The 115,161-nt window shown below is 43.0% G+C and overlaps 6 protein-coding genes across 12 annotated transcripts; 3 read left to right on the forward strand and 3 right to left on the reverse strand.

Annotated features, from left to right (window-relative positions):
- The first annotated feature begins 20,831 nt into the window (after positions 1-20,831).
- man2c1 (mannosidase, alpha, class 2C, member 1) lies at positions 20,832-41,682 on the forward strand. 4 transcript variants are annotated; one of them, XM_034288289.1, is made up of 26 exons: positions 20,832-21,035; positions 21,983-22,108; positions 22,230-22,353; positions 24,857-24,927; positions 25,027-25,204; positions 25,429-25,618; positions 25,696-25,802; positions 27,228-27,338; positions 27,416-27,508; positions 27,694-27,810; positions 27,976-28,071; positions 28,171-28,316; positions 31,659-31,782; positions 34,272-34,393; positions 34,490-34,575; positions 34,689-34,871; positions 35,486-35,574; positions 36,087-36,181; positions 37,077-37,181; positions 38,796-38,952; positions 39,108-39,251; positions 39,337-39,446; positions 39,573-39,652; positions 40,317-40,465; positions 40,964-41,067; positions 41,395-41,682. In XM_034288289.1, the coding sequence occupies exons 1-26, from the start codon at positions 20,935-20,937 to the stop codon at positions 41,507-41,509; spliced, it is 3,123 nt and encodes a 1,040-aa protein (XP_034144180.1). In that variant the 5' UTR covers positions 20,832-20,934; the 3' UTR covers positions 41,510-41,682. The 4 variants fall into 4 exon arrangements, with proteins under 4 accessions (XP_034144180.1, XP_034144181.1, XP_034144182.1 ...); XM_034288290.1 differs by lacking the exons at positions 40,964-41,067; positions 41,395-41,682 and having other exon boundaries at positions 39,337-39,400; positions 40,317-40,459; XM_034288291.1 differs by lacking the exons at positions 39,573-39,652; positions 40,317-40,465; positions 40,964-41,067; positions 41,395-41,682 and adding an exon at positions 39,499-39,527 and having other exon boundaries at positions 39,337-39,400.
- Positions 41,683-41,730: 48 nt separating this feature from the next.
- Positions 41,731-50,212, reverse strand: neil1 (nei-like DNA glycosylase 1). Of its 3 annotated transcripts, none has more exons than XM_010867542.2 (11): positions 50,106-50,212; positions 49,397-49,627; positions 49,059-49,307; positions 46,781-46,900; positions 43,872-44,004; positions 43,510-43,627; positions 42,670-42,791; positions 42,561-42,588; positions 42,391-42,452; positions 42,168-42,315; positions 41,731-42,084 (listed from the first exon to the last, which is right to left on the reverse strand). In XM_010867542.2, exons 2-11 carry the CDS (start codon positions 49,615-49,617, stop codon positions 42,035-42,037), a joined length of 1,251 nt encoding a protein of 416 aa, XP_010865844.1. In that variant the 5' UTR covers positions 49,618-49,627; positions 50,106-50,212; the 3' UTR covers positions 41,731-42,034. The 3 variants fall into 3 exon arrangements, with proteins under 3 accessions (XP_010865844.1, XP_034144183.1, XP_034144184.1); XM_034288292.1 differs by having other exon boundaries at positions 49,397-49,706; positions 50,106-50,208; XM_034288293.1 differs by lacking the exon at positions 49,059-49,307 and having other exon boundaries at positions 49,397-49,706; positions 50,106-50,205.
- Positions 50,213-51,978: 1,766 nt separating this feature from the next.
- Positions 51,979-54,552, reverse strand: commd4 (COMM domain containing 4). Its single transcript, XM_010867541.4, has 9 exons — positions 54,425-54,552; positions 54,225-54,299; positions 53,913-53,984; positions 53,646-53,711; positions 53,479-53,518; positions 53,205-53,324; positions 52,894-52,974; positions 52,620-52,796; positions 51,979-52,236 (listed from the first exon to the last, which is right to left on the reverse strand). Exons 2-9 carry the CDS (start codon positions 54,225-54,227, stop codon positions 52,196-52,198), a joined length of 600 nt encoding a protein of 199 aa, XP_010865843.1. The 5' UTR covers positions 54,228-54,299; positions 54,425-54,552; the 3' UTR covers positions 51,979-52,195.
- sema7a (semaphorin 7A) lies at positions 54,259-80,702 on the forward strand. 2 transcript variants are annotated; one of them, XM_029115225.2, is made up of 14 exons: positions 54,259-54,344; positions 56,565-56,704; positions 57,463-57,504; positions 59,269-59,364; positions 59,801-59,903; positions 60,564-60,674; positions 64,157-64,299; positions 69,035-69,213; positions 70,027-70,135; positions 73,726-73,921; positions 77,492-77,607; positions 78,649-78,794; positions 79,091-79,164; positions 79,325-80,702. In XM_029115225.2, exons 1-14 carry the CDS (start codon positions 54,329-54,331, stop codon positions 79,897-79,899), a joined length of 2,046 nt encoding a protein of 681 aa, XP_028971058.2. In that variant the 5' UTR covers positions 54,259-54,328; the 3' UTR covers positions 79,900-80,702. The 2 variants fall into 2 exon arrangements, with proteins under 2 accessions (XP_028971058.2, XP_028971057.2); XM_029115224.2 differs by lacking the exon at positions 54,259-54,344 and adding an exon at positions 54,690-54,911.
- A 19,453-nt stretch (positions 80,703-100,155) lies between these two features.
- On the reverse strand, positions 100,156-102,682 carry LOC114828723 (immunoglobulin superfamily containing leucine-rich repeat protein-like). The gene is made up of 3 exons (XM_029115251.2): positions 102,630-102,682; positions 101,404-101,646; positions 100,156-101,135 (listed from the first exon to the last, which is right to left on the reverse strand). The coding sequence occupies exons 2-3, from the start codon at positions 101,635-101,637 to the stop codon at positions 100,197-100,199; spliced, it is 1,173 nt and encodes a 390-aa protein (XP_028971084.2). The 5' UTR covers positions 101,638-101,646; positions 102,630-102,682; the 3' UTR covers positions 100,156-100,196.
- A 7,215-nt stretch (positions 102,683-109,897) lies between these two features.
- Positions 109,898-114,188, forward strand: islr2 (immunoglobulin superfamily containing leucine-rich repeat 2). Its single transcript, XM_010867243.5, has 3 exons — positions 109,898-110,447; positions 111,473-111,715; positions 111,984-114,188. Exons 2-3 carry the CDS (start codon positions 111,482-111,484, stop codon positions 113,880-113,882), a joined length of 2,133 nt encoding a protein of 710 aa, XP_010865545.5. The 5' UTR covers positions 109,898-110,447; positions 111,473-111,481; the 3' UTR covers positions 113,883-114,188.
- The last annotated feature ends 973 nt before the right edge of the window (positions 114,189-115,161 follow it).

Consider the following 115,161-nt stretch of genomic DNA (forward strand, 5'->3'; position numbering starts at 1 on the left):
AACATTAGTAACATCTTAATCATATTATCTATCACCATCAGTCAAATCCTGGTCATATTATCTATCACCATTAGTAACATCCTGGTAATCATATAAACCATCACCATTAGTAACATCCTGGTAATCATATTAACCATCACCATTAGTACCATCCTGGTAATCATATAAACCATCACCATTATTAACATCCTGGTAATCATATTAACCATCACCATTAGTAACATCCCGGTAATCATATTAACCATCACCATTAGTAACATCCTGGTAATCATATTATATATAACCATTTGTAACATCCTGGTAATCATATAAACCATCAACATTAGTAACATCTTAATCATATTATCTATCACCATCAGTCAAATCCTGGTCATATTATCTATCACCATTAGTAACATCCTGGTAATCATATAAACCATCACCATTAGTAACATCCTGGTAATCATATTAACCATCACCATTAGTACCATCCTGGTAATCATATAAACCATCACCATTATTAACATCCTGGTAATCATATTAACCATCACCATTAGTAACATCCCGGTAATCATATTAACCATCACCATTAGTAACATCCTGGTAATCATATTATATATAACCATTTGTAACATCCTGGTAATCATATAAACCATCAACATTAGTAACATCTTAATCATATTATCTATCACCATCAGTCAAATCCTGGTCATATTATCTATCACCATTAGTAACATCCTGGTCATGTTATAAATCACCATCAGTAACATCCTGGTAATCATAATAACCATCACTATTTGCATCATCCTGGTAATCATATTAACCACCACCATTAGTAAGATCCTGGTAATCATATAAACCATCACCATTAGTACCACCCTGGTAATCATATTAACCATCACCATTAGTAACATCCTGGTAATCATATTAACCATCACCATCAGTAACATCCTGGTAATCATATTAACCATCACCATTAGTAACATCCTGGTAATCATATTAACCATCACCATTAGTAACATCCTGGTAATTATATTAACCATCACCATTAGTATAATCCTGGTAATCATATTAACCATCACCACTAGTATAATCCTGGTCATATTATCTATCACCATTAGTAACATCCTGGTAATCATATTAACCATCACCATTAGTAACATCCTGGTAATCATATTAACCATCACCATTAGTACCACCCTGGTAATCATATTAACCATCACCATTAGTAACATCCTGGTCATCATATTAACCATCACCATTAGTAACATCCTGGTAATCATATTAACCATCACCATTAGTAACATCCTGGTAATCATATTAACCCTCACCATTAGTACCACCCTGTTAATCATATTAACCATCACCCTCAGTGACATCCTGGTCATCATATTAACCATCACCCTCAGTGACATCCTGGTCATCATATTAACCATCACCCTCAGTGACATCCTGGTCATCATACTGACTCTCACTTGGCCTAGGATGACGCATGAGAACCACCATTGTGTTCTGGTCCTTGGCTCTAGGTGTGCTGGTGCCTGTGGCGGTGGTGGCAGTGCTGGGTCTGTGTCTCCTGCCTCTGTGTTGCTGTCTGTGGAGACAAAGAAGGTGAGTTGTTGTCCATTTCACTATTGTTGGTTACATGGGCATTCTTCTAGAACTTATATGATTCATAGGGGGTTATAGAAACATTACATCTTGTCTTTTCTATGAAATTTTTGTTGTTTTCAAACAAATTAATTACAACCCAAACTACATAAACTGTCATTCAGGCAGTTGGATAGAGGAGGACTGAAGATTATAGAGATCTGTCTGTTGCTAGAGGACTGAGCCCACTTAATTTGAATTCTGGAATGTAATGGCACCATGCATCTCATCAGGTCATATTAGAACCATTTACATTAACACCATGCATCTCATCAGGTCATATTAGAACCATTTACATTAACACCATGCATCTCATCAGGTAATATTAGAACCATTTACATTAACACCATGCATCTCATCAGGTCATATTAGAACCATTTACATTAACACCATGCATCTCATCAGGTCATATTAGAACCATTTACACTAACACCATGCATCTCATCAGGTCATATTAGAACCATTTACATTAACACCATGCATCTCATCAGGTCATATTAGAACCATTTACATTAACACCATGCATCTCATCAGGTCATATTAGAACCATTTACACTAACACCATGCATCTCATCAGGTAATATTAGAACCATTTACATTAACACCATGCATCTCATCAGGTCATATTAGAACCATTTACATTAACACCATGCATCTCATCAGGTCATATTAGAACCATTTACACTAACACCATGCATCTCATCAGGTCATATTAGAACCATTTACATTAACACCATGCATCTCATCAGGTCATATTAGAACCATTTACACTAACACCATGCATCTCATCAGGTAATATTAGAACCATTTACATAACACCATCCATCTCATCAGGTCTTATTAGAACCATTTACATTAACACCATGCATCTCATCAGGTCATATTAGAACCATTTACACTAACAACATGGATCTCACCAGGTCATATTAGAACCATTTACATAACACCATCCATCTCATCAGGTCATATTAGAACCATTTACATTAACACCATGCATCTCATCAGGTCATATTAGAACCATTTACACTAACACCATGCATCTCATCAGGTCATTTTAGAACCATTTACATTAACACCATGCATCTCATCAGGTAATATTAGAACCATTTACATAACACCATCCATCTCATCAGGTCTTATTAGAACCATTTACATTAACACCATGCATCTCATCAGGTAATATTAGAACCATTTACATAACACCATCCATCTCATCAGGTCTTATTAGAACCATTTACATTAACACCATGCATCTCATCAGGTCTTATTAGAACCATTTACACTAACAACATGGATCTCACCAGGTCATATTAGAACCATTTACATAACACCATCCATCTCATCAGGTCATATTAGAACCATTTACATTAACACCATGCATCTCATCAGGTCATATTAGAACCATTTACATTAACACCATGCATCTCATCAGGTCATATTAGAACCATTTACACTAACACCATGCATCTCATCAGGTCATATTAGAACCATTTACACTAACACCATGCATCTCATCAGGTCATATTAGAACCATTTACATTAACACCATGCATCTCATCAGGTCATATTAGAACCATTTACATTAACACCATGCATCTCACCAGGTCATATTAGAACCATTTACATAGCACCATCCATCTCATCAGGTCTTATTAGAACCATTTACATTAACACCATGCATCTCATCAGGTAATATTAGAACCATTTACATTAACACCATGCATCTCATCAGGTCATATTAGAACCATTTACATTAACACCATGCATCTCATCAGGTCATATTAGAACCATTTACACTAACACCATGGATCTCACCAGGTCATATTAGAACCATTTACATTAACACCATGCATCTCATCAGGTCATATTAGAACCATTTACATTAACACCATGCATCTCATCAGGTAATATTAGAACCATTTACATTAACACCATGCATCTCATCAGGTCATATTAGAACCATTTACATTAACACCATGCATCTCATCAGGTCATATTAGAACCATTTACACTAACACCATGCATCTCATCAGGTAATATTAGAACCATTTACATTAACACCATGCATCTCATCAGGTCATATTAGAACCATTTACATTAACACCATGCATCTCACCAGGTCATATTAGAACCATTTACATAACACCATCCATCTCATCAGGTCATATTAGAACCATTTACATTAACACCATGCATCTCATCAGGTAATATTAGAACCATTTACATTAACACCATGCATCTCATCAGGTCATATTAGAACCATTTACATTAACACCATGCATCTCATCAGGTCATATTAGAACCATTTACACTAACACCATGCATCTCATCAGGTCATATTAGAACCATTTACACTAACACCATGCATCTCATCAGGTCATATTAGAACCATTTACACTAACACCATGCATCTCATCAGGTAATATTAGAACCATTTACATAACACCATGCATCTCATCAGGTCTTATTAGAACCATTTACATTAACACCATGCATCTCATCAGGGCATATTAGAACCATTTACACTAACAACATGGATCTCACCAGGTCATATTAGAACCATTTACATAACACCATCCATCTCATCAGGTCATATTAGAACCATTTACATTAACACCATGCATCTCATCAGGTCATATTAGAACCATTTACATTAACACCATGCATCTCATCAGGTCATATTAGAACCATTTACATTAACACCATGCATCTCATCAGGTAATATTAGAACCATTTACATAACACCATCCATCTCATCAGGTCTTATTAGAACCATTTACATTAACACCATGCATCTCATCAGGTAATATTAGAACCATTTACATAACACCATCCATCTCATCAGGTCTTATTAGAACCATTTACATTAACACCATGCATCTCATCAGGTCTTATTAGAACCATTTACACTAACAACATGGATCTCACCAGGTCATATTAGAACCATTTACATAACACCATCCATCTCATCAGGTCATATTAGAACCATTTACATTAACACCATGCATCTCATCAGGTCATATTAGAACCATTTACATTAACACCATGCATCTCATCAGGTCATATTAGAACCATTTACACTAACACCATGGATCTCACCAGGTCATATTAGAACCATTTACATTAACACCATGCATCTCATCAGGTCATATTAGAACCATTTACATTAACACCATGCATCTCATCAGGTAATATTAGAACCATTTACATTAACACCATGCATCTCATCAGGTCATATTAGAACCATTTACATTAACACCATGCATCTCATCAGGTCATATTAGAACCATTTACACTAACACCATGCATCTCATCAGGTAATATTAGAACCATTTACATTAACACCATGCATCTCATCAGGTCATATTAGAACCATTTACATTAACACCATGCATCTCACCAGGTCATATTAGAACCATTTACATAACACCATCCATCTCATCAGGTCATATTAGAACCATTTACATTAACACCATGCATCTCATCAGGTAATATTAGAACCATTTACATTAACACCATGCATCTCATCAGGTCATATTAGAACCATTTACATTAACACCATGCATCTCATCAGGTCATATTAGAACCATTTACACTAACACCATGCATCTCATCAGGTCATATTAGAACCATTTACACTAACACCATGCATCTCATCAGGTCATATTAGAACCATTTACACTAACACCATGCATCTCATCAGGTAATATTAGAACCATTTACATAACACCATCCATCTCATCAGGTCTTATTAGAACCATTTACATTAACACCATGCATCTCATCAGGTCATATTAGAACCATTTACACTAACAACATGGATCTCACCAGGTCATATTAGAACCATTTACATAACACCATCCATCTCATCAGGTCATATTAGAACCATTTACATTAACACCATGCATCTCATCAGGTCATATTAGAACCATTTACATTAACACCATGCATCTCATCAGGTCATTTTAGAACCATTTACATTAACACCATGCATCTCATCAGGTAATATTAGAACCATTTACATAACACCATCCATCTCATCAGGTCTTATTAGAACCATTTACATTAACACCATGCATCTCATCAGGTAATATTAGAACCATTTACATAACACCATCCATCTCATCAGGTCTTATTAGAACCATTTACATTAACACCATGCATCTCATCAGGTCTTATTAGAACCATTTACACTAACAACATGGATCTCACCAGGTCATATTAGAACCATTTACATAACACCATCCATCTCATCAGGTCATATTAGAACCATTTACATTAACACCATGCATCTCATCAGGTCATATTAGAACCATTTACATTAACACCATGCATCTCATCAGGTCCTATTAGAACCATTTACACTAACACCATGCATCTCATCAGGTCATATTAGAACCATTTACATTAACACCATGCATCTCATCAGGTCATATTAGAACCATTTACACTAACACCATGCATCTCATCAGGTCATATTAGAACCATTTACACTAACACCATGCATCTCATCAGATCATATTAGAACCATTTACACTAACACCATGCATCTCATCAGGTAATATTAGAACCATTTACATAACACCATCCATCTCATCAGGTCTTATTAGAACCATTTACATTAACACCATGCATCTCATCAGGTCATATTAGAACCATTTACACTAACAACATGGATCTCACCAGGTCATATTAGAACCATTTACATAACACCATCCATCTCATCAGGTCATATTAGAACCATTTACACTAACACCATGCATCTCATCAGGTCATATTAGAACCATTTACACTAACACCATGCATCTCATCAGGTCATATTAGAACCATTTACACTAACACCATGCATCTCATCAGGTAATATTAGAACCATTTACATAACACCATCCATCTCATCAGGTCTTATTAGAACCATTTACATTAACACCATGCATCTCATCAGGTCATATTAGAACCATTTACACTAACAACATGGATCTCACCAGGTCATATTAGAACCATTTACATAACACCATCCATCTCATCAGGTCATATTAGAACCATTTACATTAACACCATGCATCTCATCAGGTCATATTAGAACCATTTACATTAACACCATGCATCTCATCAGGTCATATTAGAACCATTTACATTAACACCATGCATCTCATCAGGTAATATTAGAACCATTTACATAACACCATCCATCTCATCAGGTCTTATTAGAACCATTTACATTAACACCATGCATCTCATCAGGTAATATTAGAACCATTTACATAACACCATCCATCTCATCAGGTCTTATTAGAACCATTTACATTAACACCATGCATCTCATCAGGTCTTATTAGAACCATTTACACTAACAACATGGATCTCACCAGGTCATATTAGAACCATTTACATAACACCATCCATCTCATCAGGTCATATTAGAACCATTTACATTAACACCATGCATCTCATCAGGTCATATTAGAACCATTTACATTAACACCATGCATCTCATCAGGTCCTATTAGAACCATTTACACTAACACCATGCATCTCATCAGGTCATATTAGAACCATTTACACTAACACCATGCATCTCATCAGGTCATATTAGAACCATTTACATTAACACCATGCATCTCATCAGGTCATATTAGAACCATTTACATTAACACCATGCATCTCACCAGGTCATATTAGAACCATTTACATAGCACCATCCATCTCATCAGGTCTTATTAGAACCATTTACATTAACACCATGCATCTCATCAGGTAATATTAGAACCATTTACATTAACACCATGCATCTCATCAGGTCATATTAGAACCATTTACATTAACACCATGCATCTCATCAGGTCATATTAGAACCATTTACACTAACACCATGGATCTCACCAGGTCATATTAGAACCATTTACATTAACACCATGCATCTCATCAGGTCATATTAGAACCATTTACATTAACACCATGCATCTCATCAGGTAATATTAGAACCATTTACATTAACACCATGCATCTCATCAGGTCATATTAGAACCATTTACATTAACACCATGCATCTCATCAGGTCATATTAGAACCATTTACACTAACACCATGCATCTCATCAGGTCATATTAGAACCATTTACATAACACCATCCATCTCATCAGGTCATATTAGAACCATTTACATTAACACCATGCATCTCATCAGGTCATATTAGAACCATTTACATTAACACCATGCATCTCACCAGGTCATATTAGAACCATTTACATAACACCATCCATCTCATCAGGTCATATTAGAACCATTTACATTAACACCATGCATCTCATCAGGTAATATTAGAACCATTTACATTAACACCATGCATCTCATCAGGTCATATTAGAACCATTTACATTAACACCATGCATCTCATCAGGTCATATTAGAACCATTTACACTAACACCATGCATCTCATCAGGTCATATTAGAACCATTTACACTAACACCATGCATCTCATCAGGTCATATTAGAACCATTTACACTAACACCATGCATCTCATCAGGTAATATTAGAACCATTTACATAACACCATCCATCTCATCAGGTCTTATTAGAACCATTTACATTAACACCATGCATCTCATCAGGTCATATTAGAACCATTTACACTAACAACATGGATCTCACCAGGTCATATTAGAACCATTTACATAACACCATCCATCTCATCAGGTCATATTAGAACCATTTACATTAACACCATGCATCTCATCAGGTCATATTAGAACCATTTACATTAACACCATGCATCTCATCAGGTCATTTTAGAACCATTTACATTAACACCATGCATCTCATCAGGTAATATTAGAACCATTTACATAACACCATCCATCTCATCAGGTCTTATTAGAACCATTTACATTAACACCATGCATCTCATCAGGTAATATTAGAACCATTTACATAACACCATCCATCTCATCAGGTCTTATTAGAACCATTTACATTAACACCATGCATCTCATCAGGTCATATTAGAACCATTTACATTAACACCATGCATCTCACCAGGTCATATTAGAACCATTTACATAACACCATCCATCTCATCAGGTCATATTAGAACCATTTACATTAACACCATGCATCTCATCAGGTCATATTAGAACCATTTACATTAACACCATGCATCTCATCAGGTAATATTAGAACCATTTACACTAACAACATGGATCTCACCAGGTCATTTTAGAACCATTTACATAACACCATCCATCTCATCAGGTCATATTAGAACCATTTACATTAACACCATGCATCTCACCAGGTCATTTTAGAACCATTTACATTAACACCATGCATCTCATCAGGTCATATTAGAACCATTTACATTAACACCATGCATCTCACCAGGTCATATTAGAACCATTTACACTAACACCATGCATCTCATCAGGTCATATTAGAACCATTTACATTAACACCATGCATCTCACCAGGTCATTTTAGAACCATTTACATTAACACCATGCATCTCACCAGGTCATTTTAGAACCATTTACATTAACACCATGCATCTCATCAGGTCCTATTAGAACCATTTACATTAACACCATGCATCTCATCAGGTCATATTAGAACCATTTACATTAACACCATGCATCTCATCAGGTCATATTAGAACCATTTACATTAACACCATGCATCTCATCAGGTCATATTAGAACCATTTACACTAACAACATGGATCTCACCAGGTCATATTAGAACCATTTACATTAACACCATGCATCTCATCAGGTCATTTTAGAACCATTTACATTAACACCATGCATCTCATCAGGTCATATTAGAACCATTTACATTAACACCATGCATCTCATCAGGTCATATTAGAACCATTTACACTAACACCATGCATCTCATCAGGTCATATTAGAACCATTTACATTAACACCATGCATCTCATCAGGTCATATTAGAACCATTTACATTAACACCATGCATCTCATCAGGTCATATTAGAACCATTTACATTAACACCATGCATCTCACCAGGTCATTTTAGAACCATTTACATTAACACCATGCATCTCACCAGGTCATTTTAGAACCATTTACATTAACACCATGCATCTCATCAGGTCATTTTAGAACCATTTACATTAACACCATGCATCTCACCATGTCATTTTAGAACCATTTACATTAACACCATGCATCTCATCAGGTCATATTAGAACCATTTACATTAACACCATGCATCTCACCAGGTCATTTTAGAACCATTTACATTAACACCATGCATCTCATCAGGTCCTATTAGAACCATTTACATTAACACCATGCATCTCACCAGGTCATTTTAGAACCATTTACATTAAGCTCTAAATACTATAATGTCTCAGGGGATAGTCATCTTTAAATACTGTAATGTCTAGGGGGATAGTCATCTCTAAATACTGTAATGTCTAGGGGGATAGTCATCTCTAAATACTGTAATGTCTAGGGGGATAGTCATCTCTAAATACTGTAATGTCTAGGGGGATAGTCATCTCTAAATACTGTAATGTCTAGGGGGATAGTCATCTCTAAATACTGTAATGTCTAGGGGGATAGTCATCTCTAAATACTGTAATGTCTAGGGGGATAGTCAGCTCTAAATATTGTGATGTGTGTAATTTTTTCCATGTTATTAACCTTTTTCCATGTCTTTAGCTCTGGAACAGACAGGGTGAAAAGTAAGGAGGATGTTGTGTACAACTATGGCCAAAAAGTGTCCCAAGTATAATGCAACATTATACCGGCAATCTACTTTCCCCAATCAAAGAGACAATCTCCTGTCCTCCGATATGAGACCATCTACTGTCCTCCAATCATAGAGACCATCAACTGTCCTCCAATCATAGAGACCATCAACTGTCCTCCAATCATAGAGACCATCTACTGTCCTCCAATCATAGAGCCCATCTACTGCCCTCCAATATGAGACCTTCTACTGTCCTCCAATCAGAGACATCTACTGCTGTCCAATCAGAGACCATCTCCTCTCCTCTAATCAGACATATCAACTCTCCTCAAATCAGAAACATATACGGTCCTCCAATCATAGACACCATCTCCTGTCTTCCAAACAGAGACCATCGACTATCCTCCAGTCATAGAGACCATTCAATGTCCTCCAATCAGAGACATCAACTGTCCTCCAATCAAATAAATCTACTGTCCTCCAGTCATAGAGAGCATCTACTGTCCTCCAAACAGAGAAATCTACTGTCCTCCAATCAGAGAAATCTACTGTCCTCCAGTCAGAGAACATCTACTGTCCTCCAATCAGAGACATCTACTGTCCTCCAATCAGAGACCATCTACTGTTCCTCAGCCAGAGAAATTTACTGTCCTCCTATCATAGAGACAATCTACTGTCCTCCAATCAGAGACATCTACTGTCCTCCAATCCATGACCATCTACTGTCCTCCATTACGTAAACAAAAATAGTAATGAAAATACAAGACGATAAGTGATTAAGTAGAAACAAAACAAAAACTATATTAGACAAAATTATCTTTGTGAATATAATCTTATTTAACTACCATAGTTGGAATGGAGGATTTTGGAAAGAGAGGTTCTCTGTGTTTTTTTTTAAGGAGCACTTTCAGATGTCATCAAAAGACTTCAGAAAGCACACCATCCCATTGTATATGCACAGAGTAAGACCGTGGTGTGGTGCCTGGAGATGTAGGTAGACCCTTATTTGTTTTTGTGTCTTTTGTTCTCCCCTCATTCTTACATTCCTTATAAACTGATATTTCCAGTCATGTGAATTAAAATGCTCAAACAATAATGCATGTGCAATACACACTATCCACTGGCATATTACATTTCTGACATTTCACACTTTTGATAATGTGCACAACGCTGCGCTTACAATTATAATGTATAGGCCTAATTATAGGCAATATCAGCATTGTAAATTAAACATTATGATCTGTCCTATTAGCCATTAGGCTATTTGATATGGGAATATGTTTAGGCTACTGTAGGTTAATGAGGCAATAACTGTGACTAAAATGAGACTAAAACATAAGGGCATTTTATTGACTAAAATGGCTCAATCATTATCCAAATTATATATATGTGCCTAAAACTGAAAGATATTTCTGTATAATATCACATGATTGATGATGTCCAAAACTTTGTTTGACCAAGTTCTTTTCAAACTGGAACGTAATGCACAACACCCCACAGTGAACAATACACATGACCAAACACCAAATATACGTGTCTGTGGTGTACCTGCACTATTCTAGAACGCTGTTCACATGGTCACTGTTTTGATTCATCCTGTTGTGGGTGATACGATTTTGTCAAACGCAAAATGTCAGCCGTTCTTCGTCCACAAAATCTTTTTTTTTTTTATTACCCTTCATTATTCATTCATCCTTACCATTACTTTGAATACACCGCTCCGGACTAAAGACAGTCGTCTAAATCAAACATGTCATTCTAGATTTTGTCCAGCAGTTTCTGCTGTGTACTGTGTTGGAAAGCTTCGAGCAAAGAAAGGTTTTTTCAAGACAAGCTTCAGTGGTTCAGAAAGCCCATCTCAACTGTACTCCAGCCAGAGACATCTGCAGTTCTCCAATCAGAGAGACCATCTACTGTCCTCCAATCAGAGAGACCATCTACTGTTCTCCAATCATAGAGACCATCTACTGTCCTCCAATCACAGACATCAACTGTCTCTGATTGGAGTCTAATTTTTACAATTCTCTAAATTGTCTCCAGGGGGACTGTACATGAACTTCAACACCCCAGTATCTCACTCCTCACACTCCAGTGCTAGGATGAACCCATCAGCCCCTTTGTGAGATCATCTTTTCATTGATGTCTTACTCGGCTGTCTCCAGGGGGACATTTATCCCATGTCTGTACATGCATTTAATATTTATCCTCAATGAATTACAGTTCCCATAACTGTTTACTGTACCACCCTGGTATCTCAATCCACATGCTCCAGCACTTGGATAAACTTGTCAGTCCTTTTGTGAGATAATACCCTACATCGATGTCTAAACAGCAGCACAAGAACTTGCATTATCCGTCATCCGCAGATTGTTACATTTACACAGAGGTTATTTCTCTGATAGCACCAGAACTTACAATACAGAAAAACGTTTGGTAAAAGATAGCAAAATAGAAATAGAATAACAATGAAATAAAAAAACATTACATCAAAGAAAGATACATAAAATACATACTCAAATAAAAACATCAAACATCAAAAACAACATCATAATAATAAAACATAGAATAATAAAATAGAAAAAAACATAGGACGCTATAAAACTATAAGGCTAAACAGTGTGGTTAAGTTTAAGTGCTCAGTGTAACACTTGTCGTGGTGTAGTGTTGGTTAGGAACCAGGCGCAGGCAGTAATCTCGTTTGTGGGTTTAATACTCAACAAACAAACCAAACACGAACGGAAAACAATACTAATGACTGAATGAAATAAAAGTGCGCAACATGCGTCTTAGCAATAAACATTCAAACAGTACATTAAACAACACTCACCGATTAACTAACAAACAGCAACAATGACAGCGACAGCAACAATGATCCACAATGTGGGGAGCAGAGGGGAAACATATATACACATACAAACGAGCTAGATTGGGACCTGGTGTGGAAGATGGGAAACATGTGACAGTCCGGGATGTGTTCGTGAGAATATGGGAACTTGTGGAAATATGGCACGGTGGCGCTGCTGCTCACCGCACCATGACAGTACCCCCCCCCAAAGGCCCGGCCACCGGACGGGCCAAGACGAACCCCAGCCCAAGGGAGGGGGGGCGGGGCAGCACAGTACCCCCATCGGCACAAACCCGCCGAGGGGGCGGAACAGCCGCGACTAACCAGGGTGGCGGAGCCGTCGGGACAGGCCGGGGAGGCAGAACCGGCTGAAGAACAGGAGCCGGCGGAGGGTCAGGGGCCGGGAGAGCCGACGGAGGGTCGGTAGCCGGCGGAGGGTCAGAGGCCGGGAGAGCCGACGGAGGGTCGGTAGCCGGCGGAGGGTCAGAGGCCGGGAGAGCCGACGGAGGGTCGGTAGCCGGCGGAGGGTCAGAGGCCGGGAGAGCCGACGGAGGGTCGGTAGCCGGAAGAGCCGACGGAGGGTCGGTAGCCGGGAGAGCCGAAGGAGGGTCGGTAGCCGGGAGAGCCGAAGGAGGGTCGGTAGCCGGGAGAGCCGAAGGAGGGTCGGTAGCCGGGAGAGCCGAAGGAGGGTCGGTAGCCGGAAGAGCCGAAGGAGGGTCGGTAGCCGGAAGAGCCGAAGGAGGGTCGGTAGCCGGAAGAGCCGAAGGAGGGTCGGTAGCCGGAAGAGCCGAAGGAGGGTCGGTAGCCGGAAGAGCCGAAGGAGGGTCGGTAGCCGGAAGAGCCGAAGGAGGCGCCGGGGCGGCCGGGACAGGAGAGGGCGGTGGCAGCCAAACCCCGGCAGCCTCAGGCGGTGCAGGCCACTCCTCCTCGGCCTCAGGCGGTGCAGGCCACTCCTCCTCGGCCTCAGGCGGTGCAGGCCACTCCTCCTCGGCCTCAGGCGGTGCAGGCCACTCCTCCTCGGCCTCAGGCGGTGCAGGCCACTCCTCCTCGGCCTCAGGCGGTGCAGGCCACTCCTCCTCGGCCTCAGGCGGTGCAGGCCACTCCTCCTCGGCCTCAGGCGGTGCAGGCCACTCCTCCTCGGCCTCAGGCGGTGCAGGCCACTCCTCCTCGGCCTCAGGCGGTGCAGGCCACTCCTCCTCGGCCTCAGGCGGTGCAGGCCACTCCTCCTCGGCCTCAGGCGGTGCAGGCTGCTGCCACTGGCAGGAAGGAGGCGCTGGCTGCTGCTCCAATGCAGCAGGGGGCGCTGACTGCTGCTGCTGGCAGGTAGGAGGCACTGGCTGCTGCTCCAAAGCAGCAGGGGACGCTGACTGCCGCTGCTGGCAGGTAGGAGGCGCTGGCTGCTGCTCCAATGCAGCAGGGGGCGCTGACTGCCGCTGCTGGCAGGTAGGAGGCGCTGGCTGCTGCTCCAAAGCAGCAGTGGGCAATCGGCGCCGTGGCGCAGGGACAGGGGCGGCGGAAGGCCGCGGAGCAGGAAGCGGTGTGCGCCTAATTGCCAGCCTACAGCCTGGCCAGCCTGCACGGGGTCGAGGAGGCACCGGACATAGAGGGGGCGCCGTCGGGACTTCCCCCGGGCACCCACTCAGCCCCCCCCTAAAATTTTCCTGGGGGGACCTCGGACCAAGCGTTGGGCACCTCGCCCTCTTCTTCCTCCGGCCTCGCCTGCATCCTGTCCTTCCTGCCTCCTGCATGTCCTGCAGGAGACCCTTCACCAGCTCCCCTTGCTCTTTGGTGAGGGGCTTGACCACTCCATACTGGTCCATGCCCCACAGCGGCACCCCGAACCCGTCTTGGGGCAACCCCCAGCACTGCTCCCCAAGGGGATCCTCCTCCACTCTCTCATAGACCGCTTCGTCGTCATCTGAGGAGAGGGAGTCAGACCCCCAATCGCCCCTCCAGGTATATACCCTCTCTGGAGGGACTGCCTGCTGGTTCCAGGTTTGGTGGATCATTCTGTAACACTTGTCGTGGTGTAGTGTTGGTTAGGAACCAGGCGCAGGCAGTAATCTCGTTTGTGGGTTTAATACTCAACAAACAAACCAAACACGAACGGAAAACAATACTAATGACTGAATGAAATAAAAGTGCGCAACATGCGTCTTAGCAATAAACATTCAAACAGTACATTAAACAACACTCACCGATTAACTAACAAACAGCAACAATGACAGCGACAGCAACAATGATCCACAATGTGGGGAGCAGAGGGGAAACATATATACACATACAAACGAGCTAGATTGGGACCTGGTGTGGAAGATGGGAAACATGTGACAGTCCGGGATGTGTTCGTGAGAATATGGGAACTTGTGGAAATATGGCACGGTGGCGCTGCTGCTCACCGCACCATGACACTCAGTCATAAGCACGTGAAAATAGTGTTTTTAACCTGGATTTAAAAATGTATAGGTTTGGTGCACATCTAAGATCTTCTGGTAGATTATTCCAGTTGTGTGCAGCTTGGCTCTGGGCTCTACTAGCTCTGGGCTCTGGGCTATTAGTTTGGACTCTGTAAAATACTCTCTACATCACTTTAATACCCCTGTAAAATACCCTCTACATCACTATAACACCCCTGTAGAATACCCTCTATATCACTATAATATCCAAAAAGAAAACCCTCTACATCACTATAATATCTTAATAGAAAACCCTCTACATCACTACAACACCCCTGTAGAATACCCTTTACATCACTATAACACCTCTGTAAAATACCATCTACATCACTATAATACCCCTGTAAAATACCCTCTACATCACTATAATACCCCTGTAGAATACCCTCTATATCACTATAATACCCCTGTAGAACACCCTCTATATAACTATAATATCCAAAAAGAAAACCCTCTACATCACTATAATACCCCTTTAGAATACCCTCTACATCACTATAATATCTCAATAGAAAACCCTCTACATCACTACAACACCCCTGTAGAATACCCTCTACATCACTATAACACCTCTGTAAAATACCCTCTACATCACTATAATACCCCTGTAAAATACCCTCTACATCACTATAACACCCCTGTAAAATACCCTCTACATCACTATAATACCCCTGTAAAATACCTTATACATCACCATAATAATCCTGTAAAATACCCTCTACATCACTATAAAACCTCTCTATAATACCCTCTACATCACTATAATACCCCTGTAAAATACCCGCTACATCACTATAATACCCCTGTAGAATACCCTCTATATCACTATAATATCCAAAAAGAAAACCCTCTACATCACTATAACACCCCTTTAGAATACCCTCTACATCACTATAATATCCAAATAGAAAACTCTCTAGAACACTATAATATCCCAATAGAAAGCCCTCTACAACACTATAATATCCCAATAGAAAACCCTCTACAACACTATAACACCCCTGTAGAATACCCTCTATATCACTATAATATCCCAATAGAAAACCCTCTACAACACTATAATATCCCAATAGAAAACCCTCTACAACACTATAATATCCAAATAGAAAACCCTCTACAACACTATAACATCCCAATAGAATACCCTCTACATCACTATAATATCCCAATAGAAAACCCTCTACATCACTATAACACCCCTGTAGAATACCCTCTATATCACTATAATATCCCAATAGAAAACCCTCTACAACACTATAATATCCCAATAGAAAACCCTCTACAACACTATAATATCCCAATAGAAAACCCTCTACATCACTATAACACCCCTGTAGAATACCCTCAACATCACTATAATATCCCAATAGAAAACCCTCTACAACGCTATAATATCCCAATAGAAAACCCTCTACAACACTATAATATCCCAATAGTATACCCTCTACATCACTTTAATATCCCAATAGAAAACCCTCTACAACACTATAATATCCCAATAGAAAACCCTCTACAACACTATAACACCCCTGTAGAATACCCTCTACATCACTATAACACCCCTGTAGAATACCCTCAACATCACTATAATATCCCAATAGAAAACCCTCTACATCACTATAACACCCATGTAGAATACCCTCTACATCACTATAATATCCCAATAGAAAACCCTCTACAACACTATAATATCCCAATAGAAAACCCTCTACAACACTATAATATCCCAATAGAATACCCTCTACATCACTATAATATCCCAATAGTATACCCTCTACATCACTTTAATATCCCAATAGAAAACCCTCTACAACACTATAATATCCCAATAGAAAACCCTCTACAACACTATAATATCCCAATAGTATACCCTCTACATCACTTTAATATCCCAATAGAAAACCCTCTACAACACTATAATATCCCAATAGAATACCCTCTACATCACTTTAATATCCCAATAGAAAACCCTCTACAACACTATAATATCCCAATAGTATACCCTCTACATCACTTTAATATCCCAATAGAATACCCTCTACATCACTATAACACCCTCTTATACACATTATACTGAATCTGTGTCTGTGAAACCAGGCCTGGAGGTTTTATTTCCTATTATACTTATCTCTCTCATGTCAGACTTAATTGGTTCAGCGAGCCAGGTCTCCATTGACCAAGGTGTGTGCAGGATTTACTCACACCATTACCTGACCGGGGTGGACTGGTCATCTAGCATTATTGGTTAATGCCAGACCTTCTGGTTCTCTCTATCTTGGCCCCAAGCAAAGACATTTGCTGGTTTGGATGCCTTTGACAAAAATGGACTGGTGTGTTAGAAATCCCTGGGCTTTTCCCCTGAGTGACGCAGTGGTTTAAATCACAGTCCTCTCCTCAAACTGGTCATAACAACATTGATAAGTGATAAGGGAGAAATGCATGGGGCTCTTTCTGGTCCCATTTCGCCCCTTCTTTTACCCATTATGACTGTTGCCTTACACAGGTCTTACCGTCTGGTAGTACAGGACTTTGGAAGGTCATGGATATGGGGAAAAACTGCTTAAAATGCAAAAACAATATAGACTGTCAATATGACTGTTGTATGTTTATTTTGCTACTCTGTTATATTATATATTTTTTATTGCTTTATATTTTAAACTAATTATTTTGATGAGAAATCTGAATATTAAAATAAATTGCTATTTAAAACATAAAACACACCATTCTTTACGCCACTGCCTTTCCTGGTTCCTAGGAACACTGTTACCTAAACCCAGGAACGTCACCATACCTAACAATCTGAGCCTGATAATACTCTGCACTGATCAAAAAACGTCTTTGGCTAGAGGCGGAACTCCCGAGTCTGGTCAAGTCCCTGTCTTACCTTGAACTAAAGCCGCGCAATGATCTGGAGTGTGTATTCTACATGAGAGATAACATATACTGGCAGGATATTCACTCGTCATTTTGGAATAAATGTTGCTAGAAAGAGGATGGGCTGTGTAGTTTGAATTAGTCAAGGTTGATGTGTTCACGTTATAACTGAGCGTGATGTCGCGTTATGAGGTGGTCTATATCGATCAATCAAATGTTTTTAAAGCCCTTTTCACAAAAGGCAGTTGTCACAAAGTGTTTATAAAATGACAACAGTTTAAGCGTACGTATTTGTTAGGATCGTAAGAAGAAACCCAGCCTGAAACCCCAAAGAGCAAGCAAAAATAGAGTTCATACACAGTGCCTAGACCACATCATATGCTCCACACAAGAATTTCTGATCGAAAAATGTTCCATGAGTTCCGTTAAACATGTGAGTTAAACTGTTAACAGCGACATCTATAATACGGTTTATGCAATGACAACAATATATTATATATGTACTTCCGGGTCTGCGTGGTGCATGTGAACTCCAGTGGGGTCATGCAGGCAACATTAGAGATTGGGTTGCAACAGTAAGACTTCCGGTTTTCGTATTATGCCTTCAAAATAAAAGTCGGTGGTAATAATTATAATATTCAATTATATTAAACATATCTATTTTGCTGCTTTTCTTTGTGTATATTAAATTATTGTTAATTTTCTGGTGCTCATTAGTAATATATGGGCTCTTTACGCTAAATCCAGCAAAACTGTACCTTCCACCTCCTCCATTGCAACACATTATAATATACTGTACATGGGACACATATTGCATCATAGTGCAAAAAGTACTCAATACGCCACAGTGTATCGCTAACCCCAACCCTAACCCCAACCCTAACCCTAACCCTAACCCTAACCCTATTGTAGGAAATGTTCAGGAGAGTGTGTAGATTCAAAATATGCTGGAAAATCAAAGGTCACTATGTTTGCAAGTGTTGCTGGTGTTTAATTCTGTCAATACCATTGGCCACAATGCAAATGACTGAATTGCCATCAATATTGATCCATTATCCCTTGTGGTAATAGAGGTGCTAAATACCAGATTACTAGGTGATTAGTAATCAATTTAGCCAACAATCTAAAATAGTTGCCAATGACTTACATTACCTGGTCTGCTTTACTGTCTGCTTTACCACCTTTAGAGATGTAGATGAGACCAAAAGGCAGTTTACAGTTTCATACTTTTTAGATGAACAAAATAATTTTTACAACAAAATCACATTATAACCAATTTCCAACTATTACATACTAGAAGTTAAACTTAATCAAATCAAATTACTTGGTGAAAATCATCTATGCTGCAATATTTAATTAAAAAACTAAATTCTGCTAAATCTAGCTCAATGCTCAGCATCTGTCCAAATTGTAATTTCTTAGAAAATTAAAAATGTTATTACTTTGCACTCAGCTTCATTGCTGGGTTACTTTGATCATATCTAGAATTGTTTACAGTTCTATGCATACAAAAGATGAGAATGACTTCTGCACACTTCATCAGTTTTGTCCTTTATTTGTCTATAGAATTAACTTGTGCTATTGATAACCCAATCTTCATTTAAATTGCCAAGTAGCATGTCGTTAACAAATCTCTCATTTGATAGGCCTGTAAAATGGTAGGGTGTGTCCCATCATCCAGGTAAGTATGACCAATGACATTTGCTTTGACACACTTACATTTTCTCTATAGGGCAATATGAATTTCATATCCATTGAGATATATTGTAGCCAATGGTATGGGTGGAGTAAAACGCCAGAAACAATTACAAATACACAGTGCCCCGTAGAATTGTTTTTTGCATACAATCACTCAATAGAATGTCCTGAACATTACTTTGGCGTGTAGAATTGTTTTTCCTGTATAGGGCAATATGAACATGTACAGTCTATTATGGTGTTTTGCATTGGGGCCTAAAGAGGGTGTGGAAATATTGTGTTGCTAGATGTAGCACACTGTTCCCCATGATTACACAGGTTTGTCTTACTCTACACACTCTCCTGAGTATTTTCTACATTGCTTTCTCTATGGAATATGAGCAATATGTATTCCATATTCAGTCATTGGCATTGTCTAAATGTTGCCCTTGAAATGTGTTTTTATACCCACTTTTTATTGAAATGACTCTTAAATATGATCAATTGAATTGCTGTTAATGTTTTCAGAGGAACATGTTCTTAAACAATTAATAAACTAAATGTATGTCATTTTTCAAGTAATACGTTGGTCTCATTTATTTTGAAAATGTCCTAATTTTCGTGACCCGGAAATGTTTCTTTAATGTTGCTTACAAGATATTGATCCAGACGCTGATGGTAGATTATCAATTGCGTTGACTGATTGAACATTGACAGAAGCACTGGGATTATCAAAGATGTATCATCAACCGGTGTTGAAGAATCGGCGAACTCTTTTGGAACGGGCTGAGAAATTCATATCTGATACTTATTTCACCGACTGCAACCTCAGAGGAAGGTAATCATAATTAGCGTATCTCTTAAACCTGATGGCATTTAAGCGCATTTGAAAGCTTTCTCATTGACAGATAGTTGGATGTATTGTTAGTTTGGTTTTGTTTGTTGTGCAGATTACCGTTTTTGTGCACAAAAGATCCATGCATCTTTATAGCTTGTCCTTAGTAGTTTCACATGTCACACCCGTAGTTGCACATCGTTCCATATAGTCAGACAAAAGATTAACATAACGAAACTCATTTAAAAAAATCCCTCTGGTATACCATTAGAACGAAAAAATTTTCACTTAGTTCCATATGTGCACTCAGATTGTTTTTCACTTAGTTCCATATGTGCACTCAGATTGTTTTTCGCAGTCATGGACTAACTGAATTAAACTTTAGTATAATTTATTAAAAGAGTACTCCAGGTTTTGGATAATTCCTACTAACCCAGAGTAAGATGAACTGATAGACAACCAGCACTAAGTGCACTAAGTTATGGATTTACCACAACTTTCCTCAGACTTCACGCACGACATGAAAATGTTATTAAGAGGTATATAATATACAGTACCTTGTTGAGCTCTCACCAGTGGTTACACTAAATCAAACTGTCAGTACAGAGCCAGTGACATCATGGAACTTCTGGTTGAGATATCGTAGTGGTTGTACCTGAGATTAAACGTAGAGCCCGCATGAGTTTTGTAATGTTTATTTCTCATCTGAGCCTATGGAACGATGCTCAACTAGAGATGCCGACAAGTGATAATCTGATAACTACTGAGGAGACAATCCGGTAATTGCGGTTGAAGCAGCCGCAGCAGTTTTTTCCGGAGTTTTGTCCTTCTTATCTACATCAACGGCCACCTGTGATGACTATACTGTGATGACTATACTGTGATGACTATACTGCCTCTGTATGACTCCTTAAACTGGAGACATCTGTCTCACAACTCCTGTCTTTCAGACTATATGGAGACACCTGTCCTGTGGAGTCCATCTCATACTCCATGTCCCAGAAACGGATCCCATTCTTAGAGGCTGTCAAGCTGAACTATGAGCCCTATGAAGTCGGTGATACCTTTGGACCTACGTAAGTGTTTTATAGCCCTGTCATAACCATGATATTAGCTAACATTCACTTGTCTTATGTCTACAATTTATGAATGACTGATTGATTTAATTTACCACTGACATTTTGGTGTGTTTTCTAGATGGTGGACCTGCTGGTTTAAAGTCTCTTTAAGAATCCCGGATTCCTGGAGAGGAAAGCAGGTCCACCTGCGATGGGAGAGTGATGGAGAAGCAATGGTCTGGATGGGTCAACAGCCAGTACAGGTTGGTCCAAAAATATCTGCTTAAAAGATGAGAAGAAATGAAAAGCACAAAACTACACAAAGGGAAACATTAAACTGTAAAACCTGCAATCACCCCTCCTTCCACTTGGCAAACCATAATATATACTACTTCCCTTAATCAACGTCTTCCCATGTCCCTGGGGTTTAACTAAGGAGGGTTGGTAACTGTCTTAATCTCCCTGTGGTTTAACTAAGGAGGGTTGGTAACTGTCTTAATCTCCCTGTGGTTTAATTAAAGAGGGTTGGTAACTGTCTTAATCTCCCTGTGGTTTAATTAAAGAGGGTTGGTAACTGTCTTAATCTCCCTGTGGTTTAATTAAGGAGGGTTGGTAACAGTCTTAATCTCCCTGTGGTTTAACCAAGGAGGGTTGGTAACAGTCTTAATCTCCCTGTGGTTAATTAAAGATGGTTGGTAACTGTCTTAATATCCCTGTGGTTAATTAAAGATGGTTGGTAACAGTCTTAATCTCCCTGTGGTTAATTAAAGATGGTTGGTAACAGTCTTTATCTCCCTGTGGTTAATTAAAGATGGTTGGTAACAGTCTTTATCTCCCTGTGGTTAATTAAAGATGGTTGCTAACAGTCTTAATCTCCCTGTGGTTAATTAAAGATGGTTGGTAACAGTCTTAATCTCCCTGTGGTTAATTAAAGATGGTTGCTAACAGTCTTAATCTCCCTGTGGTTAATTAAAGATGGTTGCTAACAGTCTTTATCTCCCAGGGGTTAATTAAAGATGGTTGGTAACAGTCTTTATCTCCCTGTGGTTAATTAAAGATGGTTGCTAACAGTCTTAATCTCCCTGTGGTTAATTAAAGATGGTTGCTAACAGTCTTAATCTCCCTGTGGTTAATTAAAGATGGTTGCTAACAGTCTTAATCTCCCTGTGGTTAATTAAAGATGGTTGGTAACTGTCTTAATATCCCTGTGGTTAATTAAAGATGGTTGGTAACAGTCTTAATCTCCCTGTGGTTAATTAAAGATGGTTGGTAACAGTCTTTATCTCCCTGTGGTTAATTAAAGATGGTTGGTAACAGTCTTTATCTCCCTGTGGTTAATTAAAGATGGTTGCTAACAGTCTTAATCTCCCTGTGGTTAATTAAAGATGGTTGCTAACAGTCTTTATCTCCCAGGGGTTAATTAAAGATGGTTGGTAACAGTCTTTATCTCCCAGGGGTTAATTAAAGATGGTTGCTAACAGTCTTAATCTCCCTGTGGTTAATTAAAGATGGTTGCTAACAGTCTTAATCTCCCTGTGGTTAATTAAAGATGGTTGCTAACAGTCTTAATCTCCCTGTGGTTAATTAAAGATGGTTGCTAACAGTCTTAATCTCCCTGTGGTTAATTAAAGATGGTTGGTAACAGTCTTTATCTCCCTGTGGTTAATTAAAGATGGTTGCTAACAGTCTTAATCTCCCTGTGGTTAATTAAAGATGGTTGCTAACAGTCTTAATCTCCCTGTGGTTAATTAAAGATGGTTGCTAACAGTCTTAATCTCCCTGTGGTTAATTAAAGATGGTTGGTAACTGTCTTAATATCCCTGTGGTTAATTAAAGATGGTTGGTAACAGTCTTAATCTCCCTGTGGTTAATTAAAGATGGTTGGTAACAGTCTTTATCTCCCTGTGGTTAATTAAAGATGGTTGGTAACAGTCTTTATCTCCCTGTGGTTAATTAAAGATGGTTGCTAACAGTCTTAATCTCCCTGTGGTTAATTAAAGATGGTTGCTAACAGTCTTAATCTCCCTGTGGTTAATTAAAGATGGTTGCTAACAGTCTTAATCTCCCTGTGGTTAATTAAAGATGGTTGCTAACAGTCTTTATCTCCCAGGGGTTAATTAAAGATGGTTGGTAACAGTCTTAATCTCCCTGTGGTTAATTAAAGATGGTTGCTAACAGTCTTAATCTCCCTGTGGTTAATTAAAGATGGTTGCTAACAGTCTTAATCTCCCTGTGGTTAATTAAAGATGGTTGCTAACAGTCTTAATCTCCCTGTGGTTAATTAAAGATGGTTGCTAACAGTCTTAATCTCCCTGTGGTTAATTAAAGATGGTTGCTAACAGTCTTAATCTCCCTGTGGTTAATTAAAGATGGTTGCTAACAGTCTTAATCTCCCTGTGGTTAATTAAAGATGGTTGGTAACAGTCTTTATCTCCCTGTGGTTAATTAAAGATGGTTGGTAACAGTCTTTATCTCCCAGGGGTTAATTAAAGATGGTTGGTAACAGTCTTAATCTCCCAGGGGTTAATTAAAGATGGTTGCTAACAGTCTTTATCTCCCAGGGGTTAATTAAAGATGGTTGCTAACAGTCTTTATCTCCCAGGGGTTAATTAAAGATGGTTGCTAACAGTCTTAATCTCCCTGTGGTTAATTAAAGATGGTTGCTAACAGTCTTTATCTCCCTGTGGTTAATTAAAGATGGTTGGTAACAGTCTTTATCTCCCAGGGGTTAATTAAAGATGGTTGGTAACAGTCTTTATCTCCCAGGGGTTGACTAAGGAAGGAGAGAAAATCTGCTATATTCTAAGTGAGTGTTTGAAGGACAGCGAGCCCCACAGGTCTGTCACCTTGTTTATAAACATTATATTCTATGGATGAATTAACTAATTAACCTGTTTTCTGTTGAAAATATGTGATGGTGTTCCTTCGTCCTGTAGTATGACCCTATACATTGAACTGGCCTGTAACGGTCTGTTTGGAGCGGGTCAGGGTTCCATGATTGCAGCACCCGACCCTGACAGGAAGTACTCTGTTCAGAAGGCGGAGCTTGTCGTGTTCAACCAGGAAGTCAGGGAGCTTCTGACTGACTTTGAGATGCTTGTTGATATTGTCAAGGTAATAGTTTGAAATATTGGAGTCATTGACTGACTAATGGTCTTATTCATTCATAGTAAGAATGAAAGGGCAATGATGAAATCTGTGACCTCACTTTGCTGAAGTGTAAACAGAACAGGATTTTGAAATCTACAACTCTTGTATTTCCTGATTTAATTGGGAAATCTTTTAACTAAACACTGTTCATACCAAGCCATACTGATCTAGTGTCTTTGTTTTCTCAGTTGTTAGGTGAGGGCAATCAGCGTGGCTACCAGGCCTTGTTCACAGCCAATGAGATGGTGAATGTGTGTGAGCCGACCAATCCCAGCTCATTTCCTGCTGCCCGCAGTCTGGCTCTTAGGTTCTTCAGCCAGAGGAACGGAGACAGCCAGCATACTGTCCACGCAATGGGCCACTGTCACATAGACTCAGGTGACTGTCAGCACCTCCCTGATATGTCATGCTCATTGGTTCGATTGGTTTGATTGATGGATCCTATCTTTGGTCAGCTTGGTTGTGGCCCTATGAGGAGACGATCAGGAAGTGTGCTCGGAGCTGGGTAACGGTAATACGCTTGATGGAGAAGAACAGTCACATGGTTTTCACCTGCTCACAGGTACTTCACATTTTACCCACATCACACCTGCTCACAGGTACATCACATTTTACACACATCGCAGCAGGGTGTCCATAGCCTAGTGGTGACCAGTAACCAGAAGGTTGGCATTGTGAGCAAGTCCTGGAGCAAGTTAGTTAGATATAATTTCTCCCATATCCTTGCTGTACATGAGAATCTATTTTACAGTTGAGCCCTACATTACAGAACAAACATATATATATATAAAAAGGAAACAATCAAAAACAAGAAAGGAAGCCACACAAGTTGTTCCCCAGAGAGACGCGCACAGTGAATGTCCCCGGAGAGGCGATCACGGTGAAGGTCCCCGGAGAAGCGATCACGGTGAAGGTCCCCGGAGAGGCGATCACGGTGAAGGTCCCCGGAGAGGCGATCATGGTGAAGGTCCCCGGAGAGGCGATCACGGTGAAGGTCCCCGGAGAGGCGATCACGGTGAAGGTCCCCGGAGAGGCGATCACGGTGAAGGTCCCCGGAGAGGCGATCACGGTGAAGGTCCCCGGAGAGGCGATCACGGTGAAGGGAGCTTGAATTCCAGGGGGGCAGAACTAGACTAGGTCTCAACCTTTTTCGGCTGTCCTAAATCCTGGGCTGCACATGTTGTAGACCACCCCCCTTAAGGCGTCTGCGGCCTGTGACATGGCTCCAAGGCTTTTGAGACGCCCCGTCCACTCCACAAGCCAATTTTGGTGGTGATGAATGCTGGGTAAGCACCAGTCAACAGCGAGAGACGGCATGGCAGCGTTGGTGAAGCATTCAATAAATTTGAGTCTCGTCCACCAGTGTTAAAAATGAAAACAATTAAGGCTCTCAGATGCCAGATGTGTGTTTGGAATAGCCGCAAGGACACAAGTTCTGCAAGGAAAATCCAAATGGTCCTCATTTTTCTGTACAAGGGCGCAGTTCATACAGTACAACAGGAAATACTGGCCATCTTGTCCAGCCATGGCAATGACTGCGTAGTGTCTCCTGGCACTTAAATCACAACAAACCATTGGTAGATACCTGGACAATAAAACCATTGGTAGATACCTGGACAATAAAACCATTGGTAGATACCTGGACAATAAAACCATTGGTAGGTAACTGGACAATAAAACCATTGGTAGATACCTGGACAATAAAACCATTGGTAGATACCTGGACAATAAAACCATTGGTAGGTAACTGGACAATAAAACCATTGGTAGATACCTGGACAATAAAACCATTGGTAGGTAACTGGACAATAAAACCATTGGTAGATACCTGGACAATAAAACCATCTGCGTGGTCCAAATCCAAAGGTTAATTGCTTTGCAGGATGAAAGTTGACCAGTAGTTTTCCTCAGTCAGAAGTGACGTGAGTAGTTCTTAAAGTTGTTGTCCAATAGCAGTGAATCAAGTTACAGTATTTGTTCCCTGCAGGCCCAGCAGCTGGAATGGGTGAGAGGCTGGTACCCCGGCCTGTTCTCTCAGATTCAGGACCACGCCAAAAAGGGACAGTTTATCCCCGTAGGGGGAACCTGGGTGGAAATGGTGAGAGGAACATCAGACCATCAGATTACAGGAAGTGATGAGCACTATTACTGACAACATTCCTCTTCCTGTGTCAGGACGGAAATCTGCCGTCTGGTGAATCCATGGTCAGACAGTTCCTGGAGGGACAGTGCTTCTTCAAGAAGGAGTTTGGAAACTACTGCAGAGAGGTACAATATTGTAGGACATTTTCCGAAGCCCCGGCCCTTTAAAGAGTACCACAAATCACCCCCAAACTTCATGTCAAACATTTCCTCTGTAGGGGTAAACGTGTCATGTTCCCCTAAATAAACTTGACACACAGTGTGTGTAGTCATGTATAACAGAGATGTTTGTCCCTCTCTGCCTGTTGTAGTTTTGGTTGCCTGATACGTTTGGGTACTCGGCTCAGCTCCCTCAGATAATGCAAGGTTCAGGCATCACACGCTTCCTCACTCAGAAACTCAGCTGGAACCTGGTCAACACCTTCCCTGTGAGTCCTCCTCCTTCCCACTAGGTGGTGCTGTGGCCAAACTGATATTTTTGCAATACTTTCAATGATTACATCAATTGATATGTCTTTCTTTCACTCTCTCTTCATCATTTAACATCTCAATATTTCTTGTTTTCTCTCACTCTATTTATTTTTGAATTACAGCACAACACATTCTTCTGGGAGGGTCTGGATGGTTCCCAGGTCCTGACTCACTTTCCTCCAGGGAACTCCTACGAGATGAAGGGGAAAGTAGAGGATGTGAGTAAAAGTCCCTGATGAGAACAGTTACAATAGTTACAGTAGTTCTCTTAAATACTGACAATGTAATGACTAGCACACTGAAGCCTCCCTCCTCAGCTGGTCAACACTGTCAAGAACAATAAGGACAAAGGAAGAGCCAATCACAGTGCAGCTCTGTTTGGGTTTGGTGACGGGGGAGGAGGTCCAACCCAGTTGATGCTGGACAGACTGGACCGGGTCCAGGACACCGATGGACTGCCACGGTCAGGACCACGCACAAAAACATCCACACACATGCATACACCGGCCAGTACCATCGTGACTGGACCATCACCAACAAAAGCTCCTTACGATATAGACATCAACCAGTTCAACACAGGAAGAGGGGGTCTGCTTCACACGAAACAAAACAAGCCCTAGTAGTAACCTCATATCCAAGCTATGACTAGAAGTAACTGTTCCCAGGCTATTGTGTAAAGCTATCAAAATTTCTCATTGGCCTTTGCTCTTACATGTTAGTGAATCAGTTCCCTTGTTTGATTTTCCCATGAATTTCAATGGACACCCACAAACATTTGCCCTTGTTAAAAAGTCCAAGTTTGACACTAGTTCCACAGTATTTGGGTGAATGTGTATGGGAACGGGATTCAGAGCAGTGGCCAACTGGAAGACTGACCAGTAGATTATGTGCCAGAATATCACATCCATTTTGTGCCAGAATATCACATCCATTTTGTGCCAGAATATCACATCCATTTTGTGCCAGAATATCACATCCATTTTGTGCCAGAATATCACATCCATTTTGTAACAGAATATCACATCCATTTTGTAACAGAATATCACATCCATTATGTTTCAGAATATCATATCCATTTTCGGGCTTGTTTAATGATGCTACATCTTGAGATTATTTGTGTAAACTTGCATATATCAACGTGACGCGTTCCGAGGTAGTGTGCACCACATTGTCAAGTGTCAAGACTGTTGTGTTGCGATTGACGGCCACAGTCCTGCATGGTATGTCTTGAACATGTTGGTGTAAGCCTAGCATTTTATTCTCTTTGCAATGCAAAGCAGCCCTTAGTTTTAGCATTGGCTCAAATCCAGTGCTTTTTACAGGAGGAACTGTCTTCCTTAAGGATAGAGCTGGCTCAGGGATTTGATCTAGCAACCATTCAGTTACTGGTCAGATGATCTAGATCCCTAACACCGCACCTCCACCACCTAACACCACACATCCACCACCTAACACCACACATCCACCACCTAACACCACACATCTAACACCCCACCTCCACTACCTGACAACACCTCCATCACCTAACACCACCTCAATCACCTGACACCACACCTCCACATGGTCAGATGATCTAGATCCCTAATACCGTACCTCCACCACCTAACACCACACCTCCACCACCTAACACCACCTCCATCACCTGACACCACCTCCATCACCTAACACCCCACCTCCACTACTTGACAACACCTCCATCACCTAACACCACACCTCCACATGGTCAGATGATCTAGATTCCTAACACCGCACCTCCACCACCTGACAACACCTCCATCACCTGACACCACCTCCATCACCTAACACCGCACCTCCATCACCTAACACCACACCTCCACATGGTCAGATGATCTAGATCCCTAAAACCGCACCTCCACCACCTGACAACACCTCCATCACCTAACACCACCTCCATCACCTGACACCACACCTCCACATGGTCAGAGGATCTAGATCCCTAGTACCGTACCTCCACCACCTAACACCACACCTCCACCACCTAACACCACCTCCATCACCTGACACCACCTCCATCACCTAACACCCCACCTCCACCACCTGACAACACCTCCATCACCTGACACCACCTCCATCACCTAACACCCCCTCCATCACCTAACACCACACCTCCACATGGTCAGATGATCTAGATCCCTAAAACCGCACCTCCAGCACCTGACAACACCTCCATCACCTAACACCACCTCCATCACCTGACACCACACCTCCACATGGTCAGAGGATCTAGATCCCTAATACCGTACCTCCACCACCTAACACCACACTTCCACCACCTAACACCACCTCCATCACCTGACACCACCTCCATCACCTAACACCACACCTCCACATGGTCAGATGATCTAGATCCCTAACACCACACGTACAACAGCCATGCTGTTGTAATACGTGCAGAATTTAGTTTGGCATTGTTTCTGTGAATTAAGCAGGGCCTTCCCAGTAAAAGATGTCTGGATTGCAGCATATGTTGCTCCAAAACCTGTATGTATTGTTCTGCATTAATAGTGCCTTCACAGCTGTGCAAATCACCAATGCCATGTGCACTAATGCACCCCCAAACCATCTTGGATGCTGGCTTTTGATCTGTGTGCTGTTAACAGGCCGGATGGTCCCTCTCCTCTTTAGCGGGATGGATGCAGTGTCCATGATTCCCCAAAATAATTTCACATTTAGATTTTTCAGACCACAGGATAGTTTTCCACTTCGCCTCAGTCCATCTTAAATGAGCTCTGGCTCAGAGAAGGTGTCGGAGTTTCTGGATCTTGTTTGTATATGGTTTCGTCTGTGCATGGTAGAGTTTGCATTTGTGGATGCAGCGACGTACTGAGTTCACAGACAAGGGTTTTCAGATGTGTTCCCAATCCCATTCAGTGTCTGTTTTCAATGCAGTGCCGCCTGTGGGCCCAAAGATCACGGCCATCCAGTATTGGTTTTCGGCCTTGTCCCTTGCGTACAGAGATTTCTCAGAATTCTCAGATTCTTTTAATGGTATTATGTACCATAGATTGAGATCCCAAACTCTTTGCAATTTTACATTGAGAAACGTTATTCTTAAATTGTTGCACTAGTCTTTGCTTCTGAAAGATTCATCCTCTGGGTTGCTCTTTTTATACCCCATCATGTTACTGACCTTCAGCCAATTAACCTAATTAAGTTGTGAGATTTTCAACCAGGTTAAAACATTTTCAAGTCTTTTGCTGCCCCTGTCCCAGCTTTTTTGAAACATGTTGCTGGCATCAAATTCAGGAAAAGACAACATTTCTCATTTTTAACATTTGATATGTTGTCTTTGTACTATTTTCTATTGAATATAGGGTTTAAATGATTTGTACATCATTGCATTCTGTTTTTCTTAACTTCTTACCCTGCGTCCCAACTTTTATGGAAAAGGTTTGTACAATTTGCACTGTTACCAAGTGGTGACAAGCCACTAGTTGAAGGGAAAACATTGATGGAATTAAAAGTTACAGTCGAGAAGGATTTGGTTGCAAAACGGAAGTTAAAGTCAATATGAATGCGGTTGGGAACGATATCCAGAACACTGTAAATTAGTAAGCTTACCACTGTTTAGTAATGGTCTTTGAGCGATGTTATAAGTGTAGGACACTCGCTTCCTGTCCGTTATAGTACTCTGGGGAAAAACCTACTGATGAAGTCAAAACCTATTTATTTTGAATAAATTGGATTAAACAGTAAATTACTATTAGAATAATAAAATAATGTCCAATGCACATTCATCATGTGTATGTAGGTCATTGCCTGTGGTGTTTATTTCTGTTCCTAGTGTTCAGATGTCCAGTCCAGACCGCCTCTTCTCTTTGCTTGAAGCTGAATCCTCTCTACTGTGTACCTGGACTGGAGAACTCTTTCTAGAACTACACAATGGCACCTACACCACACAGGCCCAGGTGACATTACACCTACACCACACAGGCCCAGGTGACATTACACCTACACCACACAGGCCCTGGTGACATTACACCTACACCACACAGGCCCAGGTGACATTACACCTACACCACACAGGCCCAGGTGACATTACACCTACACCACACAGGCCCAGGTGACATTACACCTACACCACACAGGCCCTGGTGACATTACACCTACACCACACAGGCCCAGGTGACATTACACCTACACCACACAGGCCCAGGTGACATTACACCTACACCACACAGGCCCAGGTGACATTACACCTACACCACACAGGCCCAGGTGACATTACACCTACACCACACAGGCCCAGGTGACATTACACCTACACCACACAGGCCCAGGTGACATTACACCTACACCACACAGGCCCAGGTGACATTACACCTACACCACACAGGCCCAGGTGACATTACACCTCCATCACACAGGCCCAGGTGACATTACACCTCCATCACACAGGCCCAGGTGACATTACACCTACACCACACAGGCCCAGGTGACATTACACCTACACCACACAGGCCCAGGTGACATTACACCTACACCACACAGGCCCAGGTGACAATACACCTCCATCACACAGGCCCTGGTGACATTACACCTACACCACACAGGCCCTGGTGACATTACACCTCCATCACACAGGCCCAGGTGACATTACACCTACACCACACAGGCCCAGGTGACATTACACCTACACCACACAGGCCCAGGTGACATTACACCTACACCACACAGGCCCTGGTGACATTACACCTACACCACACAGGCCCAGGTGACATTACACCTACACCACACAGGCCCAGGTGACATTACACCTACACCACACAGGCCCAGGTGACATTACACCTACACCACACAGGCCCTGGTGACATTACACCTACACCACACAGGCCCAGGTGACATTACACCTACACCACACAGGCCCTGGTGACATTACACCTACACCACACAGGCCCAGGTGACATTACACCTACACCACACAGGCCCTGGTGACATTACACCTACACCACACAGGCCCAGGTGACATTACACCTACACCACACAGGCCCAGGTGACATTACACCTACACCACACAGGCCCAGGTGACATTACACCTACACCACACAGGCCCAGGTGACATTACACCTCCATCACACAGGCCCAGGTGACATTACACCTCCATCACACAGGCCCAGGTGACATTACACCTACACCACACAGGCCCAGGTGACATTACACCTACACCACACAGGCCCAGGTGACATTACACCTACACCACACAGGCCCAGGTGACAATACACCTCCATCACACAGGCCCTGGTGACATTACACCTACACCACACAGGCCCTGGTGACATTACACCTACACCACACAGGCCCAGGTGACATTACACCTACACCACACAGGCCCAGGTGACATTACACCTACACCACCCAGGCCCAGGTGACAATACACCTCCATCACACAGGCCCAGGTGACATTACACCTACACCACACAGGCCCAGGTGACATTACACCTACACCACACAGGCCCAGGTGACATTACACCTACATCACACAGGCCCAGGTGACATTACACCTACACCACACAGGCCCAGGTGACATTACACCTACACCACACAGGCCCAGGTGACATTACACCTACACCACACAGGCCCTGGTGACATTACACCTACACCACACAGGCCCAGGTGACATTACACCTCCATCACACAGGCCCAGGTGACATTACACCTACACCACACAGGCCCAGGTGACATTACACCTACACCACACAGGCCCAGGTGACATTACACCTCCATCACACAGGCCCAGGTGACATTACACCTCCATCACACAGGCCCAGGTGACATTACACCTCCATCACACAGGCCCAGGTGACATTACACCTCCATCACACAGGCCCAGGTGACATTACACCTACACCACCCAGGCCCAGGTGACATTACACCTACACCACACAGGCCCAGGTGACATTACACCTCCATCACACAGGCCCAGGTGACATTACACCTCCATCACACAGGCCCAGGTGACATTACACCTACACCACACAGGCCCAGGTGACATTACACCTACACCACACAGGCCCAGGTGACATTACACCTACACCACCCAGGCCCAGGTGACAATACACCTCCATCACACAGGCCCAGGTGACATTACACCTACACCACACAGGCCCAGGTGACATTACACCTACACCACACAGGCCCAGGTGACATTACACCTCCATCACACAGGCCCAGGTGACATTACACCTACACCACACAGGCCCAGGTGACATTACACCTACACCACACAGGCCCAGGTGACATTACACCTACACCACACAGGCCCAGGTGACATTAAACCTACACCACCCAGGCCCAGGTGACATTACACCTACACCACACAGGCCCAGGTGACATTACACCTACACCACACAGGCCCAGGTGACGCTTTCTCCATGATATTTTCTGTGTGTGTGCCCAGATAAAGCTTGGGAATCGTCAGTGTGAGGCTCTTCTCCATGATGTTGAGGTGGCCAGCAGCCTGGCTCTGTGCCAGGACAACACCTTCCAGTACCCATCCACACAGCTACACAACCTCTGGAGGTAGGAGACACAGCTACACAACCTCTGGAGGTTGGAGACACAGCCATACAACCTCTGGAGCCCATCTTAAATTACCCATATTGCTTTGTGTTGCAGACTGCTCCTTCTAAACCAGTTCCATGATGTCATTCCAGGGAGCTGTATAGAGATGGTTGTAGAGGATGCACTTCAGTATTACCAAGGTGTTTGCAATGTTGTTGTTCTTTCATATTATGAAAGTGTAGTGTGAATGAATTAGCACATTCATAGAAACAGACACTCCCAAGCCAACACTCGTGTCCCCCACCCCCCGCAGAGATCCGCAGCGTGGGAACCAGACTCCTGCAGGTGGCCGGTGAGGCCCTGGTAGCTAAAGGCCAGACAGAAGTCAGAGGTCAGAGGTCAGAGGACAAAGGACCTGTTGTTCTTAACACCCTGCCCTGGGAACGCACCGAGGTCGTTCCTCTGACTGACGGCACTACTGACCAACCAGTCCTAGGTATCAAATCACGCTGTCCGGGATAGGTCAACCCTAAAACTGGACCACTGCTGCTTTCTGTTCTACCTGATCGTTGATGTTAGCCACCAGGTGTTAGAGGTCTAAATTACTTCCTGGTGTATGGATACAACTGGAAAGATGTAGTTGGAGGGAAATCATCTGGGTGTTTATAGAGCATTCATCCAGTCATTCAGGCACATCTAAAGTCTTCGTCAATATACCTATTGAATAGAAGAAAGATAACTGACCAGGTCTGTTAAGGCATAGCCACTACAGAGACCTGGTAAATAGTTAATAAGACTAACCAGGTCTATGAAGACCTAGCTACTACCTATACTGGTTAACAGACCTGTTACATTTTCTTTGATCTGTTTTACAGTAGTAGTTTCTAATGTAATGTCTGTGTTCTGTAGATGACCTATATTACAGTAGTAGTTTCTAATGTAATGTCTGTGTTCTGTAGACGACCCATATTACAGTAGTTGTTTCTAATGTAATGTCTGTGTTCTGTAGACGACCCATATTACAGTAGTAGTTTCTAATGTAATGTCTGTGTTCTGTAGACGACCCATATTACAGTAGTTTATTACTAATGTAATGTCTGTGTTCTGTAGCGGTGGTGACGGTGCCTAGTGTTGGTGTCGTGTCTATCAGAGAAGGTTCTGGAACCCCTCCTGTCATCCCAGTCTCAGTCAAGGTTCAGGTAAAAGTGTCCTACATTCGGCCCATTGTCAGGGAATTCATGGGAGAAATGTTTAAACTTGTTTCAATTTGACAGATTAGTTGGTATTCTAATTTATTGTGTCCTGGGCCTGTCGTCATGGATTCTGATGGTCCTCATGGAGACTGATGGTCCTCATGGAGACTGATGGTCCTCATGGAGACTGATGGTCCTCATGGTTTCTGATGGTCCTCATGGAGACTGATGGTCCTCATGGAGACTGATGGTCCTCATGGAGACTGATGGTCATCATGGAGACTGATGGTCATCATGGATTCTGATGGTCCTCATGGAGACTGATGGTCCTCATGGAGACTGATAGTCATCATGGTTTCTGATGGTCCTCATGGAGGCTGATGGTCCTCATGGAGGTTGATGGTCCTCATGGAGACTGATGGTCCTCATGGAGACTGATGGTCCTCATGGAGACTGACTCTGTTGGGGTTCTATAGACTGATACTCCTGGATAATGACAGTGTGGGCTTCTGCTGCAGGTTGATGGTTCTGTACTCATGGAGAATGGAATCTTGCGTGCTGTTGTGAATAAGGATGGATGTCTGGCTTCACTGTACATGGTAAAGACAAACCGGTAAGATCCAATCCTCAGTAAGTATACACACACACACACACACACACACACAACCACTGACGACACCACCACCACACACACACACACACACACGACCACTGACGACACCACCACCACACACACACACACACACACAGACTGTTTTTTGTGAAATGTGGGGACCAGAAAAACTAAATTCCATGCTCCCTTGCCCTAACCTTAACCCTAACCTTAAACCTAACCCTAACCTTAACCTAACCCTAACCTAACCCTAAGCCTAACCTTAACCTCAATAAAGTAACATTTATGGCTAAACTTTACCTAGATGTAATGCCTAACCTTAACCCTAAACTTAACCAACAATGCCTGGACCTTAAAGAAACCCCAATTCTAAGTCTAAAGTTAATTGTAAGTTTGACCCTAAAACTAAATCCTGAGCCAGAAAATGACTTTTGAAATGTGGGGACATGAAAAATGTCCCCACAAGTCACATTGTTCAGGTTTTAGTATAGTTATGGGGACAAAATGTCCTGACAAGTCACAAAAACAAACACACACACACACACACGACCACTGATGACACCACCACCACACACACACACACATACAAGACCACAGACACCACCACCATCACACACATACGCACACCACAGACACCTACACACACACACACACGACCACAGACACCACCACACACACACACACACACACACACACACGACCACAGACACCACCAAACACACACACACAACCACAGACACCACCACACACACACACACAACCACAGACACCACCACCACACACACACACACGACCACAGACACCACCACCACACACACATACGCACACCACAGACACCACCACCACACAGACACACACACACACACAAGTCACTGCTCTTCTGCCTGTGTTCCAGAGAGGTGATCTATGATGGTTGGCAAGGGAACCAATTTGTTTTGTTTGATGATGTTCCTCTATACTGGGATGCCTGGGACACTATGGACTACCATCTTCAGACCAGGTTGTTGTTGTTATTATTATTACTATTATTAGAGAAGATGGGTTAACCCTAACCCAGGTTGTTGTTATTATTATTACTATTATTAGAGAAGATGAGTTAACCCTAACCCAGGTTGTTGTTATTATTATTACTATTATTAGAGAAGATGGGTTAACCCTAACCCAGGTTGTTGTTATTATTATTACTATTATTAGAGAAGATGGGTTAACCCTAACCCAGGTTGTTGTTATTATTATTACTATTATTAGAGAAGATGGGTTAACCCTAACCCAGGTTGTTGTTATTACGCTGTTGGAAAAAATTAAGGGAACACTTAAATCACACAGCGGGTCTCGATGAACTAAATATATTAAAGTTTAAAATCTTTACTGTACATTGTGTAATTAGTTGAGAACAAAATGGTAAATGGAAACCAGAATCACCAACCGATTGAGGGCTGGATTCAAACTCACACCAAAAATGTAAGTAAACTATTGAAATCACAGGCTGTTCAAATTTGCGTGATTTTTGCTACTTGGCGGTGTCGGATGCACCGATACAGAACGTCCCAGAGCTTCTCAATTGGATTCAGGTCTGGGGAACGTGAGGGCCAGTCAGTGGCATCAATGCCTTTGCCATGCAGGAACTGCCTACACACTCTGGTCACATGAGGCCGGACATTATCCTGCACAAGGAGGAACCCAGGGCCCACTGCACCAGTGTAAGGTCTGACGATGGGTCTGAGGATTTCATCCCGGTACCTAACATCAGTCAGGGTACAGTTGGCTAGCACGTGGAGGTCTGTGTGACCCTCCAAGGATATGCCTCCCCAGACCATCACTGACCCACTGCCAAACGGGTCATGCTGGATGATGTTGCAGGCAGCATAACGTTCACCACGGCGTCTCCAGACTCTCACGTCTGTCACGTTCTCAATGGGAACTTGTTCTCATCTCTGAAAAGAACGGGGTGCCAATGGTGGACCTGCCAGTTCTGGTTTTCTCTGGCAAATGCTCATCGAGCTGCACGGTTTGGGCTGTGAGCACATGTCCCACTAGAGGACGGTTCTGATGGATGTGCCATCCTGGAAGAGCAGGACTACCTTTGTAACCTGAATGGGCTGCAGGTACCACCTCATGCTACCAGGACACTAGAAAAATGCAAAACTAGAGAAGATCAGTCAGGTACGATAAGGAGAGAGCAATTGTCTGTGGCCACCACCTGCAAAACCATTCCTTTTTGGGGGTTGTCTAGCTGTTGCTTCTCCAGTGCACATGTTGTCACTTTCATTTGCACCAAAACAGGTGACACTGATTCATAATCGCTTATGCTTCCTAACTGGACTGATTGATATCCCTGAAGTTTAATTGACTTGGTGTTATACTGGGATGATCATATATTCCCTTAATTTTTTTGAGCAGTGTTTATTATTACTATTCTTATTGTTATTGTTATTAGAGAGGATGGATGTCATGGACTACAGACCAGGTTATTATTAATAATAGAAAGGATGAAAACCAGAAGTTGCTCTTAATTTTCCCGACCAGAGATTCTATGATCTCACACCACACATATCCTAATCTAAGCCAGTTATACAGGTAACTTAACCCCTAACCTATAACTGCTCCTGTTCAGGAAGCCTGTGAGAGAGGTGGTCCGTCCCATCCAGGTGTTGTCTTTGGGAGGACTGAGGGGCAGTGTAACCTTCACACTCCAAATTAGTGAGAAGAGCACTATCACTCAAGAGATCATCCTGGATGCCATGTGTCCTTATATCAAGTTCAAAACACAGGTACTGGACAATATTACTGGTATTATATCATAGGAATTTGCCAAGTCTGAAAAGGTTATTAAGGTGCAAGAATTATGCTGGCAGTTTTTCTATATCGACAGTTTCTCATAATCTTGTTAACACATGTTTCCATACACCTGTCCTCTAACCTCCAGGTGGAGTGGTTTGAGTCCCATAAGTTCCTGAAGGTGGAGTTCCCTGTGAGGGTGCGGAGTCCCGAGGCGACTTATGAGATCCAGTTTGGACACCTGCAACGACCCACGCACAGAAATACCTCCTGGGACTGGGCCCGCTTCGAGGTACCCCGCTGACCCCTGAACCTCGCTCTAACCCCTGACCTTTGCAGCATTCTGTTGCTTCAGATGTATCAATTTGCTATTGTAGGTTTGGGGCCATAAATGGGCGGACCTGTCCGAACACGGCTTTGGAGTGTCTCTGCTGAACGACTGTAAATATGGCTACTCTATTCATCGTAACGTCATGACCCTGTCCCTGTAAGTCCTCTAATACCGTGGAGCCATGACCCACTTCTATCACTCCTGTCAGCTTACACTAGCTAACATCAGACCAGTCTGACGAACGTCGCAGCGATCAACACTCCTGTCTGTTGTTCTTCACAGACTACGAGCTACCAAGGCTCCTGATGCCAACGCAGACATGGGCAGTCACCAGTTTACCTACGCCATCATGCCACACAAAGGTGACCTTCACCCTGATAACTGGTGTTCAGTAGTGTTCAGGTCTTAGTTTGACGTGTGTAATGGTGGATGCATTGCAGCTGATGTGCATCAATATTTCCTCAGACTTACGTAGATATGGTGCTCTGCATCCATTAGTCAACTGTACAAGTGCGGTACAAGGAAATGCAGTTAGCATCTAACCAGAAGTACAAACAGAAGTGGGCAGGAAGTATTAAGTATAGTGTATGTTAAGTGGTATTTATTGATGTGCAATGCAGTACAAATGGCAATCTTAATGTGCAATGAAGGCTAATTGAAGGTGCATGTGAAACTGAAATTCATGGATGCTAGCAGTGAGGTTCCTGAAGAAGATGTGTACATGTAGCAACTGTGGCCTATTGCCGGGGTTGTTCTGCCTTCTGACCTAATGAACCAGCTACACAGAAATGGATAGAGGACACATTTTAGATTGTGGACTGTTCTTCGTGCCTTGTCGTTTTTAAGTGTAATTCATTGGCCGGGTAACTAAGTAGCTGCCAATGGTAGGAGGTCCAACACAGTGGTCGACAACAACTCTGTCCGTGCTAAAATGGATTCTGTCATTCTCTTTTGTCTATTCAGCACAAACAGCTGAGGTGCAACGCCAACTGGCTGTCTCATGACTTCATCATTACATTGTTACAGGAACCTTCCAGGAAGCAGGTGTAATCCAGTGTGCCTACAATCTCAATTATCCCCTGAGACTGATTGACCACGCCCCTGGCTCCAATACTGCAGTCTGGAGTGCCTTCTCTGTCAGCACTGCAGCAGTCATTCTGGAGACCATCAAACAGGTGCACACCCCTCCCTCTAAGGAATTCGCTTAAGTTGTTGTCCATGTTGCTGGGAGTGAGACGTTAAACTGTTGGGTTTGTTCATAGTAGGGCTCAACTAAACTTAAACCATTGACGTGAATGGTCCGGTTTATCCATTGACGTGAATGGTCCGGTTTATCCATTGACGTGAATGGTTGTTTTTTTTCGAATGAGGACAGTTCTCGGCATTCTAGTTGTCTGATCTGATATCTGCGTCACATACCGTGACTGATAATGTTTGTAAAAATGGCCTTTAAAAGCCACAGATAATTGAAATGTTTTATAGACACTAAGGTATATTCCTTAGGCACCAGATGAATAACCACACAGAAATAGGGTGGAAATTGTTCAGTTATTGGCTGTGAATTTGGTTGCACGTTGTGAACATAATCCATGTAGCCTTTCAGGAAGTGTCCCTAGTATGACCTCAGCCTAACCCATCTGTAATGAACCCGTATCCTCGTCCTCTCCCTGCAGGCAGAGGACAGGAAGGATGCTCTTCTGGTTCGTCTGTATGAGTCTCATGGTGGAAGTGTCTCAGCGTCTCTCTCAACCTCTCTTCCCGTCAGGGAGGCGTGGCAGTGAGTAAAACAAACTACAATTGTGTTAGATGGATGTACTGTTGTGTTAGATGGATGTACTGTTGTGTTAGATGGATGTACTGTTGTGTTAGATGGATGTACTGTTGTGTTAGATGGATGTACTGTTGTGTTAGATGGATGTACTATTGTGTTAGATGGATGTACTATTGTGTTAGATGGATGTACTATTGTGTTGTGATGGATGTACTATTGTGTTAGATGGATGTACTATTGTGTTAGATGGATGTACTATTGTGTTAGATGGATGTACTGTGCTCAGTTCGATCAAACCTATCATTGAGCTCTTTTCTCATTGGTTTTCTCCAGCTGTGATCTACTTGAGCGAGTAGATCTCTCTCATCCTGCACCATTCACAGGAGCTGGAATCCCTCTCAACTTCAGGCCTTTTCAGATTGTGTCACTTCTCCTATACCTGAAGTGAAACAGGAGGTCTGTTCACCAGGAGGATCGACGCTGTAATCTTTAGATCTGATGACATCTAGCTACAATGAGTCTGGAATACCTGGCAGGATCTGTTTCTTTATTTTTAAGTGATTTCAAGAAAGAAAATAACCTTTTGTATGCTGTTAAATAAATAAATGTATAATCACTTAACCTTGCCTTGAATATTCTTTATAACAGCACTCCAACCAGTCGGAAAACAAAATTATACAAAACATTTTATTACATTGTATGAAACGCTTATTCACATAACATTGGCTAAAAAAGCTTAGGAATGCATTAGACTCCTGGCACCATCTATGATCCCAGTGTCTATCACCTAACACACATGGCGTCTCTTAATTCTACATTGCAGAAACTTTTTTCTGTTAGGGAAATTTATTTTTGGTGGTGTAACCAGCATTACTGCACAGTGTGGATTTGACAGATCTCACACTCTTCTTGTGGTTGATCTGATTTAATTGGGCCCATGTTTTTTCCTACTTGCAAAGTGAATGATGTTTTTTTACAGCAAGGCACTACTCCTGGTCTTCCTCCCACTGCGCCTCAGTGGGGCTGTAAAAGAAAAGACCCTGATGAGACTCAGTATGGACCCAGTGAATGAGTGTCTGCAGGGCTGTGGTTTGGTGTGTCATTACCTCCAGGGCTGCTGATCCTCCGCCCAGTGGTCTCCACACGCACTTCCTGGAAATCTGTCACAGACTTCCCCTCCGTCTGCCTTTGAGGGACTTCCTTTTTGACAGGTTTTGCTTTCATTGCATTCTCAGTGCTGTCTGCCTTTATTATCTGATGGGTAAAACCGGATGAGTGGTTATGTTTTTACTGTAGGTTGAAGCACTAGGGAAAATAGTTTTAACACACCTTTTTCTTTCCTGCAACGTCCTCATTCTTCAATCTCTTCTTTGCTTTGGGAGATTTGGAAACTAGAAAAAAGGACAAACTCAATGAATTGAACTAATAATACTAATGTTTGTTCTCTGTTGGCCAGTAGTCAGATTGAAGTCTTCTGGTTTAGGATCAGACTTCCTTACCTTTTGGAGTCAAGGGACCTGGATCTCCCTGAAACCAAACCAAACAATTTGACTTTACTTCAGCTGCTAAATAACTTGAGTGGTAAGTTTTCCGTGTCTCTGATCTCACCTTGAACCATATGGTCCTGCCGTTGTGATCTCGGATGGACCTCATCCCTTCCACATAGTAACATCGGAGCCACGCCTTAAACTCAGAGTAGTCATTCTTCTCTGGGTCGTAACCTTTACCACCTAATAAAAACATTATACTGTATATCAGTACTAAATAATTGAATTAATCACTTTTCTCTGGATCTAGATGTTTAAAGCCCTTTAGCACTCCTCCAGAAAGACCACAGTAGTGAATACATTCACTTCCATTCTGGTCCCCTGTGGGAATTGAACCCACAACTCGGTTCCCATGCACTACCAACTCAGCTAATCAACCAAACATTATTTTTACAATAATACTACAATGTAATATGTAAATATAATAAAATAACTAAATTGGTATGCACAATATCATCTGAATAAATATACAAAATAAGTTCAATATAACAAGATAAGTAAACATATAGAGTTTCAACAGAATTTAAACATTTTAGGGGAAGCAAAAGCACAGAGCTCATGAATAAGCGATGTCACAAAAGGAAATATAAGCCAAATAATCAAACAGCCACCCATCTGGAAAAATCATTCAGGGAAGGAATTGTAAAAATACAATAGTAATTATATTTAGATGTCAGGAAAATCGTGGTGCTTCAAGGCAATGCATTTAGTAACAGGAAAATGTATGAACAATCAAATCTGTATACAATAGGCAGCAAACAAAAATCTGACTCAAGGCAGCATGTTCTGCATTACAAATTATCTCCTTTGTCTATGAGAAGTTGATTCAGCCCCCCATTCAGTGGATATTCTGTATCTCTTATTATTAGAAAACACTCATATTGTAACAGGATATTTCTACCTAGTTTGATAACCTCCAGGGGAACAGAGTTACACAGACTGAGGAGGTCAGTCTCAGTCACCTCCTCTTTCAGTTTCTCCACGTCTGTCTCCTCCTTCACAGTAGTTCTACTAGATATCTGGGAAACACATGAACTAGAATATTTATACACAGAACTACAATGTCATAGCAAGCAGTTAACTGTCTGATGCGCTTTAAGGTGTTCCATCTCTATTATGGACTTGGAGAAGCAAGAGAATCAACGGATTTAAGAGTAGTCACATTGTAAAAGTTACAAATAATGAAAGAGGCTGTGAACAGATTTTGGTGTTGGTTGTGTAAATCGAAAGTGATTCATGCCACGCTCAACAGCCCCAGCCTGCCTCAGCGTTGGTGATATTCATGTCTGGGACCTCCTCTTTGACCTCCATGTAGGTGGACTTCTCTTCACCCAGATCCTCAGATTGAAGTACTTCCAACACAGTACGGGCCTTCACAAAGGGAGGGATGTTTAGTCTAAAAAAAAAACAGGAACTTCATTAAGTCATTACATAAGAAAAAGAAAGTCACTTTGTTCTTTATCTTAATTTCCCACAAAAAGAATTTTTGGGGGAATTTGATTCCTTTTTTGGTCTGTGGATTGGGTTAGACATGTGATTTGCTTCACTAAATATTCTATTGTGGAGTTTGTGGAAAGAAATGGAAACTACAACATTGTGTGCTTCTTAGAAATGCTTAGAACAAACACTTTACTTTTAGATAGTAGACAAATAAACACACAGAGACAAATAAACACACAGAGACTGACCCCAGAACACGTCATCAATAAACAAGCAAGTTTATACAGCACAAGTCATACATAAGCAATACAATGTGCTTTACAAAGAAGAAAAAATAAAAAACTAATACTTGAATGAAAACCTCAAATAGGCAGTTCTATATGCTTTACATAGAATAAGAAAATAGCAATGAAAGAAAAACTTGTAGATTGCGTAGTAGATTCCATGAGGAAGCTATAAAAGCTGTAAGGCTAAACAGTGTGGTGAAATACAAGCACTCAGTCATAGGCACGTGAAAAGAAGTGTTTTTAACCTGAATTTTAAAATGTATACATTTGGGGCATGTCTTAGATCTTCTGGTAGTTTATTCCAGTTCTGTGCAGCATAAGTGCTAAACACAGCTTTTCCATGTTTAGTTTGGACTCTGGGCTTTACTAGCTGACCTGTGTTCATGGATCTAAGAGCACTGCTCGGTTTATATTCTTCAAACATCAGAAATGTATTCGGGTCCTAAACCATTCAGTGATTCATAGATTAAAGGCACCATTTTAAAATCTGTTCTGTAACTGACTGGAAGCGAGTACAAAGATTTAAGAACTGGAGTGATGTGCTCTGTTCTCTTGGTCCTGGTTAACATTCTAGCAGCAGCATTCTGAATGAGCTGCAGCTGTTTTACAGTCTTTTTGAGGAGTCCAGTTAAGAGGCCATTACAGTAGTCAACCCAACTAGAGATAAAAGCATGGATGGGCTTCTCTTGGATAATAGAATGCTGTTTTGGTGACTGCTTTGATATGACTGTTAAATGTGAGGTCTGAGTCTATCAGAACACCAAGATTACGCACTTGATCCCTGGTTTTAAGGGCCAGAGAATACAGCTCTTTACTAATATTTGTTATTTTATTTTTGTTGCCAAACACAATGATCTGTTTTATCTTGGTTTAATTGTAGACAATTCTGGTTCATCCAGGTATTTATGTGCTCTATACAGTGACACAGTGAGTCTATTGAGTTCCCCCGGGTAGGACCACAGTGTCGCGGGACCCCCCCGTCTCAGTTCCAAGGTCCTACGCTGCTATACTTTTGTGCTGGGGGATTGGGTCAGTTCTCCTTCCCCACTAAGTTCTCCTTCTCCACTATAAATCGTTGTTGATATGAGGAATACATTTTCTGAATTTTCCCAGTCTCCTCCTGTTTTAAACTTAAGGAGGACATGAGGTCCTGGTCCACACCTGCAGAGTACCTGGTTTGGGGGGCCCGTTGCTGTCCCTGTCCTTGTCCATCTGTTCATACTTCTGACCTACTCTAAATTTAAATAGACTCTGGATTTATCCTGCATGCTTTTATTAATTATTCCAATTGGACTCTTAATATCTCACCTGGCACAGCCAAAAGAGGACTGGTCACCCCTCTGAGCCTGGGTCCTCTCTAGATTTCTTCCTAAAATTTGGCCTTCTAAGGGAGTTTTTCCTAGCCACTGAAATTCAACACTGCTGTTGTTTGCTCCTTGGGGTTTATGGCCTGGTGTTTCTGCAGAAGCACTTTGTGACAACTGCTGTTGTAAAAAGGGCTTTATAAATACATTTGATTGATCGATTGTCATACGGTTCGAGGGCCATATATATTTGAGTATCATCTGCATAGCTATGGTAGCTAATGCTGTTGTGCCCAGAGGTAGCATATAGAGATTGAACAGAAGCGGTCCGAGAACTGATCCCTGTGGAACTCCGCATGTCATAGCCACCCTATCAGATTCATGATTACCAATGGTGACAAAGTTACTCCGGCCAACTAGATAAGATTTGAACCAATCAAGGACAGTCCCAGTGAGTCCTACACAATTTTCCAGCCTATCTATAAGTGTTATATGATCTACAGTGTCAAATGCTGCACTGAGATCTAATAGAACCAGAAGTGTTATTTTATTCAGCCATATATCATTTAATGCAGCGACTCTTAAAGGAGAAGGAATGTACACCGATCAGTACCAGCATTAACTTTTTCAGCAATTTGAGCTACAGTTGCTCGTCTGTTGGATTGGACCACAAAGGCCAGCCTTCCCACGTGCATCAATGAGCTTTGGCCCTCCTTGGACCACTTTTGATAGGTACTGACCACTGCAGACCGGGAACACCCACAAGGGCTGCAGTTCTGCAGATGCTCTGATCCATTCATATAGCCATCACAAAATGGGCCTTGTCAAAGTCGCTCAGATCCTTACGCTTGCCCATTTTTCCTGCTTCTAATACATCAACTTTGAGGACAGAATGTTCACTAGCTGCATAATATATCCCACCCACTGACAGGTGCCATGATAACAATATTATTATTGTTATTCACTTCAACTGTCTGTGGTCATAATGTTATGGCTGATCTGTGTTTTTCAAGCATAACAATGACAGCCTGTTAATTATGTCAATGGTTTCTGTGTCTAGTCCCAACATAATGACAATGTAATGCAGTGAAATGCAGCAAGGTTTATAAAGATGTTTGCCAGTGTAGCTGGTGGTGGTTACCTGAACAGTATCTCAGCTCTCAGGTAATTGCCAATGCCATTGAAGTACTTCTGGTTCAACAGAACCTCACAGATTGGCCGGTCAAATGCTCGGTCATTCAGATTGGACAGGACATTTTCCCTGAAAACGAACAGTTGTAGACCAATCATATGGGACAAAGGTGAGATAAAGATCATAATGGACACATTCTATGAGTGCACCAACTGTCAGCATAAAATAATGCATTTTGGATGTTAATTGGATGTAGGTTTTTAGTAATCCAGGTGATTGTGGAGGTGAGAGGATATGGACTTTTCTCCATTATACACTCACCTAAAGGATTATTAGGAACACCTGTTCAATTTCTCATTAATGCAATTATCTAATCAACCAATCACATGGCAGTTGCTTCAATGCATTTAGGGGTGTGGTCCATGGATCCATCATGCCTTGTTACCACTGTGCAGGCTGGTTGTGGTGGTGTAATGGTGTGGGTTATGTTTTCTTGGCACACTTTAGGCTCCTTAGTGCCAATTGAGCATCGTTTAAATGCCACGGCCTACCTGAGCATTGTTTCTGACCATGTCCATCCCTTTATGACCACCATGTACCCATCCTCTGATGGCTACTTCCAGCAGGATAATGCACCATGTCACAAAGCTCAAATCATTTCAAATTGGTTTCTTGAACATGACAATGAGTTCACTGTACCGAAAAGGCCCCCACAGTCACCAGATCTCAACCCAATAGAGCATCTTTGGGATGTGGTGGAACGGGAGCTTCGTGCCCTGGATGTGCATCCCACAAATCTCCATCAACTGCAAGATGCTATCCTATCAATATGGGCCAACATTTCTAAAGAATGCTTTCAGCACCTTGTTGAATCAATGCCACGTAGAATTAAGGCAGCTCTGAGGGCGAAAGGGGGTCAAACACAGTATTAGTATGGTGTTCCTAATAATCCTTAAGGTGAGTGTATGATGCATTTTCAGAATAAGATGTTAATGAATAAATAATAACTGACTAAAACTGTAGCATTCTCCAAAAATACTACAGTATTTACATGAAGTTCCACAAATGACAACATCTGCCTTGTTTGTACAATAATTGAAAACAATGAGCTCTCCTGTGCCTTGGAGACATTCAAGGCCTCCAGAGATGGGAACCATATCACCATTTTGGATGGAGATGCAAGTGTTATTGGACACCTGACAGAAAGGCAAATCTATCATGAGAACATGACATTATTTGGAATTACTAATTAGTACAGAAAGACTTAACACCAAGTTACATAATTAGTGATGGCATAGATGATATGGTCTAGTGAGGGGGGCATTATGTGATTTTATGGGTCTACTAAAGCTGAAGTGTGAGTATGCAATATGTAGTTGTAAAGGGGAGTATGTAATAGGGTGATGTGTGCGTGTGTGTGTTAAGATATGAAAGCAAAAGGCTGTTTCAAAAGTTGTTCTGGGAAATTGTTGTTGTCAATCGTCAATCGATCGATCGATTGTCCTTGAGGGGAAGCATGTAATATGTAGTTGTAATAGAGCGATATGTAATATGTAGTTGTAATAGAGCGATATTTAATATGTAGTTGTAATAGGGCAGTATGCAGTATGTGGTTGTAATTGCGTGGGATGTGGGCGCATTAACATATGAAAGCAACAGGCTGTCACTAAAAGCTGTTCTGCTGCTGGGAAATAACTGCTCTCCTTGAGGACCTTCCAGCACCTGTAGGCTGGCTGGGCCTGGAATACTATCAGTGGCTGCATTGTGACAATATAATCAATGCTCAGTTGTTTAGATGGGGTGCTTTTGTGTTTTTACGAAAAGCAAAAGGGGTCAGCTGGTGAAGATGTAGGCAGAGTTAAATTCCTGAAATCCTATTTTCAGATGGACAGTTATCTTAACTGATGTTCTTATCCAGAGCCACCAGATTATTGAAAATATATCTAGTATCTAAATGTGTGTCAATGATGACAAGGCAGACCCAGATTGGAAATACAGCCAATTCATTTGGGATTAATAGCCATTTAACACCCTGATAAGTCCCATGGGACATATACTGACCACAGAGAATCAGAACACCTGTTTAATATTTATTCTGATGCACACAAGGCAATGTCCCCTTCACTGCCCTGGGGCAATGGGATTTGATCTGTAGATCAGTATAGTGCCCTCCAACTCCACTTCCAGCAGCATCTGGTCTTCCATCCAGGTACTGACCAGGACCAAGCCTGCTTAGCTTCAGAGGTAAGACAACAGTGTGGTACATTTAACAATGTAACTACTCTACCTGAAGCTCTGATATTCAAACATGACACAGGGTCCTCTGTCAGCTTGCCAGGTCCCGGAGGGTTGCCAGCTACCAAAGCGGCGGGCATCGACAAAGCTCAGCACCCTACTGGGCTTTTCATTGGTGTAGAACCTCAGGTGAGCGTGTTTAGGAAGCTCATCCGCTGTGGTGAAGCGGAAAAAGCCAGACATCCCAAAACGGAATACCACATCCATGGACTGCTCCTGGTCAGCCTTGCCAGCTTTCACCCTAAAGTCAGTCATGTACAATAGAATCAACTAGTTTCCATCTTGCACTGAAAATGCATGCCTATGGTCTTTGGGATACCTAGTACCTACCGCCTGCTGCTCCCCAGGGAGGGATCACTCTTCAGCGGGCTAAGTGTGAGGCGGACCTCCTTGCCTCTGGAGGTGGCGGTAATGGTGTAGGCCGGACAGCAGAAGGGAACCTGAGGGTTCTTACTGACCTCTGACCTATGTACAGGGCCAGTGAAAACCACCCCCCTACACATCCTGTTGACAAACAAACTAGCCAGGTGCAGCTCTGGACCCTCAGGCATTCTGCTGGCTCTGGAGATAAGCGGACAGACTGGCGTCAGAGACAGGGTATATCCTTTACGCAGATCCACATTGACTTTTATTATTACACCTGCAAGACCAAGCAATGGGCGACAAAAAAAGGAAGCGTGGCACACATTACGTAACATTTTGTAAAATTGTATAAAAGACGTCGACAAAAAGCCGATGCGAAAACACATTAAATTGCGTATAAGTGTACGTCACAAGTCATGCAACTAGCAAGACGGTAGATCATTTACACATGAAATGTATGCTTTGTTAGCCTAGAACGAGGTTGTTATTAGACAAGTTGTGTAAGCTACTACAGTGCTGCAGCTGTAGCATGCTTGGGGGTTCAGTCAATGGAAGAAAAACAGCACTCATATTTACACATGCTGGTGATTCGTTTACTGTTAATATATAGTTTGTCTATAAAATATTATCCTTCAATATAAGTTAACAATGTTTGCAGTCGCAACAACGAACTTACCTGTGTTGCTTAATGAACCACGACTCTTACTTCCAGTAACTCTGTGATACTTCGTCGGCCAACACATTTCGTAAGCAGTGAAACGGTGTATGGGCTTATGGGACACGTAGTTCCACATCACAACGTTACAATGCCAGACTAGTATGCCAAAATGTTATTACGGTTAGTACGCCAAAAGTGCTCCGGTGGTCTTCTATTTCCGGTGGATTTTTGAGGTGTGCAACTGTTCGTGCTTTTTAAAGTAGTATAGACCTCAACCCCAGTGAAAGAGCTCGGATTTGCAACGAGTCTCTCGTCTTATCACTTCACAAATTCACGTATGAAAGAAAAACGTCCAGTGGCGGAACTATACGGAACATGGATGATATTTGTAATGGAAGTAAACTTTTCATTAAAACCTTCGTCAAGTTAACACAATGCTTAATGTCATGCTAAAATTATTAAAACTTGGTGTGATAATAAGCAGCAAAATAATCTAATGTTGCATTGCAATTTTATGATGAGGTAGTATGTCCAAATCGGTCCCAATACTGGCATACTAGCTTACTATATACCACACAGTACATACTTGCAGTACGTAGTATGCGATTTGAGATTCAGCCTTGTTCCATACATACTTCCAGAACATTCTGGACACACTTCTCCTTTACTCATGACTTCATTAACATACCGACCACCTGCTTAATATTGTGTGGGTCCCCCTTTTGCTGCCAAAACAGCCCTGACCCGTTGAGTCATTGACTCCACTAGACCACTGAAGGTGTGCTGTGGTATCTGGCACCAAGACGTTAGCAGCAGATCCTTTAAGTTGGGAGGTGGGGCCCTCTGGATCGGACCTGTCCAGCACATCCCACAGATGCTCGATTGGATTGAGATCTGGGGAATTTGGAGGCCAAGTCAACACCTTGAACTCATTGGTGTTCCTCAAACCATTCCTGAGCTTTTTATTTTTTGCTTTGTGGCAGGGCGTGTTATCCTGCTGAAAGAGGGCAGTGCCATCAGGGAAACCCGTTGCTACGAAAGGGTTCCCATGGTCTCATGGTACCTTTTCACACATGGTGCAGCAACACTCAGGTAGGTCCAAGTAACATCCACAAGGGCTGCAGTTTTGGAGATGCTCTGACCCAGTCTAACCATCACAATTTGGCCCTTGTCAAAGTCGTTCAGATCCTTACGTTTACCCATTTTTCCTGCTTCTAACACATCAACTTTGAGGACAGAATTTTCACTGGCTGTCTAATATATCCCCCTCGCCACAATAATGAGATTATCAGTGTTATTCACTTCACCTGTCAGTGGTCATAATGTTATGGCTGATGGGTGTATCAGTGTTATTCACTTCACCTGTCAGTGGTCATAATGTTATGGCTGATGGGTGTATCAGTGTTATTCACTTCACCTGTCAGTGGTCATAATGTTATGGCTGATGGGTGTATCAGTGTTATTCACTTCACCTGTCAGTGGTCATAATGTTATGGCTGATGGGTGTATCAGTGTTATTCACTTCACCTGTCAGTGGTCATAATGTTATGGCTGATGGGTGTATCAGTGTTATTCACTTCACCTGTCAGTGGTCATAATGTTATGGCTGATGGGTGTATCAGTGTTATTCACTTCACCTGTCAGTGGTCATAATGTTATGGCTGATGGGTGTATCAGTGTTATTCACTTCACCTGTCAGTGGTCATAATGTTATGGCTGATGGGTGTATCAGTGTTATTCACTTCACCTGTCAGTGGTCATAATGTTATGGCTGATGGGTGTATCAGTGTTATTCACTTCACCTGTCAGTGGTAAGTTCATTGTAAAGTTGTATTTCTCTTTCAAGGAAACACTTACTGTAAATTTGATGTAGACCAACGCATCAACAACATAACATTCATAACATTTTAATAATGACGACATATACATTCAATGTACAAAATAGGTTTGAAAGATCATGGTCTACTCCAATTTCACCGGGTTTTAAACCCAGAGGAGCAACACTTCCAGGAACACATGTGAAGAACTCTCCAGATAAGACAGTCCCATCTGGCCACTGAGTGACTTCAGGTCCCTTTCCTGGATCCTTGCAGTACATACGTCTTGCTTCACTGCAATGCATTCATGACGGCCTGGGCTTGTTTCAGTTCTGAGGGAACATCCAGAGATGATGAAATCAGTAAAGGTGGCGAGACTCTTTTACAAACACAGAATGAAGGGCACATTGTGCAAAGGAAGTGGTTTAAATCCATTCAAAGAAACTCAATCATCATAAACTCTGTCCAAATATTTCCAGCTACTCTCACACCACTTGGAGCGTTTGGCAGCTTACAAATTATGTGACAACAGAATACAGTGACAATACAATACAGGGACGATAGAATAATGTTTAAAAAAATATATATATATGCTACCATAGATTTTGAGAAGTGCTTCCAACGGCACCAGAGAAAAGAGCATAATGCTACTGCCTCAAGCCTGACTCTGTCTGAGCCGGGAGTCAGGCCCGTACCAGCCTCACCCAGGACATACCTGTCAGCAGGACTCTGAACTTGTCTGCAGAGATTGAGACAATGGTGGCCTCTGTGGATCCTGTCTCCGCCCCTTGGGCTTGGAGGCGGAGCTGCACGGTGGGCTCATTAACCTCCTGAAGCTCACTGGAGCTCAGGGTGTAGTCAACCCTCCAGGCCACGCCCTCCAGCCGACCCACTGGAACACAACAATGACATTCAACAATACAGGCTAGCATCTAAAATATCCTAAGCTACTCACAATCCCAAAGAAAAACCACTCACTACTAACTCACGTCTCAGACTGCTCTCTCTCAGCCTCTGCTGCAGAGCAGTGTGCTTGTCTTCATATGATTTACACAGGCCTGTGGTGTGCTCTGCCAGACACATGATGGACGGAAAAGTCATGAGTGTCAAACTATACATGGTTCTCACAACTTAGTTTGTAACATCTACAGTGGAACGGAGACTTCTGTTGGCATTCAGATATGACCGATTCACAATCCAGTACTTCATTAAGGAATGAGCTTTTACAGTAGATGGTTGTATCCAACCCAGTCCTTCAGGTTGTTTCAAGATGAACAGCTGTTTTCATAGAATACTGCACCTTTAGGTAGTCCCAGCTGTTGCAGCTCACTGGAGAGAGAGTCACTGTCCACATTGTGTTTAGCTGCACTGGACAGGATGAAGGTCAGCACTGCAACACTGGCTTTGATGTCTCCACTGTCTACACATCAGACACAGGTGCATGTATATAAAGGATATAGACAGTTTACCGGCATTGTCAAAGAATTACTTTCACCGCACAAGACATTAAGTTGTCCTTTTTTGCAGTTTGCATTAAAGTAGCTGCACATTTGGGGGAAAAAAGAGCTACTTACCAAACTTTGCATCTGCAGTTAACTTTGCAGCTTTGTCATACTAAAACATATGAAAATTGTTTTTGAGGACACGCAATATTAGGGATCAATCACAAATGTGTGGTTAGAAATTGAAGACAATGAAGTGTAAGGAAAACATTTTTATTGTTTGTGGATGCGAAACTTACATCAATCCCCTCTCCCAGCAGATCCTTCATCACCTGGACACAGAGGAGTTTCATCTTGACGCTTGACTGTCGGAAATACAGAGAAGACAAACGTCAGGGGATAATTTCAGTGAGCTCTGCTCCCTGAGTCAGATGCCGTATCCAGTGCTTGAAAATAATTTATTGAGCTATTTTGCTATTAGCTATTTTAGTTATCACGACAAAAATGTTATTAAAACCCTGGGACTCGTGCTAATTACAGCTAGCTAGTCCAATGGTTGAACTTACAATTTTCGCCAAAGTGCTGATTTCAGCAAGAACCCAGTCTGGGCAGTCCAAATCCCCACAAAACCGGAATCTCTAGAAAGAGTAAAAACCATTTGCACAATATCATCATTGTTGGTTTGGCATATAACGAACTCCTTCACTTGGTGTGTAGTTGTTTTTAGCCAACTATTGTAGCTAACTACTTTAGCATTTCGTGTTTTGACTCCCAGTCTTTTCCATACGGATCTACATACTAACTTAAAATAACAAATGCAGTTATTATGGAATCCGACAAACAATAATGTATAGCAATTAAAAGCGAAAAGAGTTTACCATCTTTGCGGCAGTATTTCTGTCATGTGATTATGAAGATTGGGACAAAAACGTTGTGCCCGGAGTGTACCGGTCCTACCAAAGATCCAAAAAAGTTCATTTAAATGCAAAGTTACGTAGGTATGTAGTTCAGTTGTTTTACAGTTCAAAGCTCGCATTCACACGCATTAAGCTTTCAGGTAAAAGTATTTTTTTTTTACCGAATAACCTTTGGCTTTGGTGAATGTTACGGGAACGCCTCTCTTCACTCAATGAGTTGCTCGCTTCCTCTGATCGACAGTTTATAACCATATGGATTAAATGTGCGCATCTTCTTTTGTAGTAAATAATCAACTCCACAAACCAACAGCTTCATCGTGTATTTGTTTTACATTTTAACCTTATAATGAGCTTCCTTAATATGTTGTTTCAAATTGTATAGCCCATATTATGTCTATGTATAGCCTACTGCTTCCATGACGGTGCAATGACGTTACGCTCTCATGAAGTCGAGCGCTCAGATGGGAATATGATCATTCAATGGTTCTAAGGCTCGAGATCCACAGTCGGCATGGCGACTCTAAATAATTAATTTGAGTAGCCTAATTTAGGTAAAATCAAAAATGAAATTGTTTTTTTTTATTGCTTGGATTCATTTTGCATTTACTTACTGTATGAGGGACATACCAAGACTAATCTTGAGTCAAGGTAAGTGCTTTTACTGCTGCACCTGCTCTTTTACTGCAAATACAAGCCAATGATTTCCCAAACGTGTTTGATTGAGTCCAGACCAAGGAATAAGTATAAACAAATAGATTGATGTAGTGTAGTTAAATTAAGAATTATTTGCATTGTTTATTTTTTGTAAGAGCACCTTTATGACTTCAACTAGTTCAGTTCAAAATGTCATTGTGAATTTAAATGATCAAAAACTATATAAAAATTATACTACAGACGGCATTAGAACTACCTGCCAAAGAGCAACCTTCTACGTAGATTAGAAACGTTTAATCCTCGTTTAATCCTTTCAAGTATCCATCAAAAGCTAATTTTATTATTTTCTAAGTTTCTTACTGCGGTGAAGTTATCTTAATATTCAAGATTCGGAATTTGATCGTCAATACCTCATCAACGAAACCTGCCAGAAAGACAGCAATAACATATTCCCTGTTTTTTGCTGCGATCAATTTTGTGCTGTTGCGATACAAAGACGACGTTTAAAATGCTCTACCATTTACATGGTTGTTGTTTTACATTATTAAAATAGTAAAGGTAAAAATACTTGTATTTCCTGTTATTAAAATAAAGGTCAGTACTTCAGACCCAAGGTAACTTTTTAAATAGAACGTCAGGGATAACCGCCCTACCATGAGTATTATAATTAAGGACATGATTAATATTATTTAAAACATTTTAATTCAGAGAAATCTCAATAGCTCTGACCTAATAAAACGTCTGTTGAACTAACCAACTGATATTGCTTCAGGGACAGCTGCTCAACCATCAACACCCTTTAGTTTAAACATTTTGTAATTTTTTAAATTATTACTAGTTTATAAAGCAATTTACCATAAAAAATGCTCAATAGCTTGGACCCAATAAAACTTTTATGGAAATAATAAACTGATAGAGCTTCAGGGAGAAGATTGCTTTATAAAATAGTAATACGTTCAAAAATTGTAATATTGTAAAACTAAAGAATGTTGATGGTACAATAGCTGTCCCTGAAGCTAAATCATTTGGGTTTTCCATATACGTTATATTGGGTCAGAGCTATTGAACATAATTCATGAAAAATTGCTTTATGAACTATTAATAATTTCCTACATTGAAAATTGCAAAACTACAGGATGTTGATGGTAGAACAGCTGTCCCTGAAGCTATATCAGTTGGTTATTTCCATATAAGTTTAATTGGGTCCGAGCTATTGAACATAATTAATGGAAAACTGCTTTATAAAATATTAATAATGACCTACATTGGAAAATTGGAAAACTAAAGGATGCTGATGGTAGAGCAGTTGTCCCTGAAGCTATATTGGTTGGTAATTTTGATACGAGCTATTTACATTTGCATAAACAACTGACGTTTTGCATCAACATGAGCCGATAATGGTGCACTTTTAAGACGGTGCCTTAACCCTTGCGTCGTAGTAAAGCAGTTATACACGTTCTTTTCGACTCTGAAAGAATAATATGAAATCGATATGGAAAAACAAGTAGTGTTCCTTGTTCGCCATTGCCAGCAGATTCAGACAATGTAATTGCTGTCTTTCTGGCAGGTTTTGTTGATGAGGTATTGACGATTAAACTCCCAATCTTGAATATAAAGCTAACGTTATCGCATTCATTTTCTCTGCAGACAGTATAGATGCCCGGCTGGAATATAACACAAGTCAGAACCACACGGTCTTCTTCCACCCTGATGAGGGTGATGAGCTCTATGTCGGCGGGACAGATTTTGTGTTTCAGATCGATGTGGATACCAACCGCATCATAGAGGTTGGTATTGTGTTACTTGTTTTTTTCCTCATTACACATAAACAATAAATACTCTGACATATTCAGAGCATTTCACATGTTGTTTTTATGGATTTCACCTCTCTCACGTAGTTAACTAACATTCTAAAGCCATTGTCTGAAACACAAAGCAGACGGCTGCAGTTCAATGCCGCTGCCGGCCCACGCTTCTACCAGCAGACAGCAACAATATATTCACTATCGCCTTTGGGATTTGCACAAAAAGCATCTTTCAACCTTACTGTAATTGCATCTGCTGATTAGATATTCTATGGAAGGGAAATAAGATCTGCCTAGAAAATGCTACCTTCTCAATGTAGTTAACTTATCTACCACCTTTTTCTGTATGTAGGCTATGCACTACTTTTATGATTTTTTACTTTGATAGTTTTGAAAGTATGTTAAGATAAGTGTTCCGTTTCAGTAGAATGTGCATAAAATGTAAGCCTATTTTGTATAAATCAGCAGTTGTCACAGTGCTTTCTAGATATCAGCCCTAAAACCTCTAGCTATGCAGATGGTTATTCATATATGTTAGGATGCATTTTGATTATAAATGCTGGTATTTCAGCTATTTTGGCCAGCTTCTCAGTTAGTTGGACATGAAAGGCATGCTGTAACATGCTGTAACATGCTGTAACATGCCTAACATGGGTGGTGAAAGAAGGAAAATACTGTCAAAAGAAAAGCTAGGAAAGGTTTTTGCCTGACTGCTTTTCCCATTGTTTTGTCTTCTGCAGTTGTTTCCTCTCAGTACTACTGGTGGACAAACGTGTGGAGAGGTGAGGAGAGTTAGTGGAAGACTGGCGATATGCTGCTGATTGCGGGAGTACATTCCACACTTACATTCCAGGATCTTACATTTTCTATTTATGAGGAAAGAACCACATATATATATTAAATACATAATGAAGTAGGCTGCAGGCACTACTTAACCAAACTCCCACCACTCCCTTTTCACCGGTTATTTTGGAGATGCGTGTGTGTGCGTGTGCGTGCGTATGCGTGTGTGTGCATGCGTGTGTATGCGTGTGCGTGTGTGCGTGTAATACTTGGCTGTCTGTAAAATCAAGCGCTAAGCATTTAAACAGCATTTTGCAACCAGGCTGTTTAACACAACGCAGAAAGAATTGAGGAACATAGACAGGATTCTTCCTGCCTTGTCGAAAATAAGGAACACATAGTACTGTCTATCCCGAGTGGAGATGTTTTATTGCCTGAGACATGGTAGACAATTCCTTATTTCCGACAAGGCAGGAAGAATCCTGTCTACGTTCCTCAGTTCTTTCTGCATTTTATCGGTGAGGTATGGAGCCCATATCTACAAGGTCATCTAGCCAACACACTTTGTTTAGGATGAGTTTTGCGCCTCTTTTTCTCCAACCAGGTTGGAGGGCAGTACGCGCAGCATAGTAATAATGAAAAGCGTTTTTCTCCTGCTTAGTTTGTTACAAGGCCAAAGATAAGATAACTCAATTTATCTCCATGCTGCAGTCAAATTGGGCCCGCTCTGCTCCTCACGCTCCAATCCCCTCCTCCATACACTCCCGCTCTGCTCCTCACGCTCCAATCCCCTCCTCCATACACTCCCACTCTGCTCCTCACGCTCCAATCCCCTCCTCTATACACTCCCGCTCTGCTCCTCACGCTCCAATCCCCTCCTCCATACACTCCCGCTCTGCTCCTCACGCTCCAATCCCCTCCTCCATACACTCCCGCTCTGCTCCTCACGCTCCAAACCCCTCCTCCATACACTCCCACTTTGCTCCTTACGCTCCAATCCCCTCCTCCATACACTCCCACTCTGCTCCTCACGCTCCAATCCCCTCCTCCATACACTCCCACTCTGCTCCTCACGCTCCAATCCCCTCCTCCATACACTCCCGCTCTGCTCCTCACGCTCCAAACCCCTCCTCCATACACTCCCACTTTGCTCCTTACGCTCCAATCCCCTCCTCCATACACTCCCACTCTGCTCCTCACGCTCCAATCCCCTCCTCCATACACTCCCACTCTGCTCCTCACGCTCCAATCCCCTCCTCCATACACTCCTGCTCTGCTCCTCACGCTCCAATCCCCTCCTCCATACACTCCCACTCTGCTCCTCACGCTCCAATCCCCTCCTCCATACACTCCTGCTCTGCTCCTCACGCTCCAATCCCCTCCTCCATACACTCCCACTCTGCTGACATACTCTGATCCACAGTGACTTGCAACAGTGTCCTTACGTTTGGAAGCAGTTTATCCAAGTTTTTTATGAGGCAACTCTGGGATTTGTGGTATACAGCTCTTAATGCAGTGGCAAAATGCAAATGTTCAATCGAACATTATCCTTTTAGTTGATCTTAATGTTCATAAGCACTGAAAATTAATACACCCAACATATTGATGATGAATCTGACTGTTATTTAGAAAGACTGTGTCTTAGAAACCAGAGGCATTTGCTGTGTCTTCATGTCCATGTAATGACTCTGTTATTATCAATTAGCTAATGGTCTTAATGCTGTGATTCATATATTCTTATTGTAATGTTCTGATTGTCCTAGAGTCCATGTGAGAATGTCATCACTGTTATCCAGAAATTTCAGGACAGTCTGTTTGTCTGTGGGACCAATGGGAACAAGCCTCAATGCTGGAAGCTGGTGAGGATGACAGCATACTCCCCTGGGAGTGTTTTTCAGTCTTTTGTCATACATTTAGAATCCTAGAAGGAGTGTTTTTGAATGCTTTGTTAGACTGTTGGAAGCCAACTGGGAGTGTTTTTGAATGCTTTGTGAATTTAATGAATTATAGTATGAGGCTGTAACAAAATGTAGGAAATGTGACAGGGTCTGAGTCATTTCAGAATGCACTGTAAGTGACCATGTTAATCTAATATTATGTTGTATGTTTTGTGCTCTGTCATGTCAATACTATGTTTTTATAGGCTGTTTCCAGAATAGCACCCCAGTTTACACTACCTTTAATCCAATGGGGCCTGGTCTAAATGACTGTAGGGAATAGTGGGATTTGGGATGGTGGCGCCACTGTAATTCGTGTCTTTGTCATGATGGCTGTTCTGTGTGTTTACATTGACAGTATTCCCAGATGGCCAATCACACCCTAGAGATCGTGGAGAGTTATGAAGGCACTGGGATCTCCCCTCACATTTACTCCCAGAACTCCCTCTCCCTCACTGTAGGTGTGTGGAGCAACAACAGGAGTGTAAAGGAAACATTACCACCTGCCTGAGCATGTTTCTGTACTGTCTTGACCTTCTATAAATCAAATATTATGAGATGGTGAAATGTTGCATGTTGCAATGGTGTTAGTGGATTTTGACTGTAATGGGGCAGGACATAGGCAATGGACACTGGACAAGTTTTCAGGGCCCTGGGGGTGTTTCATTAAAGGGAATTTAGAGTGGGGAGGTGAGGGAGAAATCAACACAAGACAACCCTCTGTGATGGGCTGGTGCCTATTTTATGTCTCTACTAAAGAGTTACAGCTGGGGAGGGGCGATGCTGATGTAGCAGACATATTCACATCACAATACCTTAGCATTTAACTTAACACAAGGGTTTTATTGGCTTGATACCTAACTTAACATTTAATTAAAGTTTTTTTCAATTGGTACCTACCTAAACACATTTGCTGGTTGCTGACAGATCTATATATTTCCAAATAATGAAATCATTTGGCAGAGAAAACATGCCTTTATACAATAAATAAAATTATTGGTTAAATACCAAATTTTCCATGTGAGAAATAATCCACAGCCACTTGAACACAGTAGAAATACTGTTTCTTAGAGAATGCGTATATTTCCACATTATTTTATGTGTTTACTTCCTTTGTTTAGAGGGAGACCTTTACGCTGCTGCCCCTCTGTACAGTGATGGAACCTCACTCCAATTCAGAAGGAAAGCTGGCAGCAGAACTAATGTATGGATGTATGACAAGTGGGTGACCGGTATGTAGAGACAATTATAATGTTTTAAGGTGACAATGTAATGAATATGCTGTACACAAGATGGCGCGGTTGAGGATGGCTGCTGTTTTTCGTGCTTTCAAACAACTTTGCGGATTTATTGTTTTATTGTTGTTACTAATGTGTAATTTTGTTACTTTTGCAACCGCGTTATTAACCTGTCACTAGACCGCAAGCTGGACCAACTCAGGGGCAGGCTAGCCTTCCTCTCCCAAGTATTCTCTTAGCCAACGTCCAGTCACTAGACAGCAAGCTGGACGGACTTAGGTGCAGGCTAGCTTTCCAGCTGGACATTAAGAACTGCAACGTACTGGTGTTCACTGAAACATGGCTTGAGCCCTCAATCCCAGATGCAGCCATTGTTCCGAAAGGGCAATCCATTAATCGGTAGGATGGAACAGCAGAGTCCGTTAAAAGCAGAGGGGGTGGTGTCTGCTTCATGGTAAACGATCTTTGGTGTCGGGACGTGGACTGCATTTCTTCTGGATGCTCTCCTGATCTGGAGCATTTTACGATTAAATGTTGCCCTTACTATCTCCCCTGGGAGTTTACATCAGTCATTTTAACAGCTGTGTACACTCCCCCAAGCCCACGCTGAGGCTGCGCTCTACACACCTTTTAGAGTTATTGATAGGCTTGAATGTTTACATCCGGAGGCTGCCTTTATTTTTGCTGGTGATTTTAACGGAGCCAATCCGAAGAAAGTCCTACCAAAGTTTAAAAAACAAATCAACTTCCCGACACGCAGGAAAAAACTCTTGACAATGTCTATTCTCCATTTCATCATGGATATAAGGCCCTCCTCTGTCCTGCTTACGGCAAATCACACCACGCCTTGATACTGTTGCTCCCTGCTTACAGGCAGAGGCTAAAACAAGAGAAGCCAGTGACAGGGTCCGTTCAACGATGGACGGACCAATCAGACGGCGACTTACGTGACTGTTTCCTCACTACAGACTGGGAAATGTTCCGAGAGGCGTCTGGAGGCAATATCAATGAATACACAGAGTCTGTGACCGGTTTTACTAGCAAATTTATTGACGACGTTGTACCACGTGCAACTACAAAATAATTTCCCTATCAAAAACATGGGTCAACAGTGGTATCCATGCCATGCTAAAAGCATGGACTCCGGCAGCAAGGACAATTATAAGAAATCCCAGTATGACCTCAGGAAGGCAATAAAAACTGCTAAAATCCAATACAGAGTCAAAGTAGAATCTCTCTACCAGGGCTCCAATACCAGGAACATGTGTAGTGGTCTGAGAACCATCACTGACTATAAAGGCTATTCAGGCAGTGTGGGGGAAGTGCCAGCTTCTCTCCTTGAGGAACTGAACTCTTTCTATGCTCGCTTTGAGAACATCATCCATGGCACGGATACTCAAATGGACTAGGATGGCTGCCCTTTCCAAATGACCAGGTCAGACATCTGTAAAGCCCTAAAAAGGGATTGCTGCCTCTCCTCCTCACTGACTCTCAGTACTGGTTCCCCACCAGGGCTGTGTGTTGAGCCTGCTTCTGTACTCTCTCTTCACCCACGCCTGGCAACCCACGTCTCCGACACCATCGTTAAGTTTGCTGACAACACCACCATCATAGGCCTGATCTCTGACAACAACGAGTCAGCCTATAGAGACGAAGTGAGGTCACTGACTTTGTGGGGTCAGGAAAACAACCTCCAGCTCAACATCAGCAAAACGAAGGAGATGATTGTTGATCACAGGAAGCAGCGGCGAGGAGACCACGCCCCCATACACATCAATGGGTCTGTAGTAGAGAGAGTTCACAACATCAGGTTCCTTGGTGTCAACATCAGTGATGACTTGACCTGGTCTCATCACTCTAACATCTTGGTGAAGGAGGCCAGGAAACGTCTCTTCTTCCTATGCAGATAAAGGAGATTTGGCATGGATTCTAGGATACTCACCAACTTCTACAGATGTACTATCAAGAGTATCCTGTCTGGTTGTGTCACAGCCTGGTATGGCAGCTGCACCGCCCTCAACTGCAAAGCACTTTAGAGGTTGATTAAAACAGCAGGGTCTGACCTGCCATCCCTGCAGGATCTCTACACAGAGAGGTGTAGGAGGAGGAGCAAACAGATCATTCCAGATCCCAGCCACCCATGCCACGGACTGTTTACCAAGCTGCCGTCAGGCAGAAGGTACAGGAGTATTCAGTCCAAAACTAACAGGCTACGGGACAGTTTCTTTCCACAGGGTGTAAGGCTGCTCAATTCAGGAACCCCTCCCCCTTCCATCCATAGTCTCATACACACCTGTCACTTTATATCACTTTATATCATGCTCATCTGCCAATCATTTCATGCACACCTTTCACTGAAAGGACATCTACATTGGTTAAGTAATGTTCTACACATCTGGACCATGAGCCACATTTGATACTACTTAAAATGGTCACAGTGTAATTTACTCAATAACCAAAACAAATGTATTAGTTCAGTTATCTTAGTGAATCAGAAAATCATTAGTCATTTCTCCAAACTCATTGATCCTGCTCTGAAGTGAACCTCTTGGCACTAAATGATCCAGTTGTGATGGATCCATTCTGCTGTGAATACTGTTTGTAGTAGGGGATATGTTGCCAGGCACCGATGGAGATTCTGGGAAATTGTCTCCTTCAGCTCTCAACATTGTGCTGTTATCAGCTTGTTGGGAAACATCCCTGACCTGGCACTCCCAGACAGAGACAAGCTAATCAGAGTGGTATTTGGCGTGCTTTGGGGCGTCAAGGATACTAGCTAACTCAGACACGTAGCGGACCTTGCTGTGTGTCTGCTAATCATGTTGAGTGTTCTTAGGGTTTAGCTGCATCAGTCATTCCCCTGTATTAACTGATTCAGCCATGTGTTGGTTGTCGTCTTTCTCTGATCCTCACAGTTCATTGCCTTCAGTTGTGTTGTTGTTAGCTAGGCAGTGAAAAACTGAGTATCAAGAAACAAATGTCTCAGGGTGGTTTTAAAGGACCTGGTAATAAAGGTCCTGGTTTTAAAGGTCCTGGTTGTATAAAGGTCCTGTTTTTATAAAGGTCCTGGTTTTATAAAGGTCCTGATTATATAAAGGTCCTGGTTTTAAAGGACCTGGTAATAAAGGTCCTGGTTTTAAAGGTCCTGGTTTTATAAAGGTCCTGATTATATAAAGGTCCTGATTATATAAAGGTCCTGGTTTTAAAGGACCTGGTAATAAAGGTCCTGGTTTTAAAGGTCCTGGTTATATAAATGTCCTGGTTTTGAAGGACCTGGTAATAAAGGTCCTGGTTTTAAAGGTCCTGGTTATATAAAGGTCCTGGTTATATAAAGGTCCTGGTTTTAAAGGTCTTGGTTTTAAAGGTCTTGGTTTTAAAGGTCTTGGTTTAAAGGTCTTGGTTTTAAAGGTCCTGGTTATAAATTACCTGGTTAATTGGTTGCTGCATTGATTGACTGATTTTCAAATTTATTTCAGAGCCGACATTCATCTCCGCCAGCTGGGTGAAGCGTAGGGATGAGCCATCCAATGAGAAGATCTACTTGTTCTTTAGGGAGAAGAACTCTGACAGTAACCCTGAGGCAGACCCATGGATCTCCAGAGTAGCTCAAGTCTGTAAGGTAAGAGCTGGGTAGAGGGTCCAGGACAGAGGATATGTCTGTGAGGTAAGAGCTGGGACAGAGGATATGTCTGTGTAGTAAGAGCTGGGTAGAGGGTCCAGGACAGAGGATATGTCTGTGAGGTAAGAGCTGGGACAGAGGATATGTCTGTGAGGTAAGAGCTGGGACAGAGGATATGTCTATGAGGTAAGAGCTGGGACAGAGGATATGTCTGTGAGGTAAGAGCTGGGACAGAGGATATGTCTGTGAGGTAAGAGCTGGGACAGAGGATATGTCTGTGAGGTAAGAGCTGGGACAGAGGATATGTCTGTGAGGTAAGAGCTGGGACAGAGGATATGTCTGTGAGGTAAGAGCTGGGACAGAGGCTAATCTGAGAGGTTGAAACAGTGTCAGGTGGATGTTATAGGATGGTTCTCTGGTAGGTGAGAAGTGTCAAATGTCCAGGAGATCTGTAGACGTAGAAGGTCAGCTTATGCCACATGAAAGGAATCCTGTGCTGCACTGTTAAGTTTCTATTATTGTGAGATCAACTTAAAAACCTGAAAGCAGATTTATTTTTCTGTACTCAGTAGGGTAGCTGCTCTATGTGGTGACAAACAATCACCAACTGCCCCCAAGATCCAAACATTATATACACAGTGTCCAATGAGAGCAGGCAAACAGTTTCCCACAATGCCCTGTGTTTCCTGTGATCCATTATTTGAATACAATAGTCCAATGAAGTGAAGTAGATGATTCTACTGCGTCTGTCTCATGGGTGTCAAATGATGACCTCAATAACAATCAACGGGATCAGTGTCCATTCATCTTCTGTATTCATTTTGGCACAGTGTTTCTATTTGCCCTTATCAAAGGTTATCTGTCCTCATGGAGAATATGAGACAATGGCTTAAATGGCTGTATTTTCTTTCCTTTGTTGTGTTTTTATATCAAATTGCAAAGTGTTTTCCTTCATGTTTGAACTAGCATGTGACTAGTAATTATTTATTGGTCTGGCCTGTGTCTCTGAGACTGGGAAGGAGAAGAGGTTGAAAATGTGACCAAGCTCAGTAAAACAGCAGGTCATGAGAACCTGCGGAGTGTCAAATGTCAGGGTTTAGAGAGTCTCCCCTTTTCTAACGGACTGGCTACATCAGCCTGGTTACTGGTCTACGAACGTCATACTGACCAGAAATGTATATGTATACAGGAGACAGATGACAAAGATTTCTCAGTACAGCAAAACATTAAGTACCTTTACTTATCAGTCAATCCTCCTGTAGTTTTCAGCCTTGATTAGAACAGTTAATCAGGTTGGTGATATCAGGGTTCACCAAAAATAGTTATGTCATCCCCTGTACAGCAGGACTTGGTTCCACCTAGCACTTTAACCTAATGCCCAAGGTGTACTGTACACTGACCTAGAAGGAGTCTTTATAACAGATTAGAGTTTAATGTTCTGTCAATAACCTCTGGCCATGTTTCTATGCAGTTTACATAAACATTATAGATTGTTAAATGTATGGCATACCACAGGTCAGTTAAATAGGTCATCAATAAAACAACCAGACTGGATTGTTTATGGACTGTTATAACTGACAGGTCGCCAGAGACTGTGAGAATGTATTGGGCAATCTCTTATTGTTGGCATAACAAACAGCAGATTTTAAATGTTACAATGTTTTGTGATTTACTGTGGTCATAAAAATGTTAGCTAGCCTGTCATCAAATAGCTTTTCTGAATTTTTGGGGGGAATATTGTTATTTTAAACTAATTGGTCAAAGATAAAAAACACAACCTCCCACCTCCAACCGTTCCCAGTTATTGGATGCCTAAAAATAACTTGCTGCCTAAAATACAAAAATAAAAATAGAATGCAACAATGTGCGAAATTATTTATCCCTATATTTAATTAAAATAGTATGAAGACAACATATGTCTTCATATGAAACTGAGATATTATTTGTTTTTGGAAAAATACATTTTGAATTTGATGCCAGCAACACATTTAAAAATTTAAAACAGGGGCATATTTACCAGTGTGTTGCATCAGCTCTTCTTTTAACAGCTCTGTGTTTTTGGGTAACTGAGGAGACCAATTGTTGTGAAATGTTTTCCCATTTTTGCTTGATATAGGAGCTGCACAACAGTTCCATTGTTGTATTTTCCGGTTCATAATGCCCCAAATGTTTACAATGGGTGACACATAGTAGTGCTGTTATAATGCATGCAGAATGTGGTTTGGCATTGTCTGGCTCAAATAAGCAAGGCCTTCCCTGAAAAAGATGTTGTCTGGATGGCAGTATATGTTGCTCCAATACCTGTATATATTGTTCAGCATTAATGTTGCCTTCATAGATGTGCAATCCCATGTGCACTAATGAACCCCCATACCATCACATGCTGGCTTTTGAACTGTGTGCTTATTACAAGTCCCTCTCCTCTTTAGTCCAGAGGGTGTCCATGATTCAAAAAAATTATTTCACATTTTGTGTTTGTCAGACCACAGGACAGTTTTCCACTCCACCTCATTCCATCTTAAATGAGCTCGGGCCCAGAGAAGGCGGCGGCAGATCTAGATCATGTTCATATATGGTTTCATCTTTGCATGGTAGAGTTTTAACTTGCATTTGTGGTTGCAGCGACGTACTGTGTTCACAGACAAGGGTTTTCAGGAGTGTTCCTGATCCCATACAGTGATGTCCATTGCAGAATCATGTCTGTTTATAATGTAGTGCCGTCTGAGGAACTGAAGATCATGGCCATCCAATATTGGTTTTCAGCCTGGTCTCTTGCATAAAGAATATTTTAATGATTTAGAGATCCCCAAACCTTATTCTTAAGTTGTTGCACTGTTTGCCCGTGCAGTCTTCACAGAGCCTTCCTTACTTCTGACAGACTCCTCCTCTCTGGAAATCTTTAAATACCCAATCATGTGACTGACCTGTTGCCAATTGACCTAATTAGTTGTGTGATATTCCACCAGCTTTAGGTTTTTAGCATTACACAACTGTTTCAGTCTTTGGTGGTCTCGGTCCCAACTTTTTTGAAATGTGTTGCTGCCATCAAATTCAAAGTGGGCATATATTTTGGGCATATATTTTTCAAGAAACAATAAAATGATTCATGGCTGTCAGGTCCTGGCAAGGCAAGCTGAAAGGGTATATTTAATAGCAAAATATATTGTTGTTTTCTAGTGCATTTAAATGTTCAACTTGAAACGGTTTCTGAGCGCTAGAAACAGACATTTTTGGAGGACGTTAGCAAGTTCTCTGACCACCTGTATTAAGGGTCAGTGTAGTAGCCATGTTGTCTGTTCTGTGAAAAGACTGGATAACTAGTTCCTTCAACACTGTGTCTCTATCCACTGTGACCATGTTGTTTTGGTCCCATGGTGGAGGTGGTAGGGACTAGATGTTAGTGATTGTAATGATGATGATGGTGATGGGCATATATTCTGGGCATTTATTTTGGACATATATTTTTCTCACTTAACAATCAAATGAGTCATGGCTGTCAGGTCCTGACTGGGGTCCTGTAGGCATCTCCATGTGCCTGAGGGTCACTGTCATCTCTGCTGCTGTATCTGTTCTCCCCGATTAGAGGCAGCTGCACTGCGTTGGCCAAAATTGGGGACCGTATTTAAGTTGCCGTTTCGTCTTTTGTGTTGTGGTTAATTGCTTGTCTTACAGCTTGCCCTCAGTTCACGGGCTGCCGCTCCATTTATTGTTTTCTGTTGGTTGCTAAGATGAATAAAAGGATGTTTCCCTACTTCATCTCTGCTCCTCATATCCTGCCTACTCTGCACTGTGACAATTTCATTCTGGTTTTATTTTCATTTTACGAAGCGTCCCAAATGTTTTGGAAACAGGGCTGTATTGGTTCAATTATATAATATTTTTATTTTATGACACATTCTTCTCTCAAATGTTTACCTGCCTTCCGGTAAATAAAAGGAATACTGACCGATTCGATTTTACATTATGTCTGGTTTGTCTCTCAAAATTTTCCATACATATTATTTTTTCAATATAAATACAGTATTTAACCTCCATACATTTCTATAAGAAATGGTGGGGGGCTAGCTGAAAGCTGAAATGTTGAACTTTTCTGACCACTAGAAACAGACATATTTGCGGGACATTAGCAAGTTCTCTATGACCACCTGTATTGAGGGTCAGCGTAGTAGCCGTGTAGTCAGTTCTGTGAAAAGACTAGATAACTAGTTCCTTCAGCACTGTCTCTGTCCCCTGTGACCATGTTGTCTTGGTGGTTGGGACTAGATGTTAGTGTGGAATCTGAGCATTAACAATTAGAATGTGAATGTTTCATTGTAGGTGAATGTGCCTAGATAATGAGAACAACAGAAACCTCTCTGTTTAGATTATCTCTCTGTAGGTTGTGCTCTGATTACCACAGGAATGTTTACATTGACCATCTGGCATGGGTGTTACTGTCTTGGAAACCTGATCTTTGCTATGTAGAAACGCCCTTAATGTATAGGCTAGCTGGCAACCAACATTACAGTGAGAAGATACTGGAACGTTCACCGAATGACATCTGTGCTGCAATTTTCCAATAAACTTGAGCGAACTTCTCCCTCGATTTGATACAGGTTCTACATTATTTGACCACTTAACGTAACCGCCGATTTCTAAAACTTGTGATTGTAATGATGATGATGGTGGTGAAGGTGATTATATGTGGTAATGATGATAATGTTGATAAAGATGTTATGATTATGTTGTGGTACAGGTAGATGAAGGTGGCTCTAAGCGATTCTTCCAGAACATCTGGACATCGTTCCTCAAGGCTCGGTTGGTGTGCAGCATTCCGAGCGAGTCGCTCTACTTCAACCGGCTCCAGGACATCTATGTGTTGCATGCAGAGGATTGGAGGGAATCCAGAGTCTACGCTCTCTTCAGTAGCAGCTGGTGAGAAACTTCTACCAAAATCACAAGCAGATAAACTCTACTAAAGTCTCTCTTTGACAAGAATGAATGATTTACAGAGGTTTATGTTGTGTGCATACTAAACTCCAGTTAAACCTAGAAAATATAGGAATTGAAGCATTGAATATAATTTTTATTGTCAGCATATGAGCACCTCTCATAAAAAACACCTACAATGTTCTGTTAAACGTTCTGTTTAATCTTGTTTTATTCCACTTTAACCTTGTTCTGTTCCACTCTAGCCTTGTTCTGTTCCACTTTAGCCTTGCTTTGTTCCACTTCAGCCTTGTTCTGTTCAACTTGAGCTCTTAAAGCGGAATCCTTTTCACAGAGGAAGTGTTGTATGAGGGTGGACTGGTCACTGTGACAATACTTATTTTTTCCTTTTCAAAACCTTTATTACCCTGTCCATGTTGCATCTTGGGTAGTGTCACACGCTGTCTGACTTATTCAGTACTGTCATTTCCCATTTATAAACCGCAGCTTATACACAGATTTTGAAAATATTTTCAACCACAGCAGTTAATACACTGCTTTTTCACGGCCGAATGCTTGATGACACAGAGGTCTCAGAATCTCATGTAGCAAATATGATACATTTGGAGTTACAAGGTTTTCAAAAACATGTTTTATTCTTCAACAAATTAATTTAGATGTTTGATATTCATGTACAATGTATGTAAGAGTCGTAATTATCTGGGCAAGTGCGGTTTATATATGGGTGTGGTTAAAAAAGAGAATTACGGTTTGTTGTCTTAACTTGAATTACAATTTAACCTGTTATGTGCATGATAGGAATGGCACTGCTGTCTGTATCTACTCCATGGAAGAGATTGACAGGATATTCCAGAGCTCAACCTTCAAGGGCTACGATAAAGACATTCCTAACCCAAGACCTGGAACAGTAAGGATGTTTTCACATTTCCATTTCTGAAAAATACATATCTAATATCCATGTTAACAGACTCTCATTAAGAAAGGAGTCTGTTGTTGTCTCTCTTACATCCAAACAAAGTTCCATGAAGTGTATTAACAGCTTGCCTTTTATAGGCCTTGAATAATAAGGAACTATAAAACAAGGGAACGTTTGAGGCATTTTGGGATCACTGAGGTAATGAAAGAAGACTCATTGTTCCTGGGTGGAGATTTTGACTGAAGGAAAGTCTGTATCATGTGGATGAAATGGAAACCGGAGATGTTAACTAAATGGCACACTGTGTCTGATCTGGATTCAAATGGACTTGTACTTGATCATCTGCTGTACGAAAATACAGTACTTCTTGCTAAGTATTTTAAAACAAGAATTTGATCGGGGGCCCCCTGCAGGTTGGGGCCCCTAAGCACATGTTGAGTGATCCGGCCCTGCATATGCCTCATTAGGATTTAGGTTGAATAAAATGCCATCACCATAACCGAAAATAACATAGACTGATATGTGACTAACAGTTGCCTGGGTGGGGTGGGCCACAGATGTCAGTTTGTAGTGTAATAACAGTGTTGGGTTACAGTTTTACATCCCTTTAGGCCGGCAACACCCATGGGTTGGGGTACACCACACCCTCGCAGAGGAAATATGGAGGTTGTGTGGGTCTAAGTTAACTAGGAAGGTTAAGGCTTGTAAGGAACAGTAATAAATTTTTATACATATTTTCTATGCTGGTACAGGAGCTTACAGATGTCCTGTGAGGAATAGGTAATGTTAGGAATAGGTAATGTTAGGAATAGGTAATGTTAGGAATAGGTGATATTGGGGATAGTTAATGTTAGGAATAGGTGATATTAGGAATAGGTAATGTTAGGAATAGGTAATGTTAGGAATAGGTGATATTAGGAATAGGTAATGTTAGGAATAGGTAATGTTAGGAATAGGTGATATTAGGAATAGGTGATATTAGGAATAGGTAATGTTAGGAATAGGTGATATTAGGAATAGGTAATGTTAGGAATAGGTGATGTTAGGAATAGGTAATGTTAGGAATAGGTGATATTAGGAATAGGTAATGTTAGGATTAGGTAATGTTAGGAATAGGTGATATTAGGAATAGGTAATGTTAGGAATAGGTGATATTAGGAATAGGTAATGTTAGGAATAGGTGATATTGGGGATGTATGATGTTAGCTCTACACCCTGTTCACCTTGCCATTTGTCAGTGTAGCACAGACCTGTTGCTGGCTGTGGTTAGTGTCTGCTTAACTGCCTGAATGTTAAATGTAATGTAATTACACTACCGTTCAAACGTTTGAGGTCACTCAGAAATGGCATTGTTTTCCATGAAAACATACATGAAATCAGTTTGAATAGGAAATATAGCTAAATGAATATTAAATATAGTAATTGACAAGGTTAGAAATTATGATTTTCATTTTAAATAATAATTGTGTCCTTCAAACTTTCGTCAAACAATCATCCATTTGCAGCTATTACAGCCTTGCAGACCTTTGTCATTCGAGTTGACAATTTGTTGAGGTTATCTCATTTTGATGGGTACTTCATATGTATCATACAGTCAAGCTGCTCCCACAACAGCTCAATAGAGTTGAGATCCAGTGAATGTGTTGACCATTCCATTATAGACAGAATACCAGCTGACTGCTTCTTTCCTAATAGTTCTTTCGTAGTTTGGAGCTGTGCTTTGGGTCATTGTCCTGTTGTAGGATGAAATTGGCTCCAATCAAACGCTGTCTACAAAAAAAAGTCAAAAAAAAAAAGTCAAAAAGGAAAGTTTTGAGTGAGGAACAGAAGGGTTAAAATTAAGAGACCACTGCAAATTGAATGCTTATGTTCCTCACTCAAAACTCCTTTTCAACTTTTTTGGAAAGGAAAGAAACGGGTGCAGTGGTCCCTTAATTCTTTCCAAATCTGTATAGATTATAAAAATATAGGATGTAAAAAGAATAAACAAAATGTAAAATCACAGTGATGAATTGTTACTGAAAGCCATCTTATAACCCGAAATGGAACGTGGGAAGCCTAGTTCAGCCAACCCGCAATTAAAAGTGATAAATGTTGTTCCCCTAACTTTGTTCAAACCCGGGCCTCCCATGTGAGTGCCTGTGTCTTTAACCACTACAGCACAGTGCTATATACTTTTGCCCAATGTCGGTATAGCATCATCTCGACATTAGATCATTTTGTCACGCCAAAATGTTGAACATAACGCCAAGTTTGAATATTTCGATAGACACCGTTAATCATTGTGTTAAACTGACTAATGTTTCTTATTCAGTTTACCTCCATCACAAATAGCATCTATGAAATGTATGGCTTTTGCCACTGGCCGTTTTTACAGCTTATTAGCCAGTAATGGGCTTACTAGTTTCTAACTTACTACTTGGAATTTTCATAAGATTTGAGCAATTGCTAGTGAGACTGTATATGAAATTAGCCAAAGCTATTTCATGGCACAAAAACGTTTGTTTTTCTTTCATTTCTGAATGACATTTATACAATAACCATCAATATAGGTGACGATAACTTACTTTTTCGTCAAGTGAAAAGACGAGAGAATCGTGGAAACCCCTACTCTTTTACTGCCCAAGGTGTTTTTATTTAGCCTATATTACCCCAAAAATAATGCACGGGTGCGTACTTCAAAACCAGAAATAGTTGCAATATAACTGTGAACAGTTTTATTTTATGCTTACTACAACGCAGCTACTGTACGTAGCCAGCAAAGTTTTCATCTATCCGGAAAAAATCCTAATGCATAATATGCTTTGACTGTGACGAGATTCGAATGCGGGACATGTTGGTTGCAGGTCGGCGTCTCTAACGCTATTTAACAAGGGATAGTCAGGCAGGCAGGCAAAGGCCCAGTTCCCTTTAGTTTTCAGTCTTGTCTCCAGAAGAGACAGAAATCCTTTTACAGCTGATCTAAGAGGCCTAACAGTGCAATATGGGTTGAGCTTGTCACTAATGTGATCAGGGGCCAGACCATGTCTTAAAAGTGGTAAGTAGAATTGTATTTTCTATTCTGGTTAGACACAGTCTGCTCTGTTCTGTGAAGGGAGTATTATACAGATTGAGATCTTCAGTTTCTTGGCAATTTTAGCATGGGATAGTATCATTTCTCAGAACAAGTATAGACTGATGCGTTTCAGTAGAACGTTCTTTGTTTCTGGCCATTTTGAGCCTGTAATTGAACCCGCAATTGCTGATGCTCAAGATACTCGATCGAAAGAACCCCAGTTTTATTGCTTCTTTAATAAGCACAACTGTTTTCAGTGGTGCTAACATAGTTGCAAAAGGGTTTTCAAATGATCAATTTGCCTTTTCAAATGATATACTTGGGTTAGCAAACACAATGAGCCATTGGAACACAGGAGTGATGGTTGCTGATAATGGGCCTCTGTACGCCTATTTAGATATTCCATCGAAAATCTGCCATTTCCAGCTACAATAGTCATTTACAACATGATCAATGTCCACACTGTATTTCTGATCAATTTGATGTTTTGAACTGTGGTGTGTGTGTCTGTGTGTGTCCTTCTTAGTGTTTCTCCAGCAGCAAAGACCTGCCACTGGCTACGGTGAACGTGGTGAGAGACCACCCAGAAATGACTGACTGGGTCCAGCCCATCCAGCACCTCTCACCTTTCTACATGTCTAACTATAACTACACCAAGATCGTCGTGGACCAGGTCCAAGCTGCAGACGGAACCATGCACAATGTCCTGCTGATAGCGACTGGTATGGGATCTGGCAGGCTCCCTGTCTGGGAATAGAATATCTGGGTTCAAGTGACATACCACCAAAATGGAAATGGACCCCTATCTGTGGCCTGCCAGGGTCCAGTGGTCTATAATGCTGCCTGCAGTTGACATGCACTGCAGCACAGGTTCAAATCCAGACTACACAATATTTTTATTTGTAAGATGCTTCTTATCAGTGCTTTCAACCAGTGCAGCACACATTAAATGGTCACCAGAAGCTAACAGACAACAACTATTGTTGAGTCAGTTTTAACAAGCCGACATGGATTTTTAGAACTTAGCAGCTGCTTTGTTTTAATTAACCAGCGGCGAAAGAGTTAGAGTATTGCCACTATTGAAACATACATTAAAAACAGTCTTGGTTGAACTATTCTGTAATCAGTTGCGTACAGTGTATTCATGATGAACACCTCCGTCACTCTGCCATGTGGTTGCCATGGTCACTATCAATGGGGGCTAATGAATGTAAACAGGGGCTTGTTGCCATTTTGTCTAAAATACACACAGGCTTGGAAATATGACCCCTGGCAAACACTGTCAAGGAATAGCTGGCAATGCTAATTTTAGCTGGTCTTACGCTGGGACTCCAGCGCTGTTCTGGAAACCTTACAGTCGCTCACCTCATAGTAGTTTAGACAACAGGAGGCAGACACATGGACGGAAACTCTGAGGTGTGGCAAGACCTCAGTGGAGCCCTTGTCTTTAAGAAGATATTGTCAAGGTGTTGGCTTGCCCAGAGCTGATTGTAATGTGGACAGTTGCAGAAAGGGATGTCAAACGGAAGAAGGTTGAGTAGGTTTTTGTTGTTGACTGGCTATTTTAGGACAGTGCCAAACCCTGGAAACTGATTTATCTGCACTACAGCTATATTAGATTCAGGCAACTTTGTTTTCTTTGGTATTGTTAGGTTTCCTTTATAGTAGGAAACCTATTGTTTTCCTTGTATTATCCTTTTCCTGATAATTCCCTAACAACTCAAAAAGTATATGGTAAAAACATTTTGTCAGGCAATAACAAAAGACTATTTCTAAATTGGTGGTACATATTGGTCCATAGGTGGCGCTGTAATAAGCATGAGATTTTTGTGCCTCGGCTGTCCTGTTAGATGTACGGACCTGGTAATGTATGTGCCGGTATCTCCAGTCAGTGATAAACAAATATGCCTCGACGACAAGATGAAGTCTGTCGTGATGGATTATCTGCAGTTTAGAGCGTTTGGAAAAACCTTCAGAAAAAATTTCCTTCTAAACCGTAAGGTTGCTCAGCTTTAAATTGTATATGTGCGTCCATGATATACCTCTAAGGAATGTGTTTCAAAACTGCGGGATTTTTTTTGTATCAATGCAAAACAATCAGTTAACTCTGGCCAAATCAATGAAAGAAAAAACAAGAAAGCTCCAACCATGTGGCTGTCATTTCTATAAAACACCATATATTACCTGTACAGTACAACACAGCATGTCAGAATTCATTCATTAATTGTCTCTAAACAAAACAATAACACTAATTCCGTTGAATTTGATGTTGAAACCCCATGGTGTTAATGTGGCCTGATGTGGTTATCCCTCTGAGATGCACATACAATTAAGGGATTAGGTTTTAAAATCCCTACAGTGGTTGAATGTACTACATGGCTTTGCACCACAACATACAGTGGGGAGAACAAGTATTTGATACACTGCCGATTTTGCAGGTTTTCCTACTTACAAAGCATGTAGAAGTCTGTAATTTTTATCATAGGTACTCTTCAACTGTGAGTGATGGAATCTTAAACAAAAATCAAAAAAATCACATTGTATGATTTCTAAGTAATTAATTAGCATTTTATTCCATGACATAAGTATTTGATACATCAGAAAAGCAGAATTTAATATTTGGTACAGAAACCTTGGTTTGCAATTACAGAGATCATAAGTTTCCTGTAGTTCTTGACCAGGTTTGCACACACTGCAGCAGGGATTTTGGCCCACTCCTCCATACAGATCCTTCAGGTTTCGGGGCTGTCGCTGGGCAATACGGACTTTCAGCTCCCTCCAAAGATTTTCTATTGGGTTCAGGTCTGGAGACTGGCTAGGCCACTACAGGACCTTGAGATGATTCTTACAGAGCCACTCCTTAGTTGCCATGGCTGTGTGTTTCAGGTCGTTGTCATGCTGGAAGACCCAGCCACGACCCATCTTCAATGCTCTTACTGAGGGAAGGAGGTTGTTGGCCAAGATCTCGTAATAAATGGCCCCATCCATCCTCCCCTCAATACGGTGCAGTCGTCCTGTCCCCTTTGCAGAAAAGCATCCCCAAAGAATGATGTTTCCACCTCCATATTTCACGGTTGGGATGGTGTTCTTGGTGTTGTACTCATCCTTCTTCATCCTCCAAACACGGCGAGTGGAGTTTAGACCAAAAAGCTCTATTTTTGTCTCATCAGACCACATGCATGGACATGCGCTGGCTTGAGCAGGGGGACCTTGCATGTGCTGCAGGATTTTAATCCATGACGGCGTAGTGTGTTACTAATGGTTTTCTTTGAGACTGTGGTCCCAGCTCTCTTCAGGTCATTGACCAGGTCCTGCTGTGCAGTTCTGGGCTGATCCCTCACCTTCCTCATGATCATTGATGCCCCACAAGGTGAGATCTTGCATGGAGCCCCAGACTGAGGGAGATTGACCCTCATCTTAAACTTCTTCCATTTTCTAATAATTGCGCCAACAGTTGTTGCCTTCTCACCAAGCTGCTTGCCTATTGTCCTGTAGTCCACCCCAGCCTTGTGCAGGTCTACAATTTTATCCCTGATGTCCTTACACAGCTCTCTGGTCTTGTCGTTTGTGGGGAGGTAGGAGTCTGTTTGATTGAGTGTGTGGACAGGTGTCATTTATACAGGTGACAACTTCAAACAGGTGCAGTTAATACAGGTAATGAGTGGACAACAGGAGGGCTTCTTAAAGAAAAACGAACAGGTCTGTGAGAGCCGGAATTCTTACTGGTTGGTAGGTGATCAAATACTTATGTAATCCAATAAAATGCAAATTAATTATAAAAGAAAATCTGGATTTTTGTTTTAGATTCCATCTCTCACAGTTGAAGAGTACCTATGATAAAAAAAATTACAGACCTCTACATGCTTTTTAAGTAGGAAAACCTGCAAAATCAGCAGTGTATCAAATACTTGTTCTGGTGCAAAGCCATGTAGTACATTCAACTAGTGTAGGGATTTTAAAACCTTGTACAAATCTCTTCTATTCTTATTCTTCAACACTGACCTCTGTTGTTGTGGTAATATGTCCATGCCTGTTTTTGTGATTATTATTTTGGCTGGACTCAGTCCTTTGTTTATCCTTGTTTTGAAAACGAAATAGCGTTACTGGGTATATTGAACAATGGGCTGATGACAATGTTGTATTTAAGTGATAATTTACAAAGATCTGGTTGTATTCACATTATCAAGTAGAAAAACCAAACATGTACTTTGCCTCAAGTAGCAAGCCCCAGTTTAGTCCAACATGAGAACTAGTGTCTATACTGAATACGAATGTGTCTTTGTCTTCTTTAGACACAGGGGTGATCCATAAGATTTTGGAGGATGGCTGTAAAGCTTTCATCATCTCTGAGATCCATCTATCCAACCACTCTGCTGTGATCAGATCAATGAAGCTAGACTCCAAAAAGGTAATCTGATCATGTTATATGGTGGCCTCAACCAGGGGTCATGTTATATAGAGCCCTAAACCAGGGGTCATGTTATATGGAGGCCTCAACCAGGGGTCATGTTATATGGAGGCCTCAACCAGGGGTCATGTTATATAGAGGCCTCAACCAGGGGTCATGTTATATAGAGGCCTCAACCAGGGGTCATGTTATATAGAGCCCTAAACCAGGGGTCATGTTATATGGTGGCCTCAGCCAGGGGTCATGTTATATAGAGGCCTCAACCAGGGGTCATGTTATATAGAGCCCTAAACCAGGGCTCATGTTATATGGAGGCCTCAACCAGGGGTCATGTTATATAGAGCCCTAAACCAGGGCTCATGTTATATGGAGGCCTCAGCCAGGGGTCATGTTATATGGAGGCCTCAGCCAGGGGTCATGTTATATAGAGGCCTCAACCAGGGCTCATGTTATATACAGGCTGCAGCCAGGGGTCATGTTATATACAGGCCTAAACCAGGGGTCATGTTATATAGAGGCCTCAACCAGGGGTCATGTTATATAGAGCCCTAAACCAGGGGTCATGTTATATGGTGGCCTCAGCCAGGGGTCATGTTATATAGAGGCCTCAACCAGGGCTCATGTTATATACAGGCTGCAGCCAGGGGTCATGTTATATACAGGCCTAAACCAGGGGTCATGTTATATAAAGGCCTCAACCAGGGGTCATATTATATAGAGGCCGCAGCCAGGGGTCATGTTATATTAAACTCAGCAAAATAAGAGTTTAATTGAGGAAATATGACCCATGTATGAAGTCAAAGTGATTTTATGTGATTGTTTGTGATTGTGATTAAGGTATTCATTTATTGTTTAGAAAATACAGCCTCTTTTTGGCCATTAATGTGTCACAAATTCCTATCATTCTGTTGTGATCCTCTGAACCCCATGTGCCATTTATCTGATCAGCGTGGTTATTTCAAAATAAAAGATTAATAACGTATGAGTTTTCTACTGGGTAGATGTTTTACTGTGATCCAACATCTCTGTGTCCGATCTCAGAGGAAGCTGGTGGTGGGGTTCTCGGAGCAGATCTCCTCTCTGGACCTCCAGAGCTGTCAGGAGTACAACGGGTCCTGTGCCGCCTGTGTCCTGGCCAGGGACCCCTACTGCGCTTGGGTCCAGTCTGCATGCAGACCCACCAGCCCGTAAGCATAACCATGTTTGGCTCCTACTCAACTTAGTAACCAAGCAGAAGCAGGGCTTCTGAATTTAATTAAACTTATTTAATGGCTGACTTTGGAGAAAAACACAAACAGAACAGATTTAAAGCTGGTCTCTGCACCATCACACAGTGTCAGTGCTTAAATTGGCCTTTATTTCCCAGAGAGTTGTATTTTTATTTAGTGTATCTACACGGATATAACCTTGTTATTAATCTTTTGTTGTTTTACAGAATGGTGTGCTGATAATGACTGACGTTGGTTTTTATTTTTTCCCATAGGGGAGGCATTCAAAATATCCATGAAGGACAAATTAATGTGTGCCTTAAAACAGAAGAAAATACAACAACTGAAGGTATTTGTGACTGTAGATGTATATTGAAAACTATTGAATTATTTTTAATAAGTTGGGCAGCACATATCTTTACAATTAAATGTTCATGAATTTTGTTTGTAAAATAGAATTGTTCTCAACACCTCACCTGGTTTAACAAAGTCGCAACCAATTTCTCCAGAACCAAAGAAGCCCAACACCAACCGGGTCAGACGTGGTGCCAAGTCCTTCTTTCACTCCCAACCCCCCAAGCTCATCTCCGACGCCCAGTCCTCCTCTCCCTATACCTTGGGTCCGTTTGTCCACTCTGTCCCCCTGGGCGTACCCTTCTACCTGGCATGCCCCATCGACTCCTACCACGCCCAATACACCTGGGAGAACCTGGGCCAGACACGGCCTTGTCTCCAGCTGCAGGCAAGCTGCCTCTACCTAATCCCATCGATGCAGACGGAGCATTATGGGGAATACCAGTGTGTGTCTCGGGAACTGGACTATACCAAGGTTGTGAGAGTGGTCCACGTAACACAGCTCCTCAGCAGCCCTGAACACAGCCCTGACCCCAGCCCTGACCCTAGCCCTGACCCTAGCCCTGCCCCTGCCAGAACTGGCCGACCTCTACTGAAATCTGCGAGACCCATCATCAATCTTGTGGACACTATGAACAAGGTCTACAATGCAGCAACATGCGTTGTTGAACTGCCTGGATGGACTGTTTCCTGTGCAGCAGTGGCCGTCCTCATGCAGCTCCTGCAGTAGAGCTGCATGTCTGCGTGCTACCTTTAGGTTTCAAGTGGAAGGCTGAAAGCTGGATATGGGCCATGTTCATTAAGGCAAACCGTAACAAAACATTTTATCTGGTCTAAAGTAGTGCACTATTAATCAGTGTGTTTTTTTGAGTCCTTCTTATATCAGCAGTTGTCAAAACTTGCTTCTTTGATACCCAGTCTAAAACCCCAAAGAGCAAAGGACCATCACGTAGAAGCATGTGGAAAAGCACCTGGTATGACTGGAACCTGAAGGGTTGTCCACATGTAGGTGCTTGGTATGCAGTCAGACACCAGAGCAATTAGCACCTGTCTCATACAAATCCTAATGATCTGTTATAGCATTCACAGCAACAGAAGAAACACAATGTCCCCCTCACTCATTGACCCTCTCTTTGACTTTTGCTAGTGATTACTGTCTTTGACTGGTTCAGCATCTAGTGATTCAACAAGGCCAGTCACTAGAGGCTAAGCGATTTGTGTTCCAACATTTTCACTAAGCTGCCCAAAGTCCACTCCTGTAAGCTCACAGTGAGTCTTTAGGCCACAGAGCAGGTGGGCATGGCCGTGCCGGTTCGGGAGGAGAGGACTGTGGGAGTCGTGGTTCTTGGAATGGTAGGGTGGAGGAGGCAGACTGGAGATACGGGAGAAGGATTTAGCAGATAGAAGAAATGTTAGGATTGAGGAGGAGAGAGCAGTTGGCCAGAGTGAACAAGTGTTGCAGTGGTGTAAGACATTTGAGGGAGCTGGAGGAGGTGGAGGAGAGAGAGGGTGGAGGAGGTGGAGGAGAGAGAGAGAGGGTGGAGGAGGTGGAGGAGAGAGAGGGTGGAGGAGGTGAAGGAGAGAGAGGGTGGAGGAGGTGGAGGAGAGAGAGGGTGGAGGAGGTGGAGGAGAGAGAGGGTGGAGGAGGTGGAGGAGAGAGAGGGTGGAGGAGGTGGAGGAGAGAGAAAGCCACAACAAGACAAAAATGTGGTCAGACGACTGGATTGGGGTAGTGGTTAGACTAGTTGACAGCATCTGGGAAAGATTAGACCAAGGGTAGTGCCTGCTTTGTGAGTGGGAGTTGACAGGCTTAGGGTGAGGTCAACAGTACTGGGAAACAAAACGAGAAATGACTTAAAGGGAGATGTTGGAAGTTTGAAGTCACCCAGTGATATCACTGGTGACAGATGAATGGTGACCGTCTGGGAATAAATAAATGGAAAAGTCACATGTGAGCCAAAAGGAAGAGATCCTGACAAAATGCTCTTAGGCTATAGAAAAACACATAGATGAAGAGATGGCCAGAGTAGCAGTAGGTGTAACAGCTGTGAAATTGTTAGTCAGTGCTGTGGTTGGCTCCAGTAGCTTCAGTTACATTTTGCTCTGAGGCTTTTGGAGGGCGATGCTAATGATTCTTCAGGGATGACATTTGTCTTTGTGTTCAGAGGTTTGCTGGTTCAAGCCTCACATTGGGAGGAAGGAGCGAAGCAGTTAGATAGGGTTAGTACTCGCCACCCTTTTAACCATGGGCGCTTAGCTAAAGCAGTTCTAAATATGGCCTGCCTACCCAAAGTGACAGAAAATCCTTTGGTGGATGTTTTTTTAATTATTCCAAATAAGAATTTACAGAATTATTATTTTCTTTTACAAAACCTTCCTCGAATATTAAGCCTCCTATTTATTACCAAGGTCCAGCAAATGACTGTAATAATAGTCCTTAAAGTGTTTCATGGACTCCCCAGCCTTTTGGAACCCCTATTTTCCTGCTAAGCCTCAGTTAGTGGCATGTCACCTGAGAAGTGGCACAGACCAGCAACTCTCTGGCCCCAACCCTAAAGAGCTGCTGTAGCTGTCAGGAAGTGAGGAAAGGGTGGGGGGTCTCCTGGGGGAAACGATGAGGAGTTCCTGTTAGAAATGGCTTTGGAAGTTCACTGTTATTTAGGACAATGATATTTTGACAGAAAATGAAAGTAGTTGCCAAGGTTCCAGCCTTGAATGGGGTGCTTGCTGTCACGTGGTTAGAACCTACTAGCTGCCCAGGAGGAAGGCTCCCCATGATCTTCAACTCTCCCAGGAGTTGTTGATCCACTGGGAGTTGTTGTTATGAAACATGGCAGGGCATATATACAAATAGATAAGATGAAGTCAGGGAGAATGGAGTGACATCAGTATGTTGTAACAGATTATAAGGATGATAGAGAAACAGGATGTTCTTTCAAAATATTTATTTTAAGTGTTTCCTGACAGAAGTAATATAGCGTAGCACTCCTGTAGCACAACAACCTTTCTCCATGATAGTCTCTGCTTCCTGTAGCATTAATCCATAAATAATCAAAATAAGGACAACTATTTGCTAATATAATTTATTTTTCTACTACATGCATATCATTGGTTACTATTGTATTTTGCTTGCCTATTTAAAATCCTGCTAACTTATCTGTAAAGTATTTATATTTTTCAAAACATTCCTTTTTAGAGCTTTCCTTTAATTATTGTTATTTATTCTACATGTCATTACAGTGTTTTAAAGCACTGGTGTATGTTTTTAAACTTAATGTGAAGTAAATTGTGATGCACACAGATATAGGGAAGTATGATATGCTCCTTTTTTGCAGGTGGGTTTAATATCATGATCTGTAATATCCATTATCATCACAATGTCTCTGAGAAGCATTATTCAGTCCATCATAGAGTAAGACACTATGGTGGAGGTAAACTTAATAAGTAATGTTAGTCAGTTTAACACACTGGTAAATGGTATCTAGCGACCGCTGAAACATGTAATGCCGTGGCGTAGTGGTTAAAGACAGTGCCTCTCATGTGGAAGACCTAAGTTTGAATCTATTGAGAGCAACGACATTTATTAATTATTTCTGGTAGATTCCATGATTCTCTCGTCTTTTCACTTTATGAAAAAGTTAGTTATCGTTGCCTTTGTTGATGGTTATTGTATAAATGTCATTCACGAAAGAAGTATATTGTTTTGACATGAAAGAGAAAATACGTTCTTGCCATTAAATGAAATAGCTTTGGCAGACTCAGTAGCAATTGCTCAATTCTTATGACTATTCCAGTAAGTTAGCAGATAAGGGTAAAGCTTATTACTGTCTAATACGCTGATAAAACGGCCAGTGGCAAACGCAATACATAGACGCTATTTGTGGTGGAGGTAAACTTTGTAAGAAACGTTAGTCAGTTTAACTGTATTAATGTCATTCACAAATGGGTAATTAACTATTAAAACGACCAGTGGCAAAAGAGGATTTGTTCAGGATAGAGACAAGAGGCTATACTGACACCCAGCAAGTGTACAGCTCTGTGGTGTCGTGGTTAACGACACAGCCTTTCACATGGGTGACCCGGGTTTTGAATCTTGAGATGGCAATACATTCTATTGCAGGCTGGCGGAACTAGGTTTGCCTGGTTTCTTGTTTGGTTGTCCCTTTGATGGAATACTCATTTTGATGAGGTGGTTCTCCAGGGATGGTTGGTCATGTAGAGGCTACAGCACACCTCGATGCCACATAACGGCTTCTTGTCAAAGTGTACTGGACAGCTCCTTTTAAGGACTTGTCGATTTCTGTCACTTTTGTCACTTCCTTACCCAGTGCTGATTGTCTGACTCTTTCTGTCCGGTTTAGTCTGAACACACACGCAGCGCTGGAGCCAAATTGTTGTTGACTGCAATACCACTGAATTAGGCCTAATGAAAACCATGCGTCATGGAGACTTGGTGAGCTACAAAACCTACCCTGTCCTCAGGCCTGTCCTCAGGTCTGTCCTCAGGTCCCCACTGGAAGACTATGTCAACACACCTGGTAAATTCAAACGTTTTGTGTAAATGAAACAGGAGTTTTCAACAGAAAGTCCCGGTAGAATGGTAGATGATACCCTTCTGGATTGACTAGTCCAGTAGTAAATGTTTTGCAGGTATTGTTGCATGTTTCTCCAACTTCGTCTTTGCCATCCAGTAAAGCTCTGTTCACATCCGCTTACAGTGTCTGGATTCTACCTGCATTCTTAGACAGCTGTAACAGATTTTGGGCATAATTTGTGTAAATAGATATGATGACAGGATGCGGATGATGTTCAGCAGACCGTTTTAAGAAGGCTTGAAATGCATGGAGTGGTTCTCTTATTGCCTCAAAAGTCTGACTGTCTAGTGCCTGGCCCACCTCCAATACCACACCTAAACCAGGATCAGGGAACTAATCCGGATGACGGCACCTAGGAGAGGAAACACACCGACCTGACCAGACTACACAGGGTTACACAACACCACTAAATAGACTAATTCCATGGGGCTCAGCTGGATCAGAGCAATCTGTCGTAAACAGTGATAAGACGGGAGTGGTTGTGACTCCTAATGACTGCTTCACTCCAGGACAACAACCTAACCAACCCCAGGTTTCTTATGTTGGAGAATACAGAAGCTGAGCCTGCGGACTCAGCATCCAGCTAAAAGGGAAATGGAAAAATGAACAAACTGACCTCCTGATTCTTTAAAGCACCTAGTTGAACCTGCAATACAATAATAAAATAAACACTTATTCAATGTTTCTGTTTTGGAGTTTCAGCTGTTTTTCTAGCTGGGAGTTTCTAATTCAAAGTGTTGCTGAACCGAAACAGGAAGCGCATCCCAAAAATTAAAGGGATAGTTCTAGATACATTTTTGGGTGAAATAACATCCTAAGCTGTTCTTAACACTGCATGATAAGGCCTGTTTCGTAGTGTGTCCATACAAGTAAAGATCTTGGTCATGGTAAAAGACCAATACAGAGAAGTCACGATATAAAACGATTTTAACCAGTCGTAACAAGTCAGCTCTGGACATTTCTGGAAACTCCTCAAACTTTGCACATGCAAATTAGTTGTTAACACTTGACTTTTGTCCTCATTCTAATTTCAACAGTTTACACTCAGCAGACAACCTAAAGTTAACAAGCTGTATACTTAAAGTGTTGTACTTTTGGACTATAGAAATAGTTCATTGAGTGAAATAACCCAGTAATTTTTAAATGTTGTATACTTGTATATAATTGAAATCAAATAATTGTATCAATTTTAACACACTGAAAAATATTTAGTACATTACATGGTTTTAAAATAATTTTGAAAGTGCAACAAAAGATGTTCCAAAATAATATTTTTATTGTTTACAAGTGTGTGGCTGTTAACCATGGCAACAAAGGAAGAATGAAATAACAAAGGAGTCATTGAATAAAAGCCTTTATAAAAATGCTGGTTGAGGATTCAGATTCACAAAATGGTTGATGTTAAATTGCAAAGTTCAAGAAACAATGTCAGCTGAACAATGGCAAGATCCTTGTTTGGATATAATAATGTGGCTGAATAAACATGGGTGGGGGGAGGAAAAAGAATGAGGGAAAAGGGAAAATATATATGAAATATCCTCATGTTTTTACTGGTGGACACTCGTTAAAGTCAAGGGCTGGAATCATGGCCAGTCACAATCTGTCCACTATTGATATGTTGTGACATAAACCGGCTTTGGAGTGTTGCGTAATTAAAGACGGTAGTTCTCACGACATTGGAAACATTCGTAAGAGGTGTCTAGATAACTAGGACTACGAAACAGGTACTTGGCGCAGTGTAAAGGCCCATGGAGTCGTTTTTCACAACAAGACCAAATTCAGCTCTGTCCCAAAATGGAATTAGCATTATTAGCTTTAATATTCATGAATTGAAACTGCGTCCTCAGCAACAAAAGCTGCATTGCAAGCTGAAACCTAATCCAAAACACTTCTAGAACTATAACTGGCAGTGTTGTTTACCTCAAAGACCTGACATTGGCCCTCATTTATCATTCTTGCGTAGAAACGGGCGTATATGTTGGCGTAAGATTTTGCTTACACTCCTCTCACCGCCTGATTTATGAAGCTGTGCGTACCTTTAAAATCCAGGTGTACGCAATACCTGCCCTTGATAAATGCCGCGGCTGAAAACGATCGTCATTAGAATAACACGCCCCTATATATTCAAGTCTCCGCTTCCCCCACGCCCTCATTTTACGCCATGGACACACGGAAGACGGCAAAAAAGAGAAACTTCTCTGACGTGGAGATTGAGACGATCACCAGGGAGGTAGAAAGAAATAAAATTGCTTTATTTGGCAGTTTAAAAAGTGGAATAAAAGGCGCCCACAATAACAAAATATGGACCCAAATTACGAGTGCTGTTAATAGTGTGGGGGTTGAGAAGCACACTCCAGCAGAGGTAAGAATGTTTTATTGCTTAATACAAGTTAAGCATGAGTTTTCTTTATTGCCTAATATAGACCGATCAAGTTAAGCATGAGTTTTCTTGTTTATTGTAGGTGAAAAAAAGTGGTCTGATTCAAAGATCGCCACAAAGAGGCGCGTCTCGGTACTAAAGAGGAGCCAGAGTCAGACTGGGGGAGGCCCACCGGATCCAAGTCTCCAGCTGACACCAAACGAGGAGCGTTATAAAGCTGTTCTTATAAAGCTGTTTGGATGAGCAAATGATCACAATGCATTTTACAGCACGCGTTTGAAACAATTAGCATTTAATTTCGTATCACGTCACATGTATTGGGGTGTTCAATAGTGATGATGATGATGTGATGTGGAGTACCATTCATTCACATTAATAATTGCCTGACAATTTGTAATATTCGTCTTATTATTTTATGATTTTTATTATTAATTTTATTGTTATTTAGAAGAATGTCATTATTATTATTATTTAAAAGAAGAATGTCATTTTTATTATTTTGTCAAATTATATTTTGGTCATTAAAAGCCTTTTATTATTGAACCCAGTCCGTGCGCAACTGCCGGGCCTAACCCTGAAACGTCATGTAAAGCGCACAGGCTCGCATCTGAAGGAATACATATAAATCAAATGCTTTGGTAAAGTCACACAAATTTAACATTGAAGTCCATGTTGCACAAAAATAAACACTGAAGTTTATAATTATGTTGTTGTTTTTTTTACAGTGGGTCATAATATATCATATCTTTTAGTTTGTCAGTGCGTTAGGATTTTTTTTTCTGCGCATTTCCGCACTAACTCAAAACGTGCGTACACCACCTCCTGAGCTGGCGTAGGATTTGAGAGTGCCGTACGCCAACGTCCATATTGATAAATCTCAAAGTCACCGTGGTTTTGGGTGTACGCCAGGTGTATGCTGGAAATTTGGTGTACGCACTTTTGATAAATGAGGGCCATTGTGTTCCTCAAAATAATGTTTTCACTGTCGATATACAGCTCCAGAAAGAAATTAAGGGACCACTGAACCTTTTTCTTCCCTTTCCAAAAAAGTCCAAAAGCAATGTTTTGAGTGAGAAACAGAAGGTTTAAAATTAAGAGACCAGAGCAAATTGAACGCTTCTGATCCTCACTCAAAACTTTCCTCTTCACCTTTTTTGGAAAGGACAAAAGGGCCTTCAAGAACTACTCAAGTCAAGTGTTATATCACCCAAACATAAACCTAGGCCAAACTATCCCTTTAATCAGTACTGATGGATTGACTCACAAGCCTTTATAACTGTGTGTAAAGGGTAAAATTGTTTAAACACACACAATGTAGAAATCCACAGCTGTTAATCACTACAAGCACAAGCACACAGCTGATCATATTAACTCGTCACTGCTGTTAAATCGTAGCGACCGCATTAGTAAAAACATTTTAGTCTGGAGCTCTAAATAAATAATGAGGTTGTAGAAATGACATTGTGAAATGACAGCAGCATTAGTTTTCTTGTGTGTGAAGCCTGAGCCCCATGGGATGTGTCCTGGATAGGGTAGGTCAGTGTGGGCTGTACCCTGACTGTGAAGCCTGAGCCCCATGGGATGTGTCCTGGATAGGGTAGGTCAGTGTGGGCTGTACCCTGACTGTGAAGCCTGAGCCCCATGGGATGTGTCCTGGATAGGGTAGGTCAGTGTGGGCTGTACCCTGACTGTGAAGCCTGAGCCCCATGGGATGTGTCCTGGATAGGGTAGGTCAGTGTGGGCTGTACCCTGACTGTGAAGCCTGAGCCCCATGGGATGTGTCCTGGATAGGGTAGGTCAGTGTGGGCTGTACCCTGACTGTGAAGCCTGAGCCCCATGGGATGTGTCCTGGATAGGGTAGGTCAGTGTGGGCTGTACCCTGACTGTGAAGCCTGAGCCCCATGGGATGTGTCCTGGATAGGGTAGGTCAGTGTGGGCTGTACCCTGACTGTGAAGCCTGAGCCCCATGGGATGTGTCCTGGATAGGGTAGGTCAGTGTGGGCTGTACCCTGACTGTGAAGCCTGAGCCCCATGGGATGTGTCCTGGATAGGGTAGGTCAGTGTGGGCTGTACCCTGACTGTGAAGCCTGAGCCCCATGGGATGTGTCCTGGATAGGGTAGGTCAGTGTGGGCTGTACCCTGACTGTGAAGCCTGAGCCCCATGGGATGTGTCCTGGATAGGGTAGGTCAGTGTGGGCTGTACCCTGACTGTGAAGCCTGAGCCCCATGGGATGTGTCCTGGGAAGATCGGGAACGTTTAGCCCTCACAGCTGCACATCTGTTGTCGGTTAGTTATTGGACCTTGAACCCTGTTAGGGTTTGTCTGTGAACAGCTCTGAGGATTGGTACAGGAAGCTGTGTTTTTATATTGTTCCAAGATTCGGAGATGCTCAGTTTTAAACAAAGAAGACCACTGAGTTTAACTGACATTGATTTAGTTTGCATTTATGATAATGTGTTCAATCAATTCGTTTTTCTCATCTGCTAGCACATTTCCTAAATGTGTACTACATTTTCTCAAGAGACTGTGCCTTCAAATTTGCTGAAAAGCAAATACATTCATTCTGCTGAATACCTTTTATACATGGGTGAAAGCAATTGAAAATACTTTTATAAAAAAGTTATTACACTTTTTCACAACTGCTATCACACAAACACACTTCTCAAAAATCACAACATACAGTGCTGCTTGAAAATATGTGAAATTGAATCTCATAAAATCCTTATCTAAACCTCAAATCGTAATTACAACATTTCAAACAAAGGACTCAAACAAAAACATATTATATATTTTAAATGTAAAATTAACAAAAGTGGTTAATTTGTTCATTTCACAGAAACTCAGATTTCATGTGTGCAACCATATGTGAACATTTCCTGCTACGCTATTGGGATAATGTTCTGTTGGTTGTTGGGTTTTCAACAAACATTGCGGTTTTGATTGTGACCAAAAATGTCAATTTTGGACTCATCTGGACTAATTTCTTTGAAACTTTCAGGTCTGTCTCTGGCAAAGTTAAGACGGGCAGTTTGGTTCTTTTCTGAGAGCAGAGGTTTCTTCCCAGCAACCCTCCCAGAAATGCCATTTGGATTTACTGTTGTTCTTATTGAACAGTAACCTGAGATGCAGCAAGGGAGGTCTGAACATCTCCATGTTGTGTTTGGGTTGGCATTTACCTGATTTATTATGTTTCTTCTGGCTCTTGAATATATTTTGGACGGCGTCCACTTCCAGGCCAAGTGGCTGTCATTACACATATACAGTAAATGCCCTCTATTTGTAAATTATTTGCCTCAAAGTGGACTGAAGGAGGTCAAATCTTCTTGAGATGGTTGCATAGCCAGACTGATGTGTGCTTATTGCCCTCTTCTGTCCTCTGAGATCTCCTTTCCTTTCTGCATGATTTGTTTTGCATTCACCTGAATGGGATACACCAAACTGACCATTTTTCTTGTCTCTATTTATTAGAGATCCAGACAAACTCTTTCCCTAACATCCATCCTTTGATTGGTTCTTTTGGCACTCAATTATTTACTCACCTGGTTCTACTCACCTATGTGATTTAAGGCAGGTGCTATTTGCACCCAAGTGTCCATAGCCCACTATGATATTTGCACCCAGGTGTCCATAGCCCACTATGACATAGAACTTGTGTATGAGCTTAAATGAAATTTCTTTCACTTTATTTGTTTCTGCTGTAAAGACCAGATTTTTTCCAATTAAGGTTAACAAACAGATTATTCCAAAAGGAAATAACAGGAGGAACAGATATCACATTCTTACGAAATAAAGATCTTATTTTATAGTTTTTAGCTTTCAACTGAGAAAAACAAGTTTGACCCACAGGAGTATCACAAGTTTTAGGAAAGGATGTAGTAGATACTGGGGAGGAGTAATTACAGTTTTTAAAAAGCATACATAAGCCAGAAGGAATAACACCCATTACAGTAGCAAATTATTTTGGGGTTATTGGTATGTGGTATTCTGAAAGAAATTCTGAATATCTGAACAAAAGACCTTGTTTATTAAACAACTGCTCTACCAAAAATAAACCATTACTGAACCAAGTGTCATAAAATCGAGACTTATTCTTGAATAAAATGTTCTTTTTGTTCCATCTCTGAGGTGAAAAGTTATGTTTATAAAGTAGTGCCCATGCTAAGAGAACCTGATGATGAAAGTTGGAGAGTTTGATAGGGAGTTTGGATACATCATAATTACACAATAAGAGAAAATGAATGCCACCAAGTTGTGAAAAAACAAGTTGAGGAATAACATTCCAGATAGAAGATGGTTTGGCTAGGTACCGATTCAGCCAATTAATTTTAAATGTATTATTGAGAGAATCAAAATCAATAAAATTCAAACCACCACTATTATAAGAGTTTAATACGACTGACTTTCTCATATAATGAGATTTATTTTTCCATAAGAATTTTATTAAAACCTCATTAATTAATTTAGAAGTGGTCTTGTCCACAAAAAGAGACTGGGCTGCATAGGCCAGTCGAGACAGACCATCTGCTTTAGTGAGCAGTGTTCTACCTTTTAACGACAGGTCTCTTTTTTTTTGGTAATAATTTTTTGGTAATAATAGGTTTGAAGTTTATTGAACATCTACATTCATCTTTAGCAAATTGTATACCTAAATATGTTACCCTATTTTTAACAGTAATACCCTCATATTGCTTCATTTATTTGGTTGGGTGTAAATAGGCGATTAGGCGCCGCGTGTGACTATTCTCATCTAAATGAAAATAGACACTCCGTTGATGGCACCAATCCAACTTGGGGTTCACTTTTGCACATGCACTAATTATTTTAAGATGTTGCTTAATGGGATGTAATTTCCTCTAAACCAACATATGGGATTGATTGGTAACTATAAACCTGATCAGTGTCTTGTGAGCAACATTACCATACCATACCATCTTCTTCCGCTTATCCGGGGCCGGGTCGCGGGGGCAGCAGTCTAAGCAGGGATGCCCAGACTTCCCTCTCCCCAGACACTTCCTCCAGCTCTTCCGGGGGGACACCGAGGCGTTCCCAGGCCAGCCGGGAGACATAGTCCTCCAGCGTGTCCTAGGTCTTCCCCGGGGTCTCCTCCCGGTGGGACGGGACCGGAACACCTTCCCAGGAAGGCGTTCCGGAGGCATCCGAAACAGATGCCCAAGCCACCTCAGCTGACCCCTCTCGATGTGGAGGAGCAGCGGCTCTACTCTGAGCTCCTCCCGGGTGACCGAGCTTCTCAACCTAAGGGATCGCCCAGCCACCCTGTGGAGAAAGCTCATTTCGGCCACCTGTATCCGGGATCTTGTCCTTTCGGTCATGACCCAAAGCTCATGACCATAGGTGAGAGTAGGAACGTAGATTGACCGGTAAATCGAGAGCTTCGCCTTGCGGCTCAGCTCTTTCTTCACCACGACAAACCGATACATCAACCGCATTACTGCAGAAGCTGCACCGATCAGTCTGTCAATCTCCCGTTCCTTCTTTCCCTCACTTGTGAACAGGACCCCTAGATACTTAAACTCCTCCACTTGAGGCAGGCACTCTCCACCAACCTGAAGTGGGCAAGCCACCCTTTTCCGACTGAGGACCATGGCCTCGGATTTGGAGGTACTGATTTTCATCCCCACCGCTTCACACTCGGCTGCAAACCATCCAAGTGCATGCTGAAGGTCCTGGCTTGAAGGGGCCAACACGACAACATCATCCGCAAAGAGCAGAGACGAAATTGTGTGGTCCCCAAACCTGACACCCTCCGGCGCCTAGAAATTCTGTCCATAAAAATTACGAACAGAACCGGTGACAAAGGGCAGCCCTGCCGGAGTCCAACATGCACAGGGAACAAGTCTGACTTACTGCCGGCAATGCGGACCAAGCTCCTGCTTCGGTCGTACAGGGACCTGACTGCCCTTAGCAAGGGACCCAGGACCCCATATTCCCGAAGCACCCTCCACAGGATGCCGCGAGGGACACAGTCGAATGCCTTCTCCAAATCCACAAAACACATGTGGATTGGTTGGACAAACTCCCATGAACCCTCCATCACCCTATAGAGGGTATAGAGCTGGTCCAGTGTTCCACGGCCTGGACGAAAACCACACTGTTCCTCCTGAATCCGAGGTTCTACTATCGGCCGTATTCTCCTGTCCAGAACCCTGGCATAGACTTTCCCGGGGAGGCTGAGAAGTGTGATCCCCCTATAGTTGGAACACACCCTCCGGTCCCCCTTCTTAAAAAGAGGGACCACCACCCCGGTCTGCCATCCCAGAGGCACTGTCCCCGACTGCCACGCGATGTTGCAAAGGCGTGTCAGCCAAGACAGCCCCACAACATCCAGAGACTTGAGGTACTCAGGGCGGATCTCATCCACCCCCGGTGCCTTGCCACCGAGGAGTTTCTTAACCACCTCTGTGACTTAAGCCCAGGTGATGGACGAGTCCACCTCTGAGCCCTCCTCCTCTGCTTCCTCAATGGAAGACGTGACGGCGGGATTGAGGAGATCCTCGAAGTACTCCTTCCACCGCCCGACGACATCCCCAGTTGAGGTCAACAGCTGCCCACCTCTACTGTAAACAGCGTTGGTAGGGCACTGTTTCCCTCTCCTGAGGCGCCGGATGGTTTGCCAGAATCTCTTCGAGGCCAGCCGATAGTCCTTCTCCATGGCCTCACCGAACTCCACCCAGGCCCGAGTTGTTGCCTCCACAACCACCCGGGCTGCAGTCCGCTTGGACTGTCGGTACCCGTCAGCTGCCTCAGGAGTCCCACAAGCCAACCAGGCCTGATAGGACTCCTTCTTCAGCTTGACGGCATCCCTTACTTCCGGTGTCCACCACCGGGTTCGGGGATTGCCACCTCGACAGGCACCGGAGACCTTACGGCCACAGCTCCGAGCGGCCGCTTCGACAATGGCGGTGGAGAACATGGTCCACTCGGACTCAATATCTCCAGCCTCCCTCGGGATCCAGTCGAAGCTCTGCCGGAGGTGGGAGTTAAGGATCTCTCGGACAGGAGACTCTGCCAGACGTTCCCAGCAGACCCTTACAATACGCTTGGGCCTGCCGAGTCTGTCCAGCTTCTTCCCCCGCCATCGGATCCAACTCACAACCAGGTGGTGATCAGTTGACAGCTCCGCCCCTCTCTTCACCCGAGTGTCCAAGACATACGGCCGCAGGTCAGATGAAACGACAACAAAGTCGATCATCGACCTGCGGCCTAGGGTGTCCTGGTGCCACGTGCACTGATGGACACCCTTATGCTTGAACATGGTGTTCGTTATGGACAAACTGTGACTAGCACAGAAGTCCAATAACTGAACACCGCTCGGGTTCAGATCAGGGGGGCCGTTCCTCCCAATCACGCCCCTCCAGGTGTCACTGTCGTTGCCCACGTGGGCGTTGAAGTCCCCCAGTAGAACGATAGAGTCCCCAGTCGGAGCACTTTCCAGCACCCCTCCCAGAGACTCCAAGAAGGTTGGGTACTCTGCACTGACGTTCGGCCCGTAGGCACAAACAACAGTGAGAGACCTATCCCCAACCCGTAGGCGCAGGGAAACGACCCTCTCGTTCACCGGGGTAAACTCCAACACATAGCGGCAGAGCTGGGGAGCTATAAGCAAACCCACACCAGCCCGCCGCCTCTCACCATGGGCAACTCCAGAGTGGTGAAGAGTCCATCCTCTCTCAAGGAGTGTGGTTCCAGAGCCCAAGCCGTGCGTAGAGGTGATCCCGACTACCTCTAGTCGGAACCTCTCAACCTCACGCACGATCTCAGGCTCCTTTCCCGCCAGCGAGGTGACGTTCCACGTCCCTAGAGCTAGTTTCCGTGTCCAGGGATCGGGTTGTCTAGGCCCCCGCCTTCGACTGCCGCCCGATCCTCTCTGCACTGGCCCCTTATGGTCCCTCCTGTGGGTGGTGAGCCCACGGGAGGGCGGCCCCATGTCGCTCGTTCGGGCTGGGCCCGGCCGGGCCCCATTGGGAAAGGCCCGGCCACCAGGCGCTCGCGAACGAGCCCCAACCCTGGGCCTGGCTCCAGGGTGGAGCCCCGGCTGCGCCATGCCGGGCGACGTCACAGGACACAAAATCTTTTTCATCATTAAGGGGTTTTTGAACGTTTCATTAATGAAATGAAAATTAGGAAAAAAAATACATTGAGCTTATTAATTGTTTAAGAAAATGTACCTCTCAAAACATTGACAACAATTCATATATGATCATATCTAAGAGTGATTTCAATAAAAAGTGGGTATTAATGTAACGAGGACGCGCATGGAGGACGCGCGCCACCCCTCCCGACATGGTGTTCGGCGCGCGTCATCGCCGGCCTTCTAGCCACGCCGCTCCTCCTCCCACGGCACTGTCCTGTCTTGTTATTGCACACACCTGGTGTCCATTCCCTCATTAGATCGCATATATAAGTTCCTGTGTTTCTGGCTGTCTTTGTGTGGTATTGTTCTATGTGCGGTGTACGTTTGTATCTGAGCTGTCTGCACGCTTGTTTTGCGCCTGTGCGCCTGAGAGTTACGCGTGCTTTTGTTAATATATCTATTGCTATTTGAAACTACCTCCCTGCGTTGGCTCCTTATTTCACGCACCTACACCGGTTACAGAATACCACACCGTCGAATGGAGTCAGCGGGGAGCGACCTGATTCTGCAGCATGGGACCATGATCGCGTCCCTGGGGGAGGCCGTGACGGAGATGGTCCACGCTATGCGGCGGTTGGAGGCGAGGCTGCCATCTGAGCAGCAACCCCCGACACAAGACCCGGCTGGAGTGCCCCTGCCATCGTCTCCACCGTCGCCGAGGAGGACCATACAGCTGAGCCTTCCCCAGGGATTCGGCGGGGACGCTGCCCAGTGCTCCGGGTTCCTGCTCCAGTTGGAGCTCTACTTTGCCTCCCTCAGCCCTCACCCGGGGGATAGGGAGAAGGTCTCGGCCCTTGTCTCCTGCCTGAGGGGCAAGGCGTTGGACTGGGCCAACTCCGTTTGGTCCACTAACGGGCCGGAGTTGGCCCATTACGGGGCGTTCGTCGGCCTCTTCCGGGCCGTGTTCGATCACCCGCCCGACGGCAGGGAGGTCGGCGAGAGCGTCTCGTGCACCTGAGGCAGGGGACAAGGAGCGTACAGGCCTTCGCCCTGGAGTTCAGGACCCTGGCGGCGGGGTCGGGCTGGAACGACAGGGCACTTATTGATCATTTCCGGTGCCACTTACGGTCTGATGTCCGTAGGGAGCTGGCATGCCGGGACGCCATGTTGACATTCGACCAGCTCGTCGACATGGCGATCCGGCTAGACAATCTGCTAGCCACCCGCGGACGCACCGGGAATGATCAGCCTCCTCCGGTACACCCTGTCGCCGGACCTGAACCCATGGAAGTGGGAGGCGCCGCACGTAGGGAGACGGTGCGGTCTAGGGAGTGTTCCTTTTGTGGGAGGAAGGGACACTCTGCCTCCTACTGTTTCCAACGAGAGAGGGTCGAGCGGAGGAAGCCTGACACCCCTACACTGAGTCAGGTGAGTAGACCACACACACTGTCAGGGCTCTCTGCGAAGCACATGACACTTTTGGTGGCCTTCCCTGATTTTCCTGCTAACTCTCAGTGTAAGGCGCTTGTAGACTCAGGCGCAGCTGGGAATTTTATGGACAGCGGTTACGCACGGAAACTGCGCATTCCGCTGGTGCCATTGTCTCAACCTAGGTCCATTACGGGCTTAGACAGCAAACCACTAGGCACTGGTCTCGTTAAGCACGTCACGGTCCCTATCACGATGACCGTACAGCACGCCCACACTGAACTCATCGAATTCCATGTTATCCACTCACCTGCTTTCCCTGTGGTGCTGGGTCTTCCCTGGTTGTCGGTACACAACCCGACTATTTCCTGGTCGCAGAGAGTTTTGACGGGGTGGTCTCAGGGGTGTCAGGAGAGGTGCCTAGGTGTTTCCGTAGGTGCGACCTCGGTGGAAAGTCCAGACAATGTCTCCACAGTGCGCATACCCCCGGAATATGCCGATTTAGCGCTGGTCTTTTCTAAGGCCATGGCAAGTCGTTTGCCACCACATCGGCCCGGAGATTGTGCTATAAATCTAAAGGGGGACGCTGTGCCGCCTTATTGTCATGTGTATCCCCTGTCGCAGGCTGAGACGGCAGCGATGGAGACCTATGTAGCCGAATCCCTGCGGCAGGGGCAGATCCGCCGTTCCACCTCGCCCGCCTCCTCGAGTTTCTTTTTCGTGAGGAAGAAGGATGGGGGTTTGCGTCCGTGCATTGACTACAGGGCGTTAAACAAACTGACGATCCGGTACTCAAATCCTATCCCCCTGATTTCCCAATATATTGAGTCAATGCATGGGGCGCGCTTCTTCACGAAACTGGACCTCCGGAGTGCGCACAATTTGGTGAGAATCCGAGAGGGAGACGAGTGGAAAACCGCCTTCAGCACCACCACAGGTCACTACGAATACCTGGTGATGCCGTATGGGTTAATGAATGCCCCGGCAGTGTTTCAGTCCTTTGTGAACGATGTGTTTAGGGACATGCTGGGGCGCGGAGTTGTGGTTTACATTGACGACATCCTCGTGTATTCCGCTACGCGTGCTGAGCATGTGTCTCTCGTTCGCAGGGTGCTGAGGCGGCTGTTGGAGCATGGCTTGTACGCTAAAGCAGAGAAGTGCGCGTTCTTCCAGCGAGCCGTCTCCTTCCTCGGGTTTCGAATTTCCGCCGATGGGGTGGAAATGGAAGTTGATCGTGTGTCAGCCGTGCGTAATTGGCCCGTTCCTACCACGGTTAAGGCGGTTCAGCGGTTTATTGGGTTTGCCAATTTCTACCGTAGGTTTATACGGGGCTTCGGCAAGGTAGCAGCTCCTATCACTTCCTTATTGAAGGGTGGGCCGAGCCAGATCACCTGGACGGCCGAGGCAGACGAGGCATTTCGCACCCTTAAGAGAATGTTCACCTCTGCCCCGGTTTTGGCTCACCCCGACCCGTCACTGCCGTTCATAGTGGAGGTGGATGCCTCTGAGGTTGGGATAGGTGCTGTGTTGTCCCAACTATCAGGTACCCCTCCTAAGCGTCGCCCCTGCGCTTTTTACTCGCGGAAGCTCAGTGAGGCAGAGCGCAACTATAGCGTCGGTGATAGGGAGCTGTTGGCTGTGTTTAGCGCCTTGACTGTTTGGAGACATTGGCTCGAAGGAGCGAGACACCCGTTTGTAGTCTGGACCGACCACCGAAACCTGGAGTATATCCGGGCGGCGAGGAGACTGAACCCTCGTCAGGCCAGGTGGCCGTTGTTTTTCACCCGGTTTGATTTCACGCTGTCATACGTGCCGGGTACGAAAAACGCCAAGGCAGACGCACTGTCTCGGTTGTGTGACGCGGGTGTGAGGCGGGTAGATGAGACACCGATTCTGCCCGCCTCGTGCATTGTGGCGCCGGTTCTGTGGGACGTGGACGCGGACCTTCAGCGGGCGTTGCGTGGCGATCCTGGGCCTCCTGGGTGTCCTGCGGGTCGTCAGTACGTCCCGCTGGATGTCCGTGACCGTCTCATTTACTGGGCCCACACGTCCCCTTCCACGGGTCACCCAGGCATAGACCCTACGGTGCGCTGCCTTACCGACAAGTACTGGTGGCCTGGCCTGGCTAAGGATGTGAGAGTGTACGTGTCCTCCTGTTCAGTGTGCGCTCAGTGTAAGGCACCTAGACACCTTCCGGCAGGTAAGTTACATCCTTTGCCCGTTCCACAACGACCATGGTCTCACCTGTCCATTGACTTTTTGACTGATCTACCCCCCTCACTAGGCAACACCACGATCCTGGTTGTTGTGGACCGGTTCTCAAAGGCCTGCCGGTTCCTTCCTCTCCCTGGTCTCCCGACGGCCCTGCAGACCGCGGAGGCTCTTTTCACCCATGTCTTCCGGCACTACGGGGTGCCGGAGGACATTGTTTCTGACCGGGGCCCTCAGTTCACGTCTCGGGTCTGGAAGGCCTTTATGGGCCGGTTGGGGGTCTCGGTCAGCCTCACCTTCCGGGTTCCACCCCGAAGCTAATGGGCAGGTGGAGCGTGTGAACCAAGACCTGGGGAGGTTCCTACGGTCTTATTGCCAGGACCGGCCGGGGGAGTGGGCGGAGTTCCTGCCCTGGGCAGAGTATGCTCAGAATTCACTCCGCCACTCCTCCACTTCCTTGACCCCTTTCCAGTGCGTCCTGGGGTACCAGCCGGTCTTGGCACCATGGCAGAGCCAGCCCGAGACCGGGGCTCCGGCGGTGGACGACTGGTTCCGGCGCGCCGAGGACACCTGGTCCGTAGCTCATCGGCACATCCGGCGCGCCGGTGCTCGCCAGAAGTCTGCTGCCGACCGCCGGCGCAGCGACGCCCCGGTCTACACAGTGGGCGACCGGGTCTGGCTCTCGACCCGGAACCTCCCTCTCCGCCTGCCCTGCCGGAAGCTGGGCCCGCGGTTTGTGGGGCCGTTCAAAGTCCTGAGGAGAGTGAACGAGGTAACCTACAAGTTACAACTTCCCCCTGATTACAGGATTAATGCCTCGTTCCATGTGTCTCTCCTCAGGCCGGTGGTGGCTGGTCCCCTCCAGCAACCTGAGGTGCGGGAGGTCCCTCCGCCCCCTCTGGACATCGAGGGGGGCCCGGCGTACTCTGTCCGTTCCATCCTCGACTCGAGGCGCCGGGGGGGGGGCCTGCAGTACCTGGTGGAGTGGGAGGGGTACGGCCCGGAGGAGCGTTGCTGGGTGCCGGCGGTGGATGTTCTTGATCCGGAGCTCCTCGCCGACTTCCATCGTCGGCGCCCTGATCGTCCTGCGCGGCGTCCTCCGGGTCGGCCCCGGGGCCGGCGGGGGCGCGCTGCCGGAGCCGCGCGTCGAGGGGGGGGTACTGTAACGAGGACGCGCATGGAGGACGCGCGCCACCCCTCCCGACATGGTGTTCGGCGCGCGTCATCGCCGGCCTTCTAGCCACGCCGCTCCTCCTCCCACGGCACTGTCCTGTCTTGTTATTGCACACACCTGGTGTCCATTCCCTCATTAGATCGCATATATAAGTTCCTGTGTTTCTGGCTGTCTTTGTGTGGTATTGTTCTATGTGCGGTGTACGTTTGTATCTGAGCTGTCTGCACGCTTGTTTTGCGCCTGTGCGCCTGAGAGTTACGCGTGCTTTTGTTAATATATCTATTGCTATTTGAAACTACCTCCCTGCGTTGGCTCCTTATTTCACGCACCTACACCGGTTACAATTAAAACACGTTCCAAGGGTAAAATTCAGAAAATGCTAATAACTGAATATGGAATACATGTTGCCTCATAGCTCATAAACTATTGAATATTCCAAGAGAAAGCAATGTAGGAAATGTTCAGGAGAATGTGTAGAGTAAGACAAACCTGTCTAATCATGGGGAATGGTGTGCTACATTTAGGCGAATTATTTTACAAATTACATATTGACTCATACGGAAAAAACGGTTCTATATGCCTCAGTGAATGTATTGTAGGAAATGTTCAGGAGACTCTATAGAGTAATTTTATGCAAAAGAATCTAGGGGCACTGTGTATTTGCAATTGTTGCAGGCATATATGGAATAATGACAAAGATACATGTTTCACTACATATTTTCAATCTATAATTTTAATGGTAGGTATATCTGTACAGTGATCGCCCAGCCACCCTGTGGAGAAAGCTCATTTTGGCCGCCTGTATCCGGGATCTTGTCCTTTCTGTCATGACCCAAAGCTCATGACCATAGGTGAGAGTAGGAACTTAGATTGACCGGTAAAACAATTGCACTGATCAGGTTTAACAATAAAAATCCAGAAAAACTTATTCTAGTTTACTAACAAAATAACAAACAGAGTTTTGGAGGGGCATTGTGTGCTACATCCAGCAACACTATATTTTCCACCCACTCCTTAGCCTGAAATGCACTGTAATATACTTTACTTGGGATACAGATATCCTCATACAGCAAAAATGCATCTACATGCCTGACTGAGCCATGTTTGACAGTCGATCCTGTTGGAACGGTCTTGGTCTTCTCTGATTCAGACTTGAGCCAGTTGATGACGTTCTTGGTCATCTTCGACCCCATTCTTACTTCCACCAGATGGTCGGATCTTACCAGATGTTGTGTCCAGCATGGAGTTGATGGCCTGTTTCTTGGTGCCTGCCACCACAACCTTCACAGTGCTGTCCGCTCTACCAAGGTCGTTGACAGCCGAACAGCTGTAATTCCCGTCCTCCTTCTTACTCATTCTCGGGATGATCAGGGTGCCATTCTGAAAGACCAGAAACCGACCGTTGGTGGTTTTATCATTGACGGGCAAGTCACTCTGCTCGTTGACCACGGAGGGCAAGTTGAATGTAAACTTCTGGTTACCCCCGTTCACCACCTCCCAGCTGACCTCTGGTTTGGGGTTGGGGTTGCCCTTAATCTCACAGTTCAGAATCACCATGAAGCCCTCATATAGCTCTGTGTTGTCAAGTTTAGGCTGGTAGGTGATGGACACTGTTGGGGCCCTGCAGTCCAGCTTGGGTATTTTGGTCACCAGGGCCCCTTTCAGATGTTCAGGGGCCTCACAGACGATAGAGTCCTGCTCTGGAACAGAGATCTTAGATTCACTGATCCAGTCTCTCAGCCACTCCAGATTGCAGGAGCAGGTGAATGGGTTGTTGTAGATCTGAAGGTGAGACATGGAGCTTAGAGAGCTGAAGGTCCCCTGGACTATGGTTGTGAACTTGTTGTTGTTGATCCTCAGGGACCTCAGGTCTTTGAGAGTGGAGAAGGCGTCTTTAGGCAGGTTGATCATCTCGTTGTTGTTCATCTTGAGGAGCTGAAGGACGGTGAGCTTAGCCAGGTCCTCCCAGGGGAAGTTGATAATCTTGTTGTAGCTGAGGTCCAAGTTGCGAAGCTGGACAAGGGGGGCCAAGGTGTTCCTCTCGATGGTCACAATCTCATTGTGGGCAAGCCATAGAGAGGTCACCTGAAGAAGATACAGGATTAATCCCACATACAAACCCAGCTCATCAGATGTCAAATAATGAGATAATACCTACTGTTTAGCAGGCAAAATTACTTGCATTTAAATATGTTTCATATGATATATTTTTATATCAAATTATGAAGGCCCCACTGCAATTCCCCCCCAACCCTTATTTGAATGGATGGCCAAGAGAGAAAAGAAATGTACAATCCCTCATGTTGCAAGAGCAATGCTCTACAACATGATCCACACAGGAGCAAAAACACACCTGGGTGACGTTGATGAAGCTCTTGGCCTCCAGGTGTTTGATCTTGTTGGCAGAGAGAGACAGGGTGGTAACATTGGAAGGAAGTCCAACAGGAAGTAGCAGCAGGTCTTTGTAGGCACAGTCAGCAAACTGGTGGGTATATTTATCTGAACAGGTACAGGGTTCTGGACAACACTGGGTGAGGCCCAGCACAGACGTCCAGACCACCAGGACAGAGACCAGCCACAACGCCATGTTGGTCACCTGAGACCATATAGGGGATAGAATCAATCAATAAACTGTCAGGTTGTTGGTTCAAATCGCTGAGACCAAGTGAACAAAAGTGTTGTTGCCTTAAACAAGTCACATACCGAGTGTCTGCTGAATGAGAAAAATGTAAAATCACTAATTTATCCATCCTGTTCTTTAACATACAAAGGTAAAAACAGTAACATGTTTAAAACAGAAATGTTCACTACTACAATGCATTGAGACATCAGGACCCCAGGTGCTGAAAAAATGTAACATTGTAACAAATGTAACAAAATAACATTTATTAATGAGCTTGTGCAAATTGTAGCCTCTTTTTCCTATTTGTAGTGGAGATGAGTGGTACCCGGTGGGGTCTTCTGCTGTTCTAGCCCATCCGCCTCAAGGTTGTGCGTGTTGTGGCTTCACAAATGCTTTACTGCATACCTCGGTTGTAACGAGTGGGTATTTCAGTCAAAGCTGCTTTTCTATCAGCTTGAATCAGTCGGCCCATTCTCCTCTGACCTCTAGCATCAACAAGGCATTTTCGCCCACAGGACTGCTGCATAATGGATGTTTTTCCCTTTTCACACCATTCTTTGTAAACCCTAGAAATGGTTGTGCGTGAAAATCCCAGTAACTGAGCAGATTGTGAAATACTCAGACCGGCCCGTCTGGCACCAACAACCATGCCACGCTGAAAATTGCTTAAATCACTGTTGTGTCAGTTCTTGGGTACAATTAGATAATTGCATTAATGAAAAATTGAACAGGTGTTCCTAATAATCCTTTAGGTGAGTGTATATTATCTGGACAAAGCATCCACAAACTCTTATTTGCAAGCATGTCTATCTATAAAATACAATATTCTGACACAGCATACACAAGCCTTTTCAGTATTAAATGAAATACAAGCCCACATATTTCTGTCAAATATATTAACTTGTTGGGAAAGCCTGAAAAGCAACAAGTTCATAAAAAGCCTGTCTTGGACCTACCTGTTGTAGTAAATTACTTCTGCTTGTACCTCCAGTCCAAACATCAACTGCTGAACCTGGGCAACAAATGACCGAAATGGGCATTAACAAAAGTTGAATAACATGTCAATGACCGGACGACTATTTACAGTCTGGAGTAGGGACGGGCTTTGATCCAAACGTGCACATTGCCCTAACAGGCTGATGAACATGGTGGTGTCATCCCGGTATGAACTCAGGAAGGCAATAAAAACTGCTAAAATCCAATGCAGAGTCAAAGTAGAATCTCTCTACCTGGGCTCCAATACCAGGAACATGTGGAGTGGTCTGAGAACCATCACTGACTATAAAGGCAATACAGGCAGTGTGGGGGAAGTGCCAGCTTCTCTCCCAGAAAAACTGAAGCTCCTGGACCAGACAACATCTCAGGCGTTCTCAAGGTCTGTGCTGACCAACTGGCTGATGTCTTTACTGATATCTTCAACCTATCGCTACGTCAGTCAGTGGTCCCCACCTGCTTCAAAAAGTCCATCATTGTTTGTGTGCCAAAAAAGAAAAAAGTCATCTGCATGAATGACTACCGCCCTGTAGCACTCACATCAATCATCATGAAGTGCTTTGAGCAGCTAGCTAAAACACACATCACAGACTCCATGCCTGCAACACTTGACCCGCTACAGTTTGCCTACAGATAAAACAGATCCACAGAGGACGCCATTACTCCGACCCGCCACTCCGCACTCTCTCATCTGGACAAAAGGAACACATGTGAGAATGCTGTACATTGACTATAGCTCAGCCTTCAACACCATTGTGCCCCACAAGCTGGCGGTGAAGCTCAGGGATCTGGGTCTCGACCCCACTATGTGCAGATGGATCCTGAACTTCCTGATGGGCAGACCCCAGGTGGTGCAGATGGGCAACGCTACCTCCTCCTCACTGACTGAGTACTGGTTCCTCCCAGGGCTGTGTGCTGAGCCCGCTCCTGAACTCTGTCTTCACCCACGACTGCCTGGCAACTCGCGTCTCCAATACCGTTGTTAAGTGTGCTGACGACACCACCATCATAGGCCTGATCTCTGACAACAACGAGTCAGCCTATAGAGATGAAGTGAGGTCACTGACTTTGTGGGGTCAGGAAAACAACCTCCAGCTCAATATCAGCAAAACGAAGGAGAGGATTGTTGATCACAGGAAGCAGCGGTGGGGAAACCACGCCCCCATACACATCAATTGGTCTGCAGTAGAGAGAGTTCACAAAATCTGGTTCCTTGGTGTCAACATCAGCAATGACTTGACCTGGTCTCATCACTCTAAAGTCGTGGTGAAGGAGGCCAGGAAATGGCTCTTCTTCCTACGCCGATTAAGGAGATTTGGCATGGATTCCAGGATACTCTCCAACTTCTACAGATGCACTATCGAGAGTATCCTGACCGGCTGTATCAGTGCCTGGTATCTTTATATCATACACACCTGTCACTTTACATTGCACTACGGTTGTACAGTTGTATAGTTATTATTATTGATGCTTCTTTTTGTATAGTGTTATTACTGATCGATTGTGTTATATTCTTGTTTTTTTTAATTATAATTACTGTTACTTTTCAACTTTTAACTGCACTGTCGGGAGTAGGAAAACCAAGTATTTTATTGCCGTAACTTGTTATTGTAAATGACAAATAAATCTTTGAACTTGAACATACCCACCAGCAACAGCCCCACAATACTCCCTAGCTTCCATTATGATTAAACATACCATTATTATATTATAATTATATATATGGAATACAAACTGAACGACTAGCCTGTTTAATCATAACGTATGGCTTCTCAGAGAGCACTTAATGGCTTTACTTAGTCAAAGTAGTAGACAGTTCTAACTGCTAAGCAACACAGTAAAGTATTTGAAAGCACTACATTAGAACAAACAGCAGAGTGAGTTAGGAAAATTAAAATAACTTTTGTGCCCGAAAACCTTATTTAAGGAGCAGTTTTCTCAGCAGCTCACATTCATTATCCAGGCTCCTCCTGGCCCTGTCTTCCCCTGCAGTTGACATGGGCCTGTCATCAACCTAAATATGAATTCATTAATTGACCATTAATAATTATACTTTGTCACCTTAACCTAGTCACAAGTTACTGTTCATCATGTGTGAGGGCCATAAACAAAGTAATGCTGCACATAAGAAAGATTCAAGGTTCAGACATGTAAAAACTCTCAAAGTTACAATCTCGGATTAATAGCAGAGATGTAAAAACTTGAACTTACTGTGGCTAGCTGCTACATGAGCCAATAACTAACAGGCTAGCAGACACCATGGTACAGTAGCTAGCTAACTTTAATTCATTAGCTAGCTATCTTATATCTGTAGACCAATATTGATGTTTTCTAATCTAATTGACAGTAGATAACAAAACATCCGCTTTAGATGATGTATTACAAGTGGAATGTATAGATGTGCAATGAAGGCAAATGCAGTACAAATGATAACTCCAAATGTGCAGTGCAGGCAAATTGAAGGTGCTAGGTGGCTTGTGCAACTGAGGTAGACACCTGTAACAACTGAAAACCTTGTTTTTCGGGTAATATTGACCACCCTTATGCAGTAAAAGCAGAAGGGTTTCCTGGACGAAAAGGTCAGTTATACTGATAGTTATTGCATCAATTTCATTCACGAATGAAAGCAAAATGAAGGTTGTTGTGCCATGAAATGAAATTTGGCAGTGTAAAGTTTGTCTTCAGCCTTGCTAGCAATTGCTTAATTCTTATGACCATTACAAGTACTAAGATACTAGTAGGCCTATTTCAGGATGCAGTAATAAGTGAATAAAAGGATAGTGGCGAAAGCCATACAGTTCATATTTGTGGTGTAAGTGAACTTCATAAGAGCCTTTGCCTAAGTAAAAAAGACTTGTGAACGACTGACTTGTTAATTTTTTTCGTTCAATTGAACAGTTGTTTGTTCATTAGAATGACTGGCGCTGCCTAGTTCTACCCAAACACTCAGAGTTCTACCCAATCATGGAATACGCTGTTAGTTTTACGTTCACAAATTAAAATACATTAAGACAGAAGCGTTATAAAGACATGTTTGTAACAGATAATTGAACGCATGGTAGGCCTAAAAAATCAATGTAGATTTTTTATTGTAAAGATAAACACAGATTGAAGCTGCGAGCAGCGTTTCAGGGGGCAAAGCGGGGCACAGGAAGCATCTCACTGCATGCTCTCACTATAGAAATGTTTTGCAATTTAAAAATGCCCAATGCCGCTAGTAGTCAGGATGTCCAATCAAAGGAGAGGAAATAAAAACAAAACAAAAAGACCTTGAAACCAGAAAAGGAACCAGGCAATCCTAGTTCAGGCAATTAGGAGGGAAGAATATTGTTGTGGCTGGCAGGTTTCAATCCCTGGTTTTCTATGTGGCAGACTGTCTTTAATCATTACACTATTTAAACAACAGAATGCAACTTTTACCTCAGCCATTACATTTTTGCTGAAATTACGTGGACAAAATAACATTTATTAACGGAACTGAAGAGTAGTCTTGCACAAAGACAATATAGCTAATAGCTATACATCCTACTTTTAACGAAAACAATGACTCCAATGGCTGATTTGTGTCTTTGGAAAACAATAACAGTATATAAGGGTCACGTAAAACAATTATTCTCCTAAACATATGAGAAGCATGGTATTACAGAGGGGATATATATAGTTGTGTGAAGGTTGAAAAGTACAGAGTGGATATACATTTCTGAAATACAAAATTTGGAACATCCAAGAGGAGAATTGAATTCAGGTATATTGAAGAACAGGTATGTCCCCGCTACACCACTGGGGCTACTGGTTGTCCCTTCAATCCTCTATCTTCTCCAAATGTACATTTTACCCCAGCCATTACAATTTTGCTGAGATAAAGTGGGCAACAAAACATTTGTAATGGAACTAAACTGTACTACTGTATAAGGATTATTATAGATGGCTAGGTTATCGCTATACAGCCTACTTATAATGAAATTAATGACTCCAATCACTCCATGGCTGGTTCCTTTCTTTGGAAAACAATAAAAGTATAAAAGGGGTCACGTAATACAATAATTCTCGCAAATAAATGAAAATCAGGGTATTTCAAATATATATTGTGGTGTGAAGGCTGAATAGCACCTAGTGGATAAACATTTATGATAAAGAGAATTTGGAATGTCTGTGAAGGGATTGGACTGGGGACTAATATTGAAGGACCAGGATGTTCCCATTACACCACAGGGCCTGTTGGCAGGCCAAATAGTCTCAAAGGGTTGTGATCTATAATACCCCAAATATCATACACAGATGCATACTTTGAAAATCCCTCTGTAACCTTCACATTATTACCATAAACTGTTTTAGGCATACTATTACATAGCTACTGAAGTTTGCAGCCAGCAAAGTTGTTGTTTATTCTGAACAAATCTTAATACATAATTTGTTTTGTCTGCAGCGAGGCTGAAACAGAGGTCAGCTGTATGGCAGTCAGCATCTCTAACCACTATGCTATTTAACAAGGGATAGCCTATCACTCCCTCACTTACTCAGTAAGAGACAATTCACTCTTCTTGGCCGGCTTTGCTTACACGGTCTGGCAAAAACCACGTGTGTATAGAGTGGAGAATGTGTGTATGTGTTATGTGTAGAGATGTGGGATATAGTGCTTGTGGGGGAGGAGTCGGGTTTATTGGGTGAAAATAGGAATGTCTTTATGCTGAGTGACAGGAGAATGTGTGTGTCATTTTCTGTGGAGATATAAGAGAGTGTGTAAAGAGAGACGGGAGAAAGTGTATTTGGAGGGAGGGAGTAGAGGGTAGGAATGTGTGTGTGGAGCAAAGATCTCGTTGAGGAGTGGGAGGAGAAGAGTGTGTATTGTGTGTGAAGAGAGAATATAATGTGTGTGTGATAGCGTGGAGGGAGGAGTGTGTATATTAGCCACCTAGTGTTAGCCACCTAGCGTTACCCACCTAGTGTTAGCCACCTAGCGTTACCCACCTAGTGTTAGCCGCCTAGCGTTACCCACCTAGTGTTAGCCACCAATCGTTACCCACCTAGTGTTAGCCACCTAGCGTTACCCACCTAGTGTTAGCCACCTAGCGTTACCCACCTAGTGTTAGCCGCCTAGCGTTACCCACCTAGTGTTAGCCGCCTAGCGTTACCCACCTAGTGTTAGCCGCCTAGCGTTACCCACCTAGTGTTAGCCACCTAGCGTTACCCACCTAGTGTTAGCCGCCTAGCGTTACCCACCTAGTGTTAGCCACCTAGCGTTACCCACCTAGTGTTAGCCGCCTAGCGTTACCCATCTAGTGTTAGCCACCTAGCGTTACCCACCTAGTGTTAGCCACCTAGCGTTACCCACCTAGTGTTAGCCGCCCTGACATATTCGGCTGATTTTTGGTAGCTGTCGAATATTCCCATGAGGATTTATGGCCTTATATAGTCATAGACCCGCCCACATCAATTTCAGTCGCTGATTTCAGCCATATTGTTTGAGATATCAACTTTCCTTATATAACTTTTAAAGATAATGGTTCAAAGGTCCTTCACACCAAACGGCATGCAAATCCGTTCAGCGGTCTCGGAGGAGATGTCGTTAACAAGTTTTTAACCAAATTCAAAATGGAGGAAAATGCAAGGGGTGAATTTGAAAGACCCAGAGACTTTTTTGGTCAGCATGAGAAGGGGTATATCTGGAACTTCGTTGCGTGTCTCTACGACATTCGGTTCATGAGATCTGAGCTTCACTTTTTCCATTTTCGACTGAGTGCTACAGCGCCACCATGAGGAGTATTCGGACCTTGGCCATCTACAATCAGACAAAGTTTGGAGCGTTTTGAACCAGAGGGGACCGAGCTATGGACCTCTGAAAATGGACCTGGAGAATAATAATAATAATAATAAAACGTACAAACATAAGAGTGTTCCAGCAACTTCGTTGTTTGGCCCCCTAATAATAATTAAACTTACTTCGTTGCTTGGCCCCCTAATTAAATCATATACCGAGCCTTTGCGTAAAAAAGACTGAGTCGGTCAGTTTTATCGTTCAATTGAACGGTTGTTTTGTTCATTTGAATGACACATCTAGTAGGTCTAAAACAATTAGGCTAATGTAGTAGCCTAGTTGATTTTTGATTGTAATGATAAACACATGAAACCGAGCCTTTGCCTAAGTAAACACACTGATCGTAACATGGTGACTAAGACCATTGGACTGGGTCGAATTCATATACGATCAGTATATGGGGAAACAAAACTGAAGGGGCACAACTTTCTACTTGAGGAGGCAATGCCCCATTTTGCCCCCTTCGTGGAACCGGTCCTGCTGTGAGCGAAGTTCTACCCCAACCGCAGAAGGCTACTCTCTGTCCAACAGCTGTTAGTTTGACATTCTCAAAGAAAAGTAGATCAAGAAAGTAACAGAAAGGAGCTGTAGGCATTAATGATTCAAATTAACGGAATTACTCGAAAGATTCGAACAATGTACTGAACGAATCGACAAGATCCGAGTCAGTAGAAAGAGTCGATCTTCACATTACTAGGCTGCAATACCCCGGCGAGACGCCAGATGGGGAGCGTGTGTAGTAAGTGAGGTGGTTCATGTGCGATTGGATTGCGGAAGAGTGGACTTGTTGAAGCGTAATGTCAAGCAGCCAGTTACTGAGCATGGAAACACAGAACAATGACAATAACACAGCAGTCAAAGAGCCTGCTTACTAAAAAAGGAAAACGTAACCTGTATTGTTTTGGGGCGACGAATAACCGACAATTGTAAGGCATAGGTAATTTCTAAATCAAGATTGATTTGTGATTGGAGAGTGGTTGCATGCATCATTAAATAAGTCTATTTCTCTAGATCCGCAGATGACAGCATATACCAGAAGGGGGCAGAAGCTACCCGTAAAAAAGCTATTTATGTCTGCTCACAGGATCCAGAAGTTGGCCTGTAGCCAACGCCTCTGAGACGATGGAGTATTCGATTTTATATAAAACATTTTCTTTGTGTTGTGCAAGGTGCAAGGATAGGCGATAAGAAGGACTGACATACCTTCATTTTTCTGTTGTCTATATTTAATTAAAAAAAACATCCTGCAGTGCTGTATTCATATTTTCTAACTAAACAATTAGCTAAATGCCTCATTTTAATAATCATAAAATGTAGGCCCTATATTTCCCCCCGAATTTGAAGGACCTGTCATTTTCATCGTCATTTCTTTCTTTCTTCATAGGGCAACCACAATAAAACATTTCATTGCCACTATTCAGGCCTATCTAAATCCACAACGGAATAATAACTCTCTGTTTTGCTCGGCGAGGTCACCTCTTTCTCTGAAACGGTAAAAAGCAAAACTGTCGAGAAAGGGGTTATAAAAATGAGTGTAGGTCGACATAACAATGAATTAAACATTAGTGTCTAAATTATGAATATTTTTCGAGGATGCCAGGCGGACACGAAGCACTAGTATCTTTAATCAAGGACTCGCGGTGGGAGAGGATGGGAGAGGCTGCCTGCGCGTTCACAAACCCTCCCATCGCTCTGTGACTGACGACGGGAGCGCGCAGTGGACCGTACGTCCTCAGTCGGGAGAGGAAAAGAGCCTCCGGATTTCATCGCTTCTTCCAACCCGGAGAAAAATGTTTTCTCCGCGGCCTACTGTTGTTTTTATCAACGTGGAGAAAAGTCCCGTAAAAAAATCAACTGTAGAGGACGTTACTTTTTTTGACCACTGATCTGTGATATAAAGTGGATCTAAGCCAAAAAGTGTCCCGTTAGAAAAACAGCAAGGACTGGGAATTTGTCTTGTGGACAGGTAAGATGATTGATAACTGGAAATAAGTAAACAGGAATTAAATACTTATATATTGTTTTAACAGTTTTCATTTATTATTCTGCAATAGTCCTATGTGGACAAATAGAATGAGATTGGAGCATTATCAAAACGTTACCTCATAAACCCATTGGACATCGATAATTAATGTTAGGCTCCTTATAAAGACTCATCAAAAGACACAAATAAAATGTGTAAAAAAATGCAAAATTTTATACCGATTTAACATTGTAAGTCAAAATAAAAACAAACATTTTTATGTGACGAAGAGCAATCCCCGTCACTGTTTCGTTTCAGAACCAAGGACATAATCTACTGCGCTCTACTGTCCGAGCTAAAGCGCTCTTTCTTCTGTTACCCGCATTGAGCATAATGTGAGTTTAAAACGAAACTCAGTCTCAAAATCATCTAAACCTATCTAAAATATGTATTTTGCCGATACCTTAAGTTAGTCAAATGTTGAATGTTTGTGGCATTACAGCAATTTGAAATAGTCTGAAAGCGTATTACATAATTCACACGTCAAAAAGCTTGGTTTAGTTTAATTTATTTAATTGAAAGAAATGTATTACCATGGTATTGTAAAATCGTTTTATAGTTTTTTTCTGAAATGTTTAACAAGGAGATCTGCCCGCTGCAGCAATTCCGGTTCCCCGTTCCCCATGTAAGCGTAGCGCAAACCTCCTCACGCTGTCCCATGATCCCCGTTCCTGACAGCCTAGTCAAGCGCTTTAGAGCAACAGGATGTCTCAATGCGTTGTAATAGTGATCATTTCTGTTTTAATCATGTTACTTTATTGCTTTTGTATGTTAAAGAACAGCATGGATGAGCCAAATATAAATAATAAATTAATGACTACATTTTTGTCATTTAGCAGACACTTCCAGAGGAAGTAGCTGTATGTATCTTGCTTAAGATGACAAAATAAAATCCCCACATTGTCTAAGGGATTTGAACCAACAACCTGACAGTTTATTGATTGATTCTATCCCCTATATGGTCTCAGGTGACCAACATGGCGTTGTGGCTGGTCTCTGTCCTGGTGGTCTGGACGTCTGTGCTGGGCCTCACCCAGTGTTGTCCAGAACCCTGTACCTGTTCAGATAAATATACCCACCAGTTTGCTGACTGTGCCTACAAAGACCTGCTGCTACTTCCTGTTGGACTTCCTTCCAATGTTACCACCCTGTCTCTCTCTGCCAACAAGATCAAACACCTGGAGGCCAAGAGCTTCATCAACGTCACCCAGGTGTGTTTTTGCTCCTGTGTGGATCATGTTGTAGAGCATTGCTCTTGCAACATGAGGGATTGTACATTTCTTTTCTCTCTTGGCCATCCATTCAAATAAGGGTTGGGGGGGAATTGCAGTGGGGCCTTCATAATTTGATATAAAAATATATCATATGAAACATATTTAAATGCAAGTAATTTTGCCTGCTAAACAGTAGGTATTATCTCATTATTTGACATCTGATGAGCTGGGTTTGTATGTGGGATTAATCCTGTATCTTCTTCAGGTGACCTCTCTATGGCTTGCCCACAATGAGATTGTGACCATCGAGAGGAACACCTTGGCCCCCCTTGTCCAGCTTCGCAACTTGGACCTCAGCTACAACAAGATTATCAACTTCCCCTGGGAGGACCTGGCTAAGCTCACCGTCCTTCAGCTCCTCAAGATGAACAACAACGAGATGATCAACCTGCCTAAAGACGCCTTCTCCACTCTCAAAGACCTGAGGTCCCTGAGGATCAACAACAACAAGTTCACAACCATAGTCCAGGGGACCTTCAGCTCTCTAAGCTCCATGTCTCACCTTCAGATCTACAACAACCCATTCACCTGCTCCTGCAATCTGGAGTGGCTGAGAGACTGGATCAGTGAATCTAAGATCTCTGTTCCAGAGCAGGACTCTATCGTCTGTGAGGCCCCTGAACATCTGAAAGGGGCCCTGGTGACCAAAATACCCAAGCTGGACTGCAGGGCCCCAACAGTGTCCATCACCTACCAGCCTAAACTTGACAACACAGAGCTATATGAGGGCTTCATGGTGATTCTGAACTGTGAGATTAAGGGCAACCCCAACCCCAAACCAGAGGTCAGCTGGGAGGTGGTGAACGGGGGTAACCAGAAGTTTACATTCAACTTGCCCTCCGTGGTCAACGAGCAGAGTGACTTGCCCGTCAATGATAAAACCACCAACGGTCGGTTTCTGGTCTTTCAGAATGGCACCCTGATCATCCCGAGAATGAGTAAGAAGGAGGACGGGAATTACAGCTGTTCGGCTGTCAACGACCTTGGTAGAGCGGACAGCACTGTGAAGGTTGTGGTGGCAGGCACCAAGAAACAGGCCATCAACTCCATGCTGGACACAACATCTGGTAAGATCCGACCATCTGGTGGAAACAAGGCAGAGCCGAAGATGACCAACAACGTCATCAACTGGCCCAAGTCTGAATCAGAGAAGACCAAGACCGTTCCAACAGGATCGACTGTCAAACATGGCAACGGCCCAGTCCACGCTGGCAAGGCCTCAGAGGAGCTGCAGTTTGCCAGTAAGTGTGGAATCAGCGATGGCACTCAATACATCTCCAACCATGCGTTCAATCTCAGCCTGGACGAGCTGAAACAGTACACTTTTGATTTTGGCGTCATTGCCTTGGAGGTTTCAGAGACAGAGGCGAAGGTGCAGCTCAACCCTCTCCAGCTCCCCAACAGTAAGAGCAACCTCCACATCAGCAACAGTGAGAACCTAGAAACAGTCAACAAGGAGCCATTCAGGCTCTTCCAGGCCTCCAACCAAAAAGCCCCATTGGACATGTTATATCTGTGTGTGAATACTGGAAACGGCCACGCTGTGATCCAGTGGTCCAAGATAGAGGAAGGGATCAACGCTTACAAGTTCCAGCACCTGCAACCAGGAACTAACTACACCCTGTGTCTGACCTACGGAGGTCAGGACTGTCAGGTTCAGGTGGTCTTCACAACCAGGAAGAAGATTCCCTCTCTGCTAATCATAGTGGTGGTGAGCACCTTCCTGTTAGCCCTGGCTACAGTCCCTCTACTCGGTGCCACCTGCTGTCATCTGTTGTACAAGTACCAGGGGAAAACATATAAGTTGATCATGAAGGCTGCGCAGCACAACCCCGATCAAATGGAGAAACAGATTGATTTCGACCCCCGGGCATCGTTTGTGGAATCGGATAAGAATTTTAACCCGAGTGAGATGGGAGAGGGGGAGGGCGCAGAGGGTGAGGATGGGGAGGAGGTGGAGGGGAGTGTGGTTACAGAGTCCATCCCGGGTTCAACGTCTAAATTCGAGGTGGGTTCGGAGTACAGCGATAGATTACCGTTGGGCGCGGAGGCGGTGAATATCTCCGAGGACGGAAATGGGAACTACAAAGAGCCGAGTCGCTGAGCAGTTACGTGATGCTACCAGAGAAAAGTGTAAAATAGTTACAGTCAACTACATTTTTCCTATCATTATTTCACGTAAATATTATATCCTTGATAAAATTGGATAGCTCATTTTACCTCAGAAAGTGGTCCGATTGTCAAAAGGAATAGTTGTGAAGTAGACAAATGGTATTGTAAAATAAAAACAGCATTACAGTAGCAATAGGCTACTGCAATAACATTTTTTACAGTTCAAACAGACCTCATAACTGGTAAAAAAAAAAAAAAAAAAAAAGAAGCCATTGAGATGTCCCCTTTAAGCAGGGCGTAGAATAGCCGTTAAACGTTGTGAGCTTCACATGAGCATCAGTTTCAGCAAGTTGCGGTGCTGGACAGCACAATGCGCGCCTCGACGCGTCCACCTGCCGCAAGAGCCGACCGTTATTTCCGTTGTTGTTGATCAAAAAGAGAACATCACTTTATGTTGTCAAGGCATGTGCTGTGTCAGGGCTCAAAACCCGGGTCACTATCGACAGATGTTTAGTGTAATGTGGGGGCTTCGAGGTGTGTGACATTTTAAACCTAAAAAACTAAAACGGGTGTTTGCTATACTCTCGCTTCTTTTTTCTATGATTCTAAACGTGTCCCTTCTATGGCATGGCACCAGGACGAAGTGTTTCCTTGTGTGGTCTTTATTAACGTAGACTATAGGACTTTATATATTCTTCTTAATGTTGATATGTGATGTAATGCCCAGTGAAATTGAAACGAGCTTTCTCTTTTTTACGAAAGTATAAATTATCCGTTTCTACCGTATCAAGTGATGCTTTAAAGAGCGTCTGGTGGCTTTGAGTGTCCTGTAATTTTACGCATAGTGAGTTTTTTGTTTGCTTTACTATCCCAGCGATGTTGTACAAATACCCCGAGATCCTAAGATTTTTTATATGATTTTATGTATGTGATATTAATAAAATATCCAAAAACATATTTGCATTCTCAGATTTTCTGTCTTTGGGTAAAATAAGAAGGTATTTAATTTAATTCAAACAATAATTTGGACAGATAAATGTCTTCAAACTGCTGTGAATTAAACGCCAAAAATACAAGTTTTATGTAGGGTTAACAATATTGGGCGTTGGCCATAATTTTTGGACAAAGTGCTTGTTTTGTGTTCATGATCCGGCGCGGAAACAGTTCAATGGTCGTTTTAACAAAATAGTGTTCTTTCATTTTTTTGCTGATTTGGATGATCTATATCAAGAGCGAATTTGTGCGATCAGTTTACTGTAGGCTATTATGAT

This window comes from Esox lucius, chromosome 19 (genome assembly GCF_011004845.1).
Source record: "Esox lucius isolate fEsoLuc1 chromosome 19, fEsoLuc1.pri, whole genome shotgun sequence".
NCBI classification, from domain to species: Eukaryota; Metazoa; Chordata; class Actinopteri; order Esociformes; family Esocidae; genus Esox; species Esox lucius.

Coding starts and splice junctions, on each gene's coding strand:
- LOC114828723 (XM_029115251.2), bottom strand. CDS start 101,637: ATGGCGTTGTGGCTGGTCTCTGTCCTGGTGGTCTGGACGTCTGTGCTG. Junction 101,136..101,403: donor GCTTCATCAACGTCACCCAG/GTGTGTTTTTGC, acceptor TATCTTCTTCAG/GTGACCTCTCTATGGCTTGC.
- sema7a (XM_029115224.2), top strand. CDS start 54,827: ATGAAATTGTTTTTTTTTATTGCTTGGATTCATTTTGCATTTACTTAC. Junction 54,912..56,564: donor AAGACTAATCTTGAGTCAAG/GTAAGTGCTTTT, acceptor TTTTCTCTGCAG/ACAGTATAGATGCCCGGCTG. Junction 59,365..59,800: donor AGCCTCAATGCTGGAAGCTG/GTGAGGATGACA, acceptor TTACATTGACAG/TATTCCCAGATGGCCAATCA.
- islr2 (XM_010867243.5), top strand. CDS start 111,482: ATGGCGTTGTGGCTGGTCTCTGTCCTGGTGGTCTGGACGTCTGTGCTG. Junction 111,716..111,983: donor GCTTCATCAACGTCACCCAG/GTGTGTTTTTGC, acceptor TATCTTCTTCAG/GTGACCTCTCTATGGCTTGC.
- commd4 (XM_010867541.4), bottom strand. Junction 52,975..53,204: donor ACAGCTGGGACTACCTAAAG/GTGCAGTATTCT, acceptor TGTGTCTGGCAG/AGCACACCACAGGCCTGTGT. Junction 52,797..52,893: donor GAGAGAGAGCAGTCTGAGAC/GTGAGTTAGTAG, acceptor GTTGTGTTCCAG/TGGGTCGGCTGGAGGGCGTG.
- man2c1 (XM_034288289.1), top strand. CDS start 20,935: ATGTATCATCAACCGGTGTTGAAGAATCGGCGAACTCTTTTGGAACGG. Junction 28,317..31,658: donor GACACCGATGGACTGCCACG/GTCAGGACCACG, acceptor TTCTGTTCCTAG/TGTTCAGATGTCCAGTCCAG. Junction 34,394..34,489: donor CAGCTACACAACCTCTGGAG/GTAGGAGACACA, acceptor TTTGTGTTGCAG/ACTGCTCCTTCTAAACCAGT.
- neil1 (XM_034288292.1), bottom strand. CDS start 50,172: ATGTGTTGGCCGACGAAGTATCACAGAGTTACTGGAAGTAAGAGTCGT. Junction 49,707..50,105: donor TGGTTCATTAAGCAACACAG/GTAAGTTCGTTG, acceptor TTGGTCTTGCAG/GTGTAATAATAAAAGTCAAT. Junction 42,316..42,390: donor ACGTTGCAGGAAAGAAAAAG/GTGTGTTAAAAC, acceptor TTTACCCATCAG/ATAATAAAGGCAGACAGCAC.